Genomic DNA, 119,234 nt, shown 5'->3' on the forward strand with positions numbered 1-119,234 from the left:
CTGAGCCATCCGTCTCCTCAGCGCCGTCTGAGCCATCCGTCTCCTCAGCGCCGTCTGAGCCATCCGTCTCCCCAGCGCCGTCTGAGCCATCCGTCTCCCCAGCGCCGTCTGAGCCATCCGTCTGTCCCGAGCCATTAGAGCCGCCCGTCTGTTCCGAGCCGTCAGAGCCGATAGTCAGTCAGGAGCCGCTAGAGCCAGTCGTCAGTCAGGATCTGCCAGAGCCGCCAACCAGACAGAATCTGCCAGAGCCGCCAACCAGACAGGATCTGCCAGAGCCGCCAACCAGACAGGATCTGCCAGAGCCGCCAACCAGACAGGATCTGCCAGAGCCGCCAACCAGACAGGATCTGCCAGAGCCGCCAACCAGACAGGATCTGCCAGAGCCGTCAGTGAGCCATGAGCGTCTAGAGCCGTCAGCCAGCCATGAGCGTCCAGAGCCGTCAGCGAGCCATGAGCGTCCAGAGCCGTCAGCGAGCCATGAGCGTCCAGAGCCGTCAGCGAGCCATGAGCGGCCAGAGCCTTCAGCCAGCCATGAGCGTCCAGAGCCGTCAGCGAGCCATGAGCGGCCAGAGCCGTCAGCCAGCCATGAGCGTCGAGAGCCGTCAGCCAGCCATGAGCGTCCAGAGCCGTCAGCCAGTCATGAGCTGTCCCTTAGCCCAGAGCGGCTATTTATTCAGAACGGCCCCTCAGTCCAGAGCTGTCTCTCTGTCCGGAGCTGCTTTTCAGTCCGGAGTTGCCCCTCTATCCTGAGCTACCTCTCTATCCTGAGCTACCTCTCTATCCTGATCTATCCCTCTGTCTTGAGCTATCCCTCTGTCCCGGTGCTGCCCCTGTTGTCGATGTTACCAAAAGGATTTTGTGGGGGTAAGATGAGGGTGGACATTCATAGGGGGAGATGGAAGCTGGGATTGACTATGGTGGGGTGGGGACCTCGCCCGGAGCCTGAGCCACCACCGTGGTCAGATGCCCACCCAGACCCTCCCCTAGACTTTGTGCTGGTGCGCCCGGAGTTCGCACCTTATGGGGGGGGGGTTATGTCACGTTCCTGACCTATTTCTGTTAGTTTGTTGTATGTGTTAGTTGGTCAGGACGTGAGTTTGGGTGGGCATTCTATGTTTTCTGTTTCTATGTTGGTTTATGGGTTGCTTGGTATTGCTCTTAATTAGAGGCAGGTGTTTGGCGTTCCTCTAATTAAGAGTCATATTTAGGTAGGTGTTTTCACAGTGTTCGTTGTGGGTAGTTGTCTCCTGTGTCTGTGTATGTCGTTGCGCCACACGGGACTGTTTTCGGTTTGTTTGTTTTTTCGGTTTATGTAGTCTGTTCCTGTTTCATGCGTTCTTCGTTATATGTAAGTTCTTATGTTCAGGTGCGTCTACGTCGTGTGTTGTTTTGTTAGTGTATAGTCGAGTTCGTGTTTTCTTTAATAAATAATGTCTACAAACTCCGCTGCATATTGGTTCAATCCCTGCTCCTCCTCTTCTGATGAAGAGGAAGAGGAAAGCCGTTACAGGTGATGGCGGTGGATGAATGGCACAATGCCAGCACAATGGGGAAAATCAGTTTTTTCAGTTTTTGATATGCCACACCTATCAGGTGGATGGATTATCTTGGCTCACAAACAGGGATGTAAACAAATGTGTGCACAAAATTTGCGAAAAATAATATTTTTGTGCATATGGAACATTTCTGGCCTCTTTTATTTCAGCTCATGAAACATGGGATCAACACTTTACATGTTGCGTTTATATTTTTGTTCAGTGTGTATTACCACACTCTTATTTCATTGAGGTCTCTGGACAGCCCCATCAACTGAGACACTGTAGGCCACCAAGCTCAAATATAGATCTTCAAAGACGAGCTCTACTATCTTCTATGTCTTATATCATTACCAATAAGATTTTTTTTTACCACGTTGACATTGCCGATAAAAGGTACATATCAAATCTGTACAGTAAATTAAAACAATGTCGTGGAAAGTAGTACGTCTTCATCACTAGCGTGTCATTTGAATGAGGCCATAGCAAACTGGGCCGATCAGAGGAGGACCTCCACACAGCACACACCAGCCGGTTCTCACACACACCCTGTGGAATCCTAATCAGAACATCAAGGCTGCTGCAGACCCCAGACCAGACAGCATGACAAGGTTGTTACAGCCCCCCCCCCCCCAAGGCCCCACCAGTGTCCAATTCCGCATTAACAAGTTCAGATGATGATCATGTAACCACTGCAACAAACGTGTCAACAAAAACATTAATCAGTGTCGTGGGGCGTCTGTGCAGTGTCTTGTTTGAATATCAGGCGACCTAGTTTAGATAAAAAATTTACAGGGCATGTTGCTAGTGTCCTATGAACAATTAACATTGCCCGCACTTCTATAGACATTTAAAAAGTATCTCCCGCTTTTCTGCTTGGCTGAATTCAGTGTTAATTTGGCTAGTTCTGAATCTCTAAAAACGAACGGGCAGAACGCAAATAAACACTTGTTACGTTCCCAAGCAAGAAAACCAAATAATGTTGCTCAGACAGACGGGAGAACAAACAAAGAATCACTGAACAACAACCAAAACGAAACTGATGGGGTTTTATGAGGGGTTCTGAAAGACACTCATGAGGGTGTCCGCTGAAAGTTGCACAGCAACAACAATTGGGACCTAAAAGACACCCGCCATGAGCGTGTCATGTTTTGTCTTTGATCATCATGTCTTGTCCCTGTGCTTCCCTCTGCTGGTCTTATTAGGTTCTTTCTCTCTTTCTATTTCTCTCTCTCCTCCTCCCTCTTTCCCTCTCCCGCTCTCTCTCTCTATCGTTCCGTTCTTGCTCCCAGCTGTTTCTCATTCTCCTGACGACCTCATTTACTCTTTCACACCTGTCCCCTATTTTTCCCTCTGTTTTCCGCTTCTGTTTTGTCGGATTCTTGTTTGAGGTTAGCTGCTCTGTGTCCTTGTTCCGCCCTGTTGTGTTTTTGCATTTGTCAGATGCTGCATGTGAGCAGGTGTCTATGTCAGCTACGGTCTGTGCCTTCCTGAAGCGATCTGCAGTCTGGGGTCGCGTCTCCAGTCGTTCCTCTCTACTGACAAGAGGTTTTCAGTTTCCTGTTTTGGATTACCTTTGATATATCCAGGAACATCATTGTTTGTTTAAAACTGGAATAAAGACTCTGTTTCTATTACGTCGCTTTTGGGTCCTCCTTCATCAGCATAACAGAGCGCCCACAAAATGTGCCTAAGTTGAGGCCAACCAAAAGAAAAACCCACACCAAACTTCAAGACAGGAAGCAAACCAAAAAGGTGGAGCAAAACAAAAGGATTGTTTGCCACTCTTAAATAGCACCTAGGCCAGCCCAGCTGAAATACCATCCCACCATTGAGATAACAACCAGCAAAGGTGTAGCACATACTGACTAAATCTAGAATCGGCTTCCTATTTCGCAACAATGCCTCCTTCACTCATGCCGCCTAACATACCCTTGTAAAACTGACTATCCTACCGATCCTTGACTTCGGCAGTACAAAATAGCCTCCAACACTCTACTCAGCAAACTGGATGTAGTCTATCACAGTGCCATCAGTTTTATCACCAAAGCCCCATATACTACCCACCACTGCAACCTGTATGCTCTCGTTGGCTGGCCCTCACTACATATCCGTCGCCAAACCCACTGGCTCCAGTTCGTCTAAGTCTTTGCTAGGTAAGGCCCCGCCTTATCTCAGCTCACTGGTCATCATAGCAACACCCACCTGTAGCACGCGCTCCAGCAGGTATATTGCACTGGTCATCCCTAAAGCCAACACTTCCTTTGGCCGCCTTTCCTTCCAGTTCTCTGCTACCAATGACTGGAATGAATTGCAAAAATCACTGAAGCTGGAGTCTTATATCTCCCTCTCTATCTTTAAGCATCAGCTGTCAGAGCAGCTGTACCTGTACACAGCCAATCTGTAAATAGCACACCCAACTACCTCATCCCCATATTATTACTTACCCTCTTGCTCTTTTGTACCCCAGTATCTCTATTTGCGCATCATCATCTGCACATCTAATAACTCCAGTATTATTGCTAAATTGTATTTTTTTTTTTGTCAATGGCCTATTTATTGCCTACCTCCCTACTCTTCTACATTTGCACACACTGTACATAGATTTTTCTATTTTTCTTTTCTTTTGTGTTATTGACTGTACGTTTGTTTATGTGTAACTCTGTGTTGTTTAGTTTTATCTTTATCGCACTGCTTTGCTTTATCTTGGCCAGGTCGCAGTTATAAATTAGATTTTGTTCTCAACTGGCCTACCTTGTTAAATAAAGGTGAAATTAAACATTTAAAACAGTAAATTGAGCTTTCCTCATAGTCTCAAGGGAAGACCATAGTCAACGGTGACAGCAGCAGCCACAGGCAGAACATCACTACCAGTTTACACTGACTTCTCCGCCAAATCATAGCGGGTTAAGTATGGTTTCAACATGTTAACATGACACAGGCGGGTGTTCTTCCTGCGCTCCGGTGTGGCAATGATGTAATCCAGGTTACCATTTTTTTTTTACTATGCAGTAAGGGCCTGAAAAGCGAGCCTGCAATGGTGCACCCCAGAATGGGCAACGAAACCAGGACTTGGCCACATCGAAATTGTCTCAGGGTCTCGGGCCTTTCGATTGTACCAAGCTTTAATTTTCATTTGCGTCTTCTCCAGATTATCACTGGCAAACTCACAGGCGTGGTGTAATCTGTATCGAAAAGCACTAATGTTCTCCAACAGATTAGTTTTTGTGTTTAAGGTGTCGTCCCGCAACAAGCTCTCTCTCAGCAAACTCAAAGGACCTCTGACATGATGTCCAAACACGAGTTCATTTGGACAAAAACCGAGAGATTCCTGAATAACCTCCTGCGCTGTAAACAGCACAAGAGGAACCTCTTCATCCCAGTCTTTCTCAAACTCAAAGCAGTAAACTCTCAACATAGACTTCAACGTCTGATGAAATCTCTCAAGAGCACTTTGAGAGTCAAGGCCTTAACAATACTGGGAGCCGTGATTTTCCTCATTGGAATGGCCTCAGGAAAACAAGCTGGAGCACACATTATGGTTAAGAGAAACTGGTTACCAATCTTGGCTTTAAACAAAGGACCAATACAATCCACCAGAACCCTGCTGAAAGGGTGGTCAAAAGCATGAATAGGCTGCTAAGGTGCAACCAGTACAGCTTGGTTCGGTTTACCCATCCACTGACAAACGTGACACGATTTACAGTAAGCCACAACATCCTGTTTCAGACCAGGCCAGAAGAAGTTATGCAACATATGTCTTGTTGACCCCAAGAAGGCCTGCCATACTACCATCATGAGCCAACCTCAGTATGTCGTGTCGAAGTGTAACTGGAAAGACAATTTGAGATACACTGGGCCAATCGTCTTGCCCAGAAGTAGCAGGAGAACATAATTTCCTCATTAGAACCCCATCTCTCTCAAAGTAAACCTCACAAACTTCATCAAACTCCTCCTCCGGACATATTTCAGCAAAAAGAGGGTAGAGGGGAAAATCTTTACTCTGTTCCACAATCAGCTGCTTCCTAGAGATCGAAGTGTCAACTTTAGGGACCCTCTCTTCCGTTGGGGTTTTCAAAGGAGAAAACTCAGGAGGTTTAGCAAAATCAGGATCACCCATAAAGGTATCGGACAGATCGACCATGGTGGAATCGCTGACATCCTCCAGAACACTAGACCTTCTTAGACATACCACGTGTAACGGCACATGCTGGGAACAATCTAGGGTACTTTTCTGATAACCCATCAGGTTTCTCTACTCTTGGTTCTTACAAATGGCAGGATTTGGCACAACCTTCCCTCCAGCCAAATCATTTCCCAAAAAGAATGATACTCACTTCACAGGTAGGCTAGGCCTCACTCCAACGACAACGGAAACAAGAAATAAGATCAGACTCGAGTTCCACATTATACAAAGGAACTTCCATGCAACCCATCCCCACACCTTGTACCAACACACTGTAAACAGTTGCTGAAGTGTCAGACAAAGCCAAAACACCCCCCTTAGTGAGTCTGCCAGATCTGAAGCAGTAGGGGTGACCAAGGATGTTCTCTTGATAAGTGCGTGAATTAGATCATTTTCCTGTCCTGCTAAGCATTTAAAATGTAACTAGTACTTTTGGGTGTTAGGGAAAATGTAAGGAGTAGAAAGTATATTTTTTTCTTTAGTCATGTAGTGAAGTAAAAGTAGTCAAAAATATAAATAGTAAAGTAAAGTACAGATACCTCAAAAAATGACTTAAGTAGTACTTAAAGGTATTTTTACTTACTGGTTAAAAGGTCCCCTAACAACCGTCTGAAATGCCACAGAGGCACCAATTCCAATCATTCCATGTAAGGTGAAAGGAAATTAAAGGCCGATTTATCTAACTCTCTAGACACCAAAAGAGTCTCCAGAGTTAACCAACCCTGTGAACGGGTTTGATAACTTGTAATTTTAAATCTTAACAGCGATGTTAGGTAAGTCGGAAGTTTGTGAAGCAGGGCTCTGTAAACAAAAAGAACGTAATAATGTGGGTTTGTGCCTTGGGGGAGATCTTCCTGGGCTATACTCAGGATAGTAAGTTGGTGGTTGAAGATATCCCTCTAGTGGTGTGGGGGCTGTACTTTGGCAAAGTGGGTGGGGTTATATCCTGCCTGTTTGGCCATGTCCCTGGGTATTGTTGAACGGGGCCACAATGTCTCCCGACCCCTCCTGTCTCAGCCTCCAGTATTTATGCTGCAATAGTTTGTGTCGGGGGGCTAGGATCAGTCTGTTATATCTGGAGTATTTCCCCTGTCTTATCCAGTGTCCTGTGTGAATTTAAGTATGTTCTCTCTAATTCTCTCTCAACTGTTCTGCCTGCAGCTATGGAACCCTGACCTGTTCACTGGACGTGCTACCTTGTCCCGGACCTGCTGTTTTCAACTCTCTAGAGAGAGAGAATTTATTTTATTTTATTTCACCTTTATTTAACCAGGTAGGCAAGTTGAGAACAAGTTCTCATTTACAATTGCGACCTGGCCAAGATAAAGCAAAGCAGGTCGACACATACAACAACACAGAGTTACACATGGAGTAAAACAAACATACAGTCAATAATACAGTAGAAAAATAAGTCTATATACAATGTGAGCAAGTGAGGTGAGATAAGGGAGGTGAAGGCAAAAAAAAGGCCATGGTGGCAAAGTAAATACAATATAGCAAGTAAAACACTTGAATGGTTGATTTGCAGTGGAAGAATGTGCAAAGTAGAGATAGAAATAATGGGGTGCAAAATAAATAAATACAGTAGGGAAAGAGGTAGTTGTTTGGGCTAAATTATAGATGGGCTATGTACAGGTGCAGTAATCTGTGAGCTGCTCTGACAGCTGGTGCTTAAAGCTAGTGAGGGAGATAAGTGTTTCCAGTTTCAGAGATTTTTGTAGTTCCTTCCAGTCATTGGCAGCAGAATGATCGGCCATGGAAAGCCAACTGACATTTACTCCTGAGGTGCTGACCTGCTGCACCCTCTACAACCACTGTGATTATTATTATTTGACCCTGCTGGTCATCTATGAACATTTGAACATCTTGGCCATGTTCTGTTATAATCTCCACTCCACTTCTATGGAGTTTTTCCTAGCCACCATGCTTCTACACCTGCATTGCTTGCTGTATGGGGTTTTAGGCTGGGTTTCTATACAGCACTTTGTGACATCAGCTGATGTAAGAAGGGCTTTATAAATACATTTGATTTATCTGGCCAGGTCACAGTTGTAAATGAGAACTTGTTCTCAACTGGCCTACCTGGTTAAATAAAGGTGAAATAAAATACATTTAAAAAATCTACGTGACTTAAAAGATGTCTAGCCAACCTTTAGATAAATAATGCAGTGACGAGTCTTCTGTGATAAAGCGAAGGGCGCTATGAAAAATGGCATCCAAGGGTTAAAGAGTAGAGGCATCTGCACTTTGATAAATAGTGTTGTGGAATTTCTTATAATGGACACTCAAAGTCAATATTAAATGAATTACTCTTTATTGTCAGCAAGCTGGAGAGGTCAGAGTCAAACTTAGATCTGAAGTGAGATCTAAAAGGGTGTTCCTTAAATAGTGCCTTTATACGGCTACATAAAAACCTACATAAACATGATTCATTGGATTGGTTCCTACATGTGACTGGCTCAGTCTCCTACCTTAACTTAAAAAACCTATTCTGGGCGTTCTGCCAGATGGTCCTACGGAGGGGGTCATGACGGCCCTCCCTCGTATCTTTACCAGACACAGGCAGGAACCAAGAATTGTTTAATACACCAAGATAAGATGCACAAAGTAACATTTTCTTCCCAATAGTATCATCATAATCAAGAAGAGGTAGAAAGGTTGACTACACAATCTGCTTCCTGCTGACTAGAGAAAGACAAGATCTGTTTCTGTCAAAAGAAATCCACGTGCCATTGGAACACAGGAGTGATGGTTGCTGATAATGGGCCTCTGTACGCCTATGTAGATATTCCATAAAAAAATCTGCTTTTTCCAGCTACAATAGTCATTTACAACATTAACAATGTCTACACTGTATTGCTGATCAATTTTATGTTAATTTGATGGACAAAAACAAGGACATTTCTAAGTGACCCCAAACTTTTGAACGTTAGTGTACAGTACCAGGAAACTTTTATAAAGTCCTCCAAGTGACTTTAAATCAAGGTCAATTGGGAAATGGAAATAGGGTGAGGTAATTCAGTCTCAGATGGCCATCATGTTAATGACAAGGTTAGCACATCCTTAATGCCATAAGCAATCTCAATGTTTCAGTTCAGCTGTCCATAAACTAAAACTTGTCTCCAAAGCTTCCTCAACCCAACTTCAAATGCATCAGCAAACATTTCCTCTGTATGCTGAAATAAGCAAAGCCATTTCTTTTTCAAGTGTCAGGGAGTTACATGGTAATAGAATTCAGAAACATTTTCAATTACGAAATGGAATGACTGGGCAAATAAGATGAGAGAATCAAACTGCATCCCAGAACTCAGGATGAGGATATGACTCAACTCCAAATGCATGTTTTCCCCGGATGAATGTGAAAGGCCAATTTAATACCTTTTTTATTTATTGGATGGAAGACAGAATATACTGTTTGCAGCTATTGCAATCCAATATTTAGAGTAAACCAGGCCTTCTACACTACCGGTCAAAGGTTTTAGAACACCTACTCCTACAAGGGTTTTTCTTTATTTTTACTATTTTCTACATTGTAGAATAATAGTGAAGACATCAAAACTATGAAATAACACATATGGAATCATGTAGTAACCAAAAAAGTGTTAAACAAATAAAAATACATTTGAGATTTGAGATTCTTCAAATAGCCACACTTTGTCTTGACAGGTTTGCACACACTTGGCATTCTCTCAACCAGCTTCACCTGGAATGCTTTTCCAACAGTCTTGAAGGAGTTCTCACATATGCTGAGCACTTGTTGGCTGCTTTTCCTTCACTCTGCGGTCCGACTCATCCCAAACCATCTCAATTTAGTTGAGGTCGGGGGATTGTGGAGGCCAGGTCATCTGATGCAGCACTTCATCACTCTCCTTCATGGTAAAATAGCCCATACACCACCACACCATAACTCCTCCTCTTCCATGCTTTACAGTGGGAAATACACATGCAGAGATAATCCGTTCACCCACACCGCGTCTCACAAAGACACGGTGGTTGGAACCAAAAATCTCCAATTTGGACTCCAGACCAAAGGACACAATTCCACCGGTCTAATATCCATTGCTCATGTTTCTTGGCCCAAGCAAGTCTCTTCTTATTATTGGTGTCCTTTAGTAGTGGTTTCTTTGCAGCAATTCGACCATGAATCCCTGATTCACTCAGTCTCCTCTGAACAGTTGATGGTGAGATATGCTGTTACTTGAACTCTGCGAAGCATTTATTTGGGCTGCGATTTCTGAGGCTGGTAACTCCAATGAACTTATCCTCTGCAGCAGAGGTAACTCTGGGTCTTCCATTCCTGTGGCGGTCCTCACGAGAGCCAGTTTCATCATAGCGCTTGATGGTTTTTGCGACTGCACTTGAAGAAACTTTCAAAGTTTTTGACATTTTCCAGATTGACTGACCTTCATGTCATAAAGTAATGATGGACTGTCGTTTCTCTTTGCTTATTTGAGCTGTTCTTGCCATAATATGGGCTTGGTCTTTTACCAAATAGGGCTATAATCTGTATACCCCCCCTACCTTGTCACAACACAACTGATTGGCTAAAAACGCATTAAGAAGGAAAGAAATTCCACAAATGATCTTTTAATAAGGCACATATGCTAATTTAAATGTATTCCAGGTGACTACCTCATAAAGCTGGACTTGCCCTACAGACAATGATTCATTATTACTTGGACTTCAGGAAACAGCAGAGGGAGCACACGCCTATCCACATCGACAGGACAGCAGTGGAGAAGGTGGAAAGTTAAGTTCTTCGGCGTGCACATCACAGACAAACTGAGATGGTCCGCCCACACAGACAGTGTGGTTGAGAAGGCGTAACAGCGCATCTTCAACCTCAGGAGGCTGAAGAAATTTGACTTGTCACCTAAAACCCTCTCAAACTTTTACAGATCCACAATTGAGAGTGTCCTGTCAGGCTGTTTCACCACCTGGTACGGCAACTGCACCACCCACAACCGCAGGGCTCTCCAGAGGGTGGTGCGGTCTGCACAACGCATCACTGGGGGCAAACTACCTACTCTCCAGGACACCTGTAGCACCCAATGTCACAGGAAGGCCAAAAAGATAATCAAGGACAACAACCACCCGAGCCACTGCCTGTTCACCCCGCTACCATCCAGAAGGTGAGGTCAGTACAGGTGCATCACAGCTGGGACTGAGAGACTGAAAAATATCTTTTATCTCAAGGCCATCAGACTGTTAAACAGCCATCACTAACTCAGAGGCTGCTGCCTACATACAGACTTTAAATCACAAGTCACTTTAATAATGATGTTTACATATCTTGCATTACCCATCCCATATGCATATACTATATTTTATACCATCTATTGCATCTTGCCTATGCCGCTCGGTCATTGCTGATCCATATATTTATATGTATATTTTCTTATTCCATCCCTTTACTTAGATTTGTGTGTATTAGGTAGTTGTTGTGGAATTGTTAGATTACTTGTTAGATATTGCTGCACTGTCGGAACTAGAAGCACAAGCATTTCGCTACACTTGCAGTAACATCTGCTAACCATGTGTTTGTGAACAATAACATTTGATTTGATTTATTATAGAAGATCTAGAGTAGACTTTACCTTTTGAGCATACCCTCTTATTTTTTTGTACATACACTGAACAAAACTATAAAATGCAACAAGCAAAAATGTCAGATTTGTTGAGTTACAGTTAGTAGAAGGAAATCAGTCAATTGAAATAAATTCATTAGACCGTAATATATTGATGTCACATGACTGGGAATACAGATATGCATCTATTGGTCACAGGTACCTTAAATAAAAGCTAGGGGAGTTGATCAGAAAGCCAGTCAGTATCAGGTGTGACCACCATTTGCCTCATATAGCACGACACATCTCCTTTACATAATGTTGATCAGGCTGTTGATAGTGGCCTGAGGAATGTTGTCCCACTCCTCTACAATGGCTGTGCGAAGTTGCTGGATATTGGCGGAAACTGGAACATGTTGTCGTACACATCAATCCAGGGCATCCCAAACATGCTCAATGGGTGACATCTCTGGTGATTATGCAGGTCATGGAAAAACTGAGACATTGTCAGCTTCCAGGAATTGTGTACAGATCTTTGCGACATGGGGCCGTGCATTATCATGCTGAAACATGATATGATGGCAGCAGATGAATGGCACAACAATGGGCCTCAGGATCTCGTCACAATATCTATGTGCATTCAAATTGCCATAGATTTTACAGCAATTGTGTTCGTTGTCCGTAGCTTATGCCTGTCCATACCATAACCCCACCTCCACCATAGGGCACTCTGTTCACAACATTGACATCAGAAAACTGCTAGCCCACATGACGCCATCCCAGGCGTCTGGCTGTCCGGTACAGTTGAATCCGTGATTCATCTGTGAAGAGCATATTTTTAGAGCGAGCCAAAGGCCATCGAAAGAGAGCATTTGCCGACTGAAGAAGGTTACGACACAGAACTGCAGTCAGGTCAAGACCCTGGTGAGGACAACGAGCACGCAGATGAGCTTCCCTGAGACGGTTTCTGACAGTTTGTTCAGCAGTTCTTAGGTTGTGCAGACCCACAGTTATATCAGCTGTCCGGGTGGCTGGTCTCAGACGATCCCGTAGGTGAAAAAGCCAGATGTGGAGGTCCTGGGCTTGCGTGGTTACACGTGGTCTGCGGTTGTGAGGCCGGTTGGACGCACTGCAAAATTCACAAAAATTACATTGGAGGCAGCTTATGGTAGAGAAATTAACATTACATTATCTGCCAACAGCTCTGGTGGATATTCCTGCAGTCAGCATGCCAATTGCACGCTCACTCAAAACTTGAGACATTTGTGGCATTGTGTTGTGTGACAAAACTGCTCATTTTAGAGTGGCCTTTTATTGTCCCCAGCACAAGGTGCACCTGTGTAATGATCATGCTGTTTAATCAGCTTTTTGATATGCCACACCTGTCAGGTGGATGGATTATCCTGGCAAAGGAAAAATGCTCACTAACAGATGTAAACAAATGTGTGCACAAAATTGCAGAGAAATAAGATTAGTAAAATTTCTGGAATCTTTTATTTCAGCTCATGAAACATGGGACCAACACTGTGTTTACATTTTTGTTAAGTGTAAATTAATTGGAATGACTGGAAATCTGACAGACTTTGGTTTTTAAATGTAAAGATATATCCTAATCATATTATTATCTGTAGTAGATAACAATGGGTTAGAATAAGCCTGTAAATCAACCCATAAAGTAAAATGCAACATCCATTTATGGCCAGCTGTGTAAACTCTAACATTGATTTATCCTGCAATAGAGGTTGTTTAATTGGTAATATTACTTTTGTCTTCCAATGCTTCTTAAGGTGAAAGTAACATAAAAATAAATGAAAGTAATCAGATTACGATACCGAGTTTGGTTCATCCAAAAGTTACCTTGATGAGTACAATTTTGTACACGTAACTAACATTACATTTAGAAAGTAGTCTACCTACACTAAGTGTACAAAACATTAGGAACACCTATTGAGTTGAACCCCCTTTTGCCCTCAGAACAGCCTCAATTTGTCAGGGCATGGCCTCTTTAAGGTGTCAAAAGCGTTCCACAGGGATGCTGGCCCAGAGTTAGGGTTAGGGTAACCCTGACCCAGTTGCGTCAATTTGGCTGGATGTCCTTTGGGTGGTGGACCATTCTTGATACACACGGGAAACCCAGCAGCGTTGCAGTTCATGACACACTCAAACCGGTGCGCCTGGCACATACTACCATACCCTGTTCAAAGGAACTTAAATCTTTTGTCTTTCCCATTCACCCTCTGTATAGCCATTTTATTTTTACAAATTCTTGTTATTAATTATTCAGTGTATTTATTCCTCGTTACTGTTTCTATCTTTAACTCTGCATTGTTTGATGATAAACTGTAAGTAAGCATTTCACTGTTAGAATACACCTGTTGTTTACAAAACATGTGACAAATAAAATGTATAAGCTATTTGTTCTCAATCAAAATGGTAAAAAATAAACAAATCACAGCAAGGTACTTAATTGTTACCCCGAAATGATTCAAAAATGGCTGCTTTGGGCCTTTAAAACTGGAAACAAAAGATATCCAATAACAAATCACATCCCCTGCCAAGGCTCCATATCAATGACACCTCTCTGTACGTAATTTCTCACACCTATTGGCCAGAGTGGAAACACTCAGGACTTTAATCAAAAACAAAAGGCTGCTGTAGCTGGAAGAGGTAAAAATCGATGTTGAGATAGATTGGGGGGGTGTATGTTCTCCTGCTTGGTTAGATCTGATTATTGATTTCAATTGACAGCCATACAGTAGTCATGAAGCAATGCGGAACATTTACATTAAGAGCACTCAGTCGAGAAACTGGTCCTTGATAAGAATCCACATACCATCACTAATCACCTTGGTGAACTGCAGAGCTTTTCCATTATCTCCCTTGTCCTCAGCTGACCACTGATTGGCCACAAGCACTAGCTGTCTTCAACAAGGTGACTGTTGAAAAGATTTTCTTCTGGCCGACTGCCTACACGCATGAGAGTGGTGATCAGTCATTCCCAACACAGCGCCGATGGGCTGTGTTGTGACCGCTTCAACCCCCCCAGGACTGCTAACTTTAAGTACATATATTCAAGTAATGATTTCATACCGGGAAGTGTTGTAGTCCATGTTTTCGGGTTTTGCACAATGCAGCCAAGACACTGACAGTTCAAGTTGAGCTATGTTCATGAATAAATGATGTGGCAGAGTGTGTGGGACTTGCCATCGTAAGGAAACCATTACCTTGGCTACTGTTAGGCTGGGAAGCCAAATCATTCTCTGCCTGTATGTTAAGTTCAGTGAAGAGTCATCGGTGAGCAGTAGCACGTTGGGAAGACATGGGATGGATTTAGACCAAATGCCTGACAATGAGGAAGTGACAGATTGCCAAAATGAGAAAACCTCAGCGCATTCTCAGACTATATGAATAAATGTGCCAGGCATACCCTGGGGGCAGAGCATACAGACAGGGGTTGAGTTCATGCTTATCAAGTTTTTTGGAGTCGCATCTCATATGGGCAAAATTGTAGTGGGTGATTTGGTGATTTAGGTTTCTTGATGAGAATGTGATATTGGACCAGACAGTACTCCAGTATCTACTGCTGGTGTATCTCTGTTCCATTTTGAATAGATTGGTAGTACTGTATGTTGGTTTGAGTAGCAGTATATAATTTGGAGACTATATTTGACCCTTGCGGTCATTATTTTGTGGATAGGACGAGACACTAGATCTGAACCCCAGTGTACTCCATAAGCACGTAGAGCAGAACGAAGCTGCAAATAAAAGACCAATTAAGAACCAGGTGGATTGTGTTGCTTTTTCAAGTCTAGGAACGCACGTAGGCTACAACTGTCCACAATGTCAGCGAGATTATGAATTCCCCTCCAAGCTGGAAAATATATTGTCTGGCCACCCAAGAGGATACTGTAATTATTAAACAATTGCATATGGGGGTGATGATTCATAATATATTTGCAATGCCTCCTCATTGAACGCCATAGTATAAGCATTTGCGTGATGAGAGGGCCAAAGGTGAGTTTGCCTTTTTTGATAGAGATGTTGGAATATGCAAGATTGTGGACCCTGTAAGGTTTTTGCTAAATTCTCCTTCAGGGGGCGCCAGGCCACTGGGACATTGGGGTTCAACCACATGTAGTGGGCCTAGAATAAAGGCCAAAAAATATTATTTAAATTCAGGGAGGTTTTGGCCTCCAGAACACTTTTTGATCCGAGGGCGCTTTCCCCTCAATATAAAGCTGGAAATCAAAGTGTGCTGTTTCTTCCAATATACCAGCGGCGGAGAAAGGGGAATCATAGAGCTGTAAAAGTTTATCATAGGAAGTATTGTCATCTTAATGATTGAAATACATGTCTGAAAAGAGTTTGAATTTGTGCATTGAGACCACCTTTGTAGGTCTGACTCTACTTAATTATAAACACTAGTTAAATTGGTGGTGATGATCACTACCAAGGACAGACAAATGTCAATACCTAGGTATTTGAAATGGCTTACATGCCCACAAATGTATGACGAAAACAGAAAACTTTTAGTCCTGTCCACGCATGCACCTTAAAACAAGACAGCAGTGGGATTGTTTTTCATATTCTGAAGTATAATCATCATTGTGTACCCTTATACCTCAAGATGGTGCAAATTATGTCCTACATTTCCTGTCCTCCCCTCTCTGCAGAAGTGGCATTAAACAGTCTTTGCCTCAGGTCTTTGACTCGCTTCGAGGCGAGCAGCACTGAACCAATGCGTGAGAGCACCAGTTGTTCCAGACGACTGTGTGATCACGCTCTCTGTAGCTGATGTGAGTAACACCTTAAACAGGTTAACATTCACAAGACAGATTACCAGGACACGTACTTAGAGCATGCGCTGACCAGTTGGCAAGTGTCTTCACTGACATTTTTTTAAACCACTCCCTGACCCAGTCTGTAATACCTACATTTCAAGCAAACCACAATAGTCCCTAAGCCCAAGAACGCCAAGGGAACCTGTCTAAATGACTACTGCCCTGTAGCCCTCACATCTGTAGCCATGAAATGTTTCACGTCAACACCATCATCCCAGAAACCCTGGACCGACTCCAATTCACATACCGCCCCACAGATGACACAATCTCTACTGCACTCCACACTGCCCTTTCCCACCTGGACAAAAGGAACACCTACATGAGAATGATGTTCATTGACTACAGCTCAGCGTTCAACACCACAGTGCCCTCCAAGCTCATCACTAAGCTAAGGACCCTGGGATTGAACACCTCCCTCTGCAACTGGATCCTGGACTTCCTGACGGGCCGCCCCCCCCCAGGTGGTGAGGGTAGGCAACACATCCGCCACACTGACCCTCAACACGGTGGACCCTTAGGGGTGCGTGCTTAGTCCCCTTCTGTACTCCCTGTTCACCCACGAGTGCGTAGCCATGCACGACTCCAACACGATCAACACAAAGTTTTGCAGACAACACGACGGTGGTAAGCCTGATCCCTGATGACAATGAGACAGCCTATAGCAAGATGGTACCGACAGAGATGGTCGGCTCGTTTCAAGTCCTTAGGAAACTATGCAGTATTCTGTTTTTTATATATTGTTTCTTCCATTGTTACCCCAGGAAATCTTAAGTCTTATTACATACAGCCGGGAAGAACTATTGGACATCAGAGCGACGTCAACTTACCAACAATACGACTTTCCCAAAGCGGATCCTCTGTTTGGACCACCACCCAGGACAATGGGTCTAATCCCATAAGCCGACCCAAAACAACGGCGCCGCAGAAGGGGCAGACGAAGCGGCATCCTAGTCAGGCTCTGTAGATGTGCACATCACCCACCACTCCCGAGTATACTACTCACCAATGTCCAGGCTCTTGACAACAAGGTAGACAAAATTTGAGCAAGGGTTGCCTTCCAGAGAGACATCAGAGATTGTAACATTCTCTGTTTCACGGAAACATGGCTCTCTTGGGATAGGTTGTCGGAATCGGTTCAGTCACCGGGCTTCTCCATGCATCGCGCCGACAGAGATAAACACCTCTCTGGGAAGAGGAAGGGCGAGGGTGTATGCTTCATGACCTATAATTCCTTACAATCAAATTTCGGCCATATTACCTCCCAAGAGAATTCTTGTCAGTTATTGTCACAGCTGTGTACATTCCCCCTCAAGCAGACACCAATACGGCCCTCAAGGAACTTCACTGGACTCTATGTAGACTGGAAACCATATATCCAGAGGCTGCATTTATTGTAGCTGGGGGTTTTAACAAAGCAAATTTGAGAACAAGGCTACCTAAATTCTACCAGCATATTGATTGCATTACGTACGGGGGTAATACACTCAGTCACTGCTACTCTAACTTCCACGATGCATACAAAGCCCCCCCCTCCTTTCGGCAAATCCGACCACGGCGCCATCTTGCTCCTACCGTCTTATAGGCAGAAACTCAAACAGGATGTACCAGTGACTAGAACCATTCAACACTGGTCTGACCAATCGAAATCCACACTTCAAGATTGTATTGTTCACACGGACTGGGATATGTTCCAGTCAGCCTCAGAAAACAACATTGATCTATACGCTGACTCGGTGAGTGTGTTTATAAAGAAGTGTATTGGAGATGTTGTACCTACTGTGACTACTAAAACCTACCATAACCAGAAACCGTGGATGGATGGCGGCATTTGCGCAAAATTGAAAGCGCGAACCACCGCATTTAACCATGGAAAGAGGTCTGGGAATATGGCTGAATATAAGTAGTGTAGTTATTCCCTCCGCAAGGCAATCAAACAAGCGAAATGCCGGTACAGGGACAATGTGGAGTCGCAATTCAATGGCTCAGACACGAGACATATGTGGCATGGTCTACAGAAAATCACGGACTACAAAAAGAAAACCAGCCACGTCACGCTTCCAGACAAACTAAACACCTTCCTTGCCCGCTTCGAGGATAATACAGGGCCACCGTTGCGGCCTGCTAACAATAACTGCGCCCCCCCTCCTTCTCCGTGGCTGAAGTGAGTAAAACATTTAAACGTGTTAACCCTTGCAAGGCTGCTGGCCCAAACGGCATCCCAAGCCGCATCCTCAGAGCATGCGCAGACCAGCTGGCTGGTGTGTTTACGGACATATTCAATCGCTCCCTATCCCAGTCTGCTGTCCCCACATACTTCAAGATGGCCACCATTGTTCCTGTACCCAAGAAGGCAAAGATAACTGAACTAAATGGCTACCGCCCGTAGCACTCACTTCTGTCATCATTTACATTTACGTCATTTAGCAGATGCTCTTATCCAGAGCAACTTACAAATTGGTGCATTCACCTTATGATATCCGAATATCATGAAGTGCTTTGAGAGACTAGTCAACGATCACATCACCTCCACCTTACCGGCCACCCTAGACCCACTTCAGTTTGCAAACCGCCCCAAAAAGTCCACAGATGATGCAATCGCCATCACACTGCCCCATCCCATCTGAACAAGAGGAATAGCTATGTAAGAATGCTGTTCATTGACTACAGCTCAGCATTCAACACCATAGTACCCTCCAAGCTCATCATCAAGCTGGAGGCCCTGGGTCTCAACCCCACCCTGTGCAATTGGCTCCTAGACTTTGACAGGCTGCCCCCAGGTGGTGAAGGTAGGAAACAACATCTCCACTTCACTGACCCTCAACACTGGGGCCCCACAAGGGTGCGTTCTCAGCCCCCACCTGTACTCCCTGTTCACCCACGACTGCGTGGCCATGCACGCCTCCAACTCAATCATCAAGTTTGCAGATGACAACAGTAGTGGGCTTTATTACCAACTATGACGAGACAGCCTACAGGGAGGAGGTGAGGGCACTCGGAGTGTGGTGTCAGGAAAACAACCTCACTCAACGTCAACAAAACAAAGGAGATGACCGTAGAATTCAGGAAAGAGCAGAGGGAGCACCCCCCTATCCACATCGAAGGGACAGCAGTGGAGAAGGTGAAAAGTTAAGTCCCTCGGCATACACATCACAGACAAACTGAAACAGTCCACCCACACAGGTAGTGTGGTGAAGAAGGCGCAACAGCAACTCTTCAACCTCAGGAGGTTGAAGAAATTTGGCTTGTCACCTAACAACCCCGATAAACCTTTTCAGATGCACAATCGAGAGCATCCTGTCAGGCTGTATCACAGCCTGGTACGGCAACTGCACCGCCCTCAACCACAAGGCTCTCCAAAGGGTGGTGCGGTCTGCACAATGCATCACCGGGGGCAAACTACCTGCCCTCCATGACACCTACAGCACCCGATGTCACAGGAGGGCCAAAAATATCATCAAGGACAACAACCACCTGAGCCACTGCCTGTTTACACAGCTACCATCCAGAAGGCGAGGTCAGTACAGGTGCATCAAAGCTGGGACCAAAAGACTGAAAAACAGCTTCTATCTCAAGGCCATCAGACTCCTAAACAGCCATCACTAACTCAGAGAGACTGCTGCCTACATTAAGACCCAATCACTGCCCACTTTAATAATTGGATCACTAGTCACGTTAAACAATGGCACTTTGAATAATGCCACTTTAATAATGTTTAAGTATCTTACATTACTCATATCATACGTATATAAAGTATTTTATACCATCTATTGCACCTTGCCTACGCCGCTCGGCCATTGCTCATCCATATATTTACAGTTGAAGTCGGAAGTTTACATACACTTAGTTTGGAATCATTAAAACCTCTTAGTGATCCCTTCAAGCGCCAATCCCTTTTGTGGGATCGATTTGACAACATCCAGTGAAATTGCAGAGCTGCAAATTCAAACTACAGAAATATCAATATTCACGAAAATATAAGTGTAATACATCAAAATAAAGCTTAACTTCTTGTTAATCCAGCCGCTGTGTCAGATTTTAAAAAGGCTTTATGGCGAAAGCAGATCATGCGATTATCTGAGGACAGCATCCCGCATACAAACACATGAAAATCATTATTCAACCAGGCAGGTGAGACACAAAAGTCAGAAATAACGATACAATAAATGCTTATACTTTTAAGATCTTCTTTTTGCAATCCCAAATGTCTCAGTGACACAATGAGCGGTCGTTTTGTTCAATAAATTCCTTCTTTATATCGCCAAAATGTCAATTTATTTGACGCGTTTGATTCAGAACTACACCGGTTCCAACTCGCCCAACATGACTACAAAGTATCTAATAAGTTACCTGTTAACATTTTAAACAACGTTCCTAATCAAACCTCAGGTATCCTAAAATGTAAATAATCGATAAAATTTAAGACGGAATAAACTGTTTCTAATACCGGCTAAAAACAACGTGGAGCACGTTCCTGTTCATGCGCACCAAAATAGTAGGGACCTTCAGAGTGACACATGGAATGAATAGCACTACTTCTTCATTTCTCAAAATATTTTTTTTTCTTCTGAAGACTGTTGACATCTAGTGGAAGGCATAGGAACTGCAACCAGGTTAATAATAATAGAAACCGATTGGGAAATCCTATGACCTCAATTTTTTCCCCCTGGATGGTTTGTCCTCGGGGTTTCGCCTGCCAAAACAGTTCTGTTATACTCACAGACATTATTTTAACAGTTTTAGAAACTTTCAAATGTTTTCTATCCAAATATACCAATTATATGCATATCCTAGCTTCTGGGCCTGAGTAAAAGGCATTTTACTTTGGGCACGCTTTTCATCCGGGTGTCAAAATACTGCCCCCTAGCCTTAAGAAGTTTTAAAACTAGTTTTTCAACCACTCCACAAATTTCTTGTCAACAAACTATAGTTTTGGCATGTCGGTTAGGACATCTACTTTGTGCATGACAAAAGATATTTTTCCAACAATTGTTTACAGACAGATTATTTCACTTACATATATCAATTCCAGTGGTTCAGAAGTTTACATACACTAAGTTGACTGTGCCTTTAAACAGCTTGCAAAATTCCAGAAATTCCAGATCGTACTTTTGGAGAAATGTCCTCTGTTCTGTTGAAACAAAAATAGAACTGTTTGGCCATAATGACAGGGGGAGGGGGAGGCTTGCAAGCCAGAAGAACACCATCCCAACCGTGAAGCACGGGGGTGGCAGCATCATGTTTTGTGGGTGCTTTGCTGCAGGAGGGACGGGTGCACTTCACAAAATAGATGGCATCATGAGGCTGGAAAATTAAGTGAATATATTGAAGCAAAATCTCAAGACATCAGTCAGGAAGTTAAAGCTTGGTCGCAAATGGGTCTTCCAAATGGACAATGACCCCAAGCATACTTCCAAAGTTGTGCCAAAATGGCTTAAGGACAACAAAGTCAAGGTATTGGAGTGGCCATCACAAAGCCCTGACCTCAATCCTATAGAAAATATGTGGGCAATACTGAAAAAGCGTGTGTGAGCAAGGAGACCTACAAACCTGACTCAGTTACACCAGCTCTGTCAGGAGGAATGGGCCAAAATGTACACAACTTATTGTATGAAGTTTGTGGAAGGCTACCTGAAACGTTTGACCAAAGTTAAACAATTTAAAGGCAATGCTACCAAATACTAATTGAGTGGATGTAAACTTCTGACCCACTGGGAATGTGATGAAAGAAATAAAAGCTAAAATAAATAATTCTCTCTACTACACCGATAACGAGACAGTCTATAGGGTGGAGGTCAGAGACCTGGCCGTGTGGTGCCAGAATAACAACCTATCTTTCAACGTAATCAAGACAAAGGAGATGATTGTGGACTACAGGAAAAGGAGGACCGAGCACACCCCATTCTCATCGACGGGGCTGTAGTGGAACAGGTTGAGAGCTTCAAGTTCCTTGGTGTCCACATCAACAAACTAGAATGGTCCAAACACACCAAGACAGTCATGAAGAGGGCACAACAAAACCTATTCCCCCTCAGGAGACTGAAAAGATTTGGCATGGGTCCTCAAAAGGTTCTACAGCTGAAACATCGAGAGCATCCTGACTGGTTGTATCACTGCCTTGTACGGGAACTGCTCGGCCTCCGACCGCAAGGCACTACAGAGGGTAGTGCATACGTCCCAGTACATCACTGGAGCTAAGCTGCCTGCCATCCAGGACCGCTACACTAGGCGGTGTCAGAGGAAGGCCCTAAAAAAATGTCTGCGACCTCAGCCACAGACTGTTCCCTCTGCTACCACATGGCAAGCGTTACCGGAGCGCCAAGTCTAGGACCAAAAGGCTTCTCAACAGCTTTTACCCCCAAGCCATAAGACTCCTGAACAGGTAAGCAAACAACTACCCAGACTATTTGCATTTCACTGTAAGGTCTACACCCGTTGTATTCGGCGCACATGACAAAGAAACTTTGTTGTTATCCAACTGTTTCTAAAGTACTGATAGTAGTAAACTAGATAAATCAATGGCCTTGCTAACGTTTACTGCTGAGCAGTTGGGGAACACTAAAGGAAGACAAGGTTCACATCCTTTTTGCCTAAGACAATCAGACTTAGTGTGGTTTCTTCTTTGTGGTCTCCTTTTACATTGACAACTGTAGGGGGCTGTTGACATGGGACAAGATACAGTAGAAGTTTAACAAGCAAAGTTCAGAGATTAGATGCATCAATTTGTAGCATAGTGAAATAGTTGAGTAGATTCCATGTTCTCTTCTCACCTGCACGTTTACCCTCAACTGGATGTTCTACTTGGTCTCTCCCCTCGGGATCCTGAGACAAAGATTGCTATCCAACTGTTTTTAAAGAAGTGCTGATGGGCGTAAACAAGATAAATCAATGGTCTCTTGATACCCTGCTAAACAGATGGTCCAAATCTTATTGGTCGCTTACACATATTTAGCAGATGTTATTGCAGGTGTAGGGAAACACTTGTGTTCCTAGCACCAACAGTGCAGTAATATGTGAGAGATATACAAAAAAATTAGATACTGCAAAGTTGCTTAGGAGCCAGAAACAGAGCGGACAGGTCTATCTGCACCATCTTGCCCCCCATTTTCGATTAAATGTGGCTCTAACCCAACTTCAATTCCTGTAGGCTATTATGAATTCTAATGCATTTCTATGGTTTACAAAAAACAGCCAGGCAATGCAGAGAACAAAATGCATTTAATCAGACATATTTTCAATGACAACAGCAATGACATAGACAAACACTGGCAATTGTCCCAGTAATTGCCCACTTGAGACTGAACCTGACTGGCTGTGAGAGTGGGACCTGTCAGGAGCCCACCACAGAGAGAAGGTGTGAGAGATGAAATGTATTATTTACTCTTCAGATGACAACCACCCCTGACGGCTGCCACTAAAATAAATGACCATGACATTCTACACTTTTGGCCCCATTCGAGCAGGACAAAACAATACTCCATCCTCCAATGTGTCCCTTGTCTACTGCTCTCCAATCACAGGCTGCGTCTCCAAAGTACATTTACAAAACCGTTTTGTACTTGCCATGTTAGTGTATATACTATTTTCAATTTTTTTAAAATAATGAAAAAGTTTAAAACATAATGTAAAAGAATGAGAAACAAAATATGAAAATATTCACATATGTACATAGCTAGTTTTCTAACAATAGTTTTTAAATCAAGTAAGCAATATCAACTCCTGGCCACTGTTGACTAAGTCATTTCCTTGCTGTTCTTGATCTAAGCTGCCTCCTGATAATGAGATGGTCGCTTTCTTTCTCATCTTGATCAAGACCAATGATCTGCAACATAAGAACAAAACAATATTAGCTTGCACCAGTCGTTTGTTAATACCACCTAAATAGATAAAGTTTACACAATCTATGTCTGTTTTTAAAAAGAGACACCATCAAAGTCCCACCACCCGATGAGATTGGGCCATCCTTCCAAATCTTAATGCAAGTATGGAAAACTTCAGTATTGGATTTTTGTTTTATTGGAAACACTCACTGGCTGTTAACGCTCATATTTGATTAGCTCCAATTAGAAATTACATTTCTCCCAAGGAGAGGAATTTCCAGTTTTTTCCTGTGCCCATTTCACTACCGTGTCGGAAACAGTTTAAGTAGCATAGAGTTATTTTGTGTGAAACTTGCAGTAACTACAAAGCAAAAAGTAAGGCAAACACTTTGGCTTTGGTCCACCGTGTTCTGAATGCAGTTACCAGCTCTGCCATACAAAGGCAAAGAATAGTAACTAGACAAACAGTGAAACTATGAAAAATGCCTTTACAGTTAATTTGCTGTCCAAACAAATACAATTGAAATCGGAAGTTTACATACACTTAGGTTGGAGCCATTAAAACTCGTTTTTCAACCACTCCACAAATGATTTGTTTAACTATAGTTTTGGCAAGTCGGTTAAGGACATCTACTTTGTGCATGACACAAGTAATTTTCCCAACAATTGTTTACAGACAATACTTCACAGTATCACAATTCCAGTGGTTCAGAAGTTTACATACACAAAGTTGACTGTGCCTTTAAACAGCTTGGAAAATTCCAGAAAATTGTCACATTTTAGAAGCTTCTGACAGGCTAATTGACATCATTTGAGTCAATTGGAGGTGTACCTGTGGATGTATTTCAAGGCCTACCTTCAAACTCAGTACCTCTTTGAATTTTTTTCCCATGATGTCAAGCAAAAGAAAAATCAGCCAAGAACTCAGAAAAAAAACAGTAAACCTCCACAAGTCTGGTTCATCCTTGGGAGCAATTTCCAAACGCCTGAAGGTACCACGTTCATCTGTACAAACAATAGTACACAAGTATAAACACCATGGGACCACGCAGCCGTCATACCGCTCAGGAAGGAGACGCGTTCTGTCTCCTAGAGATGAACATACTGTGGTACGAAAAGTGCAAATCAATCCCAGAACAACAGCAAAGGACCTTGGGAAGATGCTGGAGGAAACAGATACAAAAGTATCTATATCCACAGTAAAACGAGTCCTATATCGACATAACCTGAAAGGCTGCTCAGCAAAGAAGAAGCCACTGCTCCAAAACCGCCATGAAAAAGCCAGAATACGGATTGCAACTGCACATGGGGACAAAGATCATACTTTTTGGAGAAATGTCCTCTGACCTGATGAAACAAAAATAGAACTGTTTGGCCATAATGACCATCGTTATGTTTGCAGGAAAAACGGAGACTTGCAAGCCAAAGAACACCATCCCAACCGTGAAGCACAGGGGTGGCGGCAGCATGTCAGGGTGCTTTGGGACTGGTGCACTTCAAAATAGATGGCATCATGAGGCTGGAAAATGATGTAGATACATTGAAGCAACATCTCGATATCAGTCAGTAAGTTAAGGCTGCAGCCCGACGCCGGTACACTTATGACAACAGCCAGCTCAAGTGGAGGGCGCGAAATTCAAAATATATATTTTTTTAAATATTTAACTTTCACACATTAACAAGTCCAATACAGCATATGAAAGGTACACATCTTGTGAATCCAGCCAACATGTCCGATTTTTAAAATGTTTTACAGCGAAAACAGCACGTATATTTATGTTAGCTCACCACCAAATACAAAAGAGGACAGACATTTTTCACAGCACAGGTAGCATGCACAAAGCCAATCTAACTAACCAAGAACCAACCAAACAACTTCATCAGATGACAGTCTTATAACATGTTATTCAATAAATCTATGTTTTGTTCAAGAAATGTGCATATTTCAGGTATAAATCATAGTTTACATTGCAGCTACAATCAGAAGTTGCACCGAAAGCAGAATTTACAGAATTTACAGACACCAACGTCAAATACCTAATTACTCATCATAAAACATTTCTGATAAATACATAGTGTACAGCAATTGAAAGACCGGCATCTTGTGTTTCCAGACAATATTTCCGATTTATCAAGTGTTTTACAGCGAAAACACAATATAGCGTTATATTAGCTCACCACAATAGCCAAAAACACAAGCAATTTCCCAGTAGCAAAAGTAAGTGGTCGTAACAAACAAGCAAAAGATATAATTTTTGACTAACCTTGATTTTCTTCCTCAGATGACAGTCCTATAACATCAGGTTATACATACACTTATGTTTTGTTCGAAAATGTGCATATTTAGAGCTGAAATCAATGGTTACACCGTGTGCTAACTTAGCTACTTTTCCCCACTACGTCCGGATCTTTCCTGACACACATATTCTGACCAAATAGCTATTCATAAACATAACTAAAAAATACATGTTGTATAGGAAATGATAGATCCATTAGTTCTTAATGAAATCGCAGTGTTAGAATTCTAAAAAATAACTTAAATTCTGATATGCAGCTTCGGTATAGCTAGAGTACCCAAACGTTGGCCGCCCACGACTAGTTCACATGCACGACAGATATATGAAATAGCATCAAAAAATGGTTCTTACTTTTGCTGATCTTTCATCAGAATGTTGGACAAGGTGTCCTTTGTCCAGAACAGTCGTTGTTTGGAATTAGAACGGACACTTTCCCTCTTCATTTAGCACGCGCGCTAGCCGGGACATTTGCACATTTGTGGCCTGCTGGAGGTCATTTTGCAGGGCTCTGGCAGTGCTCCTCCTGCTCCTCCTTGCACAAAGGCGGAGGTAGCGGTCCTGCTGCTGGGTTGTTGCCCTCCTACGGCCTCCTCCACGTCTCCTGATGTACTGGCCTGTCTCCTGGTAGCGCCTCCATTTTCTGGACACTACGCTGACAGACACAGCAAACCTTCTTGCCACAGCTCGCATTGATGTGCCATCCTGGATGAGCTGCATTACCTGAGCCACGTGTGTGGGTTGTAGACTCCGTCTCATGCTACCACTAGAGTGAGAGCACCGCCAGCATTCAAAAGTGACCAAAACATCAGCCAGGAAGCATAGGAACTGAGAAGTGGTATGTGGTCACCACCTGCAGAATCATTCCTTTATTGGGGGTGTCTTGCTAATTGCCTATAATTTCCACCTTTTGTCTATTCCATTTGCACAACAGCATGTGAAATTTAATGTCAATCAGTGTTGCTTCCTAAGTGGACAGTTTGATTTCACAGAAGTGTGATTGACTTGGAGTTACATTGTGTTGTCTAAGTGTTCCCTTTATTTTTTTGAGCAGTGTATATTGAAAAAAACATATGGTCAGATGTATCAAATAAAATCAAAGCCGGAGATATTGGTCGTCCATAACGGCAGCTAAACAGAAGGCAATCCCACTGTCCAGCGCGCGCTCCTCAGAGTACCGGAAATGAGGGACACGTCATACAAAGAGCCTGTATTCAACGTCAGACCAAGATAAACACGAAATCTCTTCTCACAGCCTCTTGACACCCAGGGGAAGGTCTATGAAGTGCACGTAGACTCTTACGTTTCATGCCCATGTATAGGCAGGAAGAAAAGCAGAGCCTCGATTTCAGACTTTTCACTTCCTGGTCAGGAAGTTTGTGCCAAATGAGTTCTGTTTGACTCACAGATATAATTCAAACGGTTTTAGAAACTAGAGAGTGTTTTCTATCCAATAGTAATAATAATATGCATATTGTATGAGCAAGAATTGAGTACGAGGCCGTTTGAAATGGGCACATTTTATCTGGCTACTCAATACTGCCCCTGCAGCCCAAACAGGTTAAAGCTTGGTCGCAAGTGGGTCTTCCAAATGGACAATGACCCCAAGCATACTTCCAAAGTTGTGGCAAAATGGCTTAAGCACAACAAAGTCAAGGTATTGGAGTGGCCATCACAAAGCCCTGACCTCAATCCTATAGAAAATATGTGGGCAGAACTGAAAAAGCGTGTGTGAGCAAGGAGGCATACAAACCTGACTCAGTTACACCAGCTCTGTCAGGAGAAATGGGCCAAAATTCACCCAACTTATTGTGGGAAGCTTGTGGAAGGCTACCCGAAACGGTTGACCCAAGTTAAACAATTTAAAAAGGCAAGGCTACCAAATACTAATTGAGTGTATGCAAACTTCTGACCCACTGGGATTGTGATGAAAGAAATAAAAGCTGAAATAAATGACTCTATTATTCTGATATTTCACATTCTTAAAATAAAAGTGGTGATCCTAACTGATCTAAAACAGGGAATTTTTACAGGGATTAAATGTCGGGAATTGTGAAAGACTGAGTTTAAACTTCCGACTTCAACTGTATGTTGTAGGTAGGCAAGTGATAAAGCGCTGACGCATTATGATATGCATAAAATATCACTTATCGACCTACAACATAATAGCTGGCTAACAAAAAAAACATTGAAACTGAGAAATGGCTTTACTGTTGGCACAGTTACTGCTTTTGCCATTGTAGGGCAGCAAACTCTACCCCTTTTTATTGGCTTCATGAGTAGAATTTTCCCAGGCTTTCAAACAGAACACAAGAAGCCTGGGCTTCTGAGGCCAAGTTCCACCCAGTTGCCACTCACCGGATGAGATGGGATGTCCAGAGGAGAGGAGATCTCTGTCTTGTACAGTTTCCTCTTGGTCCTCTTAGGTTTCACTGATGTGGCTTTCTCTCGCTTGGTAGAGCTTCCATTTACAATCCCCGTAATTGTCTTAGCTATGGATAGAGACCGACATGTAGTGTATATATATATATATATAAATATTAGACAATGTCTGATGTGTGTGCAGAACATTGACATCAGTAAAGGACAATAACCAAGTCTTGCTAACCTTCAACCCCGAGCAGAGTTGGGGAACTCTGGATGAAGTCTCCAATCTTCTGGAGGGTTCCATCCTTTTTGGCTTTCAGACTTGCTGGTGTCTGTTGTTTGTTCTGGTCTGTTTTTACACCGAGCACTGTCGGCGACTGTTGACATAAAATATATATACAGGATAAGCTTTACTAGTCACAGTCAAATAGGATTAAAAGTCTAGATTCTCTTCTCACCTGCATGTTCACTCTGTTGTTCACCCTCAACTTGATATTCTTTATGTTCTCACTTTCCACAGGGTCCTATGGGACAGAGAGAACATTTTAGGATTAGTGACACACACAGTGTTGTATCAAATCAAATTTTACTTGTCACATACACATATTTAGCAGATGTTATTGTGGGTGTAGCGAAATGCTTGTGTTCCTAGCGCCAACAATGCAATAGTATCTAAAAATGATTCACAATAATACACAAATCTAAAAGTAAAAAGAATGGAATTAAAGAAATATTAGATTGAGCAATGTCAGAGTGGCATTCTAAAATACAGTAGAATAGAACACAGTATATACACATTTGAGAAGAGAAAAGCAGAACGTAAACATTAAAAAGTGACTAGTGTTTAATTATGAAAGTGACCAGAGATTCTATGTATATAGGGCAGCAGCCTATAAGGTGCAGGTTTGATTAACCGAGTGGTAGCCGGCTACTGATGGCTATTTAACAGTTTGATGGCCTTGAGATAGCTGTTTTTTTGTCTCTCGGTCCCAGCTTTGATGCACCTGTACTGACCTCCCCTTCTAGATGATAGCGGGGTGAACGGGCTGTGGCTCGGGAGGTTGAGGTTCTTGATGATCTTTTTGGCCTTCCTGTGACAACGAGGGATGTAGGTGTCCTGGAGGGCAGGTTATTTGCACCCGGTAATGCGTTGGGCAGACCACACCACCACCTGGAGCCCTGCGGTTGCGGACGAAGTTACTGTACCAGTCGGTGATACAGCCCGACAGGATGCTCTCAATTATGCACCTGTAAACGTTTGAGGGTTTTAGGGGACAAGGTCAAATTTCTTCAGCCTGAGGTTGAAGAGGTGCAGTTGCGCCTTCTTCACCATTTCAGATCGTCAGTGATGTGTACGCCGAGGAACTTGAAGCTTTCCACCTTCTCCACCGCAGTTCCGTCTGTGTGGATAGGGGCGTGTTCCCTCTGCGGTTTCCTGAAGTCCACAAGCAGCTCCATTGTTTTGTTGACATTGAGTGGGAGGTTATTTTCCTGGCACCACTCTCCCAGGGCCATCACCTCCTCACTGTAGGCTGTGTCTTCATTGTTGGTAACAGGCCTACTACTGTTGTGTCGTCTGCAAACTTGATTGAGTTAGAGGCGTGCGTGGCCAGTCATGGGTGAAAAGGGAGTACAGGAGGGGGCTGAGCACACACCCCTGTGGGGCCCCTGTGTTGAGGATCAGCGAAGTGGAGATGTTGTTCCCTACCTTCACCACCTAGGGGCGGCTCGTCAGGAAGTCCAGGACCCAGTTGCACAGGGCGGGGTTCAGACCCAGGGCCCCAAGCTTAATTATGAGCTTGGAGGGTACTATGGTGTTGAATGCTGAGCTATAATTAATGAACAGCATTCTTACATAGGTATTCCTCTTGTCCAGATGGAATAGGGCAGTGTGCAATGCGATGGCGATTGCATAGTCTGGATCTACTCAGGCGGTAAGCAAATTGAAGTGGCTAGGGTATCAGGTAAGAGGCGTGATATGATCCTTCACTAGCCTCTCAAAGCACTTGATGATGACAGAAGTGAGTGCTATGGAGTGATAGTCATTTAGTTCAGTTACCTTTGCTTACTTGGGTACAGGAACAATGATGGACATCTTGATGCAGGTGGGAACCTCTGCGCATGCTCCGAGGACGCGGCTAAGGATGCCGTATGGGCCGGCAACCTTGTAAGGGTTAACACTCTTAAATGTCTTACGTCGGCCACGGTGGAGGAGCCCACAGTCCTTGGTAACTGTGCCGCCAGCGCGGCCCACGTTATCCTCAAAGTGGGCGAAGAAGGTGTTTAGCTTGTCCGGGAGCAAGACGTCAGTGTCCGCGACATGGCTGGTTTTCCCTTTGTTTCTGGTGGTTGTCTATAGACCCTGCCACATACGTCTCGTGTCTGAGCCGTTGAATTGAGACTCCACTTTGTTCTGATGTTTTGCCTGTTTGATTGCCACGGAGGGAATAATTACATTGTTTGAATTTGGCCATATTCCCAGTCACCGTGCCTTGGTTAAATGCGGTGCTTCGCACTTTCAGTTTAGAGAACGCTGCCACCTATCCACGACTTCTGGTTTGGGTAGGTTTTTATAGTCAGTGGGTACATCTCCTATACACTACCTGATGAACTCAGTCACCGTATCTGTGGATGTTAGGCTACCCGGAACATATCCCAGTCCATGTGAACAAAACAATCTTGAAACATTGATTCCGATTGGTCAGACCAGTGTTGAATAAACCTTAGGCAGAAACTCAAAACAGGAAGTACCCGTGCTATAGGAAGTGAGGAGCAAAATGGAGGCGTGATCAGATTTACCGAAGGGAGGGCGGGGGAGTGCCTTGTAGGTATTTTGAAAAGTTGAGTAGCAGTGGTCCAATGCTTTACCAGAGCAAGTACTAGTCAATGTGATGGTAGAACTTCGGAAGCGTTTCTCAATTTGCTTTGTTAAAATCACCATCTACAAAAAATGCGGCCTTAAGCTATGTGGTTTCCAGTTTGCATAAAGTCCAGTGTAGTTATTTGAGGACCGACGTGGTATCGACTTGAGGGGGAATATACACGACTGTGACTATAACCGAAGAGACTTCTTTTGGGAGGTAATATGGTCGGCATTTGATTGTGAGGTATTCTGGGTTGGGTGAACCAAAGGACCTGCGTTTCTGTATGTTATCACAAACACACCAGGAGTTGTTAATCATGAAACATACGCCACAGCCTTTCTTCTTCCTAAGAAAGTTCTATATTCCTGTCGGCGCGATGTACTGAGAATCTAGATGGCTGAATGGATGGGGACAGAAAGAGCCAAGGAGGAGATCCTCGCCCTGAGCTAGTCTACTTTATTATCCAGAGACTGAACATTAGCGAGTAATATATACTCAGAAGCGGTGGATGGTGTGTACACCTCCTGAGTCGGACCATAAGTCCACTCCGAATACCTCTTCTCCGCCGGTGGTGTTTTGGAGCAGCCTCTGGAATAAGTGCAATTGCCCTTGGGGGTACGAACAAAGCATCCAATTTGGGAAAGTTGTATTTCTTAATGCTGGTGGGTTACCGCTGCTCTGATATCCAAAAAGTTATTTCCGGCTATATGTAATAACACAAAAAAAGTTTCTGGGCAAATAATGTAAGAAATAACACACACAAAAACAAAATACTGCAAAGTTGCTTAGGAGCTAGAAGCAGGGCTGCCACTACAATAAGGGGTCAATTCTTCAGCACATAAAGTCAAAATGGTGCCATCCTTCTTCTGTATATGTATAGCATAATTGGGATCTAATTTCAAAAGGGATCTGGTTAAATCTGTTATAAATTTTTCCAACGTATCTAATAAAAGGAGGAAAAGCAACCAGGACCTTAATAATGTCCAATCTGGCCTGAGACTGAAATGTGAAGGGACTGAAGGGATTGTGCTTGTAGTTCCCACAACTGTTTATAAGTCTCATCTGTTGATGTTGCTCTTGTTCCTTTGGCATAGGTCTGTTAGTGAAAGCAATACGGCGGGTGGGGGGGGGGGGGGGTTGATTTAGCAGAACAATACAATAAGGATGTTTGGAAAGGTCCTCTGGACTGAACGTTAACGCAAAGCCACTATCTATACAATACAGCTTCTGTAGGGTTGTTATTATTGTTCACTGACCTTAATCCTACTGAACAAATAGAAGGGTTGCTTTGAGGTAGTTTGTCAGTGCAGTGAGAGAGGACAGACACTGTTGTGTTTATAGTTGTCTATCTGCGCCTTGGTCTCTGGAAGGGCTGGGTAATACCCAGTCTGTTAAGATGTTCTCATCCCCTCCACCTCTTACTCAAATCTCTCACACATGCATGCACAAGCAAAATCAAATGCAAAGCAACCCAGTGTGACAGAACTGGCTCTCCATGTCTACATTTTGGAGGAAGTGTAATGAGATTACCGTGAAATATAACTACATATCCATTCAAAGTCCACACCTGTTGTATTCGCCGCATGTGACAAATACATTTGATATGCCATGTTAGCCTAGTGGTTAGAGCGTTGGACCAGTAACCAAAGAGTTGCTGGTTCAAATACCCAAGGTGAATAATCTGTTGATGTGCCCTTGAGCAAGACACTTGACCCGAATTTGCTCCAGGGATGCCATATTACTATGGCTGACCCAGTAAAACACCACATTTCACTGCACCTATTAGTGTTGCACGGTATACCAAAACATCTGTACTTTTTCTTAATAGAACCTGAAAAACGGTTCGGTACTAGAATTTGTTCCTACCAGGAGGTCTGTCAAAAGTGTTTCACGTTGTCTACTGATTGAGAGAGGACCAAGTCTCTCTATCAGCACAGCCGATGTCCCCTTATAACACAAGAGCACCGTGCCTGCTCCACTTACTCATTGCCAGCTCTAGCCGGTCCCGAGGAACCACTGCACTCACTGTGAGTCTTGGCTGCATCACCGCTCATGCAGCAGAGGAGTTAACATACTTGAATAAGGCAACACGGCATGTAGAAATGTTGAAAACGTTAATTACTGTTCGCAAAACAATGTCCATTACAGGCTAGAACACTTCACATTGCGAGAAAATACCGGTAGCTTCCAGCGTTGTAGGCTAACTTTCCTTGCTAGCTTACAGCTGTAGGTAACATTTCACTACCCTAGTACCTTGTCTGTGATATGCAAACCATAATGCAAAATATTGCTCATTTCAAAAGGTGAGTGTCACTAAAAACGTTATTAATTCACATCATCTCCCCCCGCCAGCATTACGTCTCTCCCAGTCAAGACTATCTTTGCTCGAGCCTCAAACTAAGTGTTTGTTTGAGAGAATGAAGGAATGGGTCTTACAGAGCGCACACTTTAAAAAATAAGATTTTCTTCTATGCAAATGTTGATCAGTACAATAGAATAAGGCCCAAATGGACGGTTGCCGCATGAAATCAACCAAAACAAGCTCAATAACTCAATGCATGCATGTGACAATAAAACAATTTAAAAAATTTATGGTTTTCAGTCAAATGTCTTCTGGACCTTCTTTTCTAGACATATCCGTTATCCTATCACACACACTTTGAAATGTACCTTCTCCATCTCGTTGCTATTCCTCTTCCTGGCTGAGCGGGTGATTTTGATGTTCACAGACTTGTTCTCTCCCTGCCTCCGGACGTTCAGCTTGTTGGGGTGCAGAGGGGTGAACTGGCTCTCCAGCTTGGGGAAGCAAAGCTCTCGCCTGCCGTCTGTGGACACCTGCGGGGAGTCCAGTACCTGCCCAGACAGACCAACATCACACCACTATTTATTATCCGATTCATCAAATATGAATGTTTCTTTACACCCTTACTGGGATAAGTCCATCCCTGATTTTGTGGCTGAAATTGCAAAAAATGACAAGAAAATAGTCAAACATGAGAAGCAGCTATACTGAACCAAAATATAAAACGCAACATGTAAAGTGTTGGTCCCATGTTTCATGAGCAGAAATAAAATACCCCTGAAATTTTCCAGACACTTATTTCTTTCAAATGTTATGCAAAAATTTGCTAACATCCCTGTTAGTAAGCATTTCTCCTTTGCCAAGATAATTAAAGTTGAGGGAGCGTGCAATTAGCATGCTGACTGCAGGAATGTCCACCAGAGCTGTTGCCAGAGAATTTAATGTTCATTTCTCTAGCATAAGCAGCTTCGCCTCCAATGTCGTTTTAGAGAATAAGTAAGACCAACCGGCCTCAACCGCAGACCACGTGTAACCACGCCAGCCCAAGACATCCACATCCAGCTTCTTCACCTGCAGGATCGTCTGAGACCAGCCACCCGGACAGCTGATGAAACTGAGGAGTATTTCGGTCTGTAATAAAGCCCTTTTGTGGGGAAAAACTAATTCTGATTGGCTGGGCCTGGCTCCCTAGTGGGTGGCCCTCCCAGGCCCACCCATGGCTGCGCCCCTGCCCAGTCATGTGAAATCTATAGATTAGGGCCTAATGAATTTATTTCAATTGAATGATTTCCTTATATGAACTGTAACTCTGTAAAAAAAAAGAAGGAAATTGTTGCATGTTGCTTTTATATTTTTGTTCAGTATAAATGATTCTCTGATGTATACTGACATCTTGTGTTTGGAAATTGGAGTGGTCTTGGAGCTCACTGAGCTTGTGCTCTTTCTCTGCGTTTCTCTCCTGCATCTCTAATTTGAGGACCTCAACTTTCTTTGAAGGTTGTTTAGACAATTTCACCTGGAAAACAGACATTAGCTTAAAAAGGCAGACAATACTTATGGTGAGAAATACTGTCAATTGCTGTGTGAAGTGCACCTGCTTTCCCTGCAACTACATATATATAATTTAGAGGGAAAGAAGTGATAAGACACAGGCTGGTAACTTCTCTTCAATGATATATGGATCAACGTTAATGCTATAAGATTTATGTGATCCTCAGAGATTAGAAAGGTAAAAAGTTAGCAATGTCCCACTAAATTATGCAGAAATGAGGGATTAGGTCACAGAAACCCCTATTCTGAACGTCATTCATCAACATCCCGCTTCCTACACACTCTGAAACTCCATTGAGTACTTCCTCTCACCCAGAGATGCCATAAAGCCCAGCAGTTCTAATGTGTTTATTAAATCAGAGTCAGGATGATCCCATTACCTCTTCAGTCTGCAGCGTGCTACGGCAGAGCTCCTTTTGACACTCCCTCATCAACTCTGGAGCAGGGCACTGACTCTCCTCCTGCTCTGGCCCTTCGGCTCCCTCCTTCAGAATTGCCCTCTCTTCAAGGCACTTCTGGTTCTCCACCTCATGCTGCTCATTAACCAGCTAGGAGGACATCAAAAGGAATGATTACTTCCCTCACCACATGTGTGCATACAGGGTCCTGCTTCAAACAGAAACGTAAATTGCCAGAGTTTCAGAGAGACTTTGAGAATGAGTGTGAGCATCAAACGACAGCTCTTACCTTCAAGCGCTCTTCAGTCCGCTGACGTTCCCGCTTCACGTTCTCGCCAGGACAGTTGATCACATGAGAAAACTTGGCACTGTTCACGTTTTTTGGAAGGCAGCTGTCCTTCAAACTCATCAGCTCTGAAATGCAAAATTTAGACATGGGTGCAAATTCCCCCCAAACATTCTGAATGAAGACATGCTTAAATCAGTGGGGTTTTCTTTTTTTAATCGTGTGACCACTCACCTCGACTTAAAGCCTCAATCTCTTTCATCTTAGCCTCCAGAATCTGCTCTTGTTCGGTTTGTGTCCTCTCCTGCTCTGTCAGTGCAAGACGCATGTCTTCAATCACCTTCTCCTTGGACTTATTTATATGACTTTCCTCCACCTGGGCCAGTTTCCGCTGAGCCTCCCCTAGTCTCGCTTGCAGAGCTCCGCACTGGGCCTCCCTCTCAGCCAGCTGCTTCTCCAACTCCACAACCCTCTCAGAGCTGCCTCCAGAGGCCTGCACCTGAACCTCCAGGTCCACGATTCGCTCCTTCAGGTGGCCTGCCATTTGTTCGAGGTCAGAGTAACTCTTCGTAATTTCATTGTAAGCCCCCTTCTCTAATTCGTAGTCCTGCAGGTTGAATTGTGCCTCTGACCGCAGTGTCTCTAGCTCATGTCTCAGCTGGCTGCAGAGTTCTTCCTGTCCAGAGAGCAGCTCTCTGACCTGGTTGAGCTCCTGCTCCAGGTCAGCTATCCACTGGTTCTTCTGGAGCAACTGTTCCACCACACTCTCACACTCCCTTTTCATTGCATCTATGGTGTCATGGAACTTGGAGTTGTTCCTCTGCACAGAAGAGACCTTCAGTTCCTCCGTTTCCTTCCGGAGTCGTTCAGTTTCCAAAGTCAAGGATTCAATGGTTTTGGATTTTTCGTTGGATTTGTCTTCGAGCTCCTTCAAGAGTGCTCTGGCTGCTTCTAGCTCCTCTAAAAGATTGGCGGACCTCTCAGTCTGTTCAATAAGTTCTGTTTGGAGAGTTTTCACTGAAGACTCCGCTTTCTGTGATGTCTGCTGGAGCTGGAAGATGCCGTTGACCAGTGCTTTGTTGTCTTTAGAGAGCCTGGCTATCTCTTTCCTCTCTTTCTCCAGCGAAGCCATCACAGCTTCACAGTCATCCGTCTGCTCCTCCAACTCATCGGTGATCTTCTGTAAGGTCTGTTCGAACGAAACCTCGCGTTTGAGCTCATCGGAGTCTACGTTCTTTCTTTTTATCTCTCCTTTGACCGTCTCCAACTTCTGAACCATCGCCTCGTGTTCTTCTTTTAACTGTGAAATGGTCATGTCTTTTTGATGACATTCCGCCTGGAGTTTCTCCAACTCGCCTGTTAGAATAACACGCTCATCCTCAAGACTCCCTGGAGAGAGAGGGGCTGGTCAGACACATACAGAACTCTAAAAGTAAATAAGGACCATTAGCCCCGATACAAGATGTTACTCCTTTCATCTTTTATGACTACCTTTCTTCAGGGCAGGCTGATCATCAAGGTTTTCCAGGACATCAGCATGGCGGTTCCTGCCCTCCTCAGCACTGGGACCGTCCCGGCTCATACACTTACAATTCTGTTTCAAGCTCAGAATCTCCTCCTTGATGGAGTCAACCAAGGCCGTCTGTTGTACAAAAACAGTGAAAGGGATTGCATATAGAGGTTCTGTGATTGACATATTACAAAGCACCCCCATATGCACCATTAATGCAAGTATGAAATCATTAGTTCACGTAAGTAATTTACTTACATCCCTAGTTGCAGCCTCACTATTCTGGTCTATTGCTTCCTGCAGCTTGGTTATCACCTCATCCTTCTCATGGCAGATTTCCATTAAGGCCTCAAACGTCCGTGTCTGAGATTCCAAATTCTGCATAAAACCAAAATATGGAAAAGCGTTAACTCTAACCCAACCTTTCATTCAGTATTCACATGGAACAAAACACATCTCCATATCAGCCAGGCTTACCTCCTTCGCATCCTCTAGCTGCCCGCACAATTGTTTCAATTCCATGCTCATTTCGTCCATTTCTGTAAACAGAGAGAAAACACACTTAAAGGGATACTTGGGAATTTTGGCAATAAGGCCCTTTATTTACAGTGCATCCTCATTTTGTGACATTACAACCTTATTCTAAAATGTATTAACATGTTTTCCCCCCCTTATCTAAATCATATTTACATAAATATTCAGACCATTTACTCAGTACTTTGTTGAAGCACCTTTGGCAGCGATTACAGCCTCGAGTCTTCTTTGGTATGACGCTACAAGAGTGGCACATCTGTATTTGGGGAGGCTCTCTCCTTCCCCTCTGCAGATTCTCTCAACTGTCCGGTTGGATGGGGAGCGTTGCTGCACAGCTCTTTTCAGGTCTCTCTAGAGCTGTTTGATCGGGTTAAAGTCCAGAATCTGGCTGGACATTCAGAGACTTGTCCCAAAGCCACTCCCGCATTGTCTTGGCTGTGCGCTTAGGGTCGTTGTCCTGTTGGAGGGTGAACGTTCAACTCAGTCTGAGGTTCTGAGCGCTCTGGAGCAGGTTTTCATCAAGGATCTCTGTATTTTGCTCCGTTAATCTTTGCCTCGATCCCGACTTGTCTCCCAGTCCCTGAAAAACATACCCACAGCATGATGCTGCCACCACCATGCTTCACCATATGGATGGTACCAGGTTTCCTCCAGATGTGACACTTTACATTCAGGCCAAAGAGTTCAATCTTGGTTTCATCAGACTAGAGTCTTAAGGTGTCTTGGCAAACCAAGCGGGCTGTCATGTGCCTTTTACTGAGGAGTGGCTTCTGTCTGGCCACTCTACCATAAAGGCCTGATTGGTGGAGTGCTGCAGAGAAGGTTGTCCATCTGGAAGGTTCTCCCATCTCCACAGAGCAACTCCAGAGCTCTGTCAGAGTGACCATCGGGTTCTTGGTCAACTCCCTGAACAAGGCCCTTCTCCCCCGATAGCCCAGTTGCCAGGCAGCCAGCTCTAGGAAGAGTCTTGGTGGTTCCAAACTACTTCCATTGAAGAATGATGGAGGCCACGGTGTTCTTGGTACCCTTCCCCAGATCTGTGCCTCGACACAATCCTGTCTTGGAGATCTACGGAAAATTCCTTCGACCTCATGGCTTGGTTTTTGCTCTGACAACTGTGGGACCTTCTGTAGACAGGTGTGTGCCTCATGTCCAAACAATTGAATTTACCACAGGTGGACTCCAATCAAGTTGTAGAAACATCTCAAGGATGATCAATGGAAACAGGATGCACCTGATCTCAATTTCAAGTCTCATAGCAAAGGGTCTGAATACTATTGTAAATAAGGTATGTATTAAAATAAATAGATTTGCAAAAATTTCTAAACCTGATTTCAGTTTGTCATTATGGGGTATTGTGTGGGTCTGAATACTTTCCGAAGGCACGCTACTTCCCCAGAGTCAGACCTCTGTCCAGTATGAAGGAAGCATGCTAGCAGATACCCATAGACTTCCAGTCATTGCACTAAGGCTAGTTAGCATTGGCTTACGAAACTACCTCCAATTCCTTCATACTGGACACATAGGCATAAAAATGGTATCTATGAGTTTATCTGACTCTGGGGATATAGATAAAGGGCCTCATTGCCAAAATCCCAAAGCATTCCTTTAAGCTAAATCCTGAATATTTATCAGACATGGACAAATCACAGTTGAGACACACTATACACACCATTTGTTTTGAGGTTGAGTTGCTGCTGGGTCTTGAGGAGCTCCTCTGATAAGTCATCCACTTGCTTCCTCAGGCTGACTTCAGTGCCAGGAGACTCAGGCAGGTCCACCAAACAGGTCTGTGCAGCCTCCGCATCCCTCCTGATTCTAGCCAGGTCGTCTCGCATTGCGTCAATGATCCCCTCCAAGAGCTCTACCTTATCCTCCTGCGACGGAAAACAAAGATATCAGAACTCAACTCATTAAATAAGGACAGGTAAGGATGTTAGTGGTGAAGTTGTATTATCTGCATGATCTGATATTATAACCTGTGTCATGACGCTAGCCATTTCAGTGAATTGGCTAGGAGAGATGTGAACAACCCCCCCCCCCCCCCCCCCCCATTCCCACCCATAAGCTCCTGTTAGGGGGGCAGTTATGACTTTACAATCACGTCGTAAATTTCTTGCAGAGAATCTTGTCTCCCTGACCATGGCGTAAAGGAGAGAGAGGGTCACAGTAGAACAAATTATACTACTACCCAGAATTTGAGAATTGACCAATATTCCTATTTTGGAGAACGTGTAAACGGTCAGTGGAGAAGCCAGCTATGACCCGGTCCGGTTTGTTTCATGTTTGTGACCTCATGAAAGACAATACAGCCAACTTAATCTAACTCTGTTTATACAGGTTCCTCAGTTATGAGGCTTGCATCTAATTCTTGTATAAAATTAATGAGTAAAGATTAAACTATTTGCGAAATTATGTAATGTCACGTTAACCTTTAAAATTAGAGAATTGGCTTCCCATGTAAAGTTAAACTAAGTCAGTAGCCACACCCAAGTGAATAGACATTGGTTGGAAAAGAACCAACCCCTTTTACACTCTTGAATAAAAGCCTCCGCGACGAAAAGTCAACTCAGTTCCAAGTACCGTGAAGACTAGTCCTCACGTTTATAAGGTCTTACTATAATTTCAACTCCACAGACCAGGAAACGAGAGCTTGCTAGCATGCGCAAATCTAGTACGAGAACACTGACCGACGTAGAAGCATCTCCAGAGTGAGATGAACCTCTCAGACCACGTGAACCTCTCACACGACAACCCGGAAGATTCTACAAAGGACAATGGCAACATCGACTGGGCAAACCAGAGCCTCACATCACCAGCTCAACTATCGAAGCAAGCTTCACGTAAATACAATGCATTGCTTTTCCGAATGAGCGATCGTTAGTGGCATATGAATTTGTGAAAATAGCTTCCCAGGTCCGATAGAGACCCATGTTCCTTAGTCTTCCTTCCAAAACCCCCTCTTCTCTCTGAATCAATCGTGTTATAACCAAACTGTTTTTGTTTAGTCCACTAGGGACGGTATTAACTGTATGTTATTATGGATTGTATATTCTGTAATTGTTTAATTAGTTAGTAAATAAATTGAGCCAATTTGTGTATGGATCATTCATAAGTAAAGGCTGGGTTCGTGCAGATAACCAAGAATTTTACGAGGTTCAGATGAGACTGATGGAAGGTAATAATAATAATTCATTAATAGAAGACTAATTGATCAGATATTAACATATCTGAAGTGTCAGTCGGAAAATTATGACTCTGTAAACCAACATTTCCCGTGGTACCCTGACTTCCTGGTTAATTAAATTAACATGATTAGTTTAATCACGTAATAATAATTACAGAGAATGGATTTGATAAAATAAGTCTTCACATTTAATGACAAGTCAGACATGACACCTGTGATGTGAGTATGACTTACCTTTGTCATTTCCTCGTCACCAGTGACACTTGCACACTTGCTGACACTTTTGCTGACTAAATTCTTCAGGATCTCCAACCTCTTGTCCGCTCTGTCCTCGATGATCTCCCTCTCTTTGGCAAGACGCTCACTGCATGACAAAAACATTGTTCAGTCAATGCATCTACAGACAATGGCCAAGATTGACAGATCTTTCAAAGAGAGGGAAATGCGACGACTACTTACTTGTAGTCACTTTCCATTTTGGAGAATAGCTCCATGAACTCGATGGTGACCTCTTCACGGATATGAGACTCCAACGCCAATTTCTCAGCTTCTTCCTTCAGAAGTTTCTCCCTCAGTTCCTCCACCAGAGCAAACTGGCCCTAAAATACACAATCAAATCCATCTTTTGTAATTGTACTTAAGGATCCCCATTAGCTGCTGCTACTCTTCCTGGGGTCAAGAGACACTAGGGCCAGTTATTTACAATCACAAAGTAAAATATTACATAACACGTTTCACAACATATTAATTGTATTCCCTCAGGCCACTAAACAACTACCACAGCTCTACAATACCTCGGTGTCTCGTCACAGTCCCTGCCGTTCCATAAAAGTGTATTTTAATATTTTATCTGATTCTACTGCTTGGATCAGTTACCTAATGTGGAATAGAGTTCCATGTAGCCATGACTCTACGTAGTACTGTCTCTTCACAATCCCCAAGTCAAGAACAGACTATGAGAGGCATAGTCTGTTCTTGACTTGGGGATTGTGAAGAGACCTCTGGTGGCATGTCTTGTGGGGTATGAATGGGTGTCAGAGCTGTGTGCTAGTTGTTTAAACAGACAGCTCGGTGCATTCAACATGTCACCACTTCTTACAAGTAATGAAGTCAATCTCTCCTCCACGTTGAGCCGTGAGAGATTTACATGCATATTAATGTTAGCTCTCCGTGTACATTTAAGTGCCAGCCGCGCTGCTCTGTTCTGAGCCTATTTTAATTTTCAGAGGCCCCTCTTTGTGGCACCTGACTGAACAGTAGTCCAGGTGCGACAAAACTAGGGCACGTAGGACCTGTCTAGTTGATAGGGCTTTTTAAAAAGGCAGAGGGGCGAGTTATTACTGACAGACTTCTACCCATCTTCGCTACTGTTGTATCAACATGTTCTGACCATGACAGTTTATAATCCAAGGTAACTCCAAGCAGTTTAGTCACGTCAACTTGCACATTATTTATTACAAGATTTAGTTGAGGTTTAGGGTTGAGATGCAGTGCCTTAGACCACTGCGCCACTCAGGAGCATCTGGTCAAACACAATTTTCTCAAAAAAATGTACTACGGGATGGTAAAAGGCTGATTGGTCAACTATTTGAGCCAGTAAAGGGGGCTTTACTATTCTTAGGTAGCAGAATGACTTTTGCTTCCCTCCAGGTCTGAGGGCACACACTTTCTAGTAGGCTTACATTGAGTTATACTTGGATGTGTAGGGTCAGTGTTTGTTTCTGGCATGTCATGTCTAAGTTTGCTAATCTTAAATATCAGTGGTTATGTGATGAATGAGCCATCTGATTCAATGAATGATGGAGCCGTTTGCCTTTTTACCCTACATTTAATTTAAGGTGCTCCAAAGCTTTTTACTATCATTCATCTTTGTTTCATAGTATAGTTTCTTCTATTTATTCAGTTTAAATCACATGATTTCTCAATTTGCAGTACTTTGCCAATCAGTTGTGCAGCCACACTCATTTGCCATTACTTTTGCCTCTTCCCTCTCAACCACACACACATTTTCGATTCCTCTTCAATCTACAGGGATTTAACAGTTTAACAGTCCTTTTCTTAATGGGTATTAGTAACTGGAATAAGCTATTTTATAAAATGTGTCAAGTGCAGCGTCTGGTTGCTCCTCATTACACACCAGACTCCAAAAATATTCTTTACATCAACAACATAGGACTCACTACAAAACGTATTGTATGACCTCATACTCTATTAGGCCCAGCATTTGGAATTTTGGTTTTCCTAGATATTGCTAGTATATTGTGATCACTACTGTACATCCGATGGATTTGGATGCTGCTTTAAAGCAAACTTTTGCAGCATTAGTAAAGATGCGATAATTCCTGTGCTGTTTAATTACCCTGGTAGGTTGACTGATAACCTGGTTCAGGTTGCAGGCACTGGTTAGATTTTGAAGCTGGGCAGCTTGAAAGCCAATCAATATTTAGGTCACCCAGAAAATACCACTTGATATCACATATTTCATACGTTATCCAGATTGGAGGTCAACTGATTAATTAGGGCCGATTTCAAGTTTTCATAACAATCGGTAATCTGCATTTTTGGACATCGATTATGGCCGATTACATTGCACTCCACGAGGAGACTGTGTGGCAGGCTGACTACCTGTTACGCCAGTGCAGCAAGGAGCCATGGTAAGTTGCTAGCTAGCATTAAACTTATCTTATAAAAAACATTCAATCTTAACATAGTCACTAGTTAACTACTCATGGTTGATGATATTACTAGTTTATGTAGCTTGTCCTGCGTTGCATAGAATTGATGCGGTGCCTGTTAATTTATCATCGAACCACAGCCTACTTCACCAAACGGGTGATGATTTAACAAGCGCATTCGTGAAAAAAGCACTGTCGTTACACCAATGTACCTAACCATGAACATCAATGCCTTTCTTAAAATCAATACACAAGTATATCTTTTTAAACCTGCATATTTAGTTAATATTTCCAGCTAACATGTATTTCTTTTAACTAGGGAAATTGTGTCACGCGTTCTGTGCCAGCAGAGTCAGTGTATATGCAGCAGTTTGGGCCGCCTGACTCGTTGCGAACTGTGTGAAGACCATTTCTTCCTAACAAAGACCAGAATTAAAATTTGCCAGAATTGTACATAATATTGAAGGTTGTGCATTGTAACAGCAATATTTAGACTTAGGGATGGAACGGTTCCGTATTTCACTGAAAGAATAAACTTCTTGTTTTCGAAATTATAGTTTCCGGATTCGACCATATTAATGAACTAAGGCTCGTATTTCTGTGTGTTATATTATAATTAAGTCTATGATTTGATAGAGCTGTCTGACTGAGCGGTGGTAGGCAGCAGCAGGCTCGTAAGCATTCATTCAAACAGCACTTTCCTGCATTTGCTAGCAGCTCTTCGCTGTGCTTCAAGCATTGCACTGTTTATGACTTCAAGCCCATCAACTCCCGAGATTAGGCTGGCAATACTATAGTGCCTATAAGAAAATCCAATAGTCAAAGGTATATGAAATACAAATGGTAGAGAGAAATAGTCCTATAATAACTACAACCTAAAACTTCTTACCTGGGAATATTGAAGACTCATTTTAAAAGGAACCACCATCTTTCATATGTTCTGAGCAAGGAACTTAAACATGAGCCTTTTTACATGGCAAATATTGCACTTTTACTTTCTTCTCCAACACTTTGTTTTTGCATTAGCTAAACCAAATTGAACATGTTTCATTATTTATTTGACACTAAATTGATTTTATTCATGTATTATATTAAGTTAAAATAAAAGTGTTCATTCAGTATTGTTGTAATTGTCATTATTACAAATATATATAATTATTAATCATCCGATTAATCGGTATCAGCTTTTTTTTGGGGTCCTGCAATAAATCGGTATCGGCGTTGAAAAATCATAATCGGTCGACCTCTAATCCAGATTCTAAGTGTTAGCACTAGATGGTCTATAGCAGCTTCCCACAAGAATGAGCTTTAGGCGAGGCAGATGAACCTGTAGCCATTTTACTTCAACAGTATTTAACATGAGATCCTCTAAGCTTTACAGGAACGTGGTTCTGAATATAAAACAGCAACACCTCCAACATTGGCATTTCTGTATTGCCTGTAGATGTTATAACCATGTACTGCTACCACTATCAAAAGGTATCATCTAAGTGAGTTTCAGAGATAAATCAGAATATGAATGTCATGTTACTAGCAAGTTATTGATTTCATGAACCTTGTTTCTTAAGCTACATAAATTAGGTTACTTACATTGTGTCTACCAACACCCCTGGGATAATGTAGATTTGCTGAAGCATTATGACAACTCAGCGACACAATGGTAGGAATTAATTGAGCTGGGCCATTGATAAGTCATTGTCTCAACGCAGCCTTATTACGCTGTGAAAGGATCCAGGAACCCAAATTATTCAGGTGGATCCCATCCTCCTTATAAAAAGGAGGATTTTTCAAAGTCATGTAAAGTCAGTGAAAAAGAACCAGCATATCAACATACTGAATATGAACATAACCTACATTGAAGTCCTCAAGCACCGTCTTGTCCTCTTCTCCCGCCTCCAGAATAGTCTCCTCTGCCATGCTCTCATCGCAACTTTCCTCTTCTTCATAATCATCATCCTCCTCTTCATCCCCATCTTCCTGCACATCTTCTAGAGTTGTTTCCCAAGCCACCATGGAGCTCTCCCTCCTACTCCACAGGTTCTTGCAGCCAGCATTGTTGATGATGAGGGACACATCTCTGGCAGATCTCTTTGGAGCAATGGCAGGGACTGGTTTGATGTTGAGGACCACCACCTGAGAAGTCATAAAGAAATTCAATAAATGAGCAATTTGGCCACCTATATTACCAACCACAAGCTTACTTTTCCTTATAAAGCTCCACTGACTGACCTTTTGAGCGATGGCGGAGAACTTGAGGACGTTGAGCGTCTCGTCGTACATGGAGGCACACTGGTTGATGTTGACGATCATGCAGGCTTTCCCTCGACCACAGAAAAAGCCCTGGAGGTAGTGTGTGAGCTTGCTCTCTCTGAAGGGGACATGTTGTTGGAACCTGAACAATATTTACATAGGATAAAAGGAGCATTACATTGGTTTATTAGAAACAAACATGCAGTCAGTGTTTGTAAAAGACTAAATCTGTATACAGGTCAAATACTCACTTTGCTTGTTGGTTGAGCCTCAGAGCATTGATGCATTTGCCCAGAGTGAGCAATGAGGTGTTGATATTGCCAGCCTCTTTTAGCTGCACTCCTTTATTCTGAGTCTTTGCACATCTCTCAGATCCAGCCAGATCACACAACGACAACCTTAAACATAACACGCAACTATGAATGAAAACACAAGACAATCTTGAGAAAAGCAGGAGAAAAAAAAATGTAATAACTTGGTCACTTACTCGCTAATTGTGTGGACTCTGGGTATACCAACATCTTCAATCCGCAAGATACGAATGGAAAATATGCTATGGCTTCTGCTTGAGACGTTGTTGAGCTTTGTGCAGGAGAAACTCTGGTTCTTCTTTCCTATCTTCAGGACTTTGTAAGCCTCGTCTGAATTATTTACTTGAACCCACTTTAAATCTACAAGAGAAACCATGTGTATTTGAATGTTCTGTACGAACTGAAATCCCATAGCTTCTAGGCTAATTCATCACATATTCAATCAAAGTGACATTACCTTTCACAAAGGCGTTTCCCTTGATGTCTTGGGACAGCCGAAGGACGGTTCTTCTATGTGAGCCATTAGGAATGGGCTCCAGTAGGTCGTAGATATTCTCGTTGTAGATTTCACAAAAGGAAACCCACACAGAGTATTTAGTGTGAGAGTCCACATCCAGACAGAAACTGTCTCCTTCCCCCTGATCACTGATGTCGCTCAAGGAGGAACCTGTCAAACAACAAATCTTACATTTAATTGTAACAATGAGTCACATATAGTATCAAGAAACTCATAAAATACATAGCTACTGTACTTTGCATACTCTAGGCCTGCAACAAGTTTCTTACCCTCCAGAATTGTTGACCTGCAAGTGGAGCTCATCGTGCTTTTCAGAAAATCACTCTGAAGAAAAGAAACAGTGGGAAAGAAAGTAGGATGAGACTAATTTACATTTCATTAAGAAAGCAAAGCAGGGGGGAATTGTGCGAGAGGTTTTACTGTTAAACCTCACCTCCTTTGACAGTCTCATGAGGTTTCGCTTATTAGTAGACTCTTCATCCTGCTGGTCCTTTGTGAGCCTAGTGAAGTCTCTGCATCGATGTGGTTTGATGTTGTTCTGTGCATAGACCCTGCCCTCGATGCTGTTGAAGATCACGTTCAAAGACCTTGGAAGAATTCCACCATCACTCTCAGGGCCTGGAAGCAAAAATAGACAAAGTGTTAAAAAGGCATGAAGCCAAAAGTGTTTAACATGAACCCGTAGCAGTCACTTTTTTTATTTATTGTGGTGAGCATCTGTTATGAAACTGAGAGGTCAAAGGGCAAATTGAAACATGCTAAAAGAATTCTGACCAAGGAATGTGAATGTCTTCCCGGCGTTGGTGACTCCATATGTAAAGACAATAGAATTCCCTCCTTCTAGAACATCTCTGACCAGACGTTTCACTGTGCCATCAAACATTTGCCTCTGTGTAGTGTCAGGGCCATATACCTGGAGGGGGGGGTTAAACAGTTTAGGAAAAATGGCCACACTCCACACACATTTTTTTTGAAAAGCCAATCTTTACAAATAGCTACTAATTAAACAGCTGGAAAAGGCCTCACCTGAGAGAACTGGAATCTTTGGGTGGTCTGAGTGACTGGTTTGTCACCATCTGAGTGACTGGTTTGTCGTCTGGTTGATAAAGAGCTCCTAGGAGCCCTGAGTAAAACAGTGTCTGGTGGCTCCATGGACACACATTCCTGGATTTAAACAGAGGAAAAGGAGCACGTCAACAAATGCACTCTGATCAGCAAAGGACCACTGACTGACCATCCTGCCCCTTGCTACTGCAGGAAGTGTCTTGACACAGGTGCAATCCTATTGAAGATTTTCTAAGTCATATTCATCCAATCCAAGGGTACTTTTCATTGGTTGTAATAAATTGAAATAATAATGTGACTTTACAGTATATCAAGTTCCTTTTGCAGCAGATCAATCATGATCCTTATCTCAGTGTACTACTGTAGGTGTCATGGGACAATACCTGAGATTCACCACTTTCATTCTCTACTGTGGTAAAGGGACGTATCCTGAGGTAGACCCGCAGATGCTCTTTCTCAAATAATACACAATCCTGTAGGGAGAGATGAATATACAGAATTGCTTGGGGTATTGTGTTTAAAAAAATAAATAAAGTAATTACCAAAAGGTTGCTAGCTATATAGATGATATTAAAACATCTGATAACATAAGCCCCTAGTTAGCTAACGTTAGCTTGTCACATCAAGAAAAATTCCAATACAGTACAAAATCAAACCTGTGGCAGAGCAGATGCAATTGCAGAAAAATCAGCAAACAAGTCCTTTCTCAAATCCTCAACAACTATAGGCCCCACTCTCTCTGGTTTCTTGTCCAAACACGTATCCATCACTCTATAAAAAGAGACATTTCACATTGTTTATGATGAAGTCCTTCACTATTTAGCTAGCCTACAATAAATTAGCCAAGGCAAGGCTAGCTGTTATGTTACCGTTGTGTCTTGCTGGAAAGAGAGAATAGCAAACACGTTGGCACAGACAGAGTAAAAAAAAGTTATGCATCCATCTTTCGTAATCTGATTAAAATCGTTTAACTACTGTAATAACTCACGTTTGTGTGTTTTTATTCATCGACACATTGATGTAGCTAGCTACAGTCCTCTCCATTCGTTTTTGAACAAGTTGACCGCGGTCTAATTTTCAAACTGGACCAATCAGAGAACTTGTAGTCCGCATACGGTTGTTGGCTACAACATGTCCCATAAGGCATTCTGTTAACGCACACCGTCCACATGCAAATTTAACATTTTACACATGGAAGCATGGCTGTGTTCATGGACTTGAATATTACCTACACAACCGACAAGAAACGACTTCAGAGTGTTATTGAAACAGCAGCACACCGTAACTATGTTTATCTTGTTCACATTTGCAAAAGTGTTTAGCTAGCTTCTACTAACCTCATAAAGAAGACCATGGCTCTCAATTTGGCTAACTGGCTAACAGCTCACCGTAAATACCTGTTTAATCTTGTTTATATTTGAAAACTGTTTAGCTACTGTAGCCCTAACTTCAGATTCGCTGAATCGTCTTTGCTAACTTCTAGCCTAGGCAGCCATATATGTAGCAGGACCAGAGCAAGCTACAATATATCTTGATTGATGTGCTTATCAAGTAACTAATGTTTTCATGTTTCAGTTGGATATTCTACAGTTGCCATCAATTATGTGGTTGATTTGCAACAAAAGAAACAGGTAAGCTCCTCAGTGTTCCCAGTTTATGACTCATGAAGTCAAGAGAACTATTACTCACCCTTGTTAACGTTTGTTTGCTTATGTTTACAGGAAATTGGCAAACCGAAATGTGTTTTAGAGCTGTTTGATACATTTCCCATGGTGCAGGTAATGTGGCATAATAATAATGTTGATACAAAATGGAATACTTATCGATGATGCTACCTATCCCATTTCTCCATGCATTGCAAATCAGAATAATAGGTAATATCCCCTTCCTTTTGCACAGGGTAAATCCAGACCAATCAAGGTGTTAAACCGATTGACAGTTGTGGCCTCAGACCCATCACACTTTGTGAGTCCGATATACTGTAGAAGTTTGAGCATTTGTTGACAGTATTCATATTGCATAATTTCTCAAATAACTACATCTATCCCTTTCCAGAGACCAAATGCAGAGTACAAAGCCTATGACTTAGTGGCTGTCTATCCTAAAACAGAGAAGTTGTTTCATGTTAGTACTTTTGTTCAGTATCATTATCACTGTGTTTTACCATCCACTACTGACAATGTATGTTGAGAATAGGATGACCTTCTGCTAATGTTGGCCTTCTACTTGTTTCAATAGGCAGCCTGCATGACATTTGATGTTGACATCATCTGTGTAGCAGTGACTGAAAAACAGCCCTTCTTTTTCAAGAGATCTCCAGTAAATGGGGTAAGTATCAATACCTCTCAGTATTTGAATGAACAACTTTGTAGTGATTTGGAGACTTGCCTACGACCTGTTTCTTTTGGTTGGACTGAATGCTTTTTATGTAGTAAAAGTGATATTACTTGTGCAAGGCAATTGAAAGAGGTGTGTTCTTTGAGATAAGTTACACACCTGCTATTCGAGACTCCACCATGAGAAGATACACCATCGCAAATGCCATCAGTCTCATGGAGACGTGCAAAGGGAAGGTATATCAACCCCTCATGGTTTATTTTTGACCTATTAATCCACCTACCATTTTCAAACAGTGCGTGTAACAGCAATGTTTCTTTTTTTCAAACAGAATGTAATTGTAACCAGTGGGGCAGAAAAGGTAAGGTAGAAATGAGATATTGTCTTACCCTCTTAGATACCAGTCATGTTAATATCTTTCTGCAATGAACCTTGAACCTGTTTTTTCTCTCATTCAGCCCCTTGAGTTGAGAGGACCCTACGACATTGCCAACTTGTATCCTTTCATAAAACATTACTTACCTACTTGATGTAGACTGCTAGAATATGGTACATACTATACGTAGGTGTGATGAGGTTAACCCGTGTTACTGCTATTATCCTGAATGGTGTCCAGGGGCCTACTGTTTGGGCTGTCAGAAGGAGATGGCAAAGCTGCTATCTCAACCAACTGTCGAGCTGTCCACTTACATGGAGGTAAATAGGCCGCATTTTTTAACGCATTTGTCGATCAATTGAATACATTGTGTCATGCCACGTATCTTTTTTATTTAACTAGGCAAGTCAGTTAAGAACCAATTCTTATTTACAATGACTGCCTACCTGGGGAACAGTGGGTTAACTGCCTTGTTCAGGGGCAGAACTACAGATTTTTACCTTGTCAGCTCGGGGAGTCGATCCAGCAACCTTTAGGTTACTGGCCCACCGCTCTAACCACTAGGCTACCTGCCGCCCTATCTTCACTTGATTTATAGGGCAAGTTAGTAGCCCATCCATGGAATGTGAATGTTGTGATTATAACACAATTGTAACACAATATGTCATTTAACTACATTTATTACTTGGGTATCAGTCTCAAATCAATATTTGTGGGTGGCACAAGAGAACCAATTTATGTTCCATGTTGTCATTACAGAAACAAGAAAGACTGCCTTGGGTATCGTACACACTATGAAGAAAGACCAGCCGTTGACTGAGAGACAGGAGGAAGAGCATGTTCCACCGTCAAAGAGGGCTAAGATTGAGACTGTGTAAAGTGGTGGCTTGTTTTGATTTTGAAACTGTTTATTTATGGAAAGAGAATGTGTATGTAATTAGCCTTTTATGGATACATACTCCATATTTGTAGACGATTGTTTTGTGAAATATTCTTTTATATTAAAGAGAATTTTGAAATGTATTGGATTCAAAGTCAATTTGTTCAAGTTCATTTAAACTACACTGCTCAAAAAAATAAAGGGAACACTTAAACAACACAATGTAACTCCAAGTCAATCACACTTCTGTGAAATCAAACTGTCCACTTAGGAAGCAACACTGATTGACAATAAATTGCACATGCTGTTGTGCAAATGGAATAGACAAAAGGTGGAAATTATAGGCAATTAGCAAGACACCCCCAATAAAGGAGTGGCTCTGCAGGTGGTGACCACAGACCACTTCTCAGTTCCTATGCTTCCTGGCTGATGTTTTGGTCACTTTTGAATGCTGGCGGTGCTTTCATTCTAGTGGTAGCATGAGACGGAGTCTACAACCCACACAAGTGGCTCAGGTAGTGCAGCTCATCCAGGATGGCACAACAATGCGAGCTGTGGCAAGAAGGTTTGCTGTGTCTGTCAGCGTAGTGTCCAAAGCATGGAGGCGCTACCAGGAGACAGGCCAGTACATCAGGAGACGTGGAGGAGGCCGTAGGAGGGCAACAACCCAGCAGCAGGACCGCTACCTCCGCCTTTGTGCAAGGAGGAGCACTGCCAGAGCCCTGCAAAATGACCTCCAGCAGGCCACAAATGTGCATGTGTCAGCATATGGTCTCACAAGGGCTCTGAGGATCTCATCTCGGTACCTAATGGCAGTCAGGCTACCTCTGGCGAGCACGAGGTCGGCTGTGCGGCCCCACAAAGAAATGCCACCCCACACCATGACTGACCCACCGCCAAACCGGTCATGCTGGAGGATGTTGCAGGCAGCAGAAGTTCTCCACGGCGTCTCCAGACTCTGTCACATGTGCTCAGTGTGAACCTGCTTTCATCTGTGAAGAGCACAGGGTGCCAGTGGCGAATTTGCCAATCTTCTCTGGCAAATGCCAAACGTCCTGCACGGTGTTGGGCTGTAAGCACAACCCCCACCTGTGGACGTCGGGCCCTCATACCACCCCATGGAGTCTGTTTCCGACCGTTTGAGCAGACACATGCACATTTGTGGCCTGCTGGAGGTCATTTTGCAGGGCTCTGGCAGTGCTCCTCCGTGCACAAAGGCGGAGGTAGCGGTCCTGCTGCTGGGTTGTTGCCCTCCTACGGCCTCCTCCACGTCTCCTGATGTACTGGCCTGTCTCCTGGTAGCGCCTCCATGCTCTGGACACTACGCTGACAGACACAGCAAACCTTCTTGCCACAGCTCGCATTGATGTGCCATCCTGGATGAGCTGCACTACCTGAGCCACTTGTGTGGGTTGTAGACTCCGTCTCATGCTACCACTAGAGTGAAAGCACCGTCAGCATTCAAAAGTGAACAAAACATCTGCCAGGAAGCATAGGAACTGAGAAGTGGTCTGTGGTCACCACCTGCAGAATCACTCCTTTATTGGGGGTGTCTTGCTAATTGCCTATAATTTCCACCTTTTGTCTATTCCATTTGCACAACAGCATGTGCAATTTATTGTCAATCAGTGTGGCTTCCTAAGTGGACAGTTTGATTTCACAGAAGTGTGATTGACTTGGAGTTACATTGTGTTGTTTAAGTGTTCCCTTTATTTTTTTGAGCAGTGTATAATCTGATACATAACTGAACCAATCAGAGAGCTTGCCGTGTTGTATCCAACAACAAGATGCAGAAAAAAAACCTTTTTGTCCCATAAGGCATTTCGGGTCAACTCACGTGGAAGCATGGCTGTGTTCATGGACTTCAATATTAGCTACACAACCGACAAGAAGCGACTTCAGAGTGTTATTGAAACAGCAGCTCATCGTAATTATATTTTATCTTGTTACATTTGCAAAAATGTTTAGCTAGCACAAACTTCAAAGATATTTAAATCGTCTTTCGTTGCTACCTTCAAGGGCGGGTCAATGGAATTACTGACAACAGATGTTGCGCGATGGACAGGAGTTAGCTGAACTATGTCTTGATTGATTTGTACTAATCCATTGCTATTTTCATGTCTCAGTTGGATACTCCACAGTTGCCATCAATTATGTGGTTGATTTGGAACAAAATAAGCAGGTAGGCTACTGATTGTACCCTGTTATGGCTCATCATGAAGTTGAGGGCTTTCCTTGTATATATCCCTTTGAGTGAAATTGCACCCTTTTTCTTTGCGTATGTTTACAGGAAATTGGCAAACCGAAGTGTGTCTCCGAGCTGTTTGATACATTTCCCATAGTGCAGGTAATGTGGTGTAGTAGTAATGTTGCTGCATTATGTAATATTCTTGAAGCTAGCTATCCCATTTCTCCATGCCTTGGGATAATTACAGTGCGTTCAGGAAGTATTCACACCCTTTGACTTTTTACATGTTTTGCTGCTTGAATTTAAAATGGGTTAAAAAGATGTCACTGGCCTACACACAGTACCTCATAATTTCAAAGTGAATTTGTTTTTCAACATTTGTACAAAAAGAGCATGAAAAGTGGAAATGTCTTGAGTATTCAACCCTTTTTGTTATGGCAAGCCTAAATAAGTTCAGGAGTGAACATTTGCTTAAAAATTCACAAGTTGCAATATTGTTTAACATGATTTTTGAATGACTACCTCATCTCTGTACCCCACACATTTATCTGTAAAGTTCCTCAGTCGAGCAGGCAATTTCAAACAGATTCAACCACAAAGACCAGGGAGGCTTTTTTAATGCTTTGCAAAGAAGGGCACCTATTGGTAAATGGGTCAACAAAAAAAAACTGACATGGAATATCCTGTTGAGCACGGTGAAGTTACTATTACATTTTGGCTGGTGTATCAATCACCCAGTCACTACAAGATACAGGCATCCTTCCTAACTCAGTTGCCGGAGAGGAAGCAACCTTTCAGAGATTTCACCATGAGGCCTACGGTGACTTTAACACCGTTTGAGTTTAATGGCTGTGATCGGAGAAAACTGAGGATGGATCAACATTGTAGTAACGCCACAATACTAACCGAAATGACAGAGTGAAAAGAAGGAACACAAATATTACAAAACATGCATCCTATTTGCAATAAGGCACTAAAGTAAAACTGCAAGAAATGTACTTTATGTCCTGAATATAACACGTTATGTTTGGTGCAAACAACACATCACTGAGTACCACTCTTCATATTTTCAAACATGATGGTGGCTGCATCATGGTATGGGTATGCTTGTCATCGGCAAGGACTAGGGAGTGTTTTGCGATAAAAATAAATGGAATATAGCAAAGCACATGCAAAATCTTAACGGATAACCTAATTATCTGCTTTCCAACAGACTCTGGGGGACAAATTCACCTTTCAGCAGGACAATAACTGTAAACACAAGGCCAAATAGACACTGGAGTTGCTTATCAAGACGACTTTGAATGTTCCTGAGTGGCCTAGTTACAGTTTTGACTGAAATCGTCTTGAAAATCTATGGCAAGACTTGAAAATGGCTGTCTAGCAATGATCAACAACCAACTTGACAGAGCTTGAAGAATTTAACAGAATAATGTGCAAATATTGTACAATCCAGGTGTGCAAAGCTCTTAGAGACTTGCCCAGAAAGACTCACAGCTGTAATTGCTGCCAAATGTGCATCTGCAAAGTACTTTTCTGAAGGCACTATGTCCCCCTGATTTTGCACAGGGTAAATCCAGACCAATCAAGGTGTTGAACCGACTGACAGTTGTGGCCTCAAGGGCAGCACACTTTGTAAGTCCAACATACAGTAGAAGTTTGAACACTTGCTGACAGTATTCATATTGCATAATTTGTCAAATGGGACTAATGTAGTTTATCCTTTCCCAGAAACCATTAAGAGAGTACAAAGCCTATGACTTAGTGGCTGCCTATCCTAAAACGGAGAAGTTGTTTCATGTAAGTACTTTTGTTCACCAACCTCAACAATATGTACTGTATTATTGTTGACTACACTGGCAATGTATGGACGACATTCTGCTGGTGTCGGTCTTCTCTTTGTTTCAATAGGCAGCCTGCATGGAATTTACTATTGACATCATCTGTGTAGCAGCGACAGAAAAACAGCCCTTTTTTTTCAAAAGATCTTCAGTCAATGGGGTGAGACCATTGCTCTCTGTGTATTTGAATAAAGCGATTGCTTGGTCATTTCCAAGTAATATACAGATGGTAATGCAAGTTGTGCTTGTTTCAGGCAATTGAAAGGGGTGTGTTTTTTGAGGTAAGTTACACACCTGCAATCCGAGACTCCACCATGAGAAGACACACCATCGCAAATGCTCTAAATCTCATGGAGGCGTGCAAAGGCAAGGTAAATAGACCCAATGTGGTTCAACTTCACCTGTCAATCAACCTGCCATTTTCACACAGTCTGTGTAACAGCAATGTTTTTTTTTTTTTTACAGAACGTAATTGTGACCAGTGGGGCAGAAAAGGTATATTACCCACTTAGATACCATTCATATCATGAGCATTGAACATACTGATATTAACATCTTACTGAAATTAACCATACCACTGTAAATGTGTGTTTTGTTCAATCAGCCCCTTGAGTTGAGAGGACCCTATGACATTGCCAATTTGTATCCTTTCTTAAAACATTACCTACCCAGTACAGTACTTGATGTATGTAACTAGAATACGGTACAGTATTACAGACAGACTATATGCAGGTGTGATGAGGCCAACCTGTGTCACTGCTATTATCCTGAATGGTGTCCAGGGGTCTACTGTTTGGCCTGTCAGAAGAAGATGGCAAAGCTGCGATCTCAACCAACTGTCGAGCTGTCCACTTACATGGAGGTGAATAGGCTGCTGTTTACACATTGCTCGAGCAGTTGAACACATTGTGTAAAATGTTATATGCCAGGCAGGTGTGTACACTTGGTTAAAAGGCCAAGTGAGAGTAGCCCATCCATGGAATGTGAGTTATTATCATGTAACACGGTGTCATTGATCTACACGTATTACTTGTCTATCATTCTCAAAGCTGTGTTTGTGGCACAAGAAAATCAGTTCATATACAGTGTTGTCATTACAGAAATGAGAAAGACTGCCTTGGGGATAGTACACTCTATGAAGAATGAGCAGCCTTTGACTGAGAGATGGGAGAAAGAGGATGTTCCCGCATCAAAGAAGGCTAAGATTGAGATGGCGCAGTAGAAAGTAATCACTTGTTTGAATTGTGATACGTTTTCTTTCTGGATAGAGAATGTGTTTATGTAAATTTACTTTTATGAATATCCTTATTTGTGGAAATGTGACTGTTTTCTAGTAACTGCTCAGTGGTTGTATAGTCATGTATTAGCAACAATGATGACGCTTGTTCCTTTTAGACAAAGCAAACAAATTCGGGTGACAACGGCAATTCTGTTTATTTCATAACGTAATGTGAAATAACAAGCAAAATGCTAAAGGTAAACATGTAGTAGAACAATTAAAATTACTTCAGGAAGTGCATAAGAATCACACAAGCATTTTAAAATCCTGTGTTCTCACTGACTAGCACAAAATCAGTTTGAAGCCATCAACTCTCATTTTATATTAAAGAGAAATTAAAAATGTATTGATTCAAAATATTTTTTCCAACAATTAAACTACGATTTAGTACGTAACTGAATGCATATTATAGTCATGCTGGTGTCATAAGTCAAGTCACAATTACAATTTCCAAACTTTCTCTTTTCCCATATAGTTATTTGTCAACCTTTTCAACCTTCTTGAGCATCTCAGACCTCTAATAAGCTGCCTATAAAGAAACAAACATCCTTAGAAGCAAATGCTAAGTTACTTCAATTTTTCAGCCCAAACTTCTGCTAGTTTGCAAGAAATGACTTTCGGGCTTGAAGTCAGCCTCCGGTTAATGAAACCTTGAAAGCTGTATCGCCATAATCAAGAGTGGTTGTCAAAGTTAGTCTCTCCACAAAGGAACTGGGTTAGCGTTTGCTTTTATCTACTTATTCTGAGTTTGAGACCTGTGTAAAATGCAATTGAACTGGACTTTACTTGACTGGAGTTTTTGCATCATCCTTGAAGTTGCTGAGAATAGATTTAGCCCCACTCTGCCACTCCAGCGTGCTATCCAATGGTGACTTTCCCTCCTGTGTTGAAGAAAAGCAAAGATATATAAAATATTTCAATAGTATGTTTTCCTACGTCACTCTGGATAAGAGCTTCTGCTAGATGACTAAAATGTGAAGGGCCTTATTTCTTCTGCTCCTGAGTGGCGCAGCAGTCTAAGGCACTGCATCTCAGTGCGAGAGGTGTCACTGCAGTCCCTGTTTTGAATCCAGGCTGCATCACATCCGGCCGTGATTTGGAGTCCTGTAGGGCGGTGCACAATTGGCCCAGCGTTGGCTGGGATAGGCCGTCATTGTAAATAAGAATTTGTTCTTAACTGACTTGCCTAGTTAAATAAAAAAAATCTGTACTCGGATGCAATCTTATGTATCACCACAAGATGGCACTGTGGTTATGTATCAATCCTGTCACCTTTGCTATCACTAGTTTGATTCTCTGAATACATGATACATGTAAGCCTTACGAGCAAATAAGTCATTTTAAAATCAGTGTGTTATTCAAACAAAATACCACATGTTTGCTGGCCATGTTAGTCAAGAACTTACGCAATTCTTGAGTTTTGGATTGGCTCCATGAAGCAGAAGTAGTTGGATGATTTTGAATCTGTTCAGTCTTACTGCATCGTGCATGGGGGTATCTCCTTCCTGTGTGAAAATAAAACCTCCTACTTAAAGAACCATTGGTGTTTCATATTTCTGATGAGATCTTTAAGGTGTTTATACTGTATATCAGAGCAAAGGTTTGCCTAGTTAAATAAAGGTAAAATAAAAATGAATTCCTATACTGAATGAGAATAGCTCACTCTGTCTTTGGCATTGATGTCCGCTCCACAGTGGACGAGATGTTCAGCGCATTCATAGTGTCCGGTTCTCACTGCAACGTGAAGGGGAGTGCTGCGTAGCTTAGGGACACAGAAACATTTAAGGATAAATCACATTGAACATGTTCTCAGATCCGTGTCCGGATTGCTAGCTGAGTGTTCTGTAGGCTTACCTTATCCCTGGCAGAGAAGCTGCCATCGTGGTTGAGCAGCACTTCTAACACAAGCATGCTTCCTCCCCGGCAGGCACAATGGACAGCAGTGGTATCCAGCTAAAGATAGACAAGCAATCCCTTGTTTTGATCTGTTCCTTTCTCATCAACACTCCAAATGATTTTACAGTATAGGATCAAAGACTGTGCAATATATTGCCAAGAGCTTGGCTCCCGTGGACATGCAGCTATTTGGAGTTCTTCTATTTAAAGTACCTTGTCTTTGTTCTCAATTAAGGCTCCAGCCTCCAGTAGCCTCTTTACAACATCCACATGTCCCTGTGTGCAAGCTCTGTGCAGGCCTGTACGTCTGAACTGTAAAGGCATAGGAAGCAGGACACATTGCATTACAACACAAACTGCACGTGATGACACAGCTGAGGTGCGTTGGCAAACTTCTGGTTGGTTGGTATTATCTAAACACTCACATTGTCACAAGCATTGACGTCTCCTGCTTTTTCCAGATACCTCTCGATCAATGGCAGTTTGTTCTCTTCGCAGGCCTTGAAAAAGTCCACCTCATCCACATAGTAAGGCTGGAAAGAGAGACGGTGATTTAGCTGAACATAGCAGTTACTTAGTAATTATTTGTCTTATGAAGGGTCAAGTCTTGAAGTAAATTGCCTCTATTCCTGTCTCAAATTAGATACCTTATCACCCTACTCAGCTAGTAGGCCTGTCTTACCACAGTCTCGGGTGCGGGTGGTGGCTTGCAAACTTGTACTCTTCTCGCTCTCTTTCTCGACTTCCTCAGTTGCAGCATAATCTGGAGGTCATCAATTGTCTCTAACCAGAGATGGTCAGATTTGTCTACCTGCCAACCAAAAATTTCAAATAAAGAGATATTATACATCTTGCACTTCTACAAAGCGGCTTCCCAGTAGAGGATTTAACACTTGGTGCCATGATCTCTATGATTACACTTTTTGATTTACGATTTATTTGAAGTTAGTGGTCATAGCTACTACAGCAAATTCAGACAGTTGCCCAACCAAGATTCAAACTGCAAAACCTTATGTCTGTCTATTCAACACATAATCATTAGGTCTGAACCACTTAACAGGTTTGGTGGCATTGTACTAAGGAGGCTAAGAGAGTCTTTGACTTACATTTAAATTCATGGGGGCATCGGTGTCAGCCAGGCTGTCCTTGTGAGATCTCAGGTCCTCTTGTTTCTCCTGGTTGATGGATGTCTCGTATTCTCCCTCTGAATACTGCACATCTCCGGATTCTTTGCCAGAAACCTTGAATAAGAAAAACAAGAATATTAGGAATATGTGAGCAACTGAGACAATTCTGTTTGACCTGTGCCCCCATGCCCATTGGCGTCTGTGATAGAAGGGCAGCAGGTAGCCTAGTGGTTAGAGCGTTGGGCCAGTAACGAAAAGTAGCTAGATCGAATCCCCGAGCTGACAAGGTTAAAATCTGTCATTCTGAACAAGGCAGTTAACCCACTGTTCGTAGGCCGTCATTGTAAATAAGATTTTGTTCTTAACTGACTTACCTAGTTAAATATTTTAAATTAAAAAAGGAGTAAGTGCAAGACAAGCAGCAGCGGGTGTAAGAAGAATTTCAGTCTTAGGTGATAATTATTCTCAAACTGTTGCTGTAGAAATTCATATTAATCTCAAAGGTTTGTTGAGGTTGCAGCTAAGCATCATGAAAGCCGTGAACATAGTCCAACACCTGAAATCCTCCTTTCAACCCTATATTCTTTGCAACTGTGGTTATTCTCTGGAATCCACTATGAAAGCCTCTAGATTTTGATAAAGATAAAGACCTACCAGCTCTTGTACTCGTAGAATACCCATCATCATTTGTCAAGTATATGTGGCAGCTCAAATCTCCAGTCAATGACCAGTGTCAACTGTCTGTGCTCTACGGTTGCAGGCCTCAGTTCAACATTTTATATGTGTTTGGAGCCGGCAAGGAATGAGATCATGTTCTAGCCTGGGTGACTCGCCTGCCCCCGCCACAGGGCAAGGTTTCCTGTCACGGCCCGGCTGGCAAGATTGGGAGAAGGAAGGGGTGAGCTGAGAAATCCATGGGAGTGAGATGCATTTGGCTGCCATCGCCTCCAGTCAGTCAGTAGGTGAAATCTGAGTGGCACTAACTCTATGACTCCATGCCGCCATGCACGATGACCAAAGGCTCCAGCCATGTAATGGCCCTCCACTCCCCTCTCCTACACTTCTCACCAACAGCTGGCCCCGGGCCCTGTACCCTCTGCCACATAGAACATAAACTACATTCCTCAACTGCGACACAGACGGGACAGGACAGGAAGAGATGACTTAGTAGGCTTACAGCATCCAAATGTCTATCTATACAAAACATTGACTTGTGTTCTGTATTCTACTACCCGTGACAAATGATGTACCGTCTGATATAAGTGGTTGTTTGTGCCTCAGTGGGGGTACTGACTGATTGCATTTTCTGTCTTGTTTTCATCTTCTTCGGTTTCTGTCTCTGCATTGCTGACATTGGGCAATAAAACCATTACTACCTGACACCATTTTTAATGGAGCCGGTGATAAATAATCTTTCTAACAATTCACATGTTTGACAGCTGTTGTTTTTTAAAGAGTACACACTAAGCTGTAGAGCTCAAAATGAACAAATGAAACAGCTTTTTGTTTTATAGTTACAAAGGACAAATCACCATATTTCCATGTCCAATTGGTAAATAACACCCTAAATGCTATCTTTAGCAATGTGGGTGGCGCAGTATTCGGGCATGTCTTGACTATATAAGTAATATTTCAATGACACAGGACATTAAGATGTGACCATTACACCTATATTGATATGTTGTCTCTCGCCCTGACATCGAAGAGCTTACTTTATTAGGACCTTGACGATGTCTGGAAAGGCCATACCATTCCACTTACGTATCACATTCATTTAGAAGGACGGACCAGATCTTTATCACTTTTTTATTTTTATTTGCCAGCTCCCAAAAATACACTACATTTTATTTCCTTAAACTTGGTGCAGTAGGCGTATAATTATTTCACTTTTCACAGAAGTGAGATTCTATAATTGGGAACATTTTTATGATAAAAATCATAGTGAATCATAATTATAGTGAAAATGATGAGAGAAAAAATGTGGCTGTTGATTCACATTGGTTGGAAATTGAGTAGTCTATCCTGTTGATATAATAGCATTATTTAACTGCACGTGGTCGCACCTCAATTGCTCTCTGATCATTAAACATACCATACTTCACAATGCAAAAATGTAATATACTGTAGAAGACGAACCAATTGGATTACTATTATAATAATCATGATAATGGTTTCAATTAATAAATAAAACATCCATTCCATAAATTTTCAGAGAGTGGAAATATATATTTTTTCAAACTCCTGCTTGTTTCACAAAGCACATTATTTCAAAACAAATGGAACTTAAGAAATAGCTGCACTGTTTTGTAGTTTAATTGCACACGTGATGATGAAGAAAACTAGCCTGGTGGAACCAGCCTGATTGCTGCTTTTACCATAATATTTCACCAAGCTAGAAAAAAACAAAGACCAACAAACACTAAAAAGAAAATATTAAAACATCGAAAAGGTTAAAGTTCAACATGCTTTCAATGAGTACCATGGATATTATCAGTATCAATCTTTGATTACAGTTGGAATACAGTAGATAGTCTTAGGTGGCCAAATACATGTGTATACCAAACCCTGCATAGCTACTGTTGAGCACCTTTACATCATTTATCATTGTATCATCACCAACATTCCACATCATTGTTGTCAAAGTTGTTTGATTATTCAACAGCATATATGAGGATATATGAATACAGTATATTTACATTGTCTGCAGTGGCAGGATCCATGGCCTCTAGTCGTCCCTACCAGGGTCTCTACCTGATTGTAGTTTCTCAGTTCATCCCAATATTGACAGGTGAGGGGGGTATGATCTCTTGTGCTCAGGTCAATATCTTACTCCTGCAGGGAGGTTGGCCCTCTTTAAAACACTGCTTTACAACTTGTCTGCTACCTCCACCCAATCACATCCCACCCTCATCACTGTATCTCTAACGCTAGAACAACCGTGATATACATCACTCCTGTTTACCTCCATCCTCAGCTTAGTTCATACCGGGGTCCATCAAAGGATAACATTTTATGAGGCATGTTGTTCTATTTTTAGCATTTCTCACACTACCTTCAATCATTTTTATTTTTGAATATTTTATTCACTTTTTAAATACAGTGACATACTGTTTTTGTTACAACAAAAAATTGACTTGAAGAAACGTATCTTTGAGGAATTGAATCTGAAGGGAGCTGAAGAAATGAACAGTGTGAGCTATCAACATAAAAGGACGACAGGACATCTATGTACACAAGGACTGAGATACAGTTTCAGAACAACATACAAGTGAATAACATATCTTCATGTTGTCAAGTTGTAAAATTCATGTGCCACAGCATGAATAGGATACGAGCAAGCAGCCGAACAGAAACGAAACCCCCGATCCAGCCTCTCATGATGACATAAAGGTAAGAAAGCTGTAAAAAAGCACATTTTCTTTCTTCAACCTTTATTTATCCAGGTTAGTTAGGTCTCTTGCTCTGAGACTGCAGCAAAAATAATTTCTAGTAAAAAAATTGCGCAGCTGTAAAATCTTCCCCTCTTTAGGGAATTTAATCATTCTAAAAGTTGTGTTGTTTTGAAATAAAAGATAACAGCGCTCTGTCTTCCAGCTTAAACAGGCACATCATAGTGATAATGGGATTTAGAATGTACAGGCCTTGTTTCCTAGACCTAGATGAAGCCTACTTGACGTGGACTAACAAGCACTTCAAATAGAGAATCTCCCTTGAAAAAGGTTTTCATCTGGGTTTTCAGAAATGAAAAGTCACACATTGTCCAGACATTTATCATGGGGTAATGTTCTTTCAAATCTAGGTGAAGTGGCAATCCTATCTCTGGCATGGTTGGCATACTTTTGGATCAGGAGTGTTGTATAGTACAATAGAACCATAAATAAAACAGTGGACATAAAAAGTCAAAGGTCAGAGACCAGTGCTACTGAATGATGTGCTGGTCAGGGGTCAAGTTCTACCTCCTTGCACATCTTTCCTCCTCTCAGACTATCACGAGGACTCATGAAAAAAATATATTTTTAAAACAAAATCTGTAGGTGGTAGGCCTGATCACCGACAAGGATGAGACAGCCAATAGGGAGGAGGTCAGAGACCTTACCGTGTGGTGCAAGGATAACAACCTCTCCCTCAACGTAATCAAGACAAAGGAGATGATTGTGGACTACAGGAAAAGGAGGACCGAGCACGCCCCCATTCTCATCGATGGGGCTGTAGTGGAGCAGGTTGAGAGCTTCAAGTTCCTTGGGGTCCACATCACCAACAAACTAACATGGTTCAAGCACACCAAGACAGTTGTGAAGAGGGCACGACAAAACCTATTCCCCCTCAGGAGACTGAAAAGATTTGGCATGGGTCCTCAGATCCTCGAAAGGTTCTACAGCTGCACCATCAAGAGCATCCTGACGGGTTGCATCACTGCCCGGTATGGCAACTGCTCAGCCTCCGACCGCAAGGCACTAGAGGGTAGTGGCGCCAAGCTTCCTGCCATCCGCCAAGCTTCCTGCCTTCCTTCACTGGCGCCAAGCTTCCTGCCATCCAGGACCAGCTTCTACCCCCAAGCTATAAGACTTCTGAACAGCTAATCAAATGGCTACCTAGACTACTTGCAAGTTTACATACACTCAATTAGTATTTGGTAGCATTGCCTTTAAATTGTTTAACTTGGGTCAAACGTTTCAGGTAGACTTCCACAAGCTTCCCACAATAAGTTGGGTGAATTTTGGCCCATTCCTCCTGACAGAGCTGGTGGAACTGAGTCAGGTTTGTAGGTCTCCTTGCTCACACACACTTTTTCAGTTCTGCCCACATATTTTCTATAGGATTGAGGTCAGGGCTTTGTGATGGCCACTCCAATACCTTGACTTTGTTGTCCTTAAGTCATTTTGCCACAACTTTGGAAGTATGCTTGGGGTCATTGTCTATTTGGAAGACCCATTTGCGACCAAGCTTTAACTTCCTGACTGATGTCTTGAGATGTTGCTTCAATATATCCACATCATTTTCCTGCCTCGTGATGCCATCTATTTTGTGAAGTGCACCAGTCCCTCCTGCAGCAAAGCACCCTCACAACATGAGGCTGCCACCCCCATTCTTCACGGTTGGGATGGTGTTCTTTGCCTTGCAAGCATCCCCAATTTTCCTCCAAACATAACGATGTCATTATGGCTGAACAGTTCTATTTTTGTTTCATCAGACCAGAGGACATTTCTCCAAAAAGTACAATCTTTGTCCCCATGTGCTGTTGCAAACCGCAGTCTGGCTTTTTTATGGCGGTTTTGGAGCAGTGGCTTCTTCCTTGCTGAGCGGCCTTTCAGGTTATGTAGATATAGGACTCGTTTTTACTGTGGATATAGATACTTTTGTCCCTGTTTCCTCCAGCATCTTCACAAGGTCCTTTGCTGTTGTTCTGGGATTGATTTGCACTTTTCTCTCCAAAGTACGTTCATCTCTGAGACAGAACGCGTCTCCTACCTGAGCGGTATGACGGCTGCATGTTCTCATGGTGTTTATACTTGCGTACTATTGTTTGTACACATGAACGTGGTACCTTCAGGCGTTTGGAAATTGCTCCCAAGGATGAACCAGACTTGTGGAGGTCTACAATGTTTTTTCTGAGATCTTGGCTGATAACTTTTGATTTTCCCATGATCTCAAGCAAAGAGGCACTGAGTTTGAAGGTAGGCCTTGAAATACATCCACAGGTACACCTTCAATTGACTCAAATGATGCCAATTAGCCAGGAGGAATGGTCCAAAATTCTCCCAACTTATTGTGGGAAGCTTGTGGAAGGCTACCCGAAACGTTTGACCCAAGTTAAACAATTTAAAGGCAATGCTACCAAATTCTAATTGAGGGTATGTAAACTTCTGACCCACTGGGAATGTGATGAAAGAAATACAAGCTGAAATAAATCATTCTCTCTACCATTATTTTGACATTTCACATTCTTAAAATAAAGTGGTGATCCTAACTGACTTAAGACAGGGAATTTTTACTAGGATTAAATGTCAGGAATTGTGGAAAACTGAGTTTAAATGTATTTGGCTAAGGTGTACGTAAACTTCCGACTACAACTGTACGTGTACATAATTACCTCAATTACCTCGACACCGGTGCCCCCCACATTGACACATTGACTCTGTACCGGTACCCCCTGTATATAGCCCTGCTATTGTTATTTACTGCTGCTCTTTAATTATTTGTTATTCTTATCTCTTACTTTTTGGCGGATTTTCTTAAAACTGCATTGTTGGTTAAGGGCTTGTAAGTAAGCATTTCACTGTAAGGTCTACACCTGTTGTATTTGGCGCATGTGACAAATAACATTAGATTTGATTGTATTTGATTTGACAGTGCCCTTCACACTAAAGCAAGGTTTTGATAAAACTCAACCAGCTAGATTGTTTCTTACCTTTGTCAGAAGAGGCACGTTTAGCCGTGTCCTTAAAAACAGCCTATAACTAATTACAATAACACTAGTCCTTGTGTTTTGATCTGTAGCGTATGCACAACTTCATAGCCTATTGTTTTATTGGTTTTTACTTTCCTAAAACAATAATTGTCCACCTCACGGTTCAGCTGTCAGAGATTTGAGCACTAAATGCATCAGGGCATTTCATGCTTAGGCTGGCTTAAGCGTCTACTGTATTAATATATTGTTTTATAAAATAAAGGAAGAGAAGTTAAGGCCTTGCGAGAGATAGAGATATGCCGGCGGCATGCTACGACACCAACATTCATTTATTTATCCTTGTCAGATAGGCTACTGCGTCTGCTATACAAATATAGGCATACAGAAGGAGCATCATTCGTAAATTTTCAATAAAGGTATTTTTTACAAAGATAAGCATTATATTGTAAGATTATAGGAGTAACTTTGGTAGCCCTAAAACATTCTTCCACACCTCAAGTTCAACTGTCAGAGTCATTTGGAGGGTGCACTGCCTTCATACCATAGGCCTGAAGTAGAATAGGCTAATAACCACACCACACCAAACCTTCACAAAAGGTTCTAAACTTTATTAAGGAAAATACGGGTAGAATATCGCAGCAAACACAACATTACAGTTGGAACTTAATTTGGCCAACGAAAATGTCTCAACAGAATGAAACAAGGTATACCTACAGAAAGCTGAGAACATCTTCTCACCATCTGTGACAACAGGATAGCTGTGTTTTCCCAGCAATTGGATAAAAAAAATGTTATACAATCAGAACACTTTTATTTCTCCCCCCGGGAAAGGAGAGAGAGAGTGGCTCGCTGGACACAGCAACAGGCCCCAGCGAAACCACCCAATGAAAGGATCAGAGTACTGAAATCATAAGCTATAGCTAGCTAGCACTGCAGTGTATAACATGTGGTGAGTAATTGACTCAAAGAGAGAGAAATACAATAGTTGAACAGTTTTGAACAAATTAATTTCTTCCAAAATGAAAGAGAAGCAAGAGAGTGACAGAGAGAGAGATTTCATAATTTTTTCACTTTCAATTTCACTTACTTAGCTAGCAAATGCAGCTAGCAAGTTTAGCCTACTCAACCACCCTGCTCAAACAGAGGGATGATTTGTTAGCTAGCTGGCAATGACTATCCAACACAACACTGGAACTCTTCCAAGTCAAGGTAAGCTTTTGGTTTTATAAATGTATTGCCACTTGGGCTCACCGTTGTAAGTGCTAAACTGCTTATTGAATGTACACTGTAACGTTACTGCATGATTGTAGCGGGTTTACTAAAAAGTTAGTTATATTAGCTATGTTGCCTATGAAGTTACTTTAGATAATATGGTGACAACGATGTAGGCTGTGTGTAGCGGTTATGATATGGTTTGGCTTGTTCCGACCTGGTCATATACAGCTGATGTGTTTTGCATTGAAGTCCACAAGCGAAGGGAAAAGGTGAGAGGAGGAGAGCGCATAAATGCGAGAAGGAATACAATGTGGCTGCTATGAAAGTGAACTGTGTTTACGTGTGATCAGGGCTGTATTTATTTTGCCGATTTTGTTGAAAAACGGAAGCAAATTGAATGAACCGGGATAAACATGTCTGAATTTGTCCAACAGAAACTCTTGTTTGCAACTGTTGGACTAAAGATTACACTCTGGATCAGCTAGATGAATGCAAGAGTGTGCAAGGCGATATGGAAAGCGTCGCTGTCTGTGATCTCAAATTTTTCTCTTCGACCTGTGTTGTAAACCTCCGATCATAGGCTAGGTTGTAGCAACCTCATGATGGGTATAGTTAAAATTTGAGTATCATGTAGTAGCCTAAACCTATCTCTGTTACATTGAACTGAGTGAATATGAATGCCAGTCATCCAATATGCTGTAATAGAAATAAGGCCATGCTCATGAAAAAAAATAATCATCCTCCCTATTAAACGGCACCGACCGCCACTGCCTTACACACCCGCAGCGCACCAGTGGCTTTCCATAGACACCCTACACGTTAAAATGTTAGTCATTTAGCAGACACTCTTATCCAGAGTGACTTGCAGGAGCAAATAGGGTTAAGTGCTCAAGGGCACATCGACAGATTTTTTGCCTAGTCGGCTCGGGGATTCGAACCAGAAACTTTTCCGATATCAAGTTTTTAAATTGCATGGCTGGGCAGTGGATCTGTGAAAGTAGTAGCCTAGTAGTAGTAGGGCGTTGCAAGTTAACGATGTAAACAATGGCACTTTCTATTAATGTACTGGCCATATGTAGGCCTAGGTTGTCTAGTATAATATTGGTAGGATAGGCTATAACAATGGGAATTCCAAACCACCTGTTGTATAATTTACAGCATTTCACTTATCTCAAGAATATTAGGAAAATTACTTTAGGTCTGCTTCAATGGCTTTTACAGGATAGCATTGTTAAATGGGGACTAATGTCAAACGTTAACAAATGAATGGTAATATTAAATTAAATTGAAATTAATGCATTTTCAGGTGGTGTATAGTGCAATGTACCTCAAAATGGTTTTCTTACATTTCAAATGATCCAGGTTCTTCCACCATTTGTCCTACTACATGTTCAGACTACATTCTGAGATAATATATGACAGTGCAGTTTTTCTTACTATTATAGGCAACCTTAAGTCTGAATATTGATTAATTGAGCCTATGGTTCATGAAATGTGGTTTAACCAATGTATGTTGCCTAATAAAGTGGGTTGTCAACAATTCAATCAAAATAACTATTTTTAATAAAAAAACGAATTTACCCTATTCTTAGTCCACCATACTTTTTGCTGACATATCAACCGCCTGATGGACCACATCTTTCCAAAATTCTTGCTTTTTCATCTGTTTACATTTGAGCTATTTATTTGCATATTCCTACTATTCAAGGTCTCTACTAACAGGAATGGTGTCATGTTAATACCTCACCAACTGCATTCCTGCCTTTTATCCCATATCTTTGGTGACTGATTTTGAGTTTTCTTACAGCCTTCTGAGTGGGCAAAGTTAGTGCCACAACACTGAACTGCAGCAACCTAAAAGGCTACAAATTATGTTAATTGATGCAGGAAGGCTGGGGGAGTTGACCAAGTTCAAGTGAAGATTTTTTTTCATATCCACTTCTAAGTCCATTGTCAAAACACACACTATCAGCCGGTTGAGAATAGGGTCAAAGGGATAAAGAAATGTGAGTTCTAGTATATCATATGTGCCCTTAGCACAGCTGCTAGAGAGTAATTATATCTGTTTCCAACCTCAGCAGTTGTTTTGGGTTCCTTATGAAGGCATGATCCGCCCACATGTAGCCTAACACACCCCTAGACAGAATGGCGGGCATGTCTTTTCAATTAGATTTTTTTTAATTTTACCTTTATTTAACTAGACAAGTTAGTTAAGAACAAATTCTTATTTTCATAAAGGGCTGAAAGGTGGCTGACACATATCAACCTATTTATTGATACCTACAAAAATGAATTCACTAGGAATAAGAGTTACTCCTGAAATATAGGAAACTATATGTTATTTTTACATATGTTGAATAACTGGATACTGGCCAGTCCTATTTTATATCTAGTGGACTAAAACGATGTAATAACATGGTGATATCAGGGTACTTATCACACTAACACTATATGAAGATATGAAGACAAGTGGATATGTAGGCTAAATCTGTTTTATATGTTGGTGAATACTGTTTTAATGTTTATAGGCTAGGTAGCCCAGGCTACTTCAGATCTATAGGTCCACGGGTCCATCAATCAATACCATGCCTCTGCTCGGTTGATGAACAGGTTTCAGGAGCCTTGTGTTTATCATATTATATAGACTACCCGTTACTGGACTAGAGTAGTTGGTAATTGAAGGCTGCGCCCTAGTTTGTGTCCAATCAGAGTGTATCTGCCGTGGAATGAATAAAGCAGCAATGCGTAAACAAGCGCTGGATCCTCCTCCGCTCCTTTCCTATCATCTATTCTGAAACCAGTTCCGTATTCAGTGCTAGCCTACATTAATGTAACATCGGCGCCCACACCATACAGCGTATATAGATATAATTGTCGGATAAGATCACACCATCTCGACCATGGAGCCTTGAACTGGAATGTAAGAGATGCGTTTACTACTCGCTACTCAGAAGCCGAGAAAACGATGCTTGTGCGTATCTTTTTTCCGTAGGTGCCTTGATAGTAAAGTTTGGGGTGGGTTGGGAATGCGATCATGTGTCATACGGGCTATCAAGTTCTAGACATGTGCTTTTTGGTCATAGTCAAATGTGTGCCGTGGCGCTAGTTTATTTATTATCTTAGTGATTGAATTATCTTTGTATTGTCCCCACAGGCTGGATCTTAAGTCAGTTTTTCAGGGTATGATAAACTCACCATAATGTAATTCGCGCAATACCGTGGTTGACAGAATGACGCGTATGGTTTCCTGGTGATGAAGAGGGACATAAGCCCCAATTTTGTCACTGTAAAGGGGACCATCCTCGATGTATTTCCTTACTGCCAATTGAGGATTTTTCAGCAATCAAATTTGTGACAATTATATCATATGGCATTTCTTCTCAGAATATACTAGTCATAGGTTTAGCTATGCTAGTCAGTGTCAAGGCTGGTATTGAACTCTGGGATCATGCCACAGCATAATGACCATAGCTAGCTAATAGCGAAAGCATAGATCTCGATTTTCTATGTCGTTCCGTTTGAGTGGGCTAACCAAAGTAGCCTTTTTCCAAACTTTGGATTTGAAAATACTATTTCAATTATATTACTGTGACAATGAAGGGGTTATACACTTATGTCATAACAATCTTTGGAAGGAACTAAAGTTGCTTTCGGTTTAAAAAAAGCATAAATGGGGCGGGGCATAAAGGTGAAACGTTACATGCACCTGTAGCCAGTGCTTGACTTGTAATGAAATCGGTGTCGGTACTCGTTTTGGGTACCGGTACTGTTCATATTTAGGTGCAGGAGCTCCACAATACTTTTGAGATAATATTCTATAAGAGGAACATGAGCTCAAGCAGTAGAACATTTGAGGTGCCGGTACTTAGCTCCGGTTAGCTCCTGTCCAAGTCAAGCACTGCCTGTAGCTTATCCATATTTGTTTTGGTCAAATGTATTCTATTTAATGAAATAATACAACTTTGCCATTTGCATTTGTGGTAACACTTTTTCAAATATCAAGCATGTAACCTGGGAAATACCCCAATGACGCTGTTTTCTACTGTCATTCACAGACACCCACAGCACCACAGAGATGAACATGCAGTACACCTGATACCTCCCTGGAGGGGAAGCCTGAATTAAGATGAAGCGACTGAAAGGGAAAACCCAGAAGTGTGGAGCATTTCAGAAAGTCCTGTGAACTCTGACCTCCAGCCCCCATCTGCCATCATTCCTTTCCCCCAAATACACAACACTCCCATCCATCAACACTCCTGCTCTGGTCCAAGATGACCTCACCGAGAAAGCACCTGGTCAAGGATTTCAACCACTTTATCACATGCTACGTGTGTAAAGGATACCTGATCAAGCCCACCACGGTGACAGAGTGCCTGCACACCTGTAAGCCCCCCCCTGTTCTCTCTCTCTCTCTCTCTCTCTCTCTCTCTCTCTCTCTCTCTCTCTCTCTCTCTCTCTCTCTCTCTCTCTCTCTCTCTCTCTCTCTCTCTCTCTCTCTCTCTCAGGTGCCTCATTCATAATGACATCATGTAATGTGACATCATGTAATGTAGGCCTGTGGGAAATGGGTGCTGGCTATACCAGAAAAACACGACACATTTTCACTATGCATAGGCTACACTATCTCCAGGCATATTTTTATGATTTCTATTTTGTTCTGCCTAATATATATGCATTATACCTAACTTCCCTTACTAGAAATTATATCTAACAATGATTTTATGCGGAAATGTCCTAAGGCTTTCTTTGGTGTAGTGTGACTTAAAAAACTAAATCTTTACGGCATCTATTGCACCACTAAAAAGTGCTAGAGTAGCTGGAATTCAGAGCTCACAGAATCAATTGGCTGTCTTATTTGTTGTTTTATACCACAGCCTTGCACAGTCACAGCTATGAATTTTTAAAAGGCCCTCTGTTGATCTCATCGATGTCATATCCTGCATGATTTACAGATCATATTACATGGCATCCTTCTCCATTTCTGCCCTCTCCATCTGAACTGAATGTTTTATTGGAGGAGAACGGCAGATCTCACTCCCATGAATGACACATCTCAAGTGATCAGGGTAAAACACAGTCATCTGTGGGTTCAGTCACCATGACAACAAATATCCTCCACACAGAATAAGCTGTTTGTGTCCAATTTATTTGTTTGTTTGAGGGCAAAGTCACTTCTTTACTGTCATATAAGTTGTATTGACCCCTAGCAATAATCTCAATAATGAAAAATATCAGCAGCTACCTAGTACAGTACGTTTCTGCTGTTGTATGATTTCTTTCAGTGTGTATGCCAGTCAATTTCAGAGATCTCCAGCAAAATATATATTTGACATTAGTCTAGACTGTTTTTGTTGTAACATCTACTATAAATCAAATCAAATTGTATTGATCACACGCACATATTTATCAGATGTTATTGCGGGTGTAGCGAAATGCTTGTGTTCCTCGCTCCAACATTGCAGTAGTATCTAACAGTGCAGTAGTATCTAGAAACAAATCACCACAATCCACACAAATCTAAAAGTAAAATAATGGAATTAAGAAATATATAAATATTTGATCGAGCAATGTCGGAGTGGCATTGACTAAAATACAGTAGAAGAGAATACAGTTGAAGTTGGAAGTTTACATACACCTTAGCCAAATACATTTAAACACATTTTTTAACAATTCCTGACATTTAATCAGAGTAGAAATTCCCTGTCTTAGGTCAGTTAGGATCACCACTTTATTTTAAGAATGTGAAATATCAGAATAATAGTAGAGAGATTGATTTATTTCAGCTTTTATTTCTTTCATCACATTCCCAGTGGGCCAGAAGTTTACATACACTCAATTAGTATTTGGTAGCATTGCCTTTAAATTGTTTAACTTGGGTCAAACGTTTCGGGTAGCCTTCCACAAGCTTCCCACAATAAGTTGGGAGAATTTTGGCCCATTCCTCCTGACAGAGCTGGTGTAACTGAGTCAGGTTTGTAGGCCTCCTTGCTCGCACACGCTTTTTTAGTTCTGCCCACATATTTTCTATAGGATTGAGGTCAGGGCTTTGTGATGGCCACTCCAATACCTTGACTTTGTTGTCCTCAAGCCATTTTCCCACAACTTTGGAAGACCCATTTGCGACCAAGCTTTAACTTCCCGACTGATGTCTTGAGATGTTGCTTTGATACATCCACATAATTTTCCTACCTCATCATGCCATATATTTTGTGAAGTGCACCAGTCCCTCCTGTAGCAAAGCACCCCCACAACATGATGCTGCCACCCCCGTGCTTCACGGTTGGGATGGTGTTCTTTGGCTTGCAAGCCTCCCCCTTTTTCCTCCAAACATAAGGATGGTCATTATCGCCAAACAGTTCTATTTTTGTGTCATCAGACCAGAGGACATTTCTCCAAAAAGTATGATCTTTGTCCCCATGTACAGTTGCAAACCGTAGTCTGGCTTTTTTATGGCTGTTTTGGAGCAGTGTCTTCTTCCTTGCTGAACGGCCTTTCAGGTTATGTGGATATAGATACTTTTGTACCTGTTTCCTCCAGCATCTTCAGAAGGTCATTTGCTGTTGTGCTGGGATTGATTTGCACTTTTCTCACCAAAGTACGTTCATCTCTAGGAGACAGAACGCGTCTCCTTCCTTGACTCAAATGATGTCAATTAGCCAAACAGAAGCTTCTAAAGCCATGACATTATTTTCTGGAATTTTCCAAGCAGTTTAAAGGCACAGTCAACTTTGTGTATGTAAACTTCTGACCCACTGAAATTGTGATACAGTGAATTATAAGTGAAATAATCTGTCTGTAAAAAATTGTTGGAAAAATTACAAAACTATAGTTTCTCAACAAGAAATTTGGGGAGAGGTTGAAAAACGAGTTTTAATGACTCCAACCTAAGTGTATGTAAACATCCGACTTCAACTGTACATGATTTCATGAGTAAAGCAGCATGTAAACATTATTTAAACATGATCAAAGTCACTAGTGTTCCATTATTAAAGTGGCCAGTGGTTCCAAGTCTATGTATATAGTACAGTATTCAGAATGCAATTACATGTGAATCACATGCAATCACATGTATACGTATAGGAAACGTCTGAAGAGAACATCTGCCACTATTATACACTACTGTGCACAGTGAGGTCTGTCTCATATGAGTCGTGCGCAGTAGGTGGTGCTGGCTATTGAAAGAACATGTAAGATGGTGTCCTGACATACTGTTTCCCTTGGCAGTTATGGTTGATTGAGTATGACAGCAGCGCACTACTGTATGTTTGTGAGGATTGTTATGTAGGCTACAGGTCGGTGCATAGTGCACAAGTACATAGAGTACGCGTCGTGTTTACATGGCAATTGCTAGAGGGGAGACTGTGCCCTGTATTACTGCAGATATGGTTGATCTGTATGTTTATCTGACGATTTGATGACATCATGTGGTGGGATGTAGGCTTAATTCTCGGGTCAGTATTGTACGGAATCGGTTTGTATTCTTAAAAGAACGATAAGACTGTACATTATATACCACCTCATAGATGGTATATGTGTGCATGTGTGCCTTATTGCACATACAGTACGTGCACGTGTGTGTGCTCTGTGGTATTGGCTGCAGCTGTCCTTGGCTGTGTGATAGATGCGTGATAGAACTGGCCAGGCTATACCGACTATTTCCTTATCTCCCTGCCAGTCCACAGTTGAAATTTCAACTGCAAGCCTGAGCTTTTAGTCATGCTTCAAGGCTCAATAGACACTCTGATGTTTATCCAGTTGAAACTGTAGAAATTAGATATTAGAATGTATTCCTTTTTGGTTTCAAACTTTACTTTCAAATGAGAATCATTTTATTGTGGAGATTATCTGAGAGGAAGGGATAAGAAAAGAGAAAATGCCGTCGTCTTGGCTTTTATTTAACACCGGAATGGTGTGATTAAAATCCATGTTTACTTTAGGTCCGTATTTCGAGATGGTCAACTTGTCTTTGTCTCGATCTCCTTTATTCTGTCAACAGTTTGTAAAAGCTGCATCGTCCAACACTTTGAAGACAGCAACGACTGCCCCAAATGTGGCATCCAAGTCCATGAAACCAACCCTCTAGAGATGTTAAGGTAATACACCTAATTTGACACCTTTGACAGAATCTATCTGCATTTATGTTTTCCTTTTGAGAATCACAGGGTCGTAATGTATACTACTGAATAGATGAATATATCAAAACCATCAGTAAAGTATAAACATGCTGGCCTTTGCGCTACTGAACTGACCCTAGCCGGATTTTGGCAGTTTTTCTTCAGTTGTCTACTTGACTTGTGAGATTGTAAGGCTGGTGTGGGCTGGGCTGGGCTGGGGGAGGATAGAGTGAACTTGAGCTTGGCTGCGGTGAGATCCAGGCAACAGCTGGACACCATTCTGGAGCCAAGGTCTCAGCTGAAGACCTCACCCAGTGCTCAGCCACCCAGCTACCCAGCCCACAGATGCAATGTCTGGGAATGTGTGTGTGGGTGTGTGGGTTTGTGGTTGTGTGTGTGTGTGTGTGTGTGTAAGTGTACTTACTTTTATTCTTCCTTGACGTCTCATTCGATCGCCAGGTTGGACAACACTTTAGAGGAAATCATTTTCAAACTCGTGCCTGGGCTGAGAGAAAGTGAGTGATGTCATTTTAGTATCCACCAACATCAGATATAAATCTTGACTTTGATAGTAGGCCTAAGAGTTACTCAAGCTGTTTTCCATTTGTCTTGAATGATGTAACTCCTGCCCTGCAGGACTCTACAGTGCTACCATTTTGGGGGCATATAAATACTCTGCTGTGCTACCTGGAATTCTTATTTGGGAGCACTAGTGCCCCTAGAAAATAAATTGCCCAGGTAATAATTATTGTAATGATTTCTTCGCTGTCCCGCAGCATGCAAACACGTGGTGGCACGGAAAGAAAGTAAAAGGGAGAGCTTTTTTCGGGAGATGAGCTTCAAAAGTAGCTAGGATTCATATAGGCCCAATTTAGGCTATATCTCAATCTGAAAAATCTATTGTTCTGGTGCTCCTGAACCCTGTATTTTGTCATTGCTGGCCATTCGTATCATTAAAGGGGCGATCTGCAGTTCGTACATCCATATATGGACTCATAAACGAATTATATAAATCCATTGATTCTTGAAGAGTGTAACTTCTAAATGCCACATGAGCTTAGTTCAACTGTTGTGCCCCATCAGAAGCCAAAATATAAGCTTTTTTCTCCATTGTTTGTAAACAAAGTCAATGTAAACAAAGTAACACTGTATAGCCTCAAAAACATGGTTAAAAACTATCATCCTTGCATCCATAGCTCTGCCTATGAATTTGAGGGTTGTTACATTTCTCCATCCCAGGGGAGAACGACTGCCCCCTCTCATTGAAGCCACGGGAGTTCAAGTCCAACCGTGGTATTGCAGGCATTTTTAGCAGAAAACAGGATCCCCGTTATGGTGAATGGAAAAGATGTCCATTTTCGTGGTCAATCTTCGTGTAAATATATCAATTTTTTTTAAAGACAATCGTGGTACCAATAATTGCTTCTAATACACCAGATGTACAGTATGTCCTTGAACCGATTATTTAAAAATCGCACATAGAAGAAGTATCCTGAGAGGGGGCAGAACTGAGCTAGCCTACAACGTCACTTCCTGGAGTAGTTCAAACTGAGCATGTTACGTCCCCACGAGACACCATCTTAACCGACTTCATTTGGCTTCAATGCGCTACTGATTCTTCAAATAGGAATGAATGGTGTCACGTGATCAATGGTTTTGTCCATTTATATATACAGTCATTGCTCCAGCCCCATCCCTCAACCTTTTACTGAAACAGTGGCGGGGACAGCTTTGTTATCATTCAGCTGCAGATTGCCGCTTTAATACCCAAAATATTTTTCATTGTGCTCCTAAATTTCTTTGTGTGCTCATATATTTTTCAACTTAGGAACACACATTCTCCTTGTAATTGTTTTTATCATAGAGCCCTGCCCTGTGTATTCATATCTTCTCTGTTTTTGCTTATTGACTAGAGGAACAACAGCAGGAGATTGAGTTCTGGAGGAGTCGAAAGTCGAAGGAGAACGGAGAAGGTAAAAGATCTGTACTAGTGTCCATGAAGACCAAGACCCTCAGGGGGGACCAGAATGAACCTTGGGCTTGGGTGTGCAGAAGTGGGCTGTGATTGGTTATTGAGGTGAAAGGTATGTGGGAGACAGATCAGCAAGGTGACAAAGAGAGAGAAGGAGTTACAGAACGACTTAGCTGATATCGTTGCAGTGGCGCACGACCGTAGGTGGCTGTGAGTCATATGAGGCTCAGAGGGAGAGAAGGAACAAGAGGAGGAGGGACAGCACACTCTCCAAGGCATCGACAAGATTAGCCTGTTGATGAGGTATAATACAGGTGGGGAATAAATCAGATGGAAACCACAGGACGACTAAAGGTGGATGGATTCAGTCCGCCAGACTTAAATGCCATCTCCATGACAATGTGACGATAGACAATTTGTCCCAAAGGTCTTACCTTATGATTTTGCATTTCTAAGTGAAAAGCGAAAGACATCAGTATCAATCAAACCCAGGCTTATTGTGAAGTGTCTTTTCACAGTTTTAAACGAATCCAAGGAAAGCAAGCTGAACTTGTGTCCGCACGGTGCGTGCTCTTGTTCACACACATAAGTATAACACGCGTATCCATTTCTTTGTCATAGAAGATGGCCCCCGATCAAAGAGGTCTCGGCTGGATGCCGATAATGATGATGGTGGAGATGGAGACTACCACAGGAGTGACCCTCAGATAGCCATCTGTCTGGATTGTCTACGCAGCAACAGCCTGGTGGAAGAGAACATTGTCCGGGTAAGTCGCGGTGGAGAGCTCTATCTGTAGCGCCTCTCTGCTGCTCTTTACTTCACGTTCACCCTCTTCCCTGTCTCCCTAACCTCATTCCTCCCCCTCTTTTAGGCTGATTGGGTTAGGTACAGTGTTATGAAGCTAACTCCGTTACGTCCCTCTAACTGTCTAACACCTCAGAATGTGAGGTTAGTAGAATATAGATAGACGATGACGCTGTGGTTTTCCTTGATTTCCTGGGCTGCCATTGAAAGCAGGTCACTCAGTCAGACACGCTCCTCTATCAGCAGGTGTTAATCCAGTCCATCACTAATTAGGCAGTTGTTTTCATTAAAATAGTGGTCCTCGTTATAACAGTGGTGTTGCTGTTCGTAATTGGTTGGCAGAACAGGGAATATGTGGAGAGAGGAGAGGCTCGTAATTCTTTCAAATTGAGGCATACTACATACAAAAAAACGAGGGTTCCTCAAAGGGTTCTTTGGGAAGGGTGTTGGTTCTATGTGGAACCATACTGATCCAAATTACCCTTTGAACCCTTCAATGCTTCTTTGCACTTTTGAAAAAGGGTTATTTCCTCTTTTTGTGATAATTAAGATGTAGGGGCAGTGGCTCATTATATTATTTTGGGGCGTGGTTTGTGCAGAGCTCTTTTTGTGCCACTGTGAGCGAGTGTCATTCCAGTTGATAAAATCTGTTGTGTTATTCTATTACCTGTTATATATGCCTATGGCTAGTGACGGTGTCTTGTGAAAGACTCACGTATGGCCTTGTGTCAATTGAGAACGGTTGACTAAGTCAGTAGTTCTCAATTCTCTCCTCAGGGACCCACAGCTGTTCCAGAGTTAGCACACCTGATTCAACTTGTTAATAAACACAACAATAAAATGAATGGAATTTTACCAATATAATATGGCTATTAAACCAGAATAAAAAAAACATATATGGTTTTACAAAGACTGAGAAAGGTTATTTATAGAACCATTCTCCATAAAGGTTATATATAGGACCATAAAAAAGGTCCTATATATCGTTTTTAGTGTGTATAGAAGGAGTTTCTCTGTACCAAAAGGTTGCTATCAAATGCACTAACTATTCCTAATTACGCATTTGTTGAGATTTTTTTTACCATAAAATGGCTGTTTGAATGTTTGGATTTGCATGCTCTTCACATAAGTAAAAAAAAAAAAAAAATGGGAGATGTGCCTGAATCATTAAAGTAATCTTCTGAACCTCCTCTAGGGCTTAATGAAGAAATTTATACGCTGCTCGACTCGAGTGACAGTCGGAACAATCAAGAAGTTTCTCAGCTTGAAGTTAAAGCTTCCAAGTTCTTATGAGGTAACAAATTAAGCTTTTGTATGTGCTCTATACCCTTTCGTATGTATCTACTGTATGACAGATATTAAGCCATATATGCTATTGAATATTTATCCCTTTATGTCAGTTTTGTTTGTGCCTCACATACAGTAGCTGTTCCTGCAGAGTCTCTTCTGTGTGTTTAGTGTTGTGGGTAAAAGTTCTGGCCTTGTTAGCAGGCCCCCTGCTGTACTGAGTCTGTCCTTAAGGCTTTCAGCATGCTTCGGTTCGGCTGGCGCCTAGCCGAACGAGTGTGCTTGCATACTCCTTTAAAATACCTGTGCTTGAAAAATGAGAAAAAGCGGCAATAGTACTGTTTGTCCATCTTGAGATGTCGTAGCCAGTATACACTTCCTCAAAAATGGCAGAATTATTCTAAGATAACTCCAGACATCGGTCATTCATTTTGACGTTTTTGCCGAGGAGATCTTAGTCACGCAATTTTACATCTAACTGAGATGTTTAGTGCAGTATTTCTCAAGTGACAAAATGTGCATGAAAAGGAGTCATCTCTCGTTGAATGACAACACACACAACACAAGCATGCAAGAATCCTTATTCTTGACCAATGATCAACAAGGGGGCGTAGACTTCGGCTCCGAAATTCGGCTTGCCTCGAAGATTTTTGTGTGTGTGCAGCATACTGTAAATATTGGTGCATTGTGGGAAAATGTTGGCGGGGAAAGAATTTCTGTATTTCGAATGGTACTGTAATTCCACCCCACAAAATACAGTACCGTACCATATTTTTGGAGCGCCAAAAACCTTTTGACCACAAGTGGGTGCATGGTATTGTTGTTTCTAACTTATTAAAGGGATACGTTGGGATTTTGGAAATGAGGGCCTTTATTTTGGGGCGGCAGGTACCCTAGTGGTTAGAGCGTTAGACTAGTAACCAAAAGGTTGCAAGATCGAATCCCCAAGGTAAAAATCTGTAGTTTTGCCCCTGAACAAGGCAGTTAACCCGCTGTTCCTAGGCCGTCATTGAAAATAAGAATTTGTTCTTAACTGACTTGCCTAGTTAAATAAAGGTAAAATAAAAAATGTATCTTCTTCCCCGGTGTCAGATGAACTCCTGGATTCCATTTTTATGTCTCTCTGTCCAGTATGAAGTACGTTAGAGGTTGTTTCACGAGCCAATGATAACTAGCGTTAGCGCAAGGCCTGAGGCACTTTTTCAGTCACATTCCTGAAGCACAAGAAACAAACACTTAGCTTCCGAATACATATGGAAATTAAAAAGGTTTAGGAATGACTTTTTTGAAGGTTACTGTAAAAATGATTTATTCAATCAAATCTTTTTGACATTGATGACAGGCACATGCCCCCCCCCCCCCCCCCACGCCAGTGGCACACACCAGATATTTAAAATAGGCTACTAAAATCATTCCAATCCTGATTAAAAGGCAAATGCAGTTTAGCGAGATTAGCGGGCTGGCTTTAAGACCATGTGGATGGTTCAGAGCTGACGGGCAGGCTATATTTTGGAGAGAGTGAAACCTCTCGCTTCGCTTCTTCCTCTCTGGCTGAGAGCACTGAGGTACAGTACGGCTGAGAGCACTGAGGTACAGTACGGCTGAGAGCACTGAGGTACAGTACGGCTGAGAGCACTGAGGTACAGTACGGCTGAGAGCGCATCGACACAGCTTTTCTCTCAAAACAGTGCAGAGGTGGAAGATGGCTGTAGTAGATGGCTTATGGGTAAATAACTGCTTTTTGACTTGACATGAAACTAAACTAGCGTTTTTAATCCCGTTGCTGAGCTAATGCATAGCAGCTAATTGCTGTATGACACGTGTTTGTAGAATTTTAAGCCCTATTGACTGAGATGAATGAAGCTACAGCAGCCAAGGTGATAATAGATGGAGTTAATTTTGCTTGTTTTTACTGATCCTCAAATTGTATTTTTTAAATATTTTTTGGTAGAAATGCAGTAAATGATCAGTTTTATAAAAAATTCCTAGGTTTAGCTGAAATGACGGCCCCTATTTGAGTCCTTGTCCTTTTGATTGCTGCTTGTTGGAGATTTTTCTAGCTCTAGTCTTCCTCTCAAGCAGCGTATACTCTCACTATGTCCCGCCGTCTACCTCTTAGTCACCAGCCTCTGTGTCCCCTCACAGCTAGACGTCCTATGCAACGGGGAGATCATGGGAAAAGACCACACCATGGAGTTCATCTACATGACGCGGTGGAGACTTCGCGGTGAAACCGTAAGTAAGCCCCAAATGATATCAATGCCCACCCCCCTGTTCCCCTCATTTTGAAAGATGCTAAGCCCTGTAGCTTTCTAGCCATGGGGATAAACTGTGGCTGCTGAATGATGGTCCTGGAGTCTAGTCTCCATGTGAGTCACTGCTTGCTTGGCTTTAAAGCTGATTAGACGTCTGAAGTCCACCGCCACTCTACTGTATAATCTGCCACAGCAAGCAGGATTTTTTTTGATTTAACCTTTATTTAACTAGGCAAGTCAGTTAAGAACAAATTCTTATTTACAATGACGGCCTACACCTGCCAAACCCGGACGACAATGGGCCAATTCTGCGCCGCACTATGGGACTCCCAATCACGGACGGTTGTAATACAGCCTGGATTCGAACCAGGGTGTCTGTAGTGATGCCTCTAGCACTGAGATGCAGTGCCTTAGACCGCTGTGCCACTCGGGTGCCCCATTCGGGAGGATGTACCAGTGGCACGGTTAATAGAGCTGATTACAGGCCACCTTTAAAATGTGTCTGGTACTATAGGTTCACATCAAAAATATGGTGAATGAAGTTGGTGGTTCCTTGTGTTATAATGGTGCTTTACAGTATTGGAGACATTTGCAAGGATAGTATGGTATTGGTAGCTCCTGGTAAAATGCAGTTGACATACAGTACATACTGCATTTCTACCTCTCTTCCTCAATCAATTCAGAATTCACCCACTTTGTTCACCTCACCAAAAAAAAGCACGTTGTGGTTGCTATATCTGGACCTTCAGTCAACCATGCATTAACGTAACCAAGCACCCCAAGTCCTTTGCACAGTATGCTAGGCTAACTAACACACTTCAGCTTGACCTCAAAAGCACTTTTGCTCGCCAGGCGCCTTGGCTGCTAATTTCATTGCTGATGATTGTCACTTTCGGATGGGCTGGTCGGGGCTCCGGCAGCACGGGGTCAGGTCATGAATTGCTGTATTGGTCCAGGGAGACAGGTGAGGAAAGCAGTGAAGGCCCCTGACAGCTGCCCCAGCAGGGTGCCTGTTCCTGGGCTCATTGCCTGACACTCTCCTCTTCCACAGCCATAGCTCATCACCACTGGCCTTTTAATGAAGGCGTCCTGTTAGCAGCAGCAAAGACCATTCCTGTCCTGTTTGGTTTCAACATACAGTACAACGCACCTAAGGCCTCGTAAACTGTACAGTTTTAATAGTTCAATTAATTCCCCTGTTTTGAACGATACTATGCTAAGAGAATACATTTTATTTATAATAAGGGTTACATGGAGAAAATCGGACCTCTTTGAAATGAAAATGGATGGTCCTTCCTTCAGCAAAATGTATTTTACCTAAAACCTCCCTGAAAACAAAAAATATATAAAAAGTGACCCATACCCAAAATAATAATTAAAACTAAGTGGATAGCAGAGAACATGTCTACCATTTACCCTCACTTCTTGGACAGACCAGAGCCTTAGATATGCAGTTAGAAACAGTTTTTCATCCTGTAAGCATTACATGGCAACATGGGAATTTTGATAGCTAGCACACAGGGCTGTGGGCCAGAAGGTTGTGGGATTGCAGAGCACCGTGGACAAGAGTAGGGGTGGAAATATATATTTTATAGTAAAGGGTCCCATTAATCTATCATTCATCTGTTTTGCAGGTCTCAGAAAAAAATTGCCTTTTTATAAACAGTTCATGCAATTCTACGTAATTTTACATGTTAGCGGAATCTTTTTTTAATACCACACAAATGAACTAAGAATGGACAGAGAGATAGGCCTATGTGATCATCTTATCATATTTCTCCAATGCCAAATCAGTGTAACGAAACTGTCCCTGTTTGCAAATTAGGGATCTGAGCATGGTACTTTCAAACGTTAGGCCTACCGTTCCACCCCAGACAGAGTAGGCCTACCAATGCAGAAAAATGTAAGCTTTAACTGCTAAGCTACTCTTCTACCGTGGCTTAACCCAAAGAGAGGTCACAAGTGTTTCTGTAAAAGCTGTCTGGGTTTAAACATATTTTATTGTACAGAACGAGAATAGCTTAATCAGTTGATAGTGACAAAAATGTATTACTTTTCAAGCAAAGTCAGCCTCTGAATGTCAAAGAAATGAAACAATGATATCCCTATATGCGTCGGAGTCACGGTTTTCCCAGGTATTTTAAAGCTTGTTTCTAGCATAAAGCATTCGCGGACCAAAGGGCTGATATAGATAGTTTTATATAATCGGATCTGTAAAAAAAAAATACAAATCTTAAGCTAACAAGGTAGGCCTGTGCTTTTTGCCATTTTCTTTCATAAAAGGTGGGCCTACGGCATACCCTCTCATACCCCCTCAATTCGAGATTTGGTTTTAACTTCACTGATACGGAGGGAGGCTATTTAAAGAGTGCATAGTGGTTGGAGGAATTGACTGATAAATCTATGGAAATAGCAGCCTCTAGCCTAATTTAATCTATCTAACAGGTAGGCCTACCTCTTATTTCTAAAATAGGAAGAAATAGGCTCCAACACAAAGCTGGAGCCTACCTGTTGTTAGTAAAGTCTAATTAAAATGAATCTGTTTTAAATGAGTTATACCTACTCGAATTTGCCTACTTTCAGCACCATGAGCTGTCCATTTCCGATAGATTGTGCTGCGGCTGCTGCTTCAAGTTTCAGCACCACATTGTAAGTTACTCAAATCTGATTGATTGAACTCGATCTCTGATAAATACATCATGGGCAAGAAACATATTGTTTTTAATAAAAAATCTATTATAGTAATAGCAAGCTATCAAAGTTTGATCAGCAAGAGCAGAGCAGGGTTGGAATATCCATTGCAGCCTAGTTTTATTTAGCATCCCAGCAGCTATCTTAGAAATATACGTTTGTTCTGGGCTTCTCAGAGCATGCACTTCATAGCCTATAGCCTAAAGACTATGGATAATTTGATAGAGACATCACTAAATAGCCTATAGACGCAATTGATATTGTGTGCCCAGCAGAGAATCAGAGATGAGTGGCGGAATCAGGCACACATCGACATACAGTGCATTTGGAAAGTATTCAGACCCCTTGACCTTTTCCACATTTTGTTACGCTACAGCCTTATTCTAAAATTGATTAAATAAAAAAATGTCCTCATCAATCTACAAACAATACCCCATAATGACAAAGCGAAAACAGGTTTTTAGAAATGTTTGCAAATCTATTAAAAATTCAAAACAGAAATACCTTATTTATTCAGACCCTTTGCTATGAGACTCGAAATTCAGCTCACGTGCATCCTGTTTCCATTGATCATCCTGTTTCTACAACTTGATTGGAGTCAAACCTGTGGTAAATTGAATTGATTGGACATGTGTATGGCAAAAACCAAGCATTGAGGTCAAAGGAATTGTTCTTAGAGCTCCAAGACAGAATTGTGTCGAGGCACAGATCTGTGGAAGAACACAGTGGCCTCAATCATTCCTAAATGGTAGAATGGCCAAAAGGCACCTAAAGGACTCTCAGACCATGAGAAACAAGATTCTCTTGTCTGATAAAACCAAGATTATACTCTTTGGCCTGAATGTCAAGTGTCAAGTCTGGAGGAAACCTGGCATCATCCCTGCGGTGAAGCATGGTGGTGGCAGCATCATGCTGTGGGGATGTTTTTCAGCTGCAGGGACTGGGAGACTAGTCAGGATCGAGGGCAAGATGAACGGAGAAAGGTACAGAGAGATCCTTGATGAAAACCTGCTCCAGAGTGCTCAGTACCTCAGACTGGGGCGAAGGTGCACCTTCCAACAGGACAATGACCCTAAGCTCACAGCCAAAACAATGCAGGAGTGGCTTCGGGACAAGTCTCTGAATGTCCTTGAGTGGCCCAGCCAGAGCCCGGACTTGAACCCGATCGAACATCTCTGGAGAGACCTGAAAATAGCTGTGCAGCGACGCTCCCCATCCAACCTGACAGAGCTTGAGAGGTTCCCTCAGAGAAGAATGGGAGAAACTCCCCAAATACAGGTGTGCCAAGCTTGTATTGTCATACCCAAGAAGACTTGAGGCTGTAATCACTGCCAAAGGTGTTTCAACAATGTACAGAGTAAAGGTTCTGAATACTTATGTAAATTAATATTTCCAATGTTTTTTTTTATACATTTGCAATTTCTAAAAACCTGTTTTTGCCTCGTCATTATGGGGTATTGTGTGAAGATTGATGAGGAAAAAACGATTTATTCAATTATAGATTAAGGCTGTAACGTAACAAAATGTGGAAAAAGTCAAGGGGTCTGAATACTTTACAAATGCACTGTGTCTTACATAATAAGCAAGCAATTCTTAAACACTGAGAATTATTGGAATTTCATCAATTATAAATAACATGACCCTCCCCTGGACTAGATTTTTTTTTAAATAATAAAACCTCGCCTTGACTAAAATTGAAAAAGCATGACCCTCCCCCATTTTCTTCCAGTTAACCATTCTGTAAATGTCCATCCCTAATTTAGGCTTGCATTAAATACAGGTTTTGGCAAGCTTAAAATAACCTTGTCCTCAGGCCTTATGCAGAACATTCTGATGCCAAGAACAGAGTCCCAGGAAGGAATCAGTAAAGCGCTTTTAGCTTAGAAGAACTATATCCAGTGAAGAGATCCATGTTAAAAAATGAAAAAAATCAGATGACAGTATAACTGATCTCACATGACCAAATTTGTCATCAGGGCCAGATCGTTCCACTTTGATTGTACCAGACAGGGATAATCTGATTGGTCTCTTAGGAATTCTCTATCTGTGCAGAATATGTGACAGCTCTGTGATGCCAAGAATGAATTCCTGTCCTCCCCTGGACCAATTGACCAGGAACTGGGTCAGTGTGGGCCGACTCATTTCCGTTTTCTTTGGGATTGTACATAAGTGTCTCCTGCCTACCGCTGCTGTCTGCCTGCCTGTCTAAAAATAGGGCTGCTGCATGTGATGTCTGTGGAGTGTGTCTTTCACTTTCACCTGCTCTGGCATCAGACTTGTTCTCTCCTCATCACACTCCCACCGCTCTGCACTCACCTGCATTAGTGCTCTTCTCTCACTGCAGAATATTTTACTGTAGCTACGAAGCTACAATCTGTAGAGATTGTGTTGTTTTTGTGTTCTAACTAGCAAGTTCCCCTGTAAGTGTACTGTATATATTGTATTTTTACAATGCTAGAACATCTACGTTCCTTACTCTCTGATTACTGTTCTACATTGTAATGGATTCTGTCCAAGGGTGATCAATGTCATCTCTCTCTTTCAGGACTACCCAATGGTACTAGAATATCGCCCACGGATAGACTTTGGTTGACGGAGGGAGACGTGGGACTACTCCTGCACTAACAGCCCATTGACAGACTACACAATGAATGGATGTGCCTGGCACAAGAGACAAGGACCACACATCTTCTTATCATCTGCATGCAGGAATCCGTGATTGCCTCTAATCTCATTCTGTTCTCTTACGTTATCCTTCAGTTGGTCTGCGTTTCATTTGGGTTTGAGAACATGCCTGCGTATCATGACGTATTGATTCTTAAAAAAGTTCCCGAAATGTAATTGACTGAAGAGTGAAGACATGCCCTTTAATTCTACAGCACATTGAAGTGTCCCTAATAATACAAGGTGAAATTACTAGTAGTCTGTTGTTATGCAACACAACAGAGATATTTCAAGACAGGTGTGCGTGCACTGGCAAACGGCTCATAATATTCCACCTTATCTACGCTGGATTTAGTGTCTTACATGGCTCCCTCCCGTACTCCTGTTTTTAACTACGGTAGTGCCTTTCCCCACATGCCTCTTTCAGTGCAGTACCCTTCGAAAATTCAAACTGCTTTTCATATGAAATCCCTAATAGTGAATTCAACAGCCCCAACATATAGCCTACATACAACTACAAGGAAGCTATGGATACCATACCTACCATATCCCTATCTCAATAAGCTATATTCTTCCATTCCATGCCATTTTGATGTTATTACCGCATATAAAGCAATACGAGTACTGTAAGACTAGATTTGGTAGAAGAAGGTTAGAAGAAGCTGAATATCACCTACACTGTCTGAAATGTGTAGCTGTGTGTTTGTGCACTATGTAAACGTATTGGGCATTATTGTTGACTTGTACATAGCAGAGATTTGTATAGACTGTTTACTACTATGCTGTATGTCCTACTGGATGGCTTAACATTAATTTATTGTTGTTGCCGTATAGAAACTGCCCAGAGTGTCGTTACAGGGTCCGATAACCCTTGCCATTTGTATCTAATGGTGGATCAGTACACAAGTGCTTTAAATGCTTTTTCCCTCTTCACATACAGTGCCTTCAGAAAGTATTCACACCCCTTGACTTTTTCCAAATGTTTTTGTGTTACAGCCTGAATTTAAAATAGATTAAATTGAGATTTTGTGTCACTGGCCTACACACAATACCACATAATGTCAAAGTGGAATTATGTTTTCCCGAGGAAAAAAAATTCTGATTAATAAAAAATGAAAAGCTGAAATGTCTTGAGTCCATAAGTATTCAACCCCTTTGTTATGGCAAGCCTAAATAAATGAAGGATTAAAAATGTGCATAACAAGACAGATAATACGTTGCATGGACTTTGCATAGTGTTTAACATGATTTTTGAATGACTACCTCACCTCTGTACCTCACACATACAATTATCTGTAAGGTCCCTCAGTCAAGCAGTGAATTTCAAACACAGATTTAACCACAAAGACCAGGGAGGTTTTCCAATGCCTCGCAAAGAAGGGCACCTATTTGCAGATGCGGGGGAAAAAAACAGACATGGAATTTCCCTTTGAGAATGCTGAAGTTATTAATTATACTTTGGATGGTGTATCGATACACCCATTCACTACAAAGATCCAGGCATCCGTTCTAACTCAGTTGCCGAAGAGGAAGGAAACCGCTCAGGGATTTTACCATAAGGCCAATGGTGACTTTAAAACAATCACAGAGTTCAATGGCTGAAAACTGAGTTCAATGGCTGAAAACATTGTAGTTACTCCACAATACTGACCTAAATGACAGAGTGAAAAGAATACAAATATTCCACAACGTGCATCCTGTTTGCAATAAGGCACTAAAGTAAAACTGCAAAAAATGGGGCACAGAAATGAACTTTACGTCCTAAATACAGGGCATTATGTTTGGGGCAAATCCAACACAACAATTCACTGAGTACCACTCTTCATATTTTCAAGCATGATGGTAGATGCATCATGTTATAGGTATGCTTGTCATTGGCAAGGAATAGGGAGTAAAATAAATGGAATAGAGCTAAGCACAGGCAAAATCCTAGAGGAGAACCTCGTACAGTTTGCTTTCCAACAGACACTGGGAGACAAATGCACCTTTCAGCAGGACAATAACCTAAAACGCAAGGCCAAATACACTGGAGTTGCTTACCAAGATGACATTGAATGTTCCTGAGTGGCCTAGTTACAGTTTTGACTTAAATCGGCTTGAAAATGGCAAGACATGAAAATGGCTGTCTAGGAATGATCAACAACCAACTTGGCAGAGCTTGAAGAATTTAGAAAAGAATAATGTGCAAATTGTAGGTGTGCAAAGCTCTTAGAGATTTACCCAGAAAGACTCACAGCTGTAATCACTGCCAAAGGTGATTGTAACATGTAGTGACTCAGGGGTTTAAATACTTATGTAAACGAGATATTTCTGTATTTAATTTTCTGTACATTTGCTAAAATGTCAAAAAATATGTTTTCACTTTGTCATTATGGGGTATTGTATTTAGATGGGCGAGAAAAAATATCAATTTTGAATTCAGGCTGTAACCCAACATTTGGAATAAGTCAAGGGGTATGAATACTTTCTGAAGGCACTGTATACCATTTATCTTTTTCTCACTCTCATCGAAACACCAAAGAATAAGAGCAGAGACAAACAGCAGTGGTTGTATTTTATCTGTTACATTTTAACAGAGACATAATAATTATAACATATTGTAGGCAAACGTTGAGAGTACTGAAGTCTTCTTGGTAGGAAACAAAACGTGTGCAATTTGCCACTGTAATAGGACTTTCCATACAGTAGATGTCTGTCAATAGTAAGTTGATGTTCATTTGCAGTTATGGGCGAACCAATCAATGGACAGATTGGACACCACTTTCTGGAAGGGTCTAAAAGTTCAAGTCTTTACAAATCTCCACAAGTAAAACTTTGAAGCCTACTTAGCGTTCTTGTGTACTTTCCTGTTTCACACATGTGCTTTTTCCTGTTTGAAATGGTATCTCTTATTTTCCCTAAAAACCCAGATCTAGTGGTTTTAAATGTTAGCAAAGTAAATGTTTAGACCGAATAATCCTTGACACGTCTCTGTGCTGCAATGAACAATATGTATTTTTGTAACAAGAAGCACTTGTAGATATTTTATCTTTAAAAATGACATTGTTTGTTGTACATTTAACAAACTTAAAATGCTGCCTGGAATAATCTATTCTATTTTTCAATGTCAATGCACCTACAAGCATTCCTAGAAAGATTAGAACTGTACATACGCAAGAGCTGCTCTATATGTGACATAATAACAAAAATACAAAACTCCAGAACTCACTGAATTAACCTGGTGTCATTTAACTTGGTGTCAAAAGTGTGATTTAAAAAAGAACGTTTTTAAGTTTCAAACATTTGGTTTCAAGACTGCTTTTCTTAATAAAATGACTGGTCTGCGCTTTGTGATTGTGTCCTTCTTTCTTATGGAGGCTAAATTGATCTTTCTGATTCACTCCCAAATCCAAGGATCCCAAACGGTATCCCAGTTCCTTTCAGTTCCATCTTTCATCCTGACAAAGAGCGACCTGAACCTTCTGCTTCTCCTGGACAAACATGGCTCCTCAGTGCTCTGCCAAGAGTTGCAAAGCTACCGGTAATTTACCAAAGTTACCAGAATCTTCAGTCATTGTGGTAATTAACACAAAATCTATGTCAATCTGACTTTGGTAATTTATACTTTAATAACTTTAAAAAAAAAAATAGATATTAATATATAGTATTCCTTTGTTATATCTGTGTACATATTGTCCATGAGTTTCTAGTAGATAGACCAAATTGGTCAAAAAAAAATAGACTAATTAATGAAAAAAGTATCTAATCACCAATGGCATTATTTTCAATGAACTCTTCCAACTGTTTACTTCTTTTCACAACTGCCACCAGTTTGACGCCAAAACATTGACAACAAATACATATTGACATAGTAAAATAAATAAAAGTGTGTACGTGTTTTTTAAGGATATTTCAGGCTGAAACCCTCACATTAAACACAAATGGTATTCACTAAGTTTATTGTTTATATTTAGGATAATGTTTTACAGCTTTCATGAAATGTTTCTATTTTCAAATCATCTTAATTATTTATTTTATACATTTTGCATGTGATAAGGCCACAAAGGTCCAGAGATAATTAGACACCTGTGATAATCGGAAGTACCTAAAAGGGAAACTAGATGTCTTGTGATAGACTACATCAAATCCTTGAAAGATACAAACATGATGCCAGTTTACGGCTAAACTTTGAAAGCTTCCAGTAACATACCCTCCCTTTGCAACCCCAGAGGGGCCCTCAGACAGAGTCTCATACTTTCACCATGATTTCATCAGTGCTTTATCTGCCAGTGACAAGGTTTCTCCTATATTAAAACCAATCAACATTTTTGACTACTTGAATACTAGGACACTGCTTTTGGCAGGAAAAAACCCATGTGCTGAAGAAGTGCCCATGCTGTTTTGGAGTGGGGCAAGGAGGGCGAGGAGACACCCACGGCTGTCCAGTCCAGCTTTTGCATTTGCTTGAAGAAAGGGAAGGTTGGTTACATACACACACAGAAACACACAGCACACAGTACAAAAGCTGTTGACTGCCAGACAGAGGCACGCTAACTTTGGGGTCAGTGTTGCTATTTGAATGATCCCCTGAAAGGACCATCCCTCTGGTGGCCAACACTGTCTGAATCCTGATCCCTACGAAAAAAAAACGGTTGCTTTCCTTGGATTGGCCCAAAATATTGTCTCTGGATTTCCATTCAGCCCGTCAGCCAAACTGTCACATTTTCCACAGGCCCCCTTCCTTTCTTCTCTCTGTCTGGAGACTTCCACTACTAAATGGTCGTGATTGTGAGGCCGAAAAAAAACTTGGCTGACCTGAGTTAAGTTTATCCTCCTTGTGGACAATAGGGAGCTGCTGTAACCCAGCTTTAGTTCTGCAAGCTGTGGCATTCTTATCTGTGCTGAGAGGAGCAGTAGCTCTGATGCACCACCAGCTGGGTTTAAATTAAGCTCAATGCTCTTCGGGTCCATTTTTACACTTTTGTCTCCCTCTGCAAGCGACTGGCTCCTCCACTGACTGGCTATAATTGGGGGAGTATTTACTCAGCTGCAAACATTTACATGTCTATGCAAAGTCCCCCTAATGTTTTCACATTATACAGGTCACATTTACTACTGGTGTTGTGCTTGCATACAGACACACACTATGAAATCATGTTTTTAGCCAGGAGTGGTTGCGGGAGGAAGGACTTTGATATCGCCGTCTCATATTGCCATTAGAAATACTTAAAAACAAAAGTATGTGGCTAATTATGGAAATAAGAGCTGCAGTGCCACTAAACCTTGAGATTCTACTTAACATGCTGTTTCCTATATGGTTTCTGACTGTTTAAAAACAGTGCTTGTTTGTGTGAGTAATCTTCATTCTATCCACTCTGGGCAGTGTGTGGTACTATATCAAAACAATCAGCAATTACAGTGCCTTGCAAAAGTATTCACCCCCCTTTGCGTTTTTCCTATTTTGTTGAATTATATCATTTAAATGGTTTTTATTTGGATTTCATTGAATGGACATACACAAAATAGTCCAAATTTGTGAAGTGGAATGAAAAAAAGTACTTGTTTAAAAAATTTCGGAAAAAACCCCCCCGGAAAAGTGGTTGCTGCATACTGCATACAGAAGTCGGAAGTTTACATACACCTTAGCCAAATACATTTAAACTCCTTTTTTCACAATTCCTGACATTTAATCCAAATAACAATTCCCTGTCTTAGGTCAGTTAGGATCACCACTTTATTTTAAGAATGTGAAGTATCAGAATAATAGTAGAGAGAATGATTTATTTCAGCTTTTATTTCTTTCATCACATTCCCAGTGGGTCAGAAGTTTACATACACTCAATTAGTGTTTGGTAGCATTGCCTTTAAATTGTTTAATTTGGGTCAAACGTTTCAGGTAGCCTTGCACAAGCTTCGTACAATAAGTTGGGTGAATTTTGGCCCATTCCTGTCACTCCCTGACCTTAGATATCTCTGTTTTTCTATATATTTTGGTTAGGTCAGGGTGTGACTAGGGTGAGTACGCTAGTTTTTGTATGTCTATGGGTTTTGTATGTCATGGGGTTTTTGTATGTCTATGTTGGCCTGATATGGTTCCCAATCAGAGACAGCTGTTTATCGTTTCTCTGATTGGGGATCATATTTAGGTAGCCATTTCCCTTTTGTGTTTGTGGGATCTTGTTCTATGTTTAGTTGCCTGTCTGCACTATTCGTATAGCTTCACGTTTCGTTTGGTTGTTTGTTGTTTTTGTTAGGTGAGTTTCTGTTAATTAAAATTATGTGGAACTCTACTCACGCTGCGCCTTGGTCTCTCTTGTACGACGAACGTGACAATTCCTCCTGACAGAGCTGGTGGAACTTGTAACGTCCTGACCAGAGTTCTTATGTGTTTTGCTTGTTTAGTGTTGGTCAGGACGTGAGCTGGGTGGGAATTCTATGTTGTGTGTCTAGTTAGTCTGTTTCTGTGTCCAGCCTAATATGGTTCTCAATCAGAGACCGCTGTCAATCGTTGTCCCTGATTGAGAATCATATATAGGTGGCTTGTTTTGTTTTGGGGGATTGTGGGTGGTTGTTTCCTGTCTTTGTGTTTTGTCTGCACCAGCTAGGACTGTGACGGTTAGTTTGTTTTGTCATTTTGTATAGTGTCTTGTTTTGTGTTAATTAAATAATGGAAAATTACCACGCTGCACATTGGTCCTCAGATCCTTCTCGCCTCTCCTCGTCTGAGGAGGAGGACGACTTAGACTGCCGTTACAGAACCACCCACCAAACTCGGACCAAGCAGCGTGAGTACGGGCAGCGACAGCAGCAGCAGCGGCCAACTACACAGGACTCCTGGACATGGGAGGAAATTTTGGAGGGTAAAGGACCCTGGGCTAAGGTTGGAGAGAATCGCCGCTCTCGGGAGGAGATGGAGGCAGCTAAAGCCCAGGAGCGGTGGTATGAGGAGGCAGCACGGAAGCGTGGCTGGAAGCCCGTGAAGAAACCCCAAAAATGTATTGGGGGGGGGGGGGGCTAAAGGGTAGTGTGGTGAAGGCAGGTAGGAGACCTGCGCCCACTTCCCATGCTTACCGTGGAGAGCGGGAGTACGGGCAGACACCGTGTTATGCGGAAGAGCGCACGGTGTCTCCTGTACGTGTGCATAGCCCGGTGCGGGTTATTCCACCTCCCCGCACTGGTCGGGCTAGATTGAGCATTGAGCCAAGTGCCATGAAGCCGGCTCTACATATCTGGCCTCCAGTACGTCTCCTCGGGCCGGTGTACATGGCACCAACCTTACGCATGGTGTCCCCGGTTCGCCAACACAGCCCAGTGCGGGTTATTCCACCTCCCCGCACTGGACGGGCTACGGGGAGCATTCAACCAGGTAAGGTTGGGCAGGCTCGGTGCTCAACAGAGCCAGTACGCCTGCACGGTCCGGTATATCCGGCGCCACCTTCCCGCCCCAGCCCAGTACCACCAGTGCCTACACCACGCACCAGGCTTCCAGTGCGTCTCCAGAGCCCTGTTCCTCCTCCACGCACTCTCCCTGTGGTGCGTGTCTCCAGCCCAGTGCCTCCAGTTCCGGCACCACGCACCAAGCCTCCTGTGCGTCTCCAGAGCCCTGTACGCACTGTTCCTTCTCCCCGCACTCGCCCTGAGGTGCGTGCCCTCAGCCCGGTACCACCAGTGCCGGTACCACGCACCAGGCCTATAGTGCGCTTTGAGAATTCAGTGTGCCCTGTTCCTGCTCCCCGCACTAGCCTTAAGGTGCGTGTCTCCAGTCCGGTACCACCAGTTCCGGCACCACGCACCAGGCCTACTGTGCGCCTCAGCAGGTCAGAGTCGGCCGTCTGCCCAGAGCTGCCTGCACTGCTCGTCTGCCCAGCGCCGTCTGAGCTGCCTGCACTGCTTGTCTGCCCAGCGCCGTCTGAGCCGCCTGCCTGCCCAGCACCATCTGAGCCATCCGTCTGCCCAGCGCCGTCTGAGCCATCTGTCTGCCCAGCGCCATCTGAGCCATCCGTCTGCCCAGCGCCATCTGAGCCATCCGTCTGTCCCGAGCCATCAGAGCCGCCCGTCTGTCCCGAGCCATTAGAGCCGCCCGTCTGTCCCGAGCCGCTAGAGCCGTCCGTCAATCAGGAGCCGCCAGAGCCGCCAGCCAGTCAGGAGCTGCCAGAGCCGCCAGCCAGTCAGGAGCTGCCAGAGCCGCCAGCCAGCCAGGAGCTGCCAGAGCCGCCAGCCAGTCAGGAGCTGCCAGAGCTGCCTTCCAGTCATGAGCTGCCTTCCAGTCATGAGCTGCCCTACAGTCATGAGCTGCCCTACAGTCATGAGCTGCCCTACAGTCATGAGCTGCCCTACAGTCATGAGCTGCCACTCAGTCCGGAGCTGCCACCCAGTCCGGAGCTGCCACCCAGTCCGGAGCTGCCACCCAGTCCGGAGCTGCCACCCAGTCCGGGGCTGCCACTCAGTCCGGAGCTGCCATTCAGTCCGGAGCTGCCATTCAGTCCGGAGCTGCCATTCAGTCCGGAGCTGCCATTCAGTCCGGAGCTGCCATTCAGTCCGGAGCTGCCATTAGTCCAGAGCTGCCTCTCTGTCCGGAGTTGCCCCTCTGTCTTGAGCTACCTCTCTGTCCTGAGCGACCTCTCTGTCCTGAGCTACCTCCTAAATCATGGGGGGGCCTTGGGGAGGATTCTTAGGCCAAGGTCGTGGGCGAGGGTCGCCACTCAAAGGACGCTAAGGAGGGGGACAAAGACAGTGGTGGAGTGGTGTCCTCGTCCTGCGCCGGAGCCGCCACCGCGGACAGATGCCCACCCAGACCCTCCTCTTGAGTTTTAGGGTTGCGTTCGGAGTCCGCACCTCAGGAGGGGGGTACTGTAACATCCTGACCAGAGTTCTTATGTGTTTTGCTTGTTTAGTGTTGGTCAGGACGTGAGCTGGGTGGGAATTCTATGTTGTGTGTCTAGTTAGTCTGTTTCTGTGTCCAGCCTAATATGGTTCTCAATCAGACACAGCTGTCAATCGTTGTCCCTGATTGAGAATCATATATAGGTGGCTTGTTTTGTTTTGGGGATTGTGGGTGGTTGTTTCCTGTCTTTGTGTTTTGTCTGCACCAGCTAGGACTGTGACGGTTAGTTTGTTTTGTCATTTTGTATAGTGTCTTGTTTTGTGTTAATTAAATAATGGAAAATTACCACGCTGCACATTGGTCCTCAGATCCTTCTCGCCTCCCCTCGTCTGAGGAGGAGGACGACATAGACTGCCGTTACAGAACTGAGTCTGGTTTGTAGGCCTTCTTGCTTGCACACACCTTTTCAGTTCTTCCCACACATTTTCTATAGGATTGAGGTCAGGGCTTTGTGATGGCCACTCAAATACCTTGACTTTGTTGTCCTTAAGCCATTTTGCCACAACTTTGGAAGTATGATTGGGGTCATTGTCCATTTGGAAGACCCATTTGCAACCAAGCTTTAACTTCCTGACTGATGTCTTGAAATGTTGCTTCAATATATCCAAATAATTTCCCGTCCTCATGATGCCAACTATTTTGTGACGTGCACTAGTCCCTCCTGCAGCAAAGCACCCCCACAACATGATGCTGCCACCCCCATGCTTCACGGTTGGGATGGTGTTCTTCGACGTGCAAGCCTCCCCCTTTTCCTCCAAACATAATGATAGTCATTATGGCCAAACAGTTCTATTTTTGTTTCATCACTCCAGAGGACATTTCTCCAAAAAGTACAATCTTTGTCCCCATGTGCAGTTGCAAACCGTAGTCTGGCTTTTTTTTATGGAGGTTTTGGAGCAGTCGCTTCTTCCTTGCTGAGCTGTCTTTCAGGTTATGTCGATATAAGACTTGTTTTACTGTGGATATAGATACTTTTGTACCTGTTTCCTCCAGCATCTTCACAAGGTCCTTTGCTGTTGTTCTGGGATTGATTTGCACTTTTCGCACCAAAGTACGTTAACCTCTAGGAGACAGAACGCGTCTCCTTCCTGAGCGGTATGACGGCTGGGTGGTCCCATGGTGTTTATACTTGCGTACTATTGTTTGTACAGATGAACGTGGTACCCTCGGGAATTTGGAAATTGCTCCCAAGGATGAACCAGACTTGTGGAGGTCTACAATTTTTCTTCTGAGGTCTTGGCTGATTTCTTTTGATTTTCCTATGATATCAACTAAAGAGGTACACAGGTACACCTCCAATTGACTCAGATTATGTCAATTAGCCTATCAGAAGCTTCTAAAGCCATGACATCATTTTCTGGAATTTTCCAAGCTGTTTAAAGGCACAGTCAATTTAGTGTATGTAAACTACTGACCCACTGGAATTGTGATACAGTGAATTATAAGTGAAATGATCTGTCTGTAAACAATTGCTGGAAAAAATTACTTGTGTCATGCACAAAGTAGATGTCCTAACCGACTTGCCAAAAACTATAGTTTGTTAACAAAAAAATTGTGGAGTGGTTGAAAAACGAGTTTTAATGACTCCAACCTAAGTGTATGGAAACTTCCGACTTCAACTGTATGTATTCACCCCCTTTGCTATGAAGCCCCTAAATAAGATCTCGTGCAACCAGTTACCTTCAGAAGTCACATAATTAGTTAAATAAAGTCCACCTGTGTGCAATCTAAGTGTCACATGATCTGTTACATGATCTTAGTATATATACACCTGTTCTGAAAGGCCCCAGAGTCTGCAACACCACTAAGCAAGGGGTACCACCAAGCAAGTGGTACCATGAAGACCAAGGAGCTCTCCAAACAGGTCAGGGATAAAGTTCTGGAGAAGTACCGATCAGGGTTGGGTTATAAAAAAATATCAGAAACTGAACATCCCACGGAGCACCATTAAATCCTTTATTAAAAATGAAAAGAATATGGCACCACAACAAACCTGCCAAGAGAGTGCCGCCCACCAAAAATTACAGACCAGGCAAGGAGGGCATTAATCAATTAATCAGAGAGGCAACAAAGAGACCAAAGATAACCCTGCAAAGCTCCACAGCGGTGAATGGAGTATCTGTCCATAGGACCACTTTAAGCCGTACACTCCACAGAGCTGGGCTTTACGGAAGAGTGACCAGAAAAAAAAGCCATTGCTTAAAGAAAAAAAGAAGCAAAGACGTTTGGTGTTCGCCAAAAGGCATGTGGGAGACTCCCCAAATATATGGAAGAAGGTACTCTGGTCAGATAAGACTAAAATGTAGCCTTTAGGCCATCAAGCAAAACACTATGTCTGGCGCAACCCAACACCTCTCATCACTCCGAGAACACAGTGAAGCATGGTGGTGGCAGTATCATGCTGTGGGGATGTTTTTAATCAGCAGGGACAGGGAAACTGGTCAGAATTGAAGGAATGATGGATGGCGCTAAATACAGGAAAATTCTTGGGGAAACCTGTTTCAGTCTTCCAGAGATTTGAGACTGTGACGGAGGTTCACCTTCCAGCAGGACAATGACCCTAATCATACTGCTGAAGCAACACTCGAGTGGTTTAAGGGGAAACATTTAAATGTCTTGGAATGGCCTAGTCAAAGCCCAGATCTCAATCCAATTGAGAATCTGTGGTATGACTTAAAGATTGCTGTAAACCAGCAGAACCCATCCAACTTGAAGGAGCTGGAGCAGTTTTGCCTTGAAGAATTGGCAAAAATCCCAGGGGCTAGAAGCTGATAGAGACATACCCCAAGAAACTTGCAGCTGTAATTGCTGCAAAAGGTGGCTCTACAAAGTATTGACTTTAGGGGGGTGAATAGTTATTCACACACGTTTTCAGTTTTTTTGTTTCACAAGAAAAAATATTTTGCATCTTCAAAGTGGTAGGCATGTTGTGTAAATCAAATGATACAAACCCCCCTAAAATCTATTTTAATTCCAGCTTGTAAGTCAACAAAATAGGAAAAATGCCAAGGGGGGTGAATACTTTCGCAAGCAGCTGTGTATCTCTGAGATATGTTCTGTGATATTATTCAATCATTGCCTTAGGGTGAGACCCAAGCCCACTTATGTCAGTGATCATAGTGCTAGCATTTAGCATACTATTGCCTTGTTGTGAATACAGATTAGAGTATCAGGCCTGCCAGCTAAAGGTTAGGACATTTGCAATTCAACAGGAGGACATAGACAAACATACAGCCTACAACATGGCCTGAGAAATGATCGATGAGTGTGTCCACGCCCAGTTTGAAATATGAGATAAGAACATAATCTTTGCTCCATTTGACCATGACTACAGTATCTGTGTTGCCTGGTTGGGTTGTCATCAATAGGCAGGCACTGTCTTTCTGCCATCAATTGTTTCATTTCATCTGGGAATGCTGTGAGGCTTGAGCCCCAGAGGTTACAAATAAACTGTCCGTACAGTAACCCATAACTACTGAATACAGTGTAATCTTTCAAATAAGGACCGTTTGCAGTTAGTCATCCGTTAATAACACTTAATAACACGTTAATAACACTGTCTTGTGATGAAAAAGGGTCTTGCCCTTTTCCTAGATGTGATCTAAGTAATGTTTTAAATGTTTTGTCATTCTGTTTCTCTTTCTTTATGAAGTCTCACTTTCATAACGTTTTCCCATGACCTGAATGCATGTTATCTTGTAAATCCAGCTTGTGCGTCTCTGTCCCTGTCCACATGGAGTACAGGGAAGGCAAAGTCCAGTGAGAATCTGTGTAGCCTATATTGAGATCATATTGCTAAGGCTCCCTCATTAACTCTGTGCTGTTAGACAGTAAATGCTGCCAAGGCCCCACGATACAGCTGCCCCTTCTCTTCAATGGGTAATTAGTGATAGAATTTATGAACAGTAATATTGTGTGGGAGCTGGGAAATGTAGAATTGTTTATGGTTCTGAGAAACGAGACTGTGACAAATAGACGATTGGGAAACTTTTAAACAGAGTGGGGAGGTGAGAAAGGTGTCGTGTTATAATAGCTATAACAGAGGCCTCTATCCTATTTAAGTAATAAAACTATCAGCTGTTTAATATCTCAGGATTTAATGTAATCTCAAGTTAACAGTTTCGTTCTTCAAATTCATTTAGAGAAATGGAGACATATCACTGCCTGTGCATCTTGGTCCCATGGGATCGTCTTCAGGAAATGTCACCATGGTGAAATGCCAACTAGGATTCAGATCTGTGACGCTGAAAACAGTCATATACACTGACTGTACATTACATTACATTACATTACATTACATGTACAAAACATTAGTGTCACGTTCGTCATAAAGATCGGACCAAGGTGCAGCGTGGTATGCGTACATTCTTCTTTATTAAATAGAATGAACACTGAACAAACTAACAAAACGAACCGTGAAGTTATATGAATAGTGCAGACAGGCAACTAAACATAGAATAAGAACCCAAAAAACACCAAAGGGGAAATGGTTACCTAAATATGATGCCCAATCAGAGACAACGATAAACAGCTGCCTCTGATTGGGAACCATATCAGGCCACCATAAACATACAAATACCTAGACCTACAAAACCTTAGACATACAAAAACCCTAGACAATATAAAACCCCTAGACAATACAAAAACTAGCGTAATCCACCCTAGTCACACCCTGACCTAACCAAAATATAAAGAAAACAGAGATATCTCAGGTCAGGGCGTGACAATTAGGCTCTTTCGATGACATAGACTGACCAGGTGAATTGAGGTGAAAGCTATGATCCCTTATTGATGTCACTTGTTAAATCCAGTTCAATCATTGTAGATGAAGGGGAGGAGACAGGTTAAAGAATGATTTTTAAGCCTTGAGACAATTGAGACATGGATTGTGTAGGTGTGCCATTCAGATGGTGATTTGGCAAGACAAAAGATTAAGTGTCTTTGAACGGGGTATGGTAGTAGGTACCAGGCGCACCGGTTTGAGTGTGTCAAGATGTAAGGGTTGTTTAACTGGCGGCAGAGAAGTCAGACGCAGGAGATAAATAACTGTGTTTCCAACGGCGCAGTTTATTACAAAAAAAACCCCGGAAAACATAATAATAAAATCAATGGGTAAACATAACCCGACACACAACAGTACAGACATACACAAACACTTACAATAAACAAAATCAATGGGTAAACATAACCCGACGCACACCAGTACAGACGTACACAACACTTACAATAAACAATCTTCGACAAGGACATGAGGGGAAACAGAGGGTTAAATACACAACATGTAATTGATGGGATTGGAACCAGGTGTGAAGGAAGACAAGACAAGACAAAACCAATGGAAAATGAAAATGGATCAGTGATGGCTAGAAGGTCGGTGACGTCGACCGCCGAACACCGCCCGAACAAGGAGAGGGACCGACTTCGGCGGAAGTCGTGACAGTACCCCCCCCTCCCCCCGACACGTGGCTCCAGCAGCGCGTTGGCACCGACCTCGGGGACGACCCGGAGCGCGAGGCGCAGGGTGATCCGAATGGAGACGGTGGAAATCTCGCAGCATAGAAGGATCCAACACGTCCTCCACCGGAACCCAGCATCTTTCCTCCGGACTATACCCCTCCCAGTCCACGAGATACTGAAGGCCCCTCGCCCCCTCGATGTCCAGAGGGGGCAGAGGAACCTCCCGCACCGCAGACTCCTGGAGCGGGCCAGCCACCACCGGCCTGAGGAAAGACACAAGGAATGACGTATGGGCCCAATAGATTAGCCGATCGCGGACAGAAGACAGTACGTACAGACGCCCAGCCGGACACTAAAAGGGAGCGGGCTCTGTACGCAACGCCTGCTCAATGTCCGCGTCCAGCTCCCACACCACCGGTGCCACCAGGCAAGAGGCCGGGAGTATGGGAGTGGGATCCATGGGCCGCTCCTCTGTGTCATACAGCTGGGACAATGCGTCTGCCTTAACGTTCTGAGAGCCTGGTCTGTAGGAAAGGGTAAATATAAAACGGGTGAAAAACATGGCCCACCTTGCCTGGCGAGGGTTCAGTCTCCTCGCCGCCCGGATGTACTCCAGATTGCGATGAGAAAAGGGTGTTTAGCCCCCTCAAGCCAATGTCTCCACGCGTTCAAGGCCTTGACGACAGCCAACAGCTCCCGGTCCCCCACATCATAGTTTCGCCCCGCCGGGCTGAGCTTCATCGAGAAGAAGGCACAGGGGCGGAGCTTCGGTGGTGTACCCGAGTGCTGAGAGTGCACCGCTCCTATCCCAGCCTCGAACGCATCCACCTCCACTATGAACGCCAAAGAGGGATCCGGATGAGCCAACACGGGAGCCGAGGTAAACAGAGCCCTCAGGTGACTAAAAGCCCTGTCCATCTCAGCTGACCACTGCAAACGCACCGGGCCCCCCTTCAGCAGTGAGGTAATGGGAGCTGCCACCTGACCAAAACCCCGGATAAACCTCCGAACGTAGTTGGCAAACCCTAAGAACCGCTGCACCTCCTTTACCGTGGTGGGAGTCGGCCAATTACGCACGGCTGCAATGCGGTCACTCTCCATCTCCAACACTGAAGTGGAAATGCGATACCCTAGGAAGGAGACGGACTGTTGGAAGAACAGGCATTTCTCAGCCTTGGCGTACAGGTCATGCTCCAACAGGCGACCAAGCACCCTGCGCACCAGGGACACATACTCAGCACGTGTAGCGGAGTATATCAAAATGTCATCAATATACACCACTACACCCTGCCCGTATAGGTCCCTGAAAATCTCGTCTACAAAGGCTTGGAAGACTGATGGCGCATTCATCAACCGTACGGCATGACGAGATACTCATAGTGCCCAGAGGTGGTACTGAAAGCCGCCTTCCAGGTTGTAAGCGCTCCTGAGATCTAGTTTAGTGAAGAAGCGTGCCCCGTGCATTGACTCTATCGCTGTGGCTATGAGCGGTAGCGGGTAACTATACCTCACAGTGATCTGATTCAGACCCTGATAGTCAATACACGGGCACAGACCCCCCTCCTTCTTCTTCACAAAAAAGAAACTCGAGGAGGCGGGTGAAGTGGAGGACCGAATGTACCCATGACGCAGGGATTCGGAGACATATGTTTCCATAGCCTCCGTCTCCGCCTGTGAGAGGGGATACATGTGACTCCTGGGAAGTGCAGCGTCTACCAGGAGGTCTATTGCACAATCGCCCCGTCGATGAGGTGGTAATTGAGTCGCCTTTTTTATGGAGAAGGCGAGAGCCAAATTGGCATATTCAGGGGGAATGCGCACGGAGGAGACCTGGTCTGGACTCTCCACCGTTGTAGCACCAACGGAAACCCCTAAACACCTTCCATGAGCACTCTCGCAACCACCCCGTGAGAGCCCTCTGTGGCCGAGAAACAGTGGGGTTATGACAAGCTAACCAGGGTAGGCCCAGTACCACGGGAAAAGCAGGAGAGTCAATGAGGACGAGACTAATTCTCTCCGTATGACCCTCACCATGCGTCACCATGCCCAAAGGCGCGCGCTGACCTTCCTAATCAACCTTGACCCTAATGGTCGACTATCTAAGGCGTGAACGGAGAAGGGCACATCCACGGGAACAATGGGGGTCCCTAAACTATGGGGGTCCCGCTCTATCAATGAAATCCCAGCCACGCCTGAATCTACAAGCGCCTTATGCTGGGAATGTGGGGAAAAAGTGTCAGACACAAACATATGTGCAACAGAGCGCTCTGGGTGAGAATGGTGCCGGCTCACCTGGGGTGACGCCAGAGCGCCCTGCCTGCTGCCTCGATTCCCAGAGGAACCAACCCGGCACCGACCGGCAGTGTGACCTCTGCGGCCACAGATGGTGCACGAGCGGGAACCCCCTGATCTGGACGTCCGCGAGTAGCCAGCAGGTTGTCCAGCCGGATGGACAGATCCACCAGCTGGTTGAACGTGAGGGTGGTGTCTCTGCAGGCCAGCTCCCGACGGACGTCCTCGCGCAGACTGCAACGGTAATGGTCGATCAGGGCCCTGTTGTTCCATCTCGCGCCGTTAGCCTCACTCCAGGGCGAACTCCTGGATGCTCCTCGTCTCCTGCCTCAGATGGTAGAGGCGTTCCCCCACCGAGTTCACCCACCGCTCTACCCTCGGGCGGGTGGTCGAAGACGGGTGAACTCCTCAAACTGGTCCAACGCCGCATCTCTCTCTCTCCACACGGCGTTGGCCCACTCCAGGGCTTTCCCGGTGAGGCACAAGACGAGGGCAGAAACCCTCTCACGCCCCGACGGAGCTGGGTGGACGGTGGCCAGGTAGAGGTCTAATTGTAACAGGAACCCCTGGCAGTTTGCAGCCCTCACGGCGTACTATTGGGGCAAGCAGAGACGAATCCCTCTGGGTTCAGGCGGGAAAGGGGCGCTCAGGGGAGACCCCGGCTGTGCTGGTGGAGGCGCTGGAAGAACTCCCTGTCTCTCCCAGCGGTCCATTGGTGTAGTATTGCTGCATGCTCCTGGACGCGCTCCTCCACTCCTATGGCCGGGGTACCGTCTCCTGCTGACTCCATAGTATGGTCGGAGATTCTGTAAGGGGTGTTTAACTGGCGGGCAGAGAAGTCAGACGCAGGAGAGAAATAACTGTGTTTCCAACGGCACAGTTTATTACAAATAAATAATACATATCCCAACATGGTATCTCGATTTTGGGACATGTAAATGATAATGTTATGAATTTTATATTAGAAAGTGTATTGTGCAAAAATATTCAAGGAAAATTGAAATCTGCAGTGTACATTCTTAACATGATGAACAAAAATTATATTTATTGTTACGGGTGGCCAAGAATTATGATATGAAAGCCACGCCCCTAATAGGCCACACCTCCTGAAAATATCCAATGGATTACATTAATTAAGACCCAGCTGCTGTGTTAATCCAACTGATCGTTAAAAAAAAACACATGCAGGTTAAATTAATCCATGTTTGGGTAATCCAAACAACCCGACATGTTGGGTTATTCACCCAATCCAACTGGCTGGGTCAAAATAACCCAGCGTGTGCTCTGTCCAATATTTGCCTGGTGCTGGGTTACCAAAGTACCAAAATTGTGTTTTTTTTAGCCCAGAATTATTTTGTGTGTAGCATTAATTGAGAGTGGAGGCTGTGCATTGTAGTCCCCACCTATTCCCACAGTGCTGAAGACAACAGTTCAATTGTGATGATACTTTTTTCAAATATAATGTAGGGGTCATCATTTGTCCTTCACTTTAATGCGCTGGGCTGTAATATTATTGGGAAGTTCAAGTAAAATCCATTATAGAATAAAAAATGAGCTTGTGCCCTTTCACTCTTCATACTATTGTCACTAACAGGATTGAGGCCAGTCTGTGAAACTTTGTCTCAATCACCCTTTGTTCAGGAACAAGGCAGAAAAACGGAAAGGGCATAAATGAAGGCATTGGGTCCGGGCCATACCACTGGTCAAAGAGTTCTGTTCTGCCTCCCTTTCAGCTGCTCTCAGTGGTGTGAGAGCCAGCCAAGGAAAATAAAAGCTTTGTGCCTGGGCCCTCACCACACACACACACACACACACACACACACACACACACACACACACACACACACACACACACACACACACACACACACACACACACACACACACACACACACACACACACACACACACGCGCGCACACACAGACACACAGACACACACATAGACACACACACACATGCACAGACACAAATAAATGTGTACACACACACGCTCACACAGACACACACGGATGGACAGACACACACACACTCTCTCTTTAATTTCCCAAATTTATGTGCGGTTTCCCATCCTAAGTCAGACCTAGTAAAAGCCTTAGAAAGTAAGCCATCCACATGAGGGTGTGTAAGGGTGTGCTGAAATCAAAAAGGAATTGATTACAAAAATAGCCGATAATCGGATAGCCTTGTAGTTAAGTCTGTAGGCAATCACTCTTTAATTATGAGCTGAACCTTTGAAAGTATTATCATTAGCCTAAGAATCCGGTGCTAAGTCACCTGACTACTGCAACTGTAAATCAGCAAAACCTTCAGCGCGAATTCAGACGAATTGATCTCATTACGAAACCATGATGGCATCCCAGCCTGGAGGGCTAAAATTACCATTCAGCCAGCATCGCTTAGTCACAGAATGTCATTTCTTTCAAAGCCATCCACGCTCAGCCATGACATAACTCACTGTTTGGGAACAACTCCCAAAAAAATTTTTTATTTTTTATTTCACCTTTATTTAACCAGGTAGGCTAGTTGAGAACAAGTTCTCATTTGCAACTGCGACCTGGCCAAGATAAAGCATAGCAGTGTGAACAGACAACACAGAGTTACACATGGAGTAAACAATAAACAAGTCAATAACATGGTAGAAAAAAAGAGAATCTATATACAATGTGTGCAAAAGGCATGAGGTAGGCAATAAATCGAATAATTACAATTTAGCAGATTAACACTGGAGTGATAAATCATCAGATGAACATGTGCAAGAAGAGATACTGGTGTGCAAAAGAGCAGAAAAGTAAATAAATAAAAGCAGTATGGGGGGTGAGGTAGGTAAATTGGGTGGGTAGTTTACAGATGGACTATGTACAGCTGCAGCGATCGGTTAGCTGCTCGGATAGCAGATTTTTAAAGTTGTTGAGGGAGATAAAAGTCTCCAACTTCAGAGATTTTTGCAATTCGTTCCAGTCGCAGGCAGCAGAGAACTGGAAGGAAAGGCGTCCAAATGAGGTTTTAGCTTTAGGGATGATCAGTGAGATACACCTGCTGGAGCGCGTGCTGCGGGTGGGTGTAGCCATCGTGACCAGTGAACTGAGATAAGGCGGCACTTTACCTAGCATAGCCTTGTAGATGACCTGGAGCCAGTGGGTCTGACGACGAACATGTAGCGAGGGCCAGCCGACTAGGGCATACAGGTCGCAGTGGTGGGTCGTATAAGGTGCTTTAGTAACAAAACGAATGGCACTGTGATAAACTGCGTCCAGTTTGCTGAGTAGAGTGTTGGAAGCTATTTTGTAGATGACATCGCCGAAGTCGAGGATCGGTAGGATAGTCAGTTTTACTAGGGTAAGTTTGGCGGCGTGAGTGAAGGAGGCTTTGTTGCGGAATAGAAAGCCGATTCTTGATTTGATTTTGGATTGGAGATGTTTGATATGAGTCTGGAAGGAGAGTTTGCAGTCTAGCCAGACACCTAGGTACTTATAGATGTCCACATATTCTAGGTCGGAACCGTCCAGGGTGGTGATGCTAGTCGGGCGTGCGGGTGCAGGCAGCGAACGGTTGAAAAGCATGCATTTGGTTTTACTAGCGTTTAAGAGCAGTTGGAGGCCACGGAAGGAGTGTTGTATGGCATTGAAGCTCGTTTGGAGGTTAGATAGCACAGTGTCCAAGGAAGGGCCGGAAGTATATAGAATGGTGTCGTCTGCGTAGAGGTGGATCAGGGAATCGCCCGCAGCAAGAGCAACATCATTGATGTATACAGAGAAAAGAGTCGGCCCGAGAATTGAACCCTGTGGTACCCCCATAGAGACTGCCAGAGGACCGGACAACATGCCCTCCGATTTGACACACTGAACTCTGTCTGCAAAGTAGTTGGTGAACCAGGCAAGGCAGTCATTAGAAAAACCGAGGCTACCGAGTCTGCCGATAAGAATATGGTGATTGACAGAGTCGAAAGCCTTGGCCAGGTCGATGAAGACGGCTGCACAGTAATGTCTTTTATCGATGGCGGTTATGATGTCGTTTAGTACCTTGAGCGTGGCTGAGGTGCACCCGCGACCGGCCCGGAAACCGGATTGCACAGCGGAGAAGGTACGGTGGGATTCGAGATGGTCAGTGATCTGTTTGTTGACTTGGCTTTCGAAGACCTTAGATAGGCAGGGCAGGATGGATATAGGTCTGTAACAGTTTGGGTCCAGGGTGTCTCCCCCTTTGAAGAGGGGGATGACCGCGGCAGCTTTCCAATCCTTGGGGATCTCAGATGATACGAAGGAGAGGTTGAACAGGCTGGTAATAGGGGGTGCGACAATGGCGGCGGACAGTTTCAGGAATAGGGGGTCCAGATTGTCAAGCCCAGCTGATTTGTATGGGTCCAGGTTTTCCAGCTCTTTCAGAACATCTGCTATCTGGATTTGGGTAAAGGAGAAGCTGGGGAGGCTTGGGCGAGTAGCAGCGGGGGGGGCGGGGCTGTTGGCCAAGGTTGGAGTCGCCAGGAGGAAGGCATGGCCAGCCATTGAGAAATGCTTGTTGAAGTCTTCGATTATCACGGATTTATCGGTGGTGACCGTGTTACCTAGCCTCAGTGCAGTGGGCAGCTGGGAGGAGGTGCTCTTGTTCTCCATGGACTTTACAGTATCCCAGAACTTTTTGGAGTTAGAGCTACAGGATGCGAATTTCTGCTTGAAAAAGCTGGCCTTTGCTTTCCTGACTGACTGCGTGTATTGGTTCCTGACTTCCCTGAACAGTTGCATATCGCGGGGGCTCTTCGATGCTATTGCAGTTCGCCACAGGATGTTTTTGTGCTGGTCGAGGGCAGTCAGGTCTGGAGTGAACCAAGGGCTATATCTGTTTTTGGTTCTGCATTTTTTGAACGGAGCATGCTTGTCTAATATGGTGAGGAAGTAACATTTAAAGAATGACCAGGCATCCTCTGTCACGCCCTGGCCTTAGTATTCTTTGTTTTCTTTATTATTTTAGTTAGGTCAGGGTGTGACATGGGGAATGTTTGTGTTTTGTTGGTTTTGGGTGTTTTTATGGTAAAGGGGTTGTTGGGTATAGTATATGGGTTTGTGTGGAGTACATGTGTCTAGTGTTGTCTATGTATGTTTAGTTGTCTAGGAGAGTCTATGGTTACCTGAATGAGTTCCCAATTAGAGACAGCTGATTTCGGTTGTCTCTGATTGGGAGCCTTATTTAGGGTAGCCATAGGCTCTCATTGGTTGTGAGTAATTGTCTATGTAGAACGTTTGTAGCCTGTTGTATGTGCACGTTTATTAGCTTCACGATCGTTTGTTGTTTTGTTAGTTTGTATTAAGTGTTTCGTGTTTATTTTTCGTCATCTTTTAAAATAAAAGAAGATGGCTTATTTTCCTAAAGCTGCGTTTTGGTCCATCAATCCTCCACACGATCGTGACAGAATTACTCACCATTATAGGACCAAGCGGCATGGAAAGCGGCAACAGGACCTACCTACACAGGATTCATGGACATGGGAGGAGATACTGGATGGTAAGGGGCCGTGGGCTCAACCGGGAGAATATCGCCTTCCTCGTGAAGAGCTGGAGGCAGCTAAAGCCGAGAGGAGGCGATATGAGGAGGCAGCACGGAGACAAGGCTGGAAACCCGTGAGTACAACCCAAAAATTTCTTGGGGGGGGCCTTAAAGGGAGTGTGGCGAAGTCAGGTAGGAAACCTGCGCCTACTCCCTGTACTTACCGTGGAGAGCGAGAGTACGGGCAGACACCGTGTTACGCAGTAGAGCGCACGGTGTCTCCTGTACGCGTGCATAGCCCGGTTCGGTACATTTCAGCTCCACGTATCGGCCGGGCTAGACTGAGCGTTGAGCCGTATGTCATGAAGCCGGCCCAACGCATCTGGTCACCAGTGCGTCTCCTCGGGCCGGCGTACATGGCACCAGCCTTACGCATGGTGTCCCCGGTTCGCCTACATAGGCCGGTGCGGGTTATTCCACCTCCCCGCACTGGTCAGGCGACGGGGAGCATACAACCAGGTAAGGTTGGGCAGGCTCGGCGTTCAAGGGAGCCAGTACGCCTGCACGGTCCGGTATTTCCGGCGCCACCTCCCCGCCCCAACCCAGTACCACCAGTGCCTCCTCCACGCACTAGCTATATGGTGCGTGTCTCCAGCCCTTTACCACCAGTGTCTAAACCACGCACCAAGCCTCCTGTGTGTCCCCAGAGTCCTGTGCGTCCTGTTGCTGCTCCCCGCACTAGCCCTGAGATGCGTGTCCCCAGCCCGGTGCCACCAGTCCCGGCACCACGCACCAGGCCTACAGTGCGCCTCAGCCGGCAGGAGTCTGCCGTCTGCACAGCGATGACTGAACTGCCCGTCTGCCAAGCGCCATCTGAGCCATCCGTCTCCCCAGCGCCATCTGAGCCATCCGTCTCCCCAGCGCCATCTGAGCCATCCGTCTGCAATGAGCCTGCAAAGCCGCCCGTCTGCCATGAGCCCACTGAGCCGCCAGCCAGACAGGAGCCGCTAGAGCCGCCAGCCAGACAGGAGCCGCTAGAGCCGTCCGTCAGACAGGATCTGCCAGAGCCGCCAACCAGACAGGATCTGCCAGAGCCGCCAACCAGACAGGATCTGCCAGAGCCGCCAACCAGACAGGATCTGCCAGAGCCGCCAACCAGACAGGATCTGCCAGAGCCGCCAATCAGACAGGATCTGCCAGATCAGTCAGCCAGCCATGAGCAGCCAGATCCGTCAGCCAGCCATGAGCAGCCAGATCCGTCAGCCAGCCATGAGCAGCCAGATCCGTCAGCTAGCCATGAGCAGCCAGATCCGTCAGCTAGCCATGAGCAGCCAGATCCGTCAGCTAGCCATGAGCAGCCAGATCCGTCAGCTAGCCATGAGCAGCCAGATCCGTCAGCTAGCCATGAGCAGCCAGATCCGTCAGCTAGCCATGAGCAGCAAGATCCGTCAGCTAGCCATGAGCAGCCAGATCCGTCAGCCAGCCATGAGCAGCCAGATCCGTCAGCCAGCCATGAGCAGCCAGATCCGTCAGCCAGCCATGAGCAGCCAGATCCGTCAGCCAGCCATGAGCAGCCAGATCCGTCAGCCAGCCATGAGCAGCCAGATCCGTTAGCCAGCCATGAGCAGCCAGATCTGTCAGCCAGCCATGGGCCGTCCCTCAGTCCGGAGCTGCAGTCCCTCAGTCCGGAGCTGCCATTCCTCAGTCCGGAGCTGCCATTCCTCAGTCCGGAGCTGCCCCTTACCCTGGTGCTGCCCCTTACCCTGGTGCTGCCCCTTACCCTGGTGCTGCCCCTTACCCTGGTGCTGCCCCTTACCCTGGTACTGCCCCTGACCCTGGTACTGCCCCTGACCCTGGTACTGCCCCTTACCCTGGTACTGGCCCTTAGTCCGGAGCTGCCCCTTAGTCCGGAACTGCCCCTTAATGCAATGGGGTTAATGTGGAGGGGGGTCATTTGGAGGAAGCCTAGGAGGTGGTTAGGGACTGTGGTGACGTGGGGACCACAACCAGAGCCGGAGCCGCCACCGTGGATGGAAGCCCACCCAGACCCTCCCCTAGACTGTGTAATGGTGCGCCCGGAGTTCGCACCTTAAGGGGGGGGGTTATGTCACGCCCTGGCCTTAGTATTCTTTGTTTTCTTTATTATTTTAGTTAGGTCAGGGTGTGACATGGGGAATGTTTGTGTTTTGTTGGTTTTGGGTGTTTTTATGGTAAAGGGGTTGTTGGGTATAGTATATGGGTTTGTGTGGAGTACATGTGTCTAGTGTTGTCTATGTATGTTTAGTTGTCTAGGAGAGTCTATGGTTACCTGAATGAGTTCCCAATTAGAGACAGCTGATTTCGGTTGTCTCTGATTGGGAGCCTTATTTAGGGTAGCCATAGGCTCTCATTGGTTGTGAGTAATTGTCTATGTAGAACGTTTGTAGCCTGTTGTATGTGCACGACGTTTATTAGCTTCACGATCGTTTGTTGTTTTGTTAGTTTGTATTAAGTGTTTCGTGTTTATTTTTCGTCATCTTTTAAAATAAAAGAAAATGGCTTATTTTCCTAAAGCTGCGTTTTGGTCCATCAATCCTCCACACGATCGTGACATCCTTAACTGACGGGATGAGGTCAATATCCTTCCAGGGTACCCGGGCCAGGTCGATTAGAAAGGCCTGCTCGCAGAAGTGTTTTAGGGAGCGTTTGACAGTGATGAGGGGTGGTCGTTTGACCGCGGACCCGTGGCGGATACAGGCAATGAGGCAGTGATCGCTGAGATCTTGATTGAAGACAGCAGAGGTGTATTTGGAGGGCAGGTTGGTCAGGATAATGTCTATTAGGGTGCCCATGTTTACGGATTTAGGGTTGTACCTGGTGGGTTCCTTGATGATTTGTGTGAGATTGAGGGCATCAAGCTTGGATTGTAGGACTGCCGGGGTGTTAAGCATATCCCAGTTTAGGTCACCTAACAGAACAAACTCTGAAGCTAGATGGGGAGCGATCAATTCACAGATGGTGTCCAGGACACAGCTGGGAGCTGAGGGGGGTCGGTAGCAGGCGGCAACAGTGAGAGACTTATTTCTGGAGAGATTAATTTTTAAAATTAGAAGTTCGAACTGTTTGGGCAAAATGTAGCCTATTGAAGAGGGCGGTACCTTAAAACTTGGTTAGACCTGCTATACTTCAGCCTGGAAGACCTGGTACAACACGCCAAAGGGCATGACCACCACCGGAGAGGATGCTAGTGACAGATATACATGTACCGTCCGATATGGTGACAACATTCCTCGCCGGGTCAGCCTGTAAAGTTGATCCTTCCCATTATTAACACTGGTGGCGCGTGAGTGACACTGTGACTATTATGTGTCATGTTAATGGTATCTGAAATCAGGTGATTTGGATCAATGTGCCCCATGCACAGGTTCAGTAGACATGTTCCCATATTTTTTTGCTTTAAGTAATGGATACAGTACAGATACAACTACAGGCTGGCAAAACCTAGACCATAGTGATCAAATGTACCAGAAGTACAGTAGTTAGAGTGGTACCTCTCTGTACTGTTAGGGAAACAGCACAGAGTACAGCACAGAGTTAAAATAAAACAGACAATTATGTTGAAACATAGAGCTGCCAAATGCAGGTGGAGATTACCACACACCTCTCGGAGGCGAAGAGAATGATTCATACATCATGTGATGTTCCACAGCCGTTGCTAAGCATCAAGGATGTGAGTAGGGATAGAAAGCAGGACAGAGAGGCACTCAAACCAAGCCGAAGAAGTGATACCTTTCAATTACTTTCTGGTATCCCTGTAATAACTAATCATAGACAGCTCACCTATCAGAATTGAACTTGATATGCATATCCATATCCTGTATTGTGTTTTACAGTAGCTATGGTTATGTAACGTCAGGTCAGGTCCTAACCCTACAGGAAACACTCTGTTTCTAAAACTATGACCCAGAGTTTTTCCTGGTCCGTCCACACTTTTGTAAAACCCCCTTGCCATAGTTACAGTAAACACTGTTCAAATCAATTTTGCCTTCAAGACTTTCATGCACTATTCAAACCACAGACTCATATTAACACAGGAAATTATAATCTGCGATAAACAGACTTCCTGTTGCTATGAGACTACACATCCAGCTTCAGTTCCCCATTTTTGGACATGATAAGTTATTTATAAACTCAAATCAAATCAAATTGTATTGGTCACATACACATGTTTAGCAGATGTTATTGTGGGTGTAGCGAAATGCTTGTGTTTCTAGCTCCAACAGTGCAGTAATATCTAAAAAGTAATATCTAACAATTTCACAACAATACACACAATACACACAAATCTAAAGTAAAGGAATGGAATTAAGAATATATAAATATTTGAACGAGCAATGTCGAAGCGGCATAGACTAAAATACAGTAGAATATAATAGAATACAGTATATACATATGAGATGAGTAATGCAAAATATGTAAACATTATTAAAATGACTAGTGTTCCATTATTAAAGTGGCCAGTGATTTCAAGTCTATGTACAGTATATAGGGCAGCAGCCAATAAAATGGCGCCAGATATTTTACGTGTCCCCAACCGATTGTGTTTTTCTGTTCGTTTATTTGCGTTGTTTGTTACTTATTTTGAACATAATGTTTTGTACATACCGTCTCTTATGACGGTAAAGTCCCCCCTTATAAGAAACTTATAGGAAATCCTGCTATATCCTCCGACGAACCATCAGACAGGCAAAGCATCAATACAGGACTAAGATCGAATCATACTACACCGGCTCTGATGCTCATCGGATGTAGCAGCGCTTGCAAACCATTACAGACTACAAAGGGAAGCACAGCCGAGAGCTGCCCAGTGACAAGAGCCTACCAGACGAGCTAAACTACTTCTATGCTCGCTTCAAGGCAAATAACACTGAAACACCTCCCTCTGCAACTGAATCCTGGACTTTCTGACGGGCCGCCCACAAGTGGTAAGGGTAGGTAACAACACATCCGCCACGCTGATCCTCAACACAGGGGCCCATCAGGGGTGCGTGCTCAGTCCACTCTTGTACTCCCTGTTCACTCTCGACTGCACATCCAGGCCGGGACAACAACCTCTCCCTCAACGTGACCAAGACAAAGGAGATGATTGTGGACTACAGGAAAAAGAGGACCGAGCGCGCCCCCATTCTCATCGACAGGGCTGCAGTGGAGTAGGTTGAGAGCTTCAAGTTCCTTGGTGTCCACATCACCAACAAACTAACATGGTCCAAGCACACCAAGATAGTCGTGAAGAGGGAACGACAACACCTTTTCCCCTTCAGGAAACTGAAAACATTTGGCATGGGTCCTCAGATCCTCAAAAGGTTCTACAGCTGCACCATTGAGAGCATCCAGACTGGTTGCATCACTGCCTGGTATGGCAACTGCTCAGCCTCCAACCGCAGGCACTACAGAGGGTAGTGCGAACGACCCAGTACATCACTGGGTCCAAGCTTCCTGCCATCCAGGACATTTATACCAGGCAGTGTCAGAGGAAGGCCAAAGAAATTGTCAAAGACTTGCTCATCATAGACTGTTCTCTCTGCTACCACATGGCAAGTGGTACCGGAGCGCCAAGTCTAGGTCCAAGAGGCTTCTAAACAGCTTCTACCCCCAAGCCATTAGACTCCTGAACACCTAATCAGATGACTACCCAGACTTCAACTGACCGGGGGCCCCCGCACTTTGACTCTGCACTGGTACCCCCCTGTATATAGTCTCGCTATTGTTATTTTACTGCTGCTCTTAATTACTTGTTACTTTTATTTCTTATTCTTATCCATATTTTATTGTTGGTTAGGGGCTCGTGAGTAAGCATTTCACTGTAAGGTAATACCTGTTGTACTCGGCGCATGTGACTAATAAAATTTTATTTGATTGCTATTTAACAGTCTGATGGCCTTGAGATAGAAGCTGTTTTTCAGTCTCTCGGTCCCAGCTTTGATGCACCTGTACTGACCTCGCCTTCTGGATGATAGCGGGATGAACAGGCAGTGGCATGGGTAGTTGTTGTCCTTGATGATCTTTTTAGCCAATCTCTTGGCTGGACAATAATTGCATTTGCCTGCCTATGGAGCTCTTACAATGAGAAGATACATCTGCAGGAGTCAGTTCTGTGAATAGGGGGGTGCTCCCTCTGCTGTTTCCTGAAACTATAAGGGGCTTGGTGGGAGTGAGAGAGGAGGCTTGAAAATGCTTATTTGGAATGTGGAGAACAAAAGCTACGTTGACATTTGAACATGCTCTATTTTCTTTGTCCTGGAAATTGGTTTGACTTTGTGCATTGATAGCACATTCCTTACCCGATGTGGATTTCAGTCCAGTCTCAGGCCAACTCAACAACTCAGGGCAGAGGTAATGGTCGCTGCCTGCACCTGCCCGTCTGTCCAACATCACTACTCTGGACGGCTCTGACTTAGAATATGTGGACAACTACAAATACCTAGGTGTCTGGTTAGACTGTAAACTCTCCTTCCAGACTCACATCAAACATCTCCAATCCAAAGTTAAATCTAGAATTGGCTTCCTATTCCGCAACAAAGCATCCTTCACTCATGCTGCCAAACATACCCTTGTAAAACTGACCATCCTACCAATCCTCGACTTCGGTGATGTCATTTACAAAATAGCCTCCAATACCCTACTCAATAAATTGGATGCAGTCTATCACAGTGCCATCCGTTTTGTCACCAAAGCCCCATATACTATCCACCACTGCGACCTATACGCTCTCGTTGGCTGGCCCTCGCTTCATACTCGTCGCCAAACCCACTGGCTCCAGGTCATCTACAAGACCCTGCTAGGTAAAGTCCCCCCTTATCTCAGCTCGCTGGTCACCATAGCAGCACCCACCTGTAGCACGCACTCCAGCAGGTATATCTCTCTGGTCACCCCCAAAACCAATTCTTCCTTTGGCCGCCTCTCCTTCCAGTTCTCTGCTGCCAATGACTGGAACGAACTACAAAAATCTCTGAAACTGGAAACACTTATCTCCCTCACTAGCTTTAAGCACCAGCTGTCAGAGCAGCTCACAGATTACTGCACCTGTACATAGCCCATCTATAATTTAGCCCAAACAACTACCTCATTCCCTACTGTATTTATTTATTTTGCTCCTTTGCACCCCATTATTTCTATCTCTACTTTGCACATTCTTCCACTGCAAATCTACCATTCCAGTGTTTTACTTGCTATTTTGTATTTACTTCACCACCATGGCCTTTTTTTTGCCTTCACCTCCCTTATCTCACCTCACTTGCTCACATTGTATATAGACTTATTTTTCTACTGTATTTTTGACTGTATGTTTGTTTTACTCCATGTGTAACTCTGTGTTGTTGTATGTGTTGCTTTATCTTGGCCAGGTCGCAATTGTAAATGAGAACTTGTTCTCAACTTGCCTACCTGGTTAAATAAAGGTGAAAAAAAAATATGGTAAAACCTCATTCAACCACATTGAAGTTTCTTTGGTGTTGTCACTAATATGAATTGTCATATTTCCTGTACACCTCGTAAAGTGTGTACAGTATGCAGAGGTTTAGGGAATACAGATTGACAGTGCTTCAGATGACCAGTCTCAGTGTGGCTTGTGGTGAGTTGCAGGCGTCTTTCCCACATTGACTCTGAATAGTCAGCGCCTCACAAAAGCCAACCTCGTCAACGCTGCTGCTAAGACTTCATTAAAATTCCAGCTCTGCCAAGAAATTCGCAGGACATGCTGACTTAGTCCATAGTCAATGGCGGCATGTGCATTTAGCCCCATTAAAACAGGCTCTAAACAAAAGTATGTTCCCTAACATGGCCCTCCAGTCACCACCTCTCGGGTGTCTCTGTGGAAAGCACCAATAAAGCCTGTCTTGTTAATTAAAATGCAATGATCCAGTTTCAGGGTCTGACTACCTAAGGTTTTAAAACATGGTAATCTGAGGCCATAAACGTATCAAACCGTAAAGTACCGTGTTAGGACCCTACAGATAGGCTTAAGTCATGGTGACAGTCAGGTGTCATTCCACAGGGATTTATATTCTGCTGAGAAAAGGTGCCAGTGTCATCCGAGCCATGTTCCCCTGCGTGAGGCCAGAGCAGCAGCGCCAGCGAGCACCAAGGGTCTTGGCTGTGTACACACACGGTCATGTTACGGTTGGAAATGTCTGTCTGACTTACTGGATACCGACAGGTGGGCAGTAATGTGTATTGGTCAGGGTGGAACGGGGATAGGTGCACACATGGGGCACTCTGTACAGTTTACAGAAGCCGCCTGAACATCACTTAGGTATGTTTACGTATCAGTCGAGGCATGCGGGAACATCATGTGTGATTCACATCTTTACGAGGAACATGCAATATATTATCACCTCTTTATTACTGATGTGTGTCAGCCTTGGTGTAGGTTTGCTTGGATAAATATGCAAAAACCATTATAAGCTTAAAATATTAGATGTGATTGTAATGATTATATAACAGTTATTGTAACCTGAAGCATGTGTGTTATTCACCGCAAATGATGACATTTGACAACAATTGGATAAGATGAATAAAGTGAGCTTATGTCTTTTACCTAGTATTCAAACAATGACTCCTTTGTTTGTAATGACTGAGTGACATCATAGATTTCCTAGATTTATTTCCTAGATGTCACAGATGGAAATCTGGTCTTGCAGTTCCATGTGTAATGTTATGGAATGAACAGCCAGATGTTCCCTTCTGTATTTCAGCAGGGGGGTCAACTGAGAGTGAATGATCAATCTCTTGGCTGGACAATGATTGCATTTCCCTGCCTATGGAGCTCTTACAGTGAGAAGGTACATCTGGAAGAGTCAGTTGTAAATACAAAGCCATCCATGTAACCAAATACAGTGAGAGGAGAAACAAGATGTGACGGTTCTGCTGACCTTGTCGTCCTTACAGAAGAACTGTTCAATGAATAGAATGAGGTAATGTATAGCACTGCAACATAGAAAAATACCCTAGTTCAAATACAGTAGGCCTGGAACGATTTGAAAACAGATCGCTTCTACCACCTACTGGTTGAGTCAAACACTTACACCATAGCATGTGTGACATGTGGCACTACAGTGCGATTGTATTCTGTACATTTGTGATACGTTATTTGACTGATCAACTATCTTCATTAGGAATTATAAACACATTTCTGTCTCATTCACTATTTTGTCATTTACCATCCCAAAGAGAAAAATAAACGATAGCCCCCAAAAATCATATAGTAAGTCAAATTGGCCTCTTGTGTGGAGAATCTAGTGCAATTTGCACCAGTAATGTAATCAATATTCTTCTGGCATAGTCCTCCTCAGATAGCAGCAGTTGATTGCTTTGTCCAGTGTCCATGATCTTCACCACCGAGTGGTGCTGATCACTAGTTCAGTGGTTGTATTCAGGCTCTGGCCCCACTCTGGCTGTGTTGGAAAACACTCCACAATCATCTCAAACATGTGGCTTGAATATGTGGATAGGGGAATAGCTATAGCATATAGGACTCTGACTCAGTGCCCAGTGATGAAGCTGTGAGGATCTCTCTCTGTCAGCGAGAAGTTCCATAACATAACAGCAATTTGTTTGCGTCAGCAACAATCACCACAATCTACAGTGATGACGAGGCTGTAATTATCCTCCTCATAACTCATCTGCCATATTATTTAAAGCTTAGCTCATGCTCATGATGTGCCTGGCACTCATCTGGAGTTTGGGTTGGCACTAATGACAGAGTTGTGGTA

At 43.3% G+C, this 119,234-nt stretch overlaps 5 protein-coding genes across 11 annotated transcripts; 3 read left to right on the top strand and 2 right to left on the bottom strand.

Annotated features, from left to right (window-relative positions):
- Positions 1-23,325: 23,325 nt before the first annotated feature.
- On the bottom strand, positions 23,326-49,148 carry LOC129829135 (kinesin-like protein KIF20B). Of its 2 annotated transcripts, XM_055890696.1 has the most exons (26): positions 49,046-49,148; positions 48,714-48,828; positions 48,441-48,530; positions 48,019-48,156; positions 47,767-47,905; positions 47,426-47,610; positions 47,262-47,316; positions 46,933-47,142; positions 46,652-46,835; positions 46,416-46,562; positions 46,144-46,306; positions 45,769-46,047; positions 41,699-41,838; positions 41,474-41,603; positions 39,725-39,929; positions 37,996-38,057; positions 37,777-37,896; positions 37,500-37,650; positions 36,243-37,397; positions 36,012-36,136; positions 35,705-35,872; positions 34,142-34,324; positions 29,066-29,131; positions 28,849-28,984; positions 28,599-28,732; positions 23,326-23,948 (listed from the first exon to the last, which is right to left on the bottom strand). In XM_055890696.1, the coding sequence occupies exons 1-26, from the start codon at positions 49,099-49,101 to the stop codon at positions 23,865-23,867; spliced, it is 4,620 nt and encodes a 1,539-aa protein (XP_055746671.1). In that variant the 5' UTR covers positions 49,102-49,148; the 3' UTR covers positions 23,326-23,864. The 2 variants fall into 2 exon arrangements, with proteins under 2 accessions (XP_055746671.1, XP_055746672.1); XM_055890697.1 differs by lacking the exons at positions 23,326-23,948; positions 28,599-28,732; positions 28,849-28,984; positions 29,066-29,131; positions 34,142-34,324 and adding an exon at positions 34,344-35,289.
- A 48-nt stretch (positions 49,149-49,196) lies between these two features.
- Positions 49,197-51,793, top strand: LOC129829136 (ribonuclease P protein subunit p30-like). 2 transcript variants are annotated; one of them, XM_055890698.1, is made up of 11 exons: positions 49,197-49,338; positions 49,633-49,688; positions 49,779-49,835; positions 49,957-50,022; positions 50,113-50,181; positions 50,296-50,385; positions 50,514-50,630; positions 50,726-50,755; positions 50,853-50,890; positions 51,011-51,090; positions 51,530-51,793. In XM_055890698.1, exons 1-11 carry the CDS (start codon positions 49,257-49,259, stop codon positions 51,646-51,648), a joined length of 804 nt encoding a protein of 267 aa, XP_055746673.1. In that variant the 5' UTR covers positions 49,197-49,256; the 3' UTR covers positions 51,649-51,793. The 2 variants fall into 2 exon arrangements, with proteins under 2 accessions (XP_055746673.1, XP_055746674.1); XM_055890699.1 differs by lacking the exon at positions 49,197-49,338 and adding an exon at positions 49,345-49,446.
- Positions 51,794-53,448: 1,655 nt separating this feature from the next.
- On the top strand, positions 53,449-58,495 carry LOC129829138 (ribonuclease P protein subunit p30-like). The gene is made up of 11 exons (XM_055890702.1): positions 53,449-53,577; positions 53,777-53,832; positions 53,941-53,997; positions 55,408-55,473; positions 55,570-55,638; positions 55,750-55,839; positions 55,934-56,050; positions 56,145-56,174; positions 56,284-56,321; positions 56,462-56,541; positions 56,780-58,495. The coding sequence occupies exons 1-11, from the start codon at positions 53,496-53,498 to the stop codon at positions 56,899-56,901; spliced, it is 807 nt and encodes a 268-aa protein (XP_055746677.1). The 5' UTR covers positions 53,449-53,495; the 3' UTR covers positions 56,902-58,495.
- Positions 57,095-60,730, bottom strand: LOC129829137 (ankyrin repeat domain-containing protein 1-like). Its single transcript, XM_055890701.1, has 9 exons — positions 60,636-60,730; positions 59,961-60,095; positions 59,537-59,665; positions 59,280-59,387; positions 59,068-59,166; positions 58,813-58,911; positions 58,622-58,720; positions 58,365-58,463; positions 57,095-57,839 (listed from the first exon to the last, which is right to left on the bottom strand). The coding sequence occupies exons 1-9, from the start codon at positions 60,666-60,668 to the stop codon at positions 57,741-57,743; spliced, it is 900 nt and encodes a 299-aa protein (XP_055746676.1). The 5' UTR covers positions 60,669-60,730; the 3' UTR covers positions 57,095-57,740.
- A 9,539-nt stretch (positions 60,731-70,269) lies between these two features.
- LOC129829139 (polycomb group RING finger protein 5-B) lies at positions 70,270-90,718 on the top strand. 5 transcript variants are annotated; one of them, XR_008755344.1, is made up of 10 exons: positions 70,270-70,525; positions 71,661-71,988; positions 75,602-75,698; positions 76,179-76,234; positions 77,633-77,692; positions 78,313-78,458; positions 79,692-79,790; positions 81,929-82,018; positions 86,782-86,851; positions 87,275-90,718. XR_008755344.1 is itself a non-coding variant. In XM_055890706.1 (9 exons), the coding sequence occupies exons 2-9, from the start codon at positions 71,877-71,879 to the stop codon at positions 87,320-87,322; spliced, it is 705 nt and encodes a 234-aa protein (XP_055746681.1). In that variant the 5' UTR covers positions 70,275-70,525; positions 71,661-71,876; the 3' UTR covers positions 87,323-90,718. The 5 variants fall into 5 exon arrangements, 4 of the variants coding, with proteins under 4 accessions (XP_055746681.1, XP_055746680.1, XP_055746679.1 ...); XM_055890706.1 differs by lacking the exon at positions 86,782-86,851 and having other exon boundaries at positions 70,275-70,525; positions 78,316-78,458; XM_055890705.1 differs by lacking the exon at positions 86,782-86,851 and having other exon boundaries at positions 70,277-70,593.
- Positions 90,719-119,234: the final 28,516 nt, after the last annotated feature.

Source organism: Salvelinus fontinalis, chromosome 30, assembly GCF_029448725.1.
Source record: "Salvelinus fontinalis isolate EN_2023a chromosome 30, ASM2944872v1, whole genome shotgun sequence".
In the NCBI taxonomy this organism is placed as follows: Eukaryota; Metazoa; Chordata; class Actinopteri; order Salmoniformes; family Salmonidae; genus Salvelinus; species Salvelinus fontinalis.

Excerpts from the sequence above, each read along its gene's own strand:
- LOC129829138 (XM_055890702.1), top strand. The coding sequence starts at position 53,496 with ATGGCTGTGTTCATGGACTTCAATATTAGCTACACAACCGACAAGAAG. Across the intron at positions 53,998-55,407 it reads ATACATTTCCCATAGTGCAG|GGTAAATCCAGACCAATCAA; the intron begins GTAATGTGGTGT and ends GATTTTGCACAG. Across the intron at positions 56,322-56,461 it reads CCCTATGACATTGCCAATTT|GGGTCTACTGTTTGGCCTGT; the intron begins GTATCCTTTCTT and ends AATGGTGTCCAG.
- LOC129829139 (XM_055890705.1), top strand. The coding sequence starts at position 71,877 with ATGACCTCACCGAGAAAGCACCTGGTCAAGGATTTCAACCACTTTATC. Across the intron at positions 71,989-75,601 it reads GACAGAGTGCCTGCACACCT|TTTGTAAAAGCTGCATCGTC; the intron begins GTAAGCCCCCCC and ends TTCTGTCAACAG. Across the intron at positions 82,019-87,274 it reads GGAGACTTCGCGGTGAAACC|GACTACCCAATGGTACTAGA; the intron begins GTAAGTAAGCCC and ends TCTCTCTTTCAG.
- LOC129829137 (XM_055890701.1), bottom strand. The coding sequence starts at position 60,668 with ATGATGATGGGTATTCTACGAGTACAAGAGCTG. Across the intron at positions 60,096-60,635 it reads TTCTACGAGTACAAGAGCTG|GTTTCTGGCAAAGAATCCGG; the intron begins GTAGGTCTTTAT and ends TTCTTATTCAAG. Across the intron at positions 58,464-58,621 it reads ACATCAATGCCAAAGACAGA|GAAGGAGATACCCCCATGCA; the intron begins GTGAGCTATTCT and ends ATTTTCACACAG.
- LOC129829135 (XM_055890696.1), bottom strand. The coding sequence starts at position 49,101 with ATGGAGAGGACTGTAGCTAGCTACATCAATGTGTCGATGAATAAAAAC. Across the intron at positions 48,531-48,713 it reads TTGCATCTGCTCTGCCACAG|GATTGTGTATTATTTGAGAA; the intron begins GTTTGATTTTGT and ends CTCTCCCTACAG. Across the intron at positions 37,651-37,776 it reads GTGAGGCTGCAACTAGGGAT|ACGGCCTTGGTTGACTCCAT; the intron begins GTAAGTAAATTA and ends TTTGTACAACAG.
- LOC129829136 (XM_055890698.1), top strand. The coding sequence starts at position 49,257 with ATGGCTGTGTTCATGGACTTGAATATTACCTACACAACCGACAAGAAA. Across the intron at positions 49,689-49,778 it reads ATTTGCAACAAAAGAAACAG|GAAATTGGCAAACCGAAATG; the intron begins GTAAGCTCCTCA and ends TTATGTTTACAG. Across the intron at positions 50,631-50,725 it reads TGGAGACGTGCAAAGGGAAG|AATGTAATTGTAACCAGTGG; the intron begins GTATATCAACCC and ends TTTTTCAAACAG.